Source organism: Peromyscus eremicus, chromosome X (genome assembly GCF_949786415.1).
Source record: "Peromyscus eremicus chromosome X, PerEre_H2_v1, whole genome shotgun sequence".
Taxonomy (NCBI): Eukaryota; Metazoa; Chordata; class Mammalia; order Rodentia; family Cricetidae; genus Peromyscus; species Peromyscus eremicus.
In genome coordinates this window covers 101,275,695-101,419,873 of record NC_081439.1, presented here as the reverse complement: position 1 = coordinate 101,419,873, position 144,179 = coordinate 101,275,695, and the positions used below count along the sequence as shown (strand labels likewise).

The window sequence follows — 144,179 nt, the reverse complement described above, 5'->3', positions numbered from 1 at the left end:
TATAGCCCAATAACTAATTAGCATTCCTTTCTACCACTGAAAGCCTGACCTGTGCTGCTACCTGTGTCAGAGACTGCTCATGCACCATCTACCATCAGTAACGAGATCCTAAATGTAGCGCAAGCAGTCAAAGATCCAGGTCCCAACTCCCATCCCAGTACTGCTTCCTCAGAGCACTCCTGCAGAGTCTGGGTTCCTCAGATGGAGACTCATTTTCAGGATGTTTGTTAAGGACTCCATTTGGAACGGACATAGTGAAGGGAAGAAGACTAAACAGAGGAGGCAGGAGAAGCTAAGCTATGGGGCAGTCACAATAACAGCTTCGGCTAACCCCGGTAGGAGACTCTAAATGACTGTCTTGGATTGGCTTAAGTGGGCTGGGCTTTTATGGTCCTGCACTGATTAGTTATCGATTGGATATGGAAACGCCCCCCCCCCCTCGGAATGAGGCATGGCATTGAGTGAGACAATTTTCTTTTTTTCCCTAACATACTATATTTATTGATTATTTGGGAGTTTCACATCATGCACCCCAATCACACTCATTTTTTCAGTCCTCCCAGGTCTGCCCCCTCTTTGTGACCTCCCCACCCCCCCCAAAAAAAAGACGAAGGAAAAAAACAAGTCCAACTTGTGTTTCTCATATACTCACTGGAGCACGGTAAACTCCCAGTGGAAAACTGCGTCCTTTCCCACCACACCCCTGACAGAAATCATCAGCTGTGGAGAGCTACACTACAAGATCCCTATCACAATTTTTAAGAACTGTCTTTGATGGCTTTCTGTCTAGACTGTTACCTTTTGGGTGGGGGGAGTAGGGGTTGTCACAGAAGCCTATGCTCCTTATTCTCAACTGTGAGTCTGTAGTCGTCGATACCACTGCAAAAATAGCTTCCATGCCCTTTACAGTCAGCAGAAGCACCGATCATAGACTTCCACATGGTCTCTGGCAGCAGTTTTCTTTAGCAAAGGCAACCCTACTGGAAGCCTGTCATGTAAATTCCCAGTAACTACATGGCAGCTCACAACCATCTGTAGCTCCAGTCCCAGGGGATCCAATGACCTCTTCTGGCCAGAGATAACAAGCATACGCATTGTGCGTAGACCTACATGCAGGCAAAATACCCATACACATATTTTTAAAGTTTTTTGAAAGATGGATGATGCTGGGCGGTGGTGGCACATGCCTTTAATGCCAGCACTCAGGAGGCAAAGCCAGGTGGATCTCTGTGAATTCGAGGCCAGCCTAGTCTACAGAGCAAGATCCAGGACAGGCACCAAAACTACACAGAGAAAATCTGTTTTGAAAAAAAAAAACAAAAAAAGATGGATGACAGACATGCTCCCATAACCTGGAAGAAAATCTCTTTGTCTTCCTTCTATGGAAGGAATGTGGAAAATTACACATTTACTTCAACAATAACCACATACATATGGCTGTGTTAATAAAGATACATTGGACATAGCAATCATAATAACTAGTAATACCATTCATGAAAATGGTATTTTTTTGTCATCAGCTGTGATTCACCTATATTTTTCAGGGACTGCACTCCTGAATTAAATAGGTTTCCAACAGGGACTGCATTGTACACATATGAGAGGATATGTATACAATTCTCTGAGATACACTGTCTTTCAGTTGCATTTATTTACCTGTTGCTATCTTAGTGGGTAGAGGAATTTCTGAGGCATCTACTTGGCTTTTTCTACTACAATAGTTTCTGCTTTACTGGACAATATACTTGTGTAAGCTTCTGCCAACTTCTGAATGTTCCAGACCTAGTATTTTAGAACTAGGAAAATGACCTTCAGGAAAAGGCCCATGGTGGCCTGCTCTTGGGCCACAACTGCACTTTTTTTTTTTTTTTTTTTTTTTTTTTTGTCGGAGCTGAGGACCCAGGGCCTTGCACTTGCACTTGCTAGGCAAGCGCTCTACCACTGAGCTAAATCCCCAACCCCACACAACTGCACTTATTACCTATCCCACACATTACTACTCAAGCAAAGAAGATTGGGTTTCTTTACTGAAAGGTTACTAATTTTCCTTTTTTAGTAAATCAGTTTTTATGTGTATGAGTGTTTTTCCTACATGTACGTCTGTGCACACATGCATGCAGTGCCTGTGGAGACCAGAAGAGGACGTCAGAATCCCTGAAAATGGAGTTACTGGCAGTTGTGAGCTGCAAACCAAACTTGAATCCTCTGAAAGAGCAACAAGTGCTCTTAACAGCCAAGCCATCTCTCCAGGCCTCCAATTAATTAATTAATTTCCTTTTTACTTAATAATTATATTGGGAGTAAGTTTTAGGGTTCAGAAATATTCTATTTTCTCTTAAAATTTCTCCTGATTATTTTTAGAATTTCATACCTGGTAACATATTTACATCATTTCCACCCCTTCCTCTTCCCTGCCAAGGATATAAATATATATATATATATATATATATATATATATATATATATATATATATATATATATCCTGCCACATCCATTTAGTGTGTTCATATATGTGTTTAGGGCCGACCACTGGACAATCAGGGTACTTGTCCCTAAAGACTGATTCTCCCTCTCTTAGCAACCATTAATTGCCTGGAGTTCTTCATGTGGAGGAAGAGCCTTGTAAGAGTTCCCCTGTCCACACTGGCATGTCAACTGGTGCTGTCATTATGCAGGTGTTTTTTACCCCAACATATTGAGATTTCATAGGTGTAGTTCCTTATCATATAGAAGACATTATCTCTCAGCAAACTTCCTGGCCCTCTAGCTCATACAATCATTCTGCCCTCTTTCTGATATTCCCTAAGACTTAGGCATAGGAGTTATGTTGCAGATGTACTATTTGGGGTTGGTCTGTTATTCTCTGCATTTTTTTAAAGATTGATTTTTTTTTTTTTTTTTTTTAGTTTTTTGAGACAGGGTTTCTCTGTGTAGCTTTGCGCCTTTCCTGAATCTCGCTCTGTAGACCAGGCCAGCCTTGAATTCACAAAGATCCACCTGGCTCTGCCTCCTGAGTGCTGGGATTAAAGGCGTGCGCCACCACCGCCCGGCAATTTATTTTATGTGTAGCTATGTGTTTCTGAGTCAGTGCACCATATGTGTGCAGTACCCACAGAAGCCAGAAGAGGGCATTATAATAAGCCCCTGGAACTAGAGTTACATGCAGTTATCAACTGCCCAACATGGGTGCTGAGGATTGTACCCAGGTTTTCAGAAAAGTAACAAGTACTCTTAAGTGCTCAGCCATTTATCCAGCCCTGTTCTCTACATTTTTACAGATTGACACGCTAATATTTGTACATGTCTGGCTGGTCTGGAGCCCACTATGTAGACCAAGTTAGCCTTGAACTTGTGATCTTCCTGTATCAGTCCCTCGAGTGCCAGAAGTACAGGCTTGTGCCACCATACCTGGTTTTCCACTAAGTTTTATCTTCAGTGCTAGGGATCAAAGCACAGCCTGTACACATGGTAGACAGTCACTCTACCAATTAAGCTGTATCCCCAGCCCTACACTGATTTTTTTTTTTTTTTTATCAAACTTGCTATACCAATTATGGCATTGCCTAATAGTGGTTTTGTATTTTCCTCACTCCTTCTACATTACTTGTATTTCTAAATGGCTAGGTGATTTCAGGGCTCGTGTGGAGGTGACACTTTAAGGTTCATCATATTTATCACAAGTTGTAATAAATTTGATTTTCCTGTCTGGTTGTCTGTTTCCATTATCAAATGGTCAAGCAGCCCCTAAGCAACGGTGCACTGGCAGCTGTTAGGTTAGCATACCATGTGTCCCTTAACTCAGCCAGGAAGAAAACAATTAGCCCAAACAGATACAGTTCAATTCACAAGCAGTGAACACAAAAATCAGCATGGCATCCTTGGTTCTGTAGGATGACACTGAATAAGGGGGTCCCGATAACAGATGACATGAGCAGTGCATTCCTTTTCTGTGGAGTAGCCAACTCCAAGCTATAGTCAAGCAATTTATACTCCAACTAGACAGAAAGGACTATATATGCGATGGTGGAGAGCTCTATGCCTCAGTGCAACCAGAGGCCTCTTGGGAAACATAAGATGGAACATAAGATGGAAACATGGATGAGAAATGGCTTTATAATAGCTTTTCATGGTATTGCTTATTTTGTCATGTTTCACAGAGAATCGCAGGGTATTTCTCCAAGGCAAGAGCAGATTGTGGTTGAACGTTGGCTGTGTGCCTAGGAGGAGCTTTTCAAGGCCACTGGAACACCATGGAAAGAACCATTCCCCAATTCTCACAGCTTAATGCACGATCCATGAGTGTTAAATCTGTACATAGTATAGCCCTAGTACCCTGAATAAGTTTGCTACATAGTAATTGCTCAGTAAATATTGTATTAATTAATGAGTGAATGAATGAATAGGGGCATGTAATATGAGTGCCTACGAAGCAAGAATTGTCTGCCATTCCTCTCTTTAACTCAAAGTGAAAGCTCTGTTCTCTTTCCTGGTTCTTCTTTAGCGTCAGCGATTTACCCATATCCGCCACCGCTCATCTTTGTGGCACTACTAAAATCAGATTCAACAAGTGACATTTTGAAGGTATTTTTCTATGGTTCTTCCCTCTTCCTGGATGACTGCTCTTGATATTTGCCAGAATCGGTCTCTGAGAAAAGCTGGATTGCCTCTTAGATTGTTAGGTCACTGACCTTTCTGCTAGAGCTATGGTGCAGTTCTCAGCCCTGACTGCACATTTAAATTAGCTTTAAAAAAAATCTTTCCCTAGAGGACATTCCCAGAATCTCCGATTTAATTATTTTGCTGTGGGACCAGAATGTAGGCAATGTTTTCCTAAGACCCCAGGTGATATTAATGTACAACTAGGGCTCAGAACCACAGCTCAAGTACGCTCTTGCAGCCTGCACCAAGTGCTTTTGGATGCACCCCCTCCTAAGACCTTAAATACCTTTCACAGGGAACAAAATGTTTAGTTCCATAGAAGAAAGAGAACAATAAAATACAAATCCCCCTCAGAGAGGAATTAGAGCTGTGTAAAGACATTCGGGTTTGATCACTCAGCTTCTTAGTCAGATGACCTGTACAGACTACCAGTAATCAGCCATGTGATCTTAGACAAGGAACTTCTCTAGCCTGTGAAGTCACCTATTAGTTTGCCTGGCACGAAGCAGGTCCTCACTATGTGTGTGTTGAGTCTGAAAGGGAACCTCTGGGCTTCATCCGAAAATTGAGGGCAATACAGCTGCCTTCCTACCTCCTAGGATTGCTGAGTCTAAAAATAGATGACGGGCCTGAAAGGCACTTAGGTGCTGTACAAATGGTAGCTATAAACATTGCTTTTCTTTTCTGGAAATGGTAAATGTGTATGGCACCTTTTAAAAACTTTTCTAGGAGCCTTCATGCCTCCAGTCTCATAGCGAGCTCTGGCAGCAAACTGAGTGGTGCTTGAACTGACAAGCAAACTAAGATGAGCTAGGGTGTACAGTTTACACCAGGTGGCTCTGCAAAACTGAAAGTGAATTCTAGGACCGTTAACTCAAAGGCAGCCATTCTCTCCACCCAACGACTGCTACAAAAAGTTTACTAATAAATCCCCTAGGTAACTACATTGGCCATTTGATCAGCATTCCAGACTGGTCATCTTCCCCTCATTTGGTGCATTTAAGTCAGAGATCACATCTGAGGATTCTAATCCAGTTGTCCCCAGGTCTATATTAAGTCTATTGCTACCCATTCTACTTCGGTTTCTGATTTCCTATGACCTCTGTCTTCTCTTGCAAACTATTATCAGTAACCACGGTTTGGCTGCGTGAGCAAAAGCAAAAGAAACATTCCCAACCCTTCCTCATCACAGTGCCTTTTTTCTGTCCACGTGTCACTTTCTACATTTCAACACTGCGGGGAGAATGCAATGAGACGGCAACACTAAAGACTAATAGCCACAAGATGGCAGAGTTTACCATTCCATTTTTTCCTTGGAGCTATCATTGATTCATTCATTCATTCAAGAATTATCTTTGAGCGAAGTGCGGTGGTACACGCCTGTAATCCCAGCCCACAGAACTCAAGAGACTGAGGCAGTAAGATCCTGGTTTCAGGAACAGCATGGGCTACATACCAAGACCCAGTCTTAAAAACATATGTATCAGCCGGGTGGTGGTGGTGGTGGTGGTGGTGGCGGCGGTGGCGGCGGCGGCGCACGCCTTTAATCCCAGCAATCGGGAGGCAGAGCCCGGCGTATCTCTGTGAGTTCGAGGCCAGCCTGGTTTACAGAGTGAGATCCAGTACAGGAAACAAAACTACGCAGAGAAACCCTGTCTCAAAAAACCAAAAAACCGTATGTGTCTTTGCGTACCTGGGGCTTTCCTAGAAGTCAAGAAAAATACAAAAGACATACCCACGTGGGTTTCAGGTCTTGAGTGCCTGGCAGCAGGGAGCTGCTGTGAGCACTTAACTGAAAATCAAGTCACTGGTTGCAGAAACCTCCATGTGACATTCCAAATAAACTATGGACTATACACAACTTCTACATAACTTTCTACATAAGTAGGTTACTTACACAACTTAACACCAAGACTTGGGAGACAGCTCAGTCAGTAAAGTGCTCATCAAGAGAAACAATGATAGCTGGGTGGTGGCGCACACCTTTAATCCCAGCACTCAAGAGGCAGAGGCAGGCGGATCTCTGTTTGAGGCCAGCCTGGTCTACCCAACGAGTTCAGTGACAGCCAGGGCTACACAGAAAAACCCTGTCTTGAAAAACAAACAAACAAACAAAAAAAGATGCTTTTCTTAGGTTCTGAGTTCCATCCCTAGCACCAAAAAGGAGGAGGAAGACAAAACTGGACAACTAGACATAATTGCAATTTATTTTAAAGTACAGAGTCCTACATAAAGAGGTTAAGTGAAAGACTGTCCCAGTCCTGGAGATCAGAGGTTTCTCTCAAGAAAGGGTAGGCTGGACAAAGAACAGGGAAGTGTTTTGGGAAAACAAAGAGCAGGAAAATGGCTCCAAGGTCAGGAAACTGAAAGGCCACAGTAACTAGGTGTTGGATACACTGTTTTAAAACGTCTGCAGCCTTCACGCCGCTCTCAGGCACTATATAAACTGGGACTTGTTGATCCAAAAACCTTTGCACTCATGCCATTATTTTCTAGTTCTCTCTAGTCTAGTCTAGCCTGAGTATCTTAGTGAGACATTGTCTCAAAGAGGAAAAAAGACTTGGGGTGCATGCAGCTCAATGGTAGGGCATTTACATATGTATAAGGCCCTGGATTTGAGCTAACACACCACCGGAAAGAGAAAAACAGACTGAGAAAAAAGATATACCTTAGATATTGAAAATGAATGGGTGTCTCAAAATAATATAATTATTGATACTTTCAAGGATGCATTATTTGAAAGTGTTTATTTTTATCTCTACTCTTTCCTGAAGTTCTAGGCATACAACCCAGGGTCTCATGCTGTTTGGACAAGGGCTCTAACATTAAGCTACACCCCAGCCAAATTTATTGATTTTTGAGGCTGAATGTTCTCTGAGAGGGACTATAAACCCAGCACTTGGGAGGTAATGCAGAAATACAAAATCCCTGAAGCTCATTGGCCCACCAGCCTGGTCTCAAAAAACAAAGGTGGACAACAATCAAGAAAAGACATTCAGCATCGAGGCTGAAGAGATAGCTCAGTGGTTAAGAACACTACTGGTCTTGCAAAGGACCCAGGTACAGTCCCAGAGGATCCAATGACCTCTCTGACCTCCACTGTCACTGAACATACATGATGCTCATACAAACACTTAGACATACACATAAAATAAATATTTTGTTTTTTTTTAAAGACACTCAACATTGATCTCTGGCTTCTACACACAGTTACACACATAACACCCCACACAAACATTACAAACATACAAATACAAGCATATGTACCACAAACATACACACACACACACACACACACACACACACACACACACATATACATCAGAACACAAAAAAAACTCTGTATTTTCTTGTTGAATTACAGCTTTTTAAAATCTCTTTGCCTTTGGCTATTGTGGTAGTTTGAATAAGAATGTCCCCTATAGGTTCATATATTTGAATGCTTAGTCATCAGGAAGTGGCATTGCTTGAGAGGAATTAGGAGGTGTGGTCTTGTTGGAGTAGATGTGGTCTTGTTGGATGAAGTGTGTCACTGAGTGTGGACTTTGGGGTTTCAGATGCTTAAGCCAGGCCTAATGTTTCTCTCTTCCTGCTGCCTGTGGATCCAGATGCAGAACTCTTAGCTCCTCTCCAGCACCATGTTTGCCTGTGTGCTGCCATGCTTCCTGCCATGATGACAATGGACTAGACCTCTGAATCTCTAAGCCAGCCCCAATTAAATGTGTTTGTTTATATGAGTTGCCATGGTCATAGTGTCTCTTCACATCAATATAACACTAAGACAGTTATGAACTACATGGATCAGGGTCTATGAATTGCCTTTGTACCTAGCTTAGAATAGCTATTTACAACTAATATAGAGTAACTATTTAGAAAATTTTTGAATGTCTAGGTAAGGTGGCACCCAGAGATAGATGTTTTATAACAAGCTACATAGATTACATGGGCAGTTGGGTTTAAAAACTAGTATTTAGCTGAATAAATGAATATGTAAGATGAAGGGGAAAGCTCATAGTGGAAGAGGGAAGACTCAGGGAAATGTTGTATTGTCTTTCTTCACATGAAAAGATGGGGAGACAGAAGAAGAGAGAAATGAAGGAGAGAAGGTGGGAGGGGAGAGAGAAGGAGAGAGAGAGAGAGAGAGAGAGAGAGAGAGAGAGAGAGAGAGAGAGAGAGAAAATCTTCACGATAACCTCTAGACTGCTTGGTAGAAAATTACTAAAGTCCACAGCTGTCTTGGAGCTATTAGTAAATCTCTATAGGCTGGGAAGATGGCTTAGTCAGGAAAATACTTGCCCTACAATCACGAGGACCAAAATTTGTTTATGTGTTTGTTTTTCAAGCAGAAGTCTCTTTTTTTTTAAAGATTTTGAATGTATGAGTATTTTGCCTGCATGTATGTATATGCATGACATCCATGCCTGGTGCCCAAGGAGTCCTAATGAGGTCATCAGATCCCCTGGAACTGGAGTGACAGATGGTTGTAACCTTGGTTCTGGGAAACAAACAAGGTCCTTTGCAAGAACAGCAAGTGCTCTTAACCACTGAGCCATCTCTCCAGTCCCACAACCTGGGCTTGCTCCCCCAAAACCTACATTTCAAAAATTCAAAAAGTGATGGTATGCACTTGTGATCTCAGCTCTAGGGCAGGAGATCCCTTGGGCTCACTGGCCAACCAACCTAGCCAAATGGGCAAGACCCAGGTCAGTGAAGGATTCTTGAAGAACCAACATAGTAACATCTGGCCCACACACATAACATGCATGCTTACACATGCCTGTAATCCCAAACAGGCAACTAGGGCAAAGGAAAGTGATTTCACTGACTCTGTGAGGTTTTACCTATTTAGAAGACTGCCCCATACGTTGTTTGCCCCTTGGACACCTTCCAGAATTGGATGGAAAAGCCAATAGGTAGACTGGTAGTGTAGCTCACTGGTAGATTTGCCTAGCATGGATGGCACAGTCCTGGGCTCCACCCCATGTAATAAAAAGCAACTGGTGATAGGGATTATCTGAAGGTGCTTGTCTGTTTTAATGGTGTCAGAATAAACCTTTACCAAACTCGGTCAGGCCCTGACCAAAAGAACTTTCCGTTTCCCTAAGGCTTGCTGCAATCCCCTGCCTCTGTGTTGAAACTCCAGCCCCTTCTCCCTCACTGGCATTGCCTAACTTGGTCAGCCACTTTCACCCGCATCCTGGTAGCCAGAGCAAGGCAGTTTCTAAAGAGAAAACAGCCTTGTCTGGACAAACAACTCCCGGAAGTAGACAGTGCACACTCCTACAGCTGCATTTAACTTCCCATTCTCCAAACCCTCTATATAAACTGCAAGTATCACCTTCCCCTTCATAGGCACCCCTGTTCCCACAGGACAGCGTCTGATCCTTGTTGTTTGAATTAAATAGTCTTTTCTGTTGGGGCCAGCCTGATCTCTTTCTGCCTTCTTCTCTCTACACAGCCACAGACACCTAACAAATGGCATGCTCACACTTGGCAGACCTTGGAAGTAAGATTCACTAACTCCTTATATCACTGCTCCCCCTGAAAAGCAGCATTAAACTGTCCCTTGACAGATACCAGCACTGCCAGAGCTATGGAAATACGTTGGACATGTAAGATTACAGCAGAAGTCTGGAATCAACCCTAGAATGATCCCTGAGTGGCAGGCAGGACTCCACAGTGGAAGACACTTGATGTATTCAACAGATAAAGCAGAAAAGATTTGGAATACTGTTCAAAACTGGCAAAACGGGTTGATGCTTTAGGGCAGTCAGACAAAAAGAAGCACATGCTTTAGAAAGGGCTGTGCAAAGGGAAGAGGGAAGAAAAAGCAGAAGGAAAAGGTCAGGCCTGCAATACTAGCTACTACGGAGCCTGGGGCAGGAACCCAGCCTGCACCACAGAGTTGAGGCAGCTGTAACAGTTTATACTGTCTACTTCACAAGCTCTAGAAGCACCGAAAAACCAAATCTGAGTGTGTTTGTGAGGGATTTTCTAGATTAGGTTAATTGAGGTAGGAAGACCCCCTTTTCTCGTGGCTCCCACCATCCCATGGGCTAGGGTTCTGGACTGAATAAAAAGGAGAGAGGTAGCTGAGCACAGACGTTCATCTCTCTCTGCTTCCTAACTATGAATGCGGTGTGACCAGCAGTTACACTCCTACAGCCATGCTTTGCCTACCATCTTGAATTCCCTCTCAAACTGTAAACCAAAATAAATCCTTCCTTTCTTAAGTTCCTTTTGGTCCAGTATTTTGTTGCAGCAACCAGGAAAGTCACTAATACCGCAACTTAATGATACCCTATCTCCAACTTTGAAAAACAAACAAATGAAAAAGGCTGGGAATGATGGAGGCCTTACCTTCAATCTCCACTTCTGAAAAAATAATCCCACAACTTGTCAGTAAAGAAAAGTGCTTTTGACACTTAAAAATGAATAAATAAAAAATTCAGATTATTATTTCATTTAAAAATAATAAGCTGGGCGGTGGTGCACGCCTTTAATCCCAAGCACTTGAGAGGCATATCTCTGTGAGTTCGAGGCCAGCCTGGTCTACAGATTGAGATCCAGGACAGGCACCAAAACTACACAGAGAAACCCTGTCTTGAAAAAAAGACAAAAATGAAATAATAAGCCGGGCGGTGGTGGCGCACGCCTTTAATCCCAGCACTCGGGAGGCAGAGCCAGGCGGATCTCTGTGAGTTCGAGGCCAGCCTGGGCTACCAAGCGAGTCCCAGGAAAGGCGCAAAGCTACACAGAGAAACCCTGTCTCGAAAAACCAAAAAAAAAAAAAAAATAATAATAATAATAATATATGACCTATTAATATAAATAATATATTTTTAGTAAATGATACTTTCCTTTCTCAAAAACCACTGAAGCCAATTTTGATGAAATGGGGACTATGCTATATTATAAGGACACAGGAAAAAAATAAAACTTTTTTATCCAATTAGAATCTGTCATCTGGTGAGTCCTGGGGGTCTAGTAATTCAAAAAATTACTATTATCACTATAATGTGAGTTGGTTATCATGAATTTTATCAGTGAATTTATCATGAAAGAAAATGATTTTGGGGTATAAAAACGTTTTGAAGCCAGACAGAAATAAAGACCTTCCCAGGGACATAAAATGGTGAATACAAGAGAGAGGTGCTGGGGATTAAGCTTGCTTAGTATCAAAATCTGTCTTTAATCACAGGATTCTGCTATGATTAAATAAGATATCTGAAATAACAATGACCAATATTTTGCTCTTAATCAATATTACCATGTTCTTCCTTTCTGGTAAAAATAATGTCTATTACTCCATATGATCCAGATTGAAAACCAGTCTCTCAAATAAATAAATCTTAAAAAAAAAAACCTAAAGGAAAAGATGGACCAACTTAACTGTATGAGGCTTATAATGTCTACATAACTAAATACTAAACATCAAACAAAAGACTAGGTTTTAAAAATAGCTAATATTCATACTACAAAAGATAGATAGCTTTAAAAACATTTTTAGAATTATTTCATTTTCTGTATGAGTGTTTTTCCTGTATATATGTATGTGTACCACATGCTTGCCTGGTATTTGGTATACATGGAGGCCAGAAGAGGGTGTCAGATCCCCTAAAGCCTGAGTTTCAGAGAGTTGTGAGCCACCATATAGGTGCTGGGAACTGAGCCCGAGTCCTTTGCAAAAGCAGCCAGTGCTGTTAACTGCTGAGCCATCTCTCCAGACCCATGATTGATAGTTTCAATACATAAATCAATTAAAAGTTTAAAAACATAAGGTATCCAGTAGAACTAGCAGAAACACAAACAGAATATTTCATAGAAAAAGAAATACAAAGGCATTTTTTACCAGCAAGTGGATTGCAGGAATAGCTCAGGTTTTGCTAGTGTGCCCACGGCCCAGGGATCCATTACACCACTGACGAATATGTCTCCTCTCTCCCATCAACCATTATCTATCTACCTGTAGACCCTCAAGAAGGAGCAGGGCCCCAGAAGCCCCATCTCCTCCCATGACAAGATGTTGATGGAGCCCATTGAAACTCTTTACAATTCACGAGAAGAACTTCACATTTTCATTTGGGGCTGAGTCTGAAAATTCCATGCAAGTCCCATCAGTCTATCCTTACTTCTTCAGTTTGAACCACTACAAGAACTTGATATGCCCATTCCCTTCCTTCAAACACAAGCAGAAAAAAATTCTTTTTTGTATGGGGGGGTTGCTTTTTCGAGACAGGGTTTCTCTGTAGCTTTGGAGCCTGTCCTGGAACTCACTCTGCAGACCAGCCTGGCCTTGAATTCACAGAGATCCACCTGCCTCTGCCTCTGGAGTGCTGGGATTAAAGGCATGTGCCATCACTGCAGAAAAAATTCTTAAAAAAGTATCTTCTGATTCTTTTCTGCCTCTCATTTCTTTTTAATATTTTTCATATTTTATTTTTATTAAAGGGTATGTGTGGAGGTCAAAGAATATCGTTGAGTCAGTATGGGGACTCTAACTGAAGTCCTTAAATTTGAGCTAGAAGCACTTTTACCCACTGAGCCATTCTCTCTCTCTCTCTCTCTCTCTCTCTCTCTCTCTCTCTCTCTCTCTCTCTCTCTCTCTCTCTCTCTTGCACACGCACATGTACGCATGCCCTGACTTTTTTATCTACCCCCTTGGAAAGAGATGGAAAACTTGAGAGTGGATTACTTTTGTTCCCCATTGAAGTTTGGTTTTAAACTCTCTCCAAGCCACTGACAAGATAGATTATGGGTGTTCATACAGTCAGTCCTACATATAAATGGTTCCATATCCATATAACTAAGGATAAAAAATCCTTGAAAAACAGATGTCTCAGGACCAGATGTGGTGGCACACATTATTAATCCTAGCATTTGGAAAACAGAGGGAAAGCAGATCTCTATGAATTTGAGGCTAGCCTGGTCTACGTTGGGAGTTTTGAAACTGTCTCAAAAAAAAAAAAAAGAAAAAAAGAAAGAAAGAAAGGAAGGAAGGAAGGAAGGAAGGAAGGAAGGAAGGAAAAAAGTGGTGACTGAAGTGAATACATGCAGGCTATTTTTCTTGTCATTAGTCTCTCAGTACAAGAACTATAAACTAGCTGGACTATGGTGGTGCACGCCTTTAATCCCAGCACTCAGGAGGCAGAGGCAGGAGGATCTCTGTGAGTTTGAGGCTAGCCTGGTCTACAAAGCAAGTTCCATTGAGGAAAGGCACAAAGCTACACAGAGAAACCCTGTCTCGAAAAACCAAAAAAAAAAAAAAACCCTATAAACTATTTGTGATGTATTATTTATTATAGACAATCTAGAGATGATTTAAAGTTCACAGGAGAATTCAAGTAGATTATATGCAAATACTACACCATTTTATATAAATGACTTAAGATTTGAATATGGTGGGAGTCCTGAAATTAACTGATAGCTGAAAGAGGATGGCATTAGATAATTTGCCCATATTTTCCAATTGTTAGTATTTCCGGAGGAGAAAATACTTTTCTCCGGGGTCTGCTACTCCAGAGAACTCTAGCCACTATTATATTTTATTTACATGTCATTAAATCTGCATATGTAAGTTACCTATATATTTAGCAATGAACCTTAATGTCTACAGCTTCACCATGCGAGACCTTCCATAATATCAATAAGTAGTTTCAGAGCAACTACAGTTAATATTTATAGCTGCCAGTGAGTATAACTAAACCCATACCCATGAGACTTCCTTATAGCTTAGTCTCCATGTCAACAAGGTTTGAATTATTCACAAAGAATTTAATATAGTCATCAATTTAGAGATTTCATTGTGTATTGCTTCCTTTAGATCTTTTGCAAACTTACTATTTTATAAAATACGTCCCACCTCACCATGTCCCTAAAAATTCATGCTTTTGAAATGTCAAAACAATTTTCTTAACATCCTTTATCCGTTGTCTCCTGTTTCTTTCTTTTTTAAATATTTAGGGTAGGATATTTGGAGTCTCCTATTTTTAAGGCATTATCTATTGAGAGGAAAAGGAGTCAAGGTCCTAAAGTGTATCTGTTTCCTTAAAAACAGTGCTCAAGTCTATGTGTGGTGGTCCAAACCTTGTAATCTCAGCACTTGGGAGGTGGAGGCAGGGAGATGAGGAAATCAAGGAATTCAACTACTTGGTGAATCGGTGAATCGGAAGCCAGCCTGGGCTACATGAAATTCTGTCTCAAAGACAAAAGAAAGGAATGATGAGGGATTTTGGCTCCATAGTCTTACAAGCATAGGAACCTGATGAAGCCCAGAGTGCTTGTAAAAAAGTCAAGCTTGTGCTGTGTTGCAGTTACCTCCAAAGTGAAACATTCCCTCCAGGGGGGGAGAGGCTCATGAGACTCCCAGGGTAGACAAAAGATCATACAGATTCTTCTCATCTCCTGCCCCCCTCAAAAGTATGGGAATAAGTAAACAGTTGCTTGAGAGGGAGCCCTGAACAGCTGAAAGGCAGGGAGGAGCTCTTTTTCCACTGTGCAGTTGTTTAGAAAGCTCCAGGGATGCAGCTTTTGTGGTCATCACCTGTTTGGGAGTGGACTTTTCAGTGACACAGCTGCTTTTGAGACATCTGTGCTCTTTGCAAATAAACCCTCACCCGTGTTCTGTTAGTAACCCCATTACAAACTCATTGGCTTACTGAGTTAGACTTTGGTACAGTCATTATTTTGGTCTGTAATGCATTCCCTTGCTGGATAACCAGGTGTGTGTGTGTGTGTGTGTGTGTGTGTGTGTGTGTGTGTGTGTGTGTGTGTGTGTGTTGCATCTCTCCAGTGAAAGTCTGCCACATGACAACATGATGGCATGTGCTTATAATCCCAGTCCTTGAGAGACAGAGACAGGAGGATCCCTAGGGCTCACTGGCCACCCAGTTGAAATTAATTGGTGAGATCCAGACAAATGAGAAACCCTGTCTCAAAAGAGAGAGGGCACATTCCTGAGAATGGCACCCAGGCCTCCACACACATGATGTGCATACCTCTGTACACACATACATACACACACAAACTGTAACAACAACAACAAAACCAGTGTTCAGACAGGCCTTCCTCATGCTTGCAACCCCAGCACATGAAAAGCTAAGATAGTATGTCTGTAACTTCAAGGTAATCCCGAGCTATTAGGGAATTCCAGAAGTGGTCATGACATCTTGTCAAAAGCTTTTTGAAGTTATTTTAAATTATAGCTGACAAATGCTTTAGCTGTGTTCCATTTAATAAATCCCATGGATTAGAAAAGCATTATAAAGCTATCACAATTCTTCCATTGCCTCTTTGAGCTCAGATATTCTCAACTAGCTTTTCTTACATAACAGTCAAACTTCCCAATTCTTGAGTGACCTCCATTGTTACATGGACAAAAACATTTAATTTTTTTTTTGAGAAGGGATCTCACTATGCAACCCTGGCTAGCCTGAAACTCACTATGTAGACCTGGCTGAACTCAAATGCCCTGCCTCTGCCTCCCAAGAGTTGGGATTAAAGACTTGCACCACCACAGCAGCCCCTAATTATGAATAGTTTTTAAATAAACATGGAAGCATAGAGAGTAAAGTGAAGTTCAAAGTATCTATGACTCATTTTTAGTAATTACATTCTGCCAATCTAATCACCATTATTTCTCTTGGCAGAACTGGGCGCTGAACCCAGGGTCTTACACACATTAGTTACCTAGGCCCATAGCAACACTCGGGGCTTTTGAAGGAATGAATACAGTGTGATTGGCTGTGAAATTGATCATCTGTGTCCCCTGAAAAAATAGTGTGCTACCATTAAAGAAGAGAAAGAAAGTTATAGACTGAGCAACAAATAGATGAAAATTGAATTTACTATCCCTATTTCATTCAACACAAATGTAAGTAGATATTTGGCCAGATAACCCAATACCTAATTCAAATAAAAAAACTTCCACTGTAATGGAGTACAGTTGGTCCTTCAAGTAAGAAGGTCAAAAGAAAAAAAAAAAGAAAGGAAAAGGAAGAAGAGAAGAAAGGCATTAATGCCTTTGAGAAGGAATTATTGGAGAAACTGAAACAAAGAAGTCTGGCAACCTGTACAACTTCCCCATTCATGGCTTTTCGCAAGTCTCTGGAGAAACAGAAGGTATAGAGAATGACTCTTCAATTGCTCAGGGAAAAGATGCAGAAGATGATGAGAGTTTGTGGAAGAAGGTGAGGTAGGTGAGATACTGGAAAGATTTTTTTTAGAATATGAATACATTGGGTGTCTGCAGTGAAGAGGAAAAATAAAATGCCCCTAATACACAACATAGAGGCAAAGCAATCTTAAAAGAACCTCTGCAGAAAAACAAACCACATAGAGTCTGTGTAGAACAAAGCCAAAACCACTTGATTTCTCTTCACCTTGTAAACAGTACTGGATGTTTTGAACTTCTTTACCTTAAATACAAATATGCCTCCCCTGAAAGACAAGGCTTAGTAGGACTATAGCCCTCAGATTAAAAATGATAATTTCTTGCAATCTAGGTGTCATTACAGTATTTCTTGAACTGTTCATTGTACTTAACGTAGGTCATTGCCAGGCACCACTCAAATGTATGTGTTTTCAGGAACTTGGGCCCAAGTCACTATTCAATGTTACTTGAACCAAATCTAGTGACAGTACGTTTTGAATAGCTATAAGGCTTTCAATCCTTATGCCGTGGCCTCCCCAGTGGTAGGATTACAAGTGTGACCCAACAGCACCAGCTACAAAAGAGCACTTCAAGAGACTGTATTTATTGGTTCTGTAGTCCTAATTAGACCTGGATTCTACACCCACCTCTGCATCTAAGGTAGCCCTTCGAAAGCACCCTTTCTCCTGTATTCCTCACCTGTATTTCTAACATTCATTAGCTCCACAAATATTTGTCTATTACATGCCGGCACTATGTGCTAGCAATACAGGGTGGAATAGAAAGAGCCAACATTTACTAAACGCGTAGTTTACACTGGAACTTTTGCTAGGGGAGTTATGTACACTAACTGATAACCTGTGAGGCGCTACTGTGATATTTTCCAAACATAATGAAGGAACCGAGGCATAGTGAAACTGAAGTCACTTTTCCAGGATATCAAAGGACTTGGCTAAAGATTAGATAGACACTAGGCTATGTGGCTTCAAATCCCACCACTCCAGTAACCAGAGCCAATTCTTTCTGTCCAAAACGATTACTATTTCAATGACTTGCATTTTGATTCCAGGCCAGAAATCCTGGGAGAAACACCCTCTTGTCACCACAAGAGTATCAACACACTACAATAGGTTAGAGAAAAGATCCAGAAATCTGCAACAGACAGACAACTTGCTTTCCCATTCAGGCAGTTTCCACGCCCAGTATAGGCGGAGAAGGAGGAGCGTGTGGGCGGGTCTAGCATACGCACGCCCCTCGGGGCATCTCATTGGGTACAGTTGAGCGTGAGGATTACGTCAGGTCCGAACTCAGCGCGGGGCGGGCCCTTTCAGCGTCCGGGAGTCCGTTTCCCCTACCCCCATCCCGCCCCCTTTAGCTTCCTGTATCGCCTGCTCTTTAATGAAACCAACGAGAGGACACCGCCTACGTCTAGAGCAGCCTGGTCAGGAGCTTAACTGAGGGGCCGTGGACGTGAGAGGAAAGCCGCGTAAGGCTGTGCTTCCCTGCCCTTGAGCCATTCTAGACGCGGTGAGTGCCAAGACCGCTGTCCCCACTCCAAGCGCAACCCGGAGCGGCTGCTCCCCTCCCTCCTTTGGGGAAGGCCTGGGCCCTAGCCCATTCCCAGCATGCTCCACTCGGGACGCCCTGGCAGGTGCTGCGGGAGGACCCAGCGGGAATGGTGAAGAGCAAGCAGCCTTCCTAGAGGCGCGCCCTTGGCCCCTCAATGGGATCTTGAAATACTCAAGCCCATCTCTGTACTCAGTCTCCATTTTGATCTCCATCCACTTTCTCCTTGAAAAAAAAAAAGTTTGTCTCAAAAACAAAGTTTCTGCCTTCACTGTGTGAAGTTTTAAGTTCCCTTCTACTCTGTAGAAAATACCCTATCGTGTGGATCACTGATGTTACATTTTTTTTTTCCTCGACGGAGAAAAAAACGTTAGGATAATTTGTGCAAATAATTTTGTGTAAAATTTGTAGACGTTTTGAGTTTTAATAGTAGTTTTGCTGCCAGGAGGAGTAGCCCTGTCAGGAAAAATTCTGACACAAAATCAGGTGAAGGGATTTGTTTGGATTGTGGTGTATTGGCCAGAAGTAATGACTGTGTGATAAGAACTGCAATTATAACAATATTAAGATGCACCCGGCAACACTGTTTTGAGGCATAGCTTTTCTGTTGTTTCCCCTTTCCTGTGGGAATTGTTTATTGATCAAGTGCTCTGGATTACACGGGGAAAGTACCATCTTGCCTCTCCCCACCCACTTCCCCAAACACACTCAGAAATTGCACCTTCCCATCACACAGCTGCCTTTGTGGTGGAAGTCAAAGTTCATTTCCTGTTTAAGAAAACAGCAGGAGCCAGACTTGGTGCCACACTGACACCAGCACATGGGCAAATAAAGTGGGAGGATCACAAGTTCAAGACCAGCTCAAGTTGCATAGTGAGAGGCTCTTCTCAAAAAAGAAAAGAAAGAAAGAAAGAAAACTGTCAGTGTAGCATCCTTGTAGCATTGTAGAGAAATTTGGTGTAAGCATCAATTATGCTTAGTAGATCCACATTTCTCATTTATAGGTCACTTCTACCACTGATAGCCTTTGTGACTTTGGGTCAGTTATGAGTCATCTCCCCAACCCCATATATTTACAAAAAATGACACATAACTGTACATATTTTTAAATGAGAGAAATGGCATTAGATAACGTCTAAGGTCCTTTTCAACCTTAAGAGACAAGTGGAAATCTAAGGAGCACAGTAGAACTTTCTGGAGTTGCAGGGGAAATTGGGAAACTTTCAGCCTTTACTAGCAAAAATGTAAACCATAATATTTTTCAGCTGTTTTATTTATATTGACATTTCTTTACGTTTCTACTTGAAATTAAAAATGTAGGACCCCCGTTTACTTCTCCAAAGAAGAAAATAACATTTGAGGAGATAAAAATATTCATTGATGTCCCCCAAATATACCTATATTGACTTCTTTCTCCAGTCAACTTTCCATTGTGGGCTTTTTATTATGTCAGTAGTTGGTATACTGTATTGTAAGACATTTAATCTTAGGGGCAGAATGATAATTAATAACATGATATTAACCACAAGAAACATGATTTAGATTGCTTAAAATGCCTTAGGATATTAGCCACCAGTTAAGTAAAGCACTAGGTTGAAAAGGGAAATTGGAGACTGGTAGTGGTGGTAGCATACACTTGTAATTCTAGCATTTCACTAAGGAAGCAGAGACAGGGGGATCTCTGAGTTCAAGGCCATCATGATCTCCAGAGCAAGTTCCAGGACAGCCAGGGCTACACAGAAGAAACCCTGTCTTGAAAAAAGAAAGAAAAGAGAAATTTGAGTTTAAATTGAGTATCTGTTCAACTTAAAGTCTTGATCTAAAATGCTTTTGTAATGGCCAGAGGTACTTAAAAACATAGTACAAGTTTCTCATACAAAATTTTTAGAGAATGATGGAAAAACAATGTCTATAACATTGGTTTCTAGGCTAAAGCTTTGATTTGCCTCTTGGTTAAATAAATGCTGATATGCAAAAATTGCCCTCCCCCCTCAACTGCAAATTCTGTTCCATGAAGGAGTTTCCTCACCTGATTTCAAACATGTGGACCTGCTTTTAAACATTAAGGGCAAATTGTAAGTATATAAGAAATAACCAAGTGAAATTATTAGTCTGTTTGAAAAGTCTTTTTCTTTACAGGAAAAATGCTTTCAGAAAGCAGTTCATTTTTGAAGGGTGTGATGCTTGGAAGCATCTTCTGTGCCTTGATCACTATGCTAGGCCACATTAGGATTGGTCACGGAAACAGAACACACCATCATGAGCATCACCACCTGCAAGCTCCTAACAAAGAAGATATCTTGAAAATCTCAGAGGCTGAACGCATGGAGCTTAGTAAGAGCTTCCAGGTATACTGTATTGTTCTTGTAAAACCCAAAGATGTGAGTCTTTGGGCTGCAGTAAAGGAGACTTGGACCAAACACTGTGACAAAGCAGAGTTCTTCAGTTCTGAAAATGTTAAAGTGTTTGAGTCAATTAATGTGGACACGAATGACATGTGGTTGATGATGAGGAAGGCTTACAAATATGCTTTTGATAAATACAGAGACCAGTACAACTGGTTCTTCCTTGCACGCCCCACTACTTTTGCTGTTATTGAAAATCTAAAATATTTTTTGTTAAAAAAGGATCCATCACAACCTTTCTATCTAGGACACGCTGTAAAATCTGGAGACCTTGAATATGTGAGTGTGGATGGAGGAATTGTCTTAAGCATAGAATCAATGAAAAGACTCAACAGCCTTCTCAATGTTCCTGAAAAGTGTCCTGAACAAGGAGGGATGATTTGGAAGATATCTGAAGATAAGCAGCTAGCAGTCTGCCTGAAATATGCTGGAGTATTTGCAGAAAATGCAGAAGACGCCAATGGAAAAGATGTATTTAATACCAAATCTGTTGGGCTTTTCATTAAAGAGGCAATGGCTAATCACCCAAACCAGGTAGTTGAAGGATGTTGTTCTGATACGGCTGTTACTTTTAATGGATTGACTCCTAATCAGATGCATGTGATGATGTATGGGGTGTACCGGCTTAGGGCATTTGGACATATTTTCAATGATGCATTGGTTTTCTTACCTCCAAATGGTTCTGAGAATGACTGACAAAAAGCAAGAGCATGCATTTGGTAACCACATTAAGACATGTTATCATGGTTTCTAATTGATAATGCATCTAACACAGTAGTGTGTTTCTTTTTCTTAATCTGGTTACGCTGGTATAATCACACATTGAAGTCTACTTGTACTTTTTCAAATGGAATGGTATTTTCCCCTTAAATCACTTGTAAGAAATTTTAATGTGTTAGAAATAAATGTTTTAAGAATAGCAATTTTGCAAATACATATTTATAAATATTATATTTATGTGATGAAGACTAAATTGTAGACATTAAAATCTGTGATGTATTGGTTTTAAATTTTTAATGTATCTTTTTATCAAATATATGAAAATGAGATCTCTAGTGAATTTGTGTTTAAAATGATACTTTTAGCCCTGTGTTTCCTTTACTTTTCTGTAGGGGTAGGAGCAGGGTCTTACAATGTAGTCCAGGCTGGCCTAGAACTGGCAGTTCTCCTTAGCCTCCTGAGTGCTAGTGTTAATGGTGTGTGCCACTATACCCAGTTGTTTCCTTTACTTCGGATGTAGATTTGCACTCTAAGCCACATCAATGCCAATGGGTTTACTCTCCTAAAATATACAACAAAGCAGTTAAAGAAGTGTTTGTTACCACTGTTAAAGCTTCAATGCTATCCTTAAGAGAATGTGCAAATTTTTATGTAGGTTAAGTAATATTCCTCAAAGTTAATTATGTGGCATTCCAGAGTGTTCAGTTTCCATTAACTCTCTACTTCAGCATTCAGATCATGCATTTGGAATGGAGGCTATGAAAATTGTAATGTCGTTTAACTGTTTTCCCCCTTAAGTTCTGAGCTGCAGCTTGGATTAAATATATGACCTGTGATTTATTCATGCCTACTGGACAGTGAGTTCCATGCAGATCTCCTTTGAAAAAACTTGTTTTTTCTCATCTGGCTGATTCACTTACCTAAGTTAAATGTGGAGTTTTATTGTTTATTTTTGTTACTTGTACAAATTCTGAAATTTTCCCCAGATTCATGATTGTATCACACATAACCGGTTTGGCTTTGTTTCCATTTTGGGTGGGTAGGCACTAGCCTCACCATCCATGTTGGATTACCATATTATTTGCTTAATCTCAAGTGAGTACCTAAAATGTCCACCTATTGTGGATACAGTTATTCCTGTCCTCTTAAATGTGTAATATGCTTGGATCTGGCCTGTCCTATAATATGCTCTCTTCAGTTCAATTCATAAGCCCCTTTAGGACGTGAAACTATTTTTAGATACAGTATTCCTTGTAATTGGCCTCATGACTCTAATAATCTCCTTCAGCTTTAGCAAAGCAGGATGAATTTCAGACTATTGATCCTCATGCTAGTGTGTCAAGCCTTTGTTTTAAATGCTGTCTGGCCTTCTTCCTTGGGATTTTCAGTTAAGCTGAAGCATTCTTAATTTCAAAGAATCATAAATCCTATTTAATAAGCACCCTATTATGTGGTTACAGATGCAATTTCTAAAAATCAAGTTATGTTCAATGTGAGTATAATGATTAAAAATTCTGAGTATGACTCATTACCCCTAACACTAATATTTTTACATTTGTTTTATTGAGGGGGGGGTTACATAAGTGCACATGTAGAGGTCAGAGGGCAAATTGTGAGAGTCAGTTCTCTCCTTCCACTATGTGGGTCCTGGAGATCAAACTTGTATTATCAGTCTTCACAATAAGCACCTTTACCCACTAAGCCATCTGTGTGGCTTTATTTAAAATTGTCTATTTTAGGGACCTGAGAGATAGCTCAGTGTTTAAGAGCACTTCCCATCTTCCAGAGGACCCAAGTTAAGTTTCCATTACCCATATTGGGTGGCTGACAACTACCTGTAACTCAGGGATTCACCACCTTCTTTTGACCTCTGCAGACACTTGCACACACACATGACAAAAGAAACACATACACACATAAAATGTAACTTTTTTCTATTTTTGTTGTGTCAATTTGCCAGCACCAGTATTTAAATCTTTCATCTTTGGGCTGGAGAGATGGTTCAGCCATTAAAGGCTAGGCTCAAAACTAAAAATATAAAAATTTCATCTTTAATTACATTGGCCTATCAAAATACTGAAATTGCCAGGCCCTAGCACTCAGGAGGCAGAGGCAGGGGGATCACTGTGAGTTCAAGGACAGCATGGGCTAGGTAGTGAGTTCCAGGACAGCCAAGGCTACCTTATCTCAAAAATGAAACAAAAATATTGGAATAAATGTCAGTGAATACACCCTTTTGACTTTCCAGTCAATAGATGACAAGGTAAACATGGGCATTTATATTGCTGGGGGGTGGGTAGCCTTCAGCAGGAGGGCTCCTCCAGCACAGGGCTCAAAGGGAAATCCACAGAGTTAGCTCGTACTAGACTTATCTATCTGAGGGGTTAGAGAAAAAGATACTCACACTCTCTCTTGATGGTTTCCTTCTTTATTCTCTATTCTATGTTCTTCCTGTGTTCTTTCTACTGTATATTTTTTTCTCTATAGCTTATATACCCCAACAAAGTTTCTCAGGCAATATAGGAATTCCAATGTGGTTACATTCTATTTTTCAAGTGATTGACTAAAATGAATACAAAACAAACAGTAAAAACAGCATGATTAAACATTTTACATATTACAGGTGAAAAACAACTTATCCCAAGAACCCACGCACATTCATAACCAAGCAACTTGTTATAAATTAACTGTGTGGGCAAGCAAGCTATTCTTCTCAGTCAGGTCTTTTACTGGCAGACTACAGTTTGCAGTTACAAAGAAAGGACCAATTACTTTATTACTTCTCTTGAAAGGTAATCTTATAAGGAATCTTGAATCACAAACATAAGCTTTTATACATGAAAAACAATTAGTCAGCTGTACTTTAAATCTTTAGGGTATATACCCACTCATCAATAGTTTTCTTTATATCAGGAGATTGAGAGCAAACATGAATATAAGGAATTAATCATCACCTTTGATCATTAATCAACCGTAGCAAGGAAAGTATGTCAGCTAGTAATAATTGGAGTGCTTTGTATTTTTTACCTTAACCTAATGAATCTATAACTCAGCAATATGTCCTTGTGAACTTTAAATTGTTTTCTGCAGTTTTTCATCTCAAAGCTATTATCAAAACATCTATTATAGCCTGAAGTTACTTAAGGCTTTGTTTCAGCTAATGTTACACACCGAAACCTATGACTGCAGCTTTCAGCATTAAGAGAATTAGAGCCAGCCTGGCTCTTGGGGACTCAATTGTTTTCCTTAATCATTAACCTGAATTTCGATCTATGCTACTCCTTAGGTGAAACTCATAGGACCTAGGTGTGTGACATTTCCTTGTATATATTTTTATTTGTCAAAATTCTGTATAAGCTAACATTATTATTATCCATTAGACAGTAAAATTTAGGAAAGAATCATCTTCATGACAATACACAGATAAAAATGCTCAGCAGAACAAGATGTTTCCATGAGATAAACATACTACATTACAGGCAGGGAGGATCTCCTCACACCCATTCACACCATGCCAGATATCAGAGGAAGATGGCAGGGGGCAAACATGTAAAGGCATAGCAGAAGCAAAAGACATTCTGGGATCTGTGGTCTCGGGGCCTTGCCTATCTGAGATTCACCCATCAGGGATTTTCCTCCTAGTGGGCTGACAACCTGAAGTCAATTGCCACCTGCTGCTCCTCTGACATGGCCACTGGCACATTTAAAATAAAATTAATGCTTAATTGAGTTTTTATACGTGATATTGGATTATAAAATGTCTCCAGTAGTATGTTGCCTCTTAGAAATTATGTATATCCAGGCTTGTAGATAAAAGGTGGCTCACTAACAGAAAAAATGTAATACTGTGGTTGGAGATACTGACACCTTTTCACAATGTCATTTCACTTTACGTGTAAAAATACACATTTAGTAGCTAAGCTAGCCCTAGCCATACTCTGGAATTAAGATGTGAGTTGAGGAAAAATAGAGGTCCAATGCAAATTGATCACAAATGTGAATATCCTTTACATATGGCTAATGACTACAATAATAAATACATAGGTTTAAACAACTATCAGAAATTGAGACATCCAGCCACAGCTAACATATGCATGAGAGAAAACTTTTCTTTTTTGGTTTTTCAAGAAAAGGTTTCTTAGTGTAGCCCTGGTTTTCCTGGAACTCACTCTGTAGACCAGGCTGGCCTTGAACTCACAGAGATCTGCCTACCTCTGCTTCCTGGATAGAGTGCTGGAATCAAAGGTGTGCGCCACCACCTCCTGGTTTGTAGATGTCTTCTAAAAGTTGAATTTGTGTTTATTTTTCTGTTTGTCTTAAGTAGACACTGGAGCCTAACTTAAGCAGATCCCAGGCCATTTCCTTGCATGAGCTGAATCTTCCTCAAAAATGAAAACATATTTAAAATAAAAAAGAAACTATACTCCTTGGCTTTTTCTTTTTGATGTGGCAAAAAAAGTTATTCTGTATCAAATCTGGCTTATAAAATCAAGAGTTCTTTTGGAGTGAATTTAAATAAACCTATCAGGTTTTATTAAAGCAGATTATACCTACATTAGAAAAAATGCAGAAAGCAGTCTAGTGGTGGGGCATCATTCATTTCTGCTTCCTTTGTTAAGTGTTCTTTAGGTGAAAAATCCAGTGCATTTGGTGCATGCATGGGTGGTTATGTGATGAGTAGCTTTTTTTGTTTTCTAGTGTATTTTTTTTAATGGTGTGTATATGTGTGGGTATGTGCAAGTAGGATCAGGTGCCTTTGTGTTTATAGAAGTTAGCTTCTTTTTTGCTTTCTAGTTATTTTTAATGGTGTGTATATGTGTGGGTATGTGCAAGTAAGAGCAGGTGCCCTTGGAGGCCAGAAGAGGATGTCAGATCCCCTGGAGCTGGAGTTCTAAGGCATTTGTGAGCCACCTGATGTGAGTACTGGGAACTGAACTGAGGTCCTGGTTTTCTAAAAGAACAGACTCTGAGTCATCTCTCCAGCCCATTTGGGGAGTGTTAATGTTTTAATCACATTTGTGTGGATGCACAGGCACTTGCCACAGGCACATGTGTGGAGGTCACGTGAGTTCCTGGGATCATGCTCAGGTCCTCAAGCTTGGCAGCAAGCACCTTTAGCCTCTGAGCCATCTCTTCACCAGCATTGTTTGGGGTTTTTTACTGTTGTTTAGTTTTTAAACACAGGCTTTCTTTAGCCCAACCTGACTTCAGATTCAAGGGACTCATTCTGCCCCAAGCTCCTAAGTGTTGAAATTACAGACATGAGCCATCATGCCTGGCTTTTTACAAATATTTTTTGTTGAGAGTTTAAAATAGGGGCTGGAAAGATGGCTCAGCATTGACTGCTCTTCCAGAGGACCCTGGTTCAGAAATTCCCAGCACCCACATGGCAGCTAACAACTGTCTGTGACTCCCAAGACACTCTCACACAGACATACATGCAGGCAAAATACCAATGCACATTTTAAAAAAAATTATCGGCCGGGCGGTGGTGGCGCACGCCTGTAATCCCAGCACTCGGGAGGCAGAGGCAAGCAGATCTCTGTGAGTTCGAGGACAGCCTGGTCTACAGAGCTAGTCCAGGACAGGCTCCAAAGCTACAGAGAAACCCTGTCTCGAAAAACCAAAAAAAAAAAAAAATTATCAAGAGTCTAAAATAATGGGAATACATCATTGTACCTTGCTCATATTCACCCTCCCAGTACACTTTCTCCTCCCACCTACCTGTACTTGCTCCTTCCCTCAAATATAGCCCTTCTGCTTTCATGACACAATCAAAATTCCAGATATGAGAAAAATGTGAGATTTGTCATCCCCCAACCTACTCTGTTGTTGCACCTCCCCCTCCCTTTAGATTCCCTTGACCCACAGTCTCTAGCAGAAATTAGCTTTCTTTTAGCATAGGAACAGTTTTTCAAATTTTATCTACCCCCACCCCCCAAATTTTAAAATCAATGTATCAGGGTTTAGTCGCTCAGACTTATCCTCCCAGCTGAAGGGCGGAGGCAGGAAGATCTCAAATTAGAACCCAGCCTTTAGTAAAATCCTGTCTCAAAAATTAATAATCATGGGCTAGCAAGATGGCCTGATGATATGAGTCCAATTTCTAGGACCAACATGGTAGAAGAGAACTGACTCCCACAAAATGTTTCCTAAATTCTACAGGCAGATTAAAAACAGAAAATAAATATTAAAAATCAGCCAAGTGTGGTGGTGCATGCCTTTAATCCCAGCACTTAGGAGACAGAGGCAGGCAGATCTTTGTGAGTCTGGGTCCAGCCTCAAGTTCCAGGACAGTCAGGGTTATATAGTGGGACCCTATCTCAAAAAGTAGCAAAAAACTAGGGGTTGGGGATTTAGCTCAGTGGTAGAGTGCTTGCCCAGCAAGTGCAAGGCCCTGGGTTCGGTCCTCAGCTCTGGAAAAAAAAAAAAAAAAGACAAAATAACAAAAAAGACAAAAAAAAAAAAAACCAAAAGTAGCAAAACTAAAAACATAAAAACAATCACATTCAATATGCATTCAATATGCATCATCACCAAAAATTAAATGGATGGTGGGAAATGACTTGTTTGGAAAATAAAACATGATGTGTATCTGGGAGTCTTTCATTTTACAAAAACAAACTTTTTTTTTTGGTTTTTCAAGACAGGTTTTTTCTGTGTAGTTTTGGTGCCTGTCCTGCATCTCGCGCTGTAGACCAGGCTGGCCTTGAACTCACAAAAATCCGCTTGGCTCTGACTCCCAAGTGCTGGGATTAAAGGCATGCGCCACTGCTGCCTGGCACAAAAACAAACTTTTACCTTATATCATTGTGGCATCTTTACAAATTTTTTCCTTTTACATACCAAGCATTTTTTGAGCTGAATGCTAGGCCTGCTGCCTCGTGAAATGCAACAAGAACCCAAAGCCATGATTCATTACAGGGATTCAGTCCATTTGTATAAGGTTTGCAGGAGCAGTAAAACAAACCATTGTTTACATTGTATAACACTATCTTCTGTGCATGTCATGGCATTGCCCTCTTGAACTCTCAGCAGCTGGGATTACCCTCAGGAGACTCAGACATGATTTGGTCCATTAATTCTATCATAAGGGGAGGGGCTCATGAGGTCTTACCTATTCCTAAAGATAAGTAGGCAGTTAATAGTTGCTTACTGGGGGCAGCTCACAAGGCCCCACTCTTCCCTGAGAATATATAGGTAGTTAACAGTTGCTGAGAGTGGGACTCTGGAGTACATACCCTCAAGGAGAGATAGTCAGTTAACAGTTGCTGAAAGAGAGACTTGGGCCTCACCCCTTCCAGAAGATAGGCACGGTTGGGGATTTAGCTCAGTGGTAGAGTGCTTGCCTAGCAAGTGCAAGGCCCTGGGTTCGATCCTCAGCTCAAAAAAAAAAATAGATCCAGAAGATAGGCAGTTAACAGTTGCTGAGCATGGGACTCAGGAGCCCCACCAAGGATAGACAGACAGTTAATAGTTGCAGAGAATGGGGCTCAGAAGGACACCCCTGCACTGCCAAGGATAGATAGGCAGTTAAGAGTTGATGAGGGAGAGAATCAGGATTCCCTAACCCTCCCAGAGACTAGGCAGGCAGTAGTTTAACCAGGCATAAATTGTTCATGCTCCTGTAACCCCCATTAAGCTCATTGGCTCGCCATGCTAGACATGGTTGAAATTTTTTCTTTGGTCTGTAGCTTGGTGCTCTATATGAGGTAAATAGGTATTTGTTCATCTCCCTAGAAAAAGCCACACAAAAATTAGAATATGGTGGTCCATTTACCTAAAAGTCCTGGATTTTGAGAGATACTATTTCTTTAAATTCACAAAAAATCCATATTTTAGGGACTTTTTTTTTTTAGTGATTCCACACAAGAATAGCCATGCCATTTATGCCATTGCATTTTCACTTTGTCAAAAGTTCTGGCAGAAAGAGCAGGACTTAAAGGTTTGGGTTTTTTGGTTTGGTTTCATTAATTCTTGGAATAGAACAGGAGAGATGACTCAGTGGTTAAGAGCACTGGCTGCTCTTGCAAAGGACCCAGGTTCAATTACCAACACCCACATGGATGGCTCACAACCAGCTGTAACTCCAGTTCCAGGGAACCCAATACCCTCTTTCTGGCCTTTGCATGTACCGGGCACACATATGGTGATGCATGGACATACATGCAGGCAAAACAGCCATACACATAAATTTTTTTTTAATTCTTGGATCGTGATAAGATACATCACCTAGGTACCCTGTGTACTAAATAAATGAGAACTGTCAAAACATGAGTTGAGTACTTCCTGAGGAAGTGGGGACAAGTTGAGTGGCCTAACATCTTTGAATACTGGTACTGATCATTTTTCTCCCTGTATTTATCTAAAGTATATGGCAGGAAACCTTAAGAAATACTGCCTTTTCACGAGCCCATTGCTGTCCATACATTAAACATGAGCAGCACATATACAGTTTAAAATTTTCAGTAACCACATTAAAGAGTAAAAAGATATAGGTAAAATTACTTTTCAGTAATATTTTATTTAACCCAATATATCTAAAGTACTGTCATTTCAACAAGTAATCTACAGGAATAATTACACAGTTAACATTATTTTCTAGTTGAGTATGTGAAATGCAGTGTGTATTTGATAGTTATAACATATAACAATTCATTTACCACATTTCCAGTGCTCAGTAGCAACATATGGCTAGTGACCACCATACTGCAAAGTAGAGGGCTACACAGTTCCAAAAATGTGCCAGATAGGTTTAAATATGAATGGGAGAAAACACCCAAAAGTCCTGTTTGGGGTTGTGTCGAATGAAATTAAAACTGGAACCTGACTTTTAGTAGGCTCCAGGCCATCACCTTGCATGAGTTCAATCAAGGACCATCCCCTTCAAAATGAAATCATTGTATTTGAAGCAAAACATCCATTAGACATCTTAACTTTTCTCCTTATATAAGTGAACCCAGACTACTCATTAGCTTTAATCATCATTAATATTTTCTCCCAACTATCTTCAAAGTAATTGTTAGGCCTGTGCTTGCACAATGCACACTTCTCTAATTGCCATGATCTCAGAGAGATCCTCCACCTCAGCCTCCTGAGTGTTGGAATTGCTCCCACATAACTAGCTACTCCCTTGTATCACTTTGTAAGGATCCAACAAAAGCCTCTAAATGCCATAACCTTTAAATGGCTATAAAGCACCTGGCTTCAAGGCGACTGAGTAGTAGGAACAGCTCAGCTCTCAGAACTGAGCTCAACTTCAAAGGATTTTCCTAGTACATCCTGCTGCTGAAGAGGAAAAGAACATCCCGTCAGCAGCATAAGACTGTGTAAGCACTCCACACACTCATACAAACCCTACCTACTGTTATCCTACTGTGAAACACAAGATTACCAAGGTACGCTTCCCTCTCATGAGCCACAAAGATGATTCAACTGTGGGCCAGGCTTAACCTCTGAGCATTAGTGTCCTCATTTGTAAAAAACTTAAAAGCTGTCCCCACAGAATCCTAAAAAATATTGAAAATATGTAAGATTTTCGGCATGGTGGACACCCAGGGAATGCTATTTCCCTTTTCCTTATTTGGACACATTTAGTACTCTAGTTATTCATGTATCAATCCTTGGAATTAAATATCTTGATGTTAAATATTTAACTACTGATTTGAACAGGTGGTATTGAATATTCAAACTAATAGAGAAATAGTCTTAAGATAACTAATCTGGCCAGGCAGTGGTAGCACATGCCTTTCTTCCTAGCACTCAAGAGGCAGAGGCAAAGGGATCTCTGTGAGTTGGAGGCCAGCCTGGTCTACAAAGTGAGTTCCAGGACAGCTAGATTGTTACACAGAGAAACTCTGTCTTGAAAAACCAAAAAAGAAAAAAAGATAACATCTGCACATTTAATCGGTGCTATGTGATAAAACAGCTTTTCCTGAAAGCTTTTAAACAAGTATTTTTAGCAGTAAGCCATAAATTACTTTTAAAAACATAAGTTTAGACTATGTTTCCCTTTCGCAGTAAATTAGATACTTCTGAAGCCTAAATTGCTTAAATTGATGTAGTTCTTATTTCTCACACTTTAATCAAGAGGTTTCTGTTCATACTGGGGGAAAATCCTGCATCAGTGAGACTCCTTCATCCTTGTAAATGCTTCTGAAGGCTAGTACTTGGGAGAGGACTGTTTGATACCACAAAAGGGTAATAAAGCCATGTGCCTCTCCTCTGATCTCATTCAAGAGCAAGAAAGGATTTACTTTGTCAATTCTTTTCCATATATATTACAAAATAACTTTAACCTTGTGAAATACAACATAAGTACAATGTAAGTACTCAAGTTTCTAATATATTTTATCTTGTACTATTTTAAAAACAATAAAGCAGTATCTGAAAAAAAATACATTCCAGTCATGTTTTGAAAGCTATTTAGTAGATGATGTGTTAGATGTAGCTATTATCATGCTAAATTCGGCTACTTTAAATCTGTATTCAAATATATTTAATTTTTTAAAAACATAATATTCTTCTAAATTTATTTTTATTTTATGTTCATTGGTGTTTTGCTTGCATGTATGTCTTTGTGATGGTGTCTGAAGCCCTGGAACTGGAGTTACAGACAGGTGTGAGCTGCCATGTGGGTGCTGGGAATTGAACCCAGGTCCCCTGGAAGAACAGACAGTGCTCTCAACCTCTGAGCCATCTTTCCAGCCCCCAAAACATAATATTATTTAAACAGAATTTTAAGTCTAAATGCTTATACAAGAAAACTTTAAAAAAATAACTTTAGGGACTAGGGATGTAGCTTAATTGGTACAGTGCCTGCCTAGAATACAGGAAGTCCTGAGTTTGAACCCCAGCACTGCATTAAAAATGGGCGTAGTGGTACACACCTACAGTCCCAGCACTTAGGAGGTGGAGGCCTGAGATTGAGAAGTTCAAGGTCATCCTCCCTACACAGAGAAAGTTCCATGCTAGCCTGGGCTACAAGAAGCTGCATAGAGCCGGGCAGTGGTGGCGCACGCCTTTAATCCCAGCACTCGGGAGGCAGAGCCAGGCGGATCTCTGTGAGTTCGAGGCCAGCCTGGGCTACCAAGTGAGTCCCAGGAAAGGCGCAAAGCTACACAGAGAAACCCTGTCTCGAAAAACCAAAAAAAAAAAAAAAAAAAGCTGCATAGAAAGGGAAAGGGGGGAGATGAAAGGAAATGGAGGAAAGAAAGGGAAGAACTTAGCCATATGAAAGCGTATGTTGTGCACTAATTCTCAGTGAGTTAACTTTAAGAGAGCTGCCCAGAAGGTACAGGACAAAAACTACTCACCCTCACCAATTAAGGTCAGATGTGTTAGTGAAGTGAATTTTGGCTTTAAAATGTTAATAGAACAGTGTCTTCAACAACATAAGTTTTACATTAACATAAGTTTACATTAACTTAATTAACATGTCGGAGGACAACTCAAGGGAGTCATTTCTCTCCTTCCACCACGTGGGTCCTGGGGACTGAACTCAGGTTGTCAGTCTTGGCAGCAAGTATCCTTACCTACTGAGCCATCTTGCCAGCCCCCTGGAGCACCAATTAAATAAGTAAAAGCCACTCTACATGGAAAGTATTTCACATCATGAAAAACTTTAGAATGTCAATATATAGAAACAGAAGCTTCAAGCCCTGAAGAATAAGGAAGCAAAATTAAACATTTTTTTACTGGGCAAGGTGGCTCCAGTCTGTTATCCTGAATTCTGCAGGCAAAAGGATTCTGAAATCAAGGCTAGCCCAGGCTATATCACATCTCTGACTACCACCACCAGTTGCCTAAGGGCTAGGGGTGAATCTGTAACAGTGTTCGCCTAGCATGGATGAGACCCTGGTTGATCCTCAACACTACTGAAAAGTTTTCTAATTTATGTGCTCAAGGACTATGAATGTACACTGGCTGCCTAACAGCTATGCAGTTTCATCATAAAATCATCTAACTGGTTTGCAAGTTTCCAAGCCTCAGGGCATCAGCATAAGGCAATCTCAATCTTGGGGGACAAAGAATACCCCTTTTTAAAACAGAAATTGGTAGGGATAAAAATGGGCTGCCAGAACAGGCGGAGGTGGCTGACCAGCAGACCACAGATGTGCCTGCAGAAAACGGAGAGGCTGAGAACCAGAGTCCAGCCTCTGAAGTTGAAGAGAAAGAAGCCAAGTCCGACTAACCATCCATTGTGTCTGTCAGTGTCCCCGCCTCCCTTCTTGTACAATCCAGAGGAATATTTTTTTTTGTTTGTTTGTTTTTCGAGACAGGGTTTCTCTGTGTAGCTTTGTGCCTTTTCTGGAACTCACTTGGTAGCCCAGGCTGGCCTCGAACTCACAGAGATCCGCCTGGCTCTGCCTCCCGAGTGCTGGGATTAAAGGCGTGCGCCACCACCGCCAGGCCAGAGGAATATTTTTACCAACTATTTTGTAAATGCGAGTTTTTTAGTAGCTCTAGAAACATTTTTAAAAGGTGGGAGGAAGTCCCGCCTCATCCCATTTTTTAAGTGTAAATGATTTAAGAGGTTAAATCACTTGCTGGTTGTTTATTTTTTGGTACAACCAGAAAAGAGCAGGATACTGAATCAAGAGAGGCTGTGACTGTCTCGGGGGTCACCCTAACATTCCGTAGAGGGGGCTAGTTTTATATCCTACAACACAAAGCATACTTGGAGTCTTGGCCGTGCATTTGTGTCTGGAATATTTTCAGTTATTTCTGGTCTCGTCTTTCTAGTAGAACTGTATCCTAAAAACCACTCCTCGGTCCTTGTCCTGTCAGAACTGTCTCTGGTCACGGCAGTCCATTTTCCTAACAATTGTGATAATGTGCTGTGAAAGATTGAAATTTTGAATATGTACTGTATGTGGCATAAAGTTGTGAGTCAGTGGAATTGAGGATTGTGAGCATTTGATTGTTATGTGAGGTCTTAGGGAAAACTTGCCAAGTTTAGGCTGGAACATCACTGGAATAAGTTCAAAGAGAAACAACACATGGCTCTTTTGGGTACGTGAACACAATGTCTGACTCTTAGAGTTTGGTTCTATGTTTTAAGAATTGAAATGTCTGTGTACTCAACCAATAAAGTCTCAGTTGCGAAAGAGTAAAAAAAAAAAAAAAAAAAAATGGGCTGCCAGATCTTAGAACTCGCAGTAAGTTTGATGAACAAGGAAACTAAATTTGTTTTTTTGGTTTTTTTTTTTTTTTTAAGATTTATTTATTTATTATGTATATGGAAGAGGGTGCCAGATCTCATTACAGATGGTTGTGAGCCACCATGTGGGTGCTGGGAATTGAACTCAGGACCTCTGGAAGAGCAGTTGGTGCTCTTAACCTCTGAGCCATCTCTCCATCCCGGTTTTTGGTTTTTCAAGATAGGGTGATAGAGTTTCTCTTTGTAGCAGCCCTGGCTGTCCTACAACTTGTTCTCTAGACCAAGCTGGCCTGGAACTCACTGAGATCCTGATGCCCTTGCCTCCTGAGTGCTGGGATTAAAGGTGTGAGCCACTACCTCCAGGCTGAAGGAAACTGAATTTGTGTTGAAGGCTTGTGTTAAAATGGCACTTTCTCCAAACAAGAGCTTAGTCACAACCAGTCTTGCTGAAAAGCAACTCCTTTGCCTGCATGCTTGTGGAAGCCAGAAGTTACTTATTACACTACAGGAAACAAAATGATAGTTGGCAATTATCACTGACAAGCTATACGATTAAAGATTAAAATAGGAAAGGTAAAGCTTTGTATCTTGTAAATCTAGATGTTTTTCCTGTGGTAGAATTCCAAGAATAACTTAAGTGAACTTTAAGGGAGTAAATAATTCATTATGATCTATCATTTATTGTTCCTCATTCACCCTGACGAAATTAAGTATTTGAAAAGCTGGGCATGGTGGTGCATAACTGGTAATCCAAGTACTCAAGGGACTGGGCAGGAGGATCAGAAGTTCAGGGCAGCTTGAACTATACACATAGCAAGACCTTTCCTCAAGGGGAAAAGAAGAATCTTGAAAATATTTGGATGATTTGATGGATTTTTTTTTCTGTTTTTGCCTGAAAGAAAAACCAATGTCGTGCATGCTGATAGTAAGAAATCTGCAATGGATTGGAGATGGCTTAGTGGTTGAGAGCAATTGTTCTTATAAAGGACCCAAGTTTGTTCTCCAGAGAACATGCAGGCAAAACACTTATACATATAAAAATTCTAAAAATAAGTCTTCTACACATCATAAGCCATTGAACTAATGTTCCACAAGAAACTGATACCTATAGTTCTATTTTTAATTAACTGCTTCCGATAGTTACACATCTTTCCTTCCTCTAATCAAGTTTTCTTTATCCATTTGAGGTATCAAGTCTCATTACCATTTCTATTTGCTGCATTTCACAAACACACTAATTGGCAAAACAATCCATTTAATTGTAATTGAATATTAGTAGTAAAGCATGTCATTCTCTCCAAGGGTTTTAAGACAAAATTATTTTTACTACTTTGTCTTATTTCTCAGAGTATTCGAGGATAAAATTTAGTGTTCTTCAATTGTTACTCTAAAGCAAATGTTAATTTCCTCCCTGTGACTTTTTTATTTCAGGGTTTTGTTGTTGTTGTTGTTGGAAGTAGCATCTATGTAGTCCAGGCTGGCCTAAAACTCACATTCATCTGGGATTAATGAACTGCTCATAATAAACAATATCAGAAGAAACTCCTGAGAGTCTCTCCTTTAATCCATTCTATGATAGATTTTATTCACTAAAAGGCTGGCTTTAGAGACAAGGTAGAATAAGCTGGTTTCCAAGCCTCAATCTGCCTCCTCCAGCCTTCTGAGTACCAGTATTGTAGGCAATCATAGAGGTGCACTACCATACCTGGCTTCTTTGTTTTTCAGGCAGGTCTCTGTAAGTAGCAAGGGCTGGCTTTAAATTCATGGTAGTCCTTCTTAGGTCTCCCAAGTGCTAGGACTACAGGCATGTACCACCATACTCAACTTCCTAATTCTAATGCTTATTTTAAAACTGACCCTCGCCGGGGGTGGGGGTGGGGGTGGGGGTGGGGTGGTGGTGGTGGTAGCGCACACCTTTAATCCCAGCACTGGGAGGCAGAGCCAGGCGGATCTCTGTGAGTTCAAGGCCAGCCTGGGCTACAGAGTGAGTTCCAGGTAAGGCGCAAAGCTACACAGAGAAACCCTGTCTCAAAAAAAAAAAAAAAAAAAAAAAACAAATAAAACTGACCCTCAATTTTGTTTATTCACATTCACACCAATCTGATGTCACTGTAATCCTTGACTAGGAATTAATTGGTTTTAAAACAATACTAAATAAACTCATGTTATAGTTGGCAAATCTCACTATTCCTGCCATAAAAAGTTTACTAAAAATATATCATTCATTTACATGCATCAGTCTTTAAACAGACTGGTATGGCTTCATTACAAAATGCTGTAAGACTTTGACATTAAAAGTAGAGTTATGCCAGGCGGTGGTGGCGCACGCCTTTAATCCCAGCACTCTGTGAGTTAGAGTCCAGCCTGGTCTGCTACACAGAGAAACCCTGTCTCGGGGGAAAAAAAAAAAAAAAAAAAAGTAGAGTTATATTTGGTCTAATTTTCTTTTTTTTTTTTCTGTGCTAAAATGATTATAACATATTTAATGAATATGCTCTACAGGGTTTCCAGAATATTTTAATGGCCTACTCTTACACCAAGTTTGTGGTTGCTTGAGACCTCAGAAGTGATAGTTATATTGACATGGGATTTATGTTTCCACTGTTTTTCTTTCATTACAAATCAATTTTAGTAGATACTCCTTTAGAAATTAGAATCATTTTGAATTTCCTGAAGAACATTGAGAGAGATGTCCTCAATATTAAGGAATCTTAGATAAGCAAAATTAAAATATTTACATTTTGTTTGGGCATGCACTCATATTTCCATCAATACATAATTGCTGTGTTTATGTTACCATGACCAACAAAAAAATGAAAATACCTCTGCAAATTTTGCAAATTGCTGTTTATTTATCTTCTTCTAAAGCACTATACCTAGAAGGTATATACTATTGTGTATCCTCACTTATGATGTGTTTAGATGGGGAACTTGCTTGTATAGAATTATTATTTAACAAATAGCATATGATCTCTATGTGGGGATTATCATATCCCTCAATTTGGAAATGTTCATGACTACCCTTGGGATAAATCCAGCTGGTTTTGTTTGAAGTTGATGTTTTTTAAAAAGAGGTAAAAGAAAAGAAAACATGAGCTGGTCTTGGTGGTGCAGCCCATAATCCCAGTTTCATAGGAGGTTGAAGCAAGACAATTGGAAGTTCAGGGACTGCTGGATTATAGAATGAGTTCAAGGCCAGCTTAGGTAAATTAGTGAGACCTTGTCTTAAAATAAAATGAAGCCTAGGGATACAGCCCAGTGTCAGAGCACTTGCTTAGCATTTACAAAGTCTTGAGGCCAACCTCCAGTTTGAGGGGGTTGTGGGGGGCAGCTGCTAACAGAACAACAGCAAAACATGAGTCTGCTAGAAGAGATTGATTGATCAAGCTGTAAGGCACTGAACTATGGGATAACCATCTAACCTGAGATAGTGAACTATTACAACTCCAAAGCATATGGATTTAAAATTTTTTTAATCTACTGTGTGCTAGTTGTTTTGCCTGTGTATATGTCTATGCACCGCATATATGCCTGGTACCAATGAAGGCTCTTCTAAATCCCTTGTAACCAGAGTTACAGACAGTCGTGAGCCACTATGGGGTTGCTGAGAACCTAACCCAGTCTTCTGTGCTATCTCTCCATTCCTACATTTGGATTTAAAAAAAAAAACTTTATACTGGATACAATGTAAGAGGTACTTTTATAGTTAGTTTATATGCAATTTGTACTTATTTGAAACAGGGTCTCACTATGTAGATGAGACTGGCCTCAAACTCAGAGATCTGCCTGTCTCTGCCTCCCAAGTGCTGTGGTTAAAAGTGTGAGCCACAACACCCAACACAAATTTGCAAAATTCTGTTGACTAAAATTGGAAAAGTATTGTAATTAATACTGACTTTATAAATTGGTCTTGGGGCTATCACCATTGCTCATTTTTTCTTCATGAAGTTTTCTATACTCACTACACTAGAAGCCCCTTAATTGCAAGAGCTTCTTGTATATTTTTCCTTTGTGCCATTCTATATAGAAACAATACCTATTGAGATCAACTGACCTGGGCTGAGTAAAAATGAGCCAAGTACACAAGAATAGCTGGAATGGAAGTTAAGTTTGGCACAGATTTAATTTTGAAATTTAAAACTTGTGTCATGTTGCTCAAAAGATACCAGGCCCTCTCTATTACTCTCAGGAATACAGGTGAATTTTCCTTCAAGCATGCTGCAGAAAGTAGCTCATCTTTCTGCTAGTTTAGCATCTCTCAGTTGGCTCCCATACATGGCCTATGTTTAAAAACTGAAAAGGCCAGCTGGCATGGTGGTGCTCGCCTTTAATCCCAGCACTCGGGAGGCAGAGGCAGGCAGATCTCTAAGTTCAAGGCCAACCTGGTCTACAAAGCAAGGTCCAGGAAAGCCAGGGCTGTTACACAGAGAAACCCTGTCTTAAAAAAAAAATGGGAAAAAAAAACCTGAAAAGGCCTGCACAAGTAAGAGTGGCACCCCTGATTAAAACTGATGAGATGAGGCCTGAAACTCAGGAGAGGCAGGCAACCTACTAGTCTACCAAGGCAACAGTCAGTGTACCTTAGCATAGTACAAAAACCAGCACAAATATTGATGTTGAATATTTAAAAAGTGTTCTCTATACCCACTGTGACAGTGGTTGGGTACAAGGAATAATCATTCTAGAAACCAGGCAACATAAAGTTTTAACTTCTCCAGTCCATGTTTGTGTGTGCCATGTTTTTCATTGTTTGCACCACACAGACAATCTTGGTCAACTAACATTATTTTAGCAGGAAAAATAAAAGCTCAATACTTGGTTTTGGCACAAGTGGCACATATATTATTATTAGGACTATACGGAGCTACAGGCATCAAAATGTGTGCTTCTGCCTCAGAATTAGAGACAGGAATTTGAAATCAGTAAGTCAGCATAAATGTTTTGAGACAAGATCTCACTATGCACACCTGGCTGACCATATCAGGCTAGCCTGAAACTCAGATTCTCATGCCTGAGTGCTAGGATAAAAGGCATGCACCACCACATCCAGGAAGACTTTTTTATCTACCAGGAATAACTACAAAAATTGAGCAATATGGTAAATTATAAGATACAACTGTCACAAAAAAAGGGAAATATTAGATATAGAACTTGAAAAGGATATAGGAAGTAAAATATCAGGGCATCTCTACAGGCCAAGAAAGACAAGCTTTTGGTACTGATAAGCATTCTAATTGAGGATGAATCAGGAAAAATTCTTCAAGCCTTACCCCAACCCAGATGAAATATTATTATCCCAAGTTATCAACCTTTCTTTGCTCCCTGTATTTACCAAGAAACTTCTTGTTTACTAATTGTTCACCCTATCTAGGCCCTTTACACAAACTTATATATTTATATTCTAACTGGGAAATCTCCAAGTCTTACATGGTCCATCAGTGGGTAATGGTTTGCCAATCTGAGGATCAGATCTTTATCTGTGTTCACTTATGTTAGTTATATCCTAGGAGGCCCAGCTAGAACAGCCAGCTGAATGATCTCTCTCTCTTTACTATCCACCCTCACCATTCTCACCAACTTCTAACTGTAACAGGGGTCACCACAATCTTGTAAATGTCTGTATCCATCTGAAAAATAAAATCACATGTCAAGATTGGTAAACAACCAAAAGAGATGGCTGAGACACTAGCATAACAAGGCCACTGGGAAGAAAGGCCTTTATCACTAAAACAAGTATTCTTTTAACTCCAAAACAGATTACTGTTCTTTCTATAGGTGGCCCATTGTCCTCAGGATAGGAGACAGACATTTTGAAGGGAATATATTGGAACACAAAGATGAAAGTTTAAATCTCTTATGGCATGATTTGACTCAAGAGAAGGCACTACAAATGAACCTTAATCTGATGAAACCTGTTTTTACAGGATTACATACTGTATATTCCTGTGTACAAGGGACAGTGATACAATGGGGAAAAAATAAAGAACATGAGAACTTCCTAAGAAAAAACTACATTTCTTAAATGATTTAAAAAGATAAAAGAATATGGATTTAATATAAAAACAAGTATCAACCAAATACAATATAAGCATCTTGTCTGGTCCCTAACTCAAGGAAACTAACAGTTTATAAAACTTGAAAAGAGACAACTGAGGGAGTCTGAGTTTAGATAGTTGATCATATTAGAAAATAATGTTTTAAGTATTCTCAGGGTATGTGATTCTATTTTTAAAGACTATCTTTTTAAAGATACATATTACAATAGTTAAAGGAGAAATAATAGGCTAAGATTTGCTGCACAGTAACTGGGGAGTAGTGAAGAAAACTGAAGCATAGATAAAGGAAGATTGGTCCTAAAGTGAAGCAGGGAGCTGAAGGAAGGAAAGTCTGTTATACTACTACCCATAGTTTAGAACTGTTTGGAACATTCCACAGTGAAATCTAGAACAATGACAACAACAACAACACATACACACACACACACACACACACACACACACACACACACACACACACACACGGAAACACTGCTGGGTGCCTCTGAATAATGGAATCAAATTCCAAATCTAGCTTCTAGCCCCATAACTAGACAAACTATCTAGGAATCCACCATCAACTGGCAAACACATTTACCAAATCATCTTCTATTGTTAACCTAAATAGGACATTGAGTTGTCTGGTGAGTCACTCACCAGATATCCTTTAATGTCCAAGTTGGCTACCCAATTATAATTTGTGTTTAAGTTAAAATAATTTCTGAAGCTAATAGAATTTTAGCATCCATAGAATTTATTCAGCATAAGCACAGAGGCATTGTCTTCATGCTGTCACACACAGACACAAACACAGATATAGTACAGTATCCATATTTAGCCCAAGCACATTCCTTTTGAGGCTCATTTATATGTCTTCATATGCCAAAGCCCATCATTTAAATAATGGATATTTTCAATGCCAATTCCTTTGTTGACTTTCTCACTGTAAAAAGAAAAAATACATAAACAGGTTTTATGAGTTTTATAGGCTTATTCATTCATAAGAAAGACAATCCAAAGTGTCTTGTTACTTTATAATCACTGAGCAACATGTAGGAAATTTCTTGCTATTATATTATTGTCTGCATTAAACTACAGTACTCTGTGGCAGTTTGTGGGGTTTGGGGATTTGGTTGATCTGACTTTTCTTTTAGTTGGCTATTTTTTTTTTTTGTAGTACTACAGAATCAAACCCAGGGCCTCATGCATGCTACAAAAGCACTCCACCACTGAGCCACATAATCACTCTTGAAAATCATATTTAAGTGATTCTAAAGCTGGGTGAGGTAGCACACACCTGTAATCCCAGCACTAGAGACAGATAGGAATTCAAGGTCATCCTCAACTGCTTGGTTAGTTCAAGGTCAACCTGGGCTACAAAAGACCCTATCTCAAACATTCAAAAAACAGCCAGATGTCAGTGGCAAATGCCTTTAATCCCAGCACTTTGGAAAGCAGAGGCAGGCAGATGTCTGTGAGTTTGAGGCCAGCCTGGTCTACAGAGTGAGTTCCAGGACAACCAGGGTTACACAGAGAAAACATGTCTGGGGCAGGGGGGTAGGTACCAGAAAGTAAATAAAGATACTGACTTTAGCAGTATAACAAACAATCAAACAGAATGATACCATCAAAATAAGAAAAATAGCAACACTAAATCTCAAAGCAAAATTAATAGAATTTCAGTTCTATATGTTGGAAACATGCTACATTTCTTCTATCACCAGATCAGAATATAAAACGGTGAAAAATGCTGAACTATATCATTATTTGTTTTTGAGACAGAGTCTCACTTTGTAGTCCCAAATCAGCCTCTAACTCACAATCCCCCTACCTCCACCTCACAAAGTGCTAGGATTATAGTCATGTGCTATTACACCCAGCTGTATTAGTGTTTTCAAAACTAGCAGTAAAATACACACCCTCTATCACTGATTTAAATCTAGATACTAATACACACCCTCTATCACCGATTTAAATCTAGATATTAACACATACCCTCTATCACTGATTTAAATCTAGATACTAACACATACCCTCTATCACTGATTTAAATCTAGATACTAAAGAGAAAATCCTAAAGCACCACATACATAGGTATATAACACTTGTTTTAGCACATGTTTCATTTCAAAATGCTTAAGAATGTAACTCTGAAGACAGAATGAGTTGTAATGGCTTCCTAAGTGTTAGGAAAATTAAGAAATGAGCTACTTTGCTTAGCTATTTGTAAGATGTGGTATGAATGACATCGAACTTCACCTGTAACTGATGTTGCCTGAGCTACCACTCATATTTCAGTTAAGGGAGCCTAAAGTGAGACTTACATATCTTCTGCAGACATCTTCATGACGCCAACACACAAAGCATGTTGCTTTCCTTCTGCCATGATTGCCTGAAAACAAGCTAAGAAAACTATTTCTCAATTTGGGGAAGGGAAGTGTGAGAAACAATGATTGTTTTGCCACCTGAGCCCATCTTTTGTTCTCTCCCAGACCACTGATTCCTTAAGAGCAGGAACCTAGGAGTCTTTGGGTACAATGTAAATATCCAATAAATCCTAAATTAATCCATCACTATAGTTTCAAGCCAAATATCAGTATCGCACCTCCCTATGAACCAAACCAGAAAGTCGGGCAAAAATAAGATAAAACTTATTGTAGATAAATACTAAAGTCTGTGAAATACATATCAATTGCTTTAGTTATTACCACCACCAAATGGTGGCTATATATAAATAACACATAAGGTAATAATTATATACCCAGCTTGGCAAGGTACAAGCTGATAATTGCCACACTCAGAAAGTTAGGGAAGGAAAACCATAAACTGCAGGAAAGCCTGAGCTACACAGCTAGTAAGGTCAGTTCTATGTTACATAACAAGACTATCTCAAAAAATATATTTCCATTCTGTTTTGATGAGCCCCTTGTAACAGTTTCAACCTTTATACAATTGAAACAATGATTCTGGTTATCTTTCAAAGCTTCTGTTTTATGCTGCAGTGTTTGTTGAGTTCAAATATACACAGAATCTCTCTACTAGTTTTTGCAATTCCTGTAAATCTACTATTTCAAATGAGTGAAACCGCATCTCCAAAAGGGGATGGAGGGTGGGTATGATGGTAAAGTTTAGGTACTAGGGAAATCTTCCAGTCAAGGAAAAATTCAGAACTTAAAACATACCACTGTTTAAATCTATAAACATAAAAGGTAACCTTGTCCTCACAGAATACTTTTCTCCATTGACTTTCCAGTGGTCCATTCAGTATAGCACAAAAATTTGAGCACCTAGTATGTGACTAGTATCTACGTCAATGCAATGTGTATCTAATATATACAACTTATTCTATCCTTTAGGTATAAATGCCACAAAAGAGAAAACCTTCTTTTGAGCACAAGGCACAGAATACACTTTTTTTTTAAAGATAGTGTCACATTATGTAGCCCTGGCTGCTCTGGTACTATGTAGACCAGGATGGTCTAAAATTCAAAGATCTTCCTGAGTACTAAAAGCATGTACCTACCACTACACCCTGGTATTTTTGTTTTTGAAGCTGGCCTCAAACTAATGGCAGTCTTCCTGCCTCAGCCTTCCAAGTGCTGGGATTACAGGTGTAAGCCACCACATCTAGTTAAGACACATCTTTAAATGCATTCCAACACTCCATAGTGATTTCCTTGTTCTCACCAATTATGATTCCTTTTTTCAACCTGAGGCAAATGACCACTCTGTCTATGACAAAGGAAAAGATGGATTCCTGTCCTAATGGACAAAAACCTATTTTATAGATAATATAGATGAAATATTGCTGCAAAATGGAAATGATACAGAATCACTTAGTCCTATTCATGGCATAACTATATCCTTTAAACTGTATGGAGCAGGGGTGCACCTCTATAATATCAGCACTTGGGAGGCTGGAGCAGGATTGTGAATTCAAAACCAGTCTGAACTACCAAGTAAGATCCTGAAATGGGGGGTGGGAAAAGAGGCAAGACACGGTGGCACACACCCGTAATCTAGCACTTGGGAAGTGGAGGCAGGAAAATCATCAATAGTTCCAGGCCAGCCTAGGCTGCATGAGACCCTGTCTCAAAAACAAACAAACAAAAAAAATGGGTTTCCTCCCTAGACAAAGAAGATAATAGGAGTTATTAAGTGTGATCATGGCTTAAAAGAATAACATGGCCATATGTGGTGGTCACACCCTTACTTCCCATGTTTAAGACGCAGAGGCAAGAAGATCTCTGTGAATTTGAGGCCAGCCTGGTCTACATAGCAACTTCTTTGCAAGCCAGTGCTACATAGTAAAACACTGTCTCAAAAAGAATAAAAAGCCCAACATAACAAGCTGTGCTGTACATGAAGACTATTCCTTGATTTGAAGCAGTCTCAATTTGTCACTAGTTCTTCTATTTCTGATTTGGTTTTGAGCCACAGTCTCATGTACTCCAGCCTGACCTTGAACTCATGACTCTTGTCCTATCTCAGCTTCCCAGGTGGTGGGAATACAGACGGATACCACTACTTACAGATCCATGTGCATTTCTTTTAAAAAGTTGAATAGGGGGGCTGAAGAGATGGCTCAGAGGTTGAGAGCACTGGCTGCTCCTCCAAAGGTCCTGAGTTCAATTCCCAGCAACCACATGGTGGCTCACAACCATCTGCAATGAGATCTGGTGCCCTCTTCTGGCCTGCAAGGATGTGTGCAGGCAGAACACTGTATACATAATAAATAAATAAATCTTAAAAAAAATAAAAAAAAAGTTGAATAGGTTATATTGAATTTTTTGCTCCTGTGGTTATTTTCTTTTGTTTTCTTTTCTTTTGGTTTGGTTTTTTGAAACAAGGTTTCTCTGTGTAGCTTTGGCTGTCCAGGAACTCACTCTGTAGACCAGGCTGGCCTTGAACTCACAGAGATCCGCCTGCCTTTGCTTTCCTGGGTGCTAGGATTAAAGGTGAGTGCCGCCACCGCCTGCCCCATGGTTATTTCTTAAGGTCTCACTTGTTCCTTTTTTGAAACTACATTGCAGTGTCTCTAAATGTATTTATTTGACCTATTACATTCATTATTAATATCTGCCACCTTCTTTTCTAATGAGATCTGTAAGAACACAAACTAAGATAGTCAATCTGGGGGGCATCTAGCCCTTGCAAATGAGGTATATTTAAAAATTCATCCTTAGCCAGGAGTGGTGGTGCATGTCTTTAATCCCAGCACTTGGGAGGCAGAGGCAGATGGATCTCTTTAAAGTAAGCCTGGTTTGTATATAAGTTCCAGGACACCCAAGACTATGTAAGAGAGACCCTGTTTCAAAAAAACAAACAAAAGCCCTAGCCAGATAAGGTGGCTCATGCCTGTGATCCAACACTTGAGAGCTAATGCAGGCAGATCACCAAGAATTCAAGACTAGACTTTGTCAAAAAGAAAAAAAATTCTATTTAAATATTTTCAAGTTGGACATATTAAAAATCTTAAAACATTTTCAGAGAGGGGGGGGAGGAGTGGTGATACTCACCTGTAATCCTAGTACTTGGAAAAGCTGAACTAGGAGGATCACTGTGAGTTCAAGGCTAGCATGTGCTGCATATCAAGACTATCTTTAAATATAAAAATACACATTTCTCTTAGAGAAAATATGTTCTCAGGTCCAAACCAACCACCTAAATGTCAATTTTTAGGCTGGGTATAGTAATAGATGCTTGTAAGCCCAGCATTGGGAGGCTGAGAAAGGAAGATTCAAGGCTACCCCAGGCTACCTATCGAGTTCCAGGCTAATCCAAGCTATATAACAAGATACTCCCTCCCCCACCCCACCCCCACACACAGGCAAAGTAAAAGTGAATTTTTTAAATAAATGTTGAAGACTCTTAGTATTTCTCCTAATACAGAGTTGTTGCTTGAGATATGAGAAACTGTACCTGTTGCCTCAATTCAGTTCCCTCTTGAATGTTTTTACTCCACTATATCTGGATAGTTAAACTAAACGTTAAAGTGGCAAGTTCATGTACAAAAGAGGATCCAATCATATCACCTGTAACCTATTCATAATCAAGTTTCAAACTGCATCCTGAGTCTGATTATAGGTCATAAACAGACTGCAATAACACTAGAACTCTTTCCTAACTTTTCAATGAGCTTCTATGAATCCACATAAAATGAAACACAATTTATCATCAAGAAATAAAAAGGGAGGGCAAGATGGTTCAGAAGGTAGAAGTGCTTAAGATACAGACCTGATGAGCTGAGTTCTATCCCAAGAACCTATAGCAGAAAGAGAGAATTGACTCCTCAAAGTTGTACTCTTACCTACACACACACACACACAAAAAAAAAAAAGAACGGTTTTTTTTTTTAAAGAAATAAAAAAAAGAGCTGGGTGGTGTTGGCACATGCCTTTAATCCCAGCACTCCAGAGGCAGAGGCCAGGTGGATCTCTGTGAGTTCAAGGCCAGCCTGGTCTACAGAGCAAGATCCAGGAAAGGCGCCAAAGCTACACAGAGAAACCCTGTCTTGAAAAACCAAAAAAAAAAAAAAAAAAAGGAATCAGGCATAATAGTATATGCCAGTAATCCCATGACTAGTTCCAGACTAGTGATGGCTACATAGTGAATTCAAGGTCAGTTTAAATAAGACTATCAAAAAAAAAAAAAACAAAGAAGGGAACAGGGAATAGTGGTAAATTAATAAACCTATAATCACAGCAACTCAAGAGACAGAGGCAGGATTATAGCAAGGTCAAGGATAGCCTGGGCTATATAGTAAAATCTAAGCCAGTCAGGGATATATAGTGAGATTCTGTCTCAAAAAAAAAACAAAAGATAGCTGGATATGGTGGCACATACCTTCAAACCCAGCACTCAGGAGGCAGAGGCAGGCAGATCTTTGTGAGTTCAGAGCCAGCCTGATCTACATAAAAATCTCTAGGCCAGCCAAGGATACACAGTAAGACTGTCTCAAAAAAAAGAAGACAGAATATAATTGTGGGTAAGAGGAGTGAATATGATTACAATACATTGTATACATATGTAAAATCATTTAAAAAAAAGATTGAAAAAAGGGAGCCAGCCAGTCCCAGCATTCAGGCAGAGGCAGGAGGATCTCTCTGAGTTCAAGCCCAGCCTGTCCACAGAACAAGTTCTGGGACAGCCAAGGCTACACAAAGAAACCTTGCTTAAATAAAACAAAGGTGGGAGGGGCAAGAATGATGGCACATGCTTATAATTACAGAACTTGGAAGGTAGAGGCAGGAAGAGTAGGAGTTCTGGAGCATCCTTGACTACAAGTTTGAGACCACCTTGGACTATATGAGACACTGTCAAAAAGAAAAAGAAAAGAAATAAAAAGGTTGCTTGATTCCAAGTTTATCTCTCACTTTTTTCAGGGTCAAGAATATGCCTCCTTTAGTCCATCATATAAACCTATAATCTCAACATTTAGGAAGCAGAGGTAGGAGGATTCTGATCAATCTGAGACCAACTTGGGATACATGGTGAATTCTAAACCAGCCTGGACCACATACTAAGTTTGAGGTCCAGCCAAGACTACATAGTAAGACCTTGTCTCAAAAAAAATAAATAAATAAATAAAATAAAGAAAAAGGAAAAAAGAAAAAAATTCAAGGCTGGTTGATTTGAGTTTATCTCCCATTTCTCTTTAGCCAAAATTAAAAGTCTCCTTCAACAGGGTGTGGTAGCACATGCCTGTAATCCCCGCACACAGGAGACTGGGGCAGCAGAAGTACAAGCTCAAGGCTAGCCTTGGCTATAGAGTGAGATTACTATTTCTGAAAAAAAAACTAATAAAAATTAAAAGCACATGTAATATTCTCCTGGATGATAGATCTTTCAGTAATGGCAAGAATCCAATGAACAATTTTCAGTGGTTAAACCCTGGGAAGGATACAACAATAGTATCTACGGCAGCAGGGTAAAGCTTAGCTCCAGGAGAAGTTAAGCCAGGGCACATGATATTTGCTCCACTGAGGACAAATTTGATGGCTCCTTTATCAACCTGCTGATGTGGCAAGATAAAAGGATCTACAAGAGAAGAAATAAATTATACAAATTAATATGACTGAAGACTCAAGATAATAGCAAAGAACATAAACAAGTATTTTCCAAAATTACAGTACTCTCATTATTGCAAAATAAAAGCCAAAGCACTGTCCTAACTGAGAAAGTGAATAAATATTTTCAAGAAAAGTCTATAGGAATACACATCCTAGTAGAGTGCTTCAAAGCTTCATTTAGAACTACTTAGCAGCATGCATTAAAAGCCTTGAAAAGGGGGTTGGGGATTTAGCTCAGTGGTAGAGCGCTTGCCTAGCAAGTGCAAGGCCCTGGGTTCGGTCTTCCGCTCTGAAAAAAAAAAAAGACAAAATAACAAAAAAAAAAGACTTGAAAAGAGTTCCACTCTTTGATCCAGTAACTCTACTTCTGAGTCTGTCCTAAAGAATACAGAGGGAAAGCGAGGCAGTGGTGGTGCCTTTAATCCCAGCACTGAGAGGCAGAGGCAGGCAGATCTCTGTGAGTTCAAGGATAGCCTGGTCTACAGAGCAAGTTCAAGGACAACCAGGGCTCTTACACAGAGAAAACAAACCAAAAAAAAAAAAAAAGAATACAGAGGGATGTACATTATGTAGAAAGATTTGTTCCAACACTGACATAAAAGAGAAATAAACTGAGATGGATCACAATGTCTAAAAAATGAGGTAAGATACAAACAATTTAAGATATGTCTATAAGAATAGTGTTTAATCCCAGCACTCAGGAGGCAGAGGCAGGCGGATCTCTGTGAGTTCGAGGCCAGCCTGGGCTACCAAGTGAGTTCCAGGAAAAGGCGCAAAGCTACACAGAGAAACCCTGTCTCGAAAAACCAAAAAAAAAAAAAAAATAGTGTTTAAAGCTAGGTGGTGGTGGTGCATGCCTTTGATCCCAGCACTCGGGAGGCAGAGCCTGGCGGATCTGTGGGAGTTTGAGGCTAGCCTGGTCTACAGAGCAAGATCCAGGACAGGAACAGGCACCAAAACTACACCAAGAAACTCTGTCTCAAAAAACAAAAAAAAACAAAAAAAAAAAAAGAGTAGTGTTTAAGTCTACAATAAACCATGCTCTTAGAAAATACTTAATGGCTGGAAAATGTTTACAAAACAACATGTCAATGAAAACAGCAGAAATAAAACACTATCAAAAAGATCAGTGGCCAGGCGTGGTGGCACAAGCCTTTAATTCCAGTACTCAGGAGGCAGAGGCAGATCTCTGAGTGCCAGGCCAGCTTGGTCTACAAAGTGAGTCCAGGACAGCCAGGGCTACACACAGAGAAACCCTGTCTTGAAAAACCAAAAAAAGAAAATCAGTGGTTACTAGAAAGAGGAAGGGTGAACAGGTAGATCACAGGGGATATTTAAAGCAGTAAAGTTCTTCTGTATGATAGTGAACAGTAGATACTTGACATTATGGATCTGGCAAACCATACAGAATTATATAAAAAGAACTTTTATGACTATTAATGTTATCAGTAGTGATTCACCAACTGCAAGTGCCTATGATTTACCAATGCAGAATCTTAATAGAGAAAACTAAGTAGCAGAGAACCCAATTTTAAAAGAACAAAAAAGGTTGTGCTTAGCAGTATAGTGCCTGCCTAGCATGCACAAGGTCCTGGGTTCAATCTCCAGCACAAAATAAAACAAAACTGAAAGTATTTGTATACAACATAGGAAAGAAAGTGGATAAGAGTATACCAATGCACTGAATATAGTTAAAAAGGATTACAGGAATACACTTATTAGTTTCCTATTCCTGTGATTTCCCACATTTAAGTGCATATATTCTTTTTGTAATCTTAAAAGAAAGTATCTATGTGTGTATACCAATAACTTATAAACCAACAATTAAAGAATTTCTAGAGGCTTTCACATGATGACGGCTTAGGGGTTTTGTTTTGTTTTTTAAGATTTATGTAGGTATGTATTTTAGGTATATGGGTGTTTTGTCTGCATGTATGCATACCAGAAGAGGGCATTAGATCCATGGGACTACTGTCAGACAGTTGTGAGCCATCATTTGGGTACTGGGAATTGAACTCAGGACCTCTGGAAGAGTAACCAGTGCTCTTAATTGCTAAACCATCTCTCCAGCCCCTAGAGGAATTTGTAAGCTTCTCTAAGCTCCCAGTAACCAGGTATGGTGGCACAGCTTTATAATCCCAGCACCTAGGAGGTAGAGGCAGGAGAATTAGAAGTACAAAACCAGCCTTGGTTACCTAATGTTTGTCTCAAAGAACAATAACAACAACAAAAATTTATTCCCACTGCATCAGAATTTAATTTCTATCTTAATCTAAAAAAAAAATCAATGCTTAATTGAATAATTATAATTAGTTTTATAAATATTAAAATTTCACCCCCTTAAAGATTCGCCAGTTTTGCTACTCCTGACCTCTGTAACACCAGGCAATTAAAAATATATCTCCTTGTGATTTAATGAATTTGGTTTTTACAAAGAGATAAATTCAATCACCACTGCCCATAATTAATAGAGCCTATAAGTCACTAGTTTTCCTACTGCCTCCTGACAATACCAAACTAAAAAGCAAAAATTTTAGTTCCCATTTGAAAAGTTCTTGCTCATTGGAATTATATCTTCCTTCAACTTTTTGTAATATGTATGCATGAAATAAACATTATTTGATTTCATGACATCTGTTTGTGTACTCAGTCAGTAATAAATGGGAATTCCACATTTACCCAATGCTTTTCCATACACAGAATTATGTCTATTAGGGAACTCTAATAACAAACTTAAAATGAAAATCTTCTAGGCCTTTATCAGTTTATGAATATATATATGTTTACAATTACATACTGGTCTATTCTTCCAACTACAATAAGGACAGGGGACTATGTCTGTCTTTGCTTACAATCGTACTTCTTAGTAACTAGCCCCTAGTGCCAACCATATAAAAAGTTCACTAAATAATTACTGAATTAATATTTCTGGGGCCTTTGTTTGTTTGGGGGCAGGGTATCACCTAGTAGCCCAGATTAGCCTCAAAATTGTGCCAATCTCTTGTCTCAGCTTCTCAAGTTCTGTGAATACATCTGTGAGTCTCTATACCAGGCTTTTATTGAATGGATAAACTAATGAATGCTTTTTTGTAGGGAGAGGGCTTTCTCTAATACATGAGAGAATTTGCATTTTTCAGACTTACCACAAGGATAAGGATCCACTTTACTTTTTATATTGCTTATTACTTAGCACTAATAAATAAACTATCAAAAGTCACTTTCCACTCCTATAATTTTCAACTACTTTTGTGTATTTTTATATTCCCAAATGCATGTTTCTAACAAGACTTACATTTATGAAGTAATCTTAAGGTTGGATAAAAAGGCCCTTCTCTTTGTCTAAAAAACAGTAATTCCCCATTTACTGTAAGGATTTCTATGTGTTCATGGCTGTAAGAGAAATGTCACAAAGTACCAAGTTAGATATTTTCCTTCAAAAATCAATGTAAGTCAAACATCCTATAAAAATTATAACCACATACAAGGATACATTAAGCTTATTAATCCAGTAAAGATCCTGACCAAAAAAATACCTGTCTAGTAGAGAAGACAGAGAGGAAATATGACCTGCTACAGCCAATTTAATTCCACATTTTATTATTGAAATTCCATTGTCAAGTAATAAATCTGTCAAGAGTAAACTGAAATCCAATTATAGATAAAAACAAGTCTTTGATAAAACAAAGTATCATAAAAAAGATATACATTTTTCATATATGTAGATAAGATTTGAAAACAGAAATAAGACAAGTTCAGAATGAATTCTGTCTATTCTTATCATTAGTCTATCAATAGCTAATGCAGAAATAATTCCATTTAGAATGTAAACAATCTAACCTTTAATATTCAGCTACTCTAATTTTTACATGGAGAAAAACAAGGACTTACCATCGGACAATTTTCACAGGATCTTTCTTAGGCATGATTTGATTAAGCCATGGTTCAATACCTGGAAATTGCTCTATCAATTGATTTTTAATACCCTTAATAACCGAGGTTTTCAACTGGATGCAGTTGGACACATTTTCTTTTTCATCAAATCTGGCAAATGATTTTTTTCAAGGAAAAAAAAAGTCATTGCTAAGCAAAAGAATCAGAAAATCTAAAAGTAAGGTTCTAATTAATTATCTATTCCCAAGCAAGTACTCATGCCTAAAATAATTATAAATTGCTTTTAAAATACTAATTTCCATTTGTCTTATACAATACAAAACCAATGTTTTAAGACAGTGTTAAAATAAACTGCCATGCATGTGCTGCAATTAATGGGGGCAGAGCAATTGTTATGCTAGAATCTGTTCAGCTACACAGATGCCTTTTACTGAAAATTCTTGCTCAAAGGAAAAAAATACAGACTCCCACCCATAATAAAAACCTATGTTGTTGTTTTTTTATCTAAACGAAACTTCACACATTAAAATACAAAAGACCAACCCAAGAAGAACAAAAGAATGAGCCCTGGCAGGTTATGTAGTCTGCGGAGTTTTTTTGTTTTTGTTTTTGTTTTAAGGAATGGTGATAATTTTAAGAGCCATATCAAGATTTGCTCAAATTTTCATGCACGAAACCCACCTTCCTTTTCCCATGTTCCCCCCTTGCCTTTTGCGTCCTATCAAATCTGAAAGACAAACCCACTGGGTAGGTTTCCAAAGAATTTTGTCTTCCTTACACTGACTAGCACAAAGGGCTATCACGTTTTTAAGACAAGGTTAATCTGGCAGCTAAGCAATAGGTTTGACAGGCTTCTTGCTTCCTGTCACCCAGACTCCTTCGCTGCCATGACCCAGGAAGTCAAGCCTTCCCCTTTTCAGTTCATAACTAATAAACATATGGCAGCGAGTGCAGGGATCTCCTCTCAGCTAAGGAGGATGTGCCCCTAAATCACAATGCAAGGATGTGATTGGTAGAAACCTAGGAATGAAGACAGCACTGCCGGAGGGGGCAGAACAGGGTTAAGGAGAAAGAAAATGGGAGCGGGAGAGCCAAACCCCGATTGAGGACTAGAGATGGAAAGCTTAAAGAAGTGTTCCAAGTCCTGAGTGAGAGCATACTATTAAAAAACAAACAAACAACAACAACAAAAAAAAAACCAAAAAAACTTAGGGAGTCAGGATGGCAGGGACGGGGGAGAGAAAGAGGACCTTCGCTCTCGCCCTCTTCCCCACCCCCACCCCCACCGCCTTTGTGAGCAGCCGATGGAGGCCACAGCGTGTCCTTACTTCTTGAACATGATCCAAGGTGAAGGGGCCACGATAGGGAAGGGCCCGGAATGGGAAGGAAATGGAATTAGGAAGGGTCCGGCACGAGGAAGGCCGGCACTGACAGTCGGATCTGCTGTCGTTATCCGGAAGGCGAAAACACTATCCGCTTTACGGCCTTCAGCGAAATCTGACTACTTCCGCTCCTCTCAACTCCACGTTGACGCTTTTGTCGCCTCCTTTTCAGTAACAGCTTACTCTCCATTGGGGATAGCCGAAAGGGCGGGACTTCAGAAGTGATCAAGCAATTCTTTCTAGTTGCTGGAAGAGAACGGAGGAGGGCGGGAATCAATCAAAGCAGTAGCGTCAGTTACGGGTTCCTCAAAGGGTCAAGATTCTTCGGTCTCTTTGTTGCTACACACTACTATACCAAATACTTTGTAATGACAATGGTTTTTGTTTCCTGTCTCAGGCAACCTAGTGAATTGGTGCTTACCAAGCAGCACAAACCTAGGCGAACCTCATAGCTTCATGTTAAAAAAAATGGCAAAGTTGTCGGGTTCAGCAAATAAAATTACAAGACACCTAGTTAAATTTGAATTTCAAATAAAGTGAGCATCTTTTAGTGCAAGTATATCTCATCTAGGTTTTGAACATGCTTATGCTAAGAACTACTTGTTTATATGAATTTAATTGAGCCCTAATCATTAGACAGTGAAGTGTTCTCATAGAATTATTATCAAATAAGTCACCAGGTTGCTCTCCCCTGCTTCACTGTGATACTTAGAAACTGAACTACGAAGAGAATGTAGCAGAGCATGGTGGTGCATGCCTTTAATCCCAGCACCTGGGAGGCAGAGGCAGGCAGATCTCTGAGTTCAAGGCCAGCCTGGTCTATAGAACTAGTTCAGGGACAGCCAGGGCTACACAGAGAAACCCTTTCTCAAAAAACAAACAACAACGAAAGAAGTGCAATTTTGTGCCAGACATGGTTAACACATGTCTGAAATCACAGCACTTGAAGGGCTGGAGGAGGCTTGAGACCCCATCTCAAAAAGCAAACAAAACAGAAATTTAAAATAAGGTAATTTCCTTAAAGAATAAAAAGACCGCCGGGCGGTGGTGGCGCACGCCTTTAGTCCCAGCACTCGGGAGGCAGAGGCAGGCAGATCTCTGTGAGTTTGAGGCCAGCCTGGTCTCCAAAGCGAGTTCCAGGAAAGGCGCAAAACTACACAGAGAAACCCTGTCTTGAAAAACCAAAAAAAAAAAAAAAAAAAAAAAAAAAAAAAAAAAAAAAAAAGAATAAAAAGACCTCTGGGCCAGTAATAATAGTCATAATCTAAATGAAAAGATAAAGAAATCCATTTTGCTGAGTCCTAATGATACTCTGCTATACTCATAGATGGGAGTCTAGAATAATCATCATCAGAGAGGCTTCATCCACAGCAACTGATAGGAGCAGATGCAGACACCCACAGCCAAACATTAGGCAGAGCTTAGGGAATCCTGCATAAGAGGGGAAGAAAGGGTGTGTAGGAGCCAGAGGGGTCAAGACACCACAAGAAAATGGCCCACAGAATCAACTAACCAGGGCTCATAGGGTCTTACAGAGACTAAAGCGACAATCAGGGAGCCTGTATATATGTTATGGCTGTATAGCTTCGTGTTTTGGTGGGACTCCTAACAGTGAGAGCAGGGTCTATCTATGACTCTTTTGCTTGGTTTTGGAACCCTTTTCCTCCTACTGGATTGCCTAGTCTAGCCTTGATATGAAGGTTTGTGTCTAGTCATTTTGTAATATGTTATGCCATGTTTGGTTGATATTCCTGAGAGGCCTGCTAATTTCTGAAGGAAAACAGAAGAGGAGTGGATCTGGGGGAGAGGGGACACTGGGAGGAGATAAGGGAGGGGGAAACTGTGGTCAGGATGTAATATAAGAGAAAAAATAAATTTAAAAAGAAAGAAGAAGAAATACATTTTGCTTGTGTGATTTTTTTTTTTTTTGAGTCAGGACTTCGATGTATATATCCCCAGCTGGCCTTGGAACTCCTTATGTTGATCAGGTTGGCCTCAAAATCAGATATCCACCTGCCTCTACCTCCCTAGTACTGGGATTAAAGATGTGTGCCACCACACTCAACTTTGTATAATTTTTTAAACAATTTTTTCTAAGAAAACAAAATTATGCTTCGAAAGAAAGGTTAAGAAAGAGGAAGCAAGGTGAGGATTAAAGACTAAACAGGCACTACTTAATATGTGAGACACAGGAACCTGTAAGACAAATATAGCAGTCTATCTAGGAACAAATGTTCTAGTCCTCAATGGGGAGGTAAACCTTTAAAGTATTCCAACAAATGTACTATGCATTTAAATTGTTCCATTGTTTGTAATTGATGGTTAACATGCCTACCTTGTCTTGATTCTATGGTACCAACAATCTTTGTTTAATAACGATATTTTCAAATCAAATCTGCGTGAAAAATTGTTTGTCTTTGTAAATTAATAATTTGGTTATTCTGGTTTACACATCAGTCTTTTGTGAATATCCTTAGTGTGTATCTGCATTACTAACATCAATAAATACGGAAGGATTTGGAATATTGGGTTTATGAACATGCAAAACTGAAGCCAAGAGCCTAGCATGGTGGTCTGTGGGGATACAGTGGTTGGCTCTGTCCTCTGCTCCTCAGGCAAGTTTATTAGGGTACACAATATATCATCGCTACAGTAGCTCATACATGTAATCCTGGCACCAGCAAAACATGGAAGTTGAGACAGGAAGATGGAGAGTTCAATGGCACCTTGACTTCAAAATGAAACTCTATCCCCCCCCCCCAAAAAAAATGAAGCTAATGAGCTTCTTGCCAAATATTATTCCTCGCCTAGCAATTCTCACGCCACTCCAGGAGACTGCCATTTAACAACAAATACATTGTCAACAGCAAGAAACAGCCATTACTGAGTAGTTTAACGTTAGTGAAAATAGATAATTTGCATTAGCATTTGTACAGATGCTCTTTGATTTAAGATGGGATTATGAACCCATAAACCCACTCTATAAATTGAAAACATCATTAAGTTGAAAGTGTGTTCAATACACCTACCCTAACAAGCAGCATAACTTAGCAAAACAGAACACTATCTAGAGAGAATTGGTTGTTTCCCTTCAGTATCATGACTGGCTGGGAGAGATGGGCTTTACTGTTGCTACCCAGCCTAGCAAAACAATACATTCACTAAACCAGAAAAAGATCAAACTTCAATGTTTCTACTGAATACTTAACTATTTTTGCATCCACCATCAAACCATTGGGGTAGCTGTATGTGGCAAATTTGTATTTAATAAGTACATGTTCTACAAGCAAATCAGAGTTAATTTATTGGACAAAGAAATTAGGAATAAATTAGCCAGGCATAGTGGCACAAGCCTTTAATCCTAGCACTTTGGAGGGAGAGGCAGATGAAGCCCTGAGTTCCAGGTCAGCCTGGTCCACAATGTGAATTCTAGGATAGCCAGGACTACACAGAGAAACACTGTCTCAAAAAATTAGTAAATAAGTGGACAAATTTATGAATTTGTTGAACTTTTTGTTTGAACATCTACTAATGGGGCTAGAGTGATGTTTCCCCAGTTAAAAGTACTGGCTGCTCTTCCAGAGGACCTGAGTTTGATTCCCAGAACCCACATAGCAGATCATAACCATCTATAACTCCAGTCCTAGGGGGTCCAATGCCCTATTTTTGCCTCCATGAGCATCAGGCATGCATGCAGCCAGAACACCCATACACATAAGGAATAAAATAATAATTTAAAAACTACTACTTTTACTTATTCAAAAGTATTATGCCAAAAATTCATATTACTAAAAATAATAACTCCCGCCCCCATGCAGTCAATCTCTTGCTAGAGCTGGTACCATGTATTGCCAGTGCCCAGTCAATGGCATTTTTCTTTTGTTTTGGGCTTTGGGTTTTGGAACATTTTGTACGTGAGTAGTGGTGGTACTGGGAATGGAACCCAAGACATTGTGCATTCTAGGCAAGCACTCCATCACTGAGCTACATTCTCATTCCTCTTTTTCCTATTTTAAATTTTGAGATAGAGTCTCACTAAGTTGCCCAGGGTAGCCTTGAGTTTGAGATCTTTCTCCCTCAACTTCCTGAGTATCTGAGATTACAGGCCAGTGCTGTCAGGCTGGGAGTGGTAGTTGTTGCTTGGTTGCTTATAGTTTTTTTGTTTGTTTTTTTGTTTTGGGTTTTTTTTTTGGTTTGGTTTGGTTTTTTGTTTGTTTGTTTGTTTTGTTTTTCGAGACAGGGTTTCTCTGTGTAGCTTTGGAGCCTTTCCTGGAACTCACTCCATAGCACAGGCTGGCATTGAACTCACAGAGATCTGCCTTGCCTGCCTCTGCCTCCCATGTGCTGGGATTGAAGGCATGCGCCACCACCGCCTGGCGGTTGCTTATAGTTTTATTGTTCTTGTGTTGTTGTTGTTGTTGTTGTTGTTGTTGTTTGAGGTAGACCCTTACTCCTTGGCTGACCTGAAATTCACCAAGTATCTCAGGCTGACCCCAAAACATGGCAATCCTCCTGCTCATCCTCCCAAGTGCTGGAATTACAGGCATCAACCGCCATACAATTCAGTGGCACAGCACATACCTAATACGTGTCATGTATACACACCCACCCCACCCTCACACTCATGCTGTATCATTAGTTACCAAATGGGACTTGAAAGAATTGTTTCTTTCTTCTGTCCTTGCCTCCTCTATCTGGGACAGATAGGGGTTTCTGTGCATCACTCCAGAAAAAAAAAATAACAAAACAGTGTTATATGCAGTATAATAATGAAATGGATTATAGTTTTCCAAGATTATGTTTTGGAGTTTGCTCCTGAGAAAGAATTATTATATTTACTTACTTATTGTGTGTGTCGTGTGCTCATGTGCTCATGTGCATGCCACAGTGTGTGTGTGGGCATAGGGCATCTTGTAGGAGTCAGATCTTCTCTTCTGCCATTGGGACCTGGGAATCAAATTCATGTGATCAGGTTTAGCATAAGCATATTTACCTGTTTCACCATCTTGCTGGCCCAGGACTCACCTTTAAATAAATCATTGCTATAACAAACCAGTGCCACAGAGGATATATTTCAAAATGGAGAATAATTTTGAAATATATTTCAAAATATCTTCAACAATTACACAGGGCTACCCTGTCTTGGAAAAATAATATTGAAATAATGATGGCTCACCCCTGTAAGTGCAACACTTGAGAGGTAGAAGGAAGAGGATCACAAGTCTAAAGCCAGCCTAAGCTATGAGACTATCTCAAAAATACGAAAAGAAAAATTAAAAGTGAACTTCCAAGCCAGATGGGGTGGTATAGGCCTGTAATGGCAGCACTCAAGAGGATGAAGCCTTGCTATTTCAAGGACAGCCTGGGCAATACAGTGAGATAGTATCTTAACAAAAACAACCTAACCCTGAAAATTTAAGTTTCATTTATTCACGTCATAAACAGTTATAAAGTTCTTTTATGCTTTTGATATATATGATCTCTGTCCTATAATTTATAGATAAATTATAGGATCTTATTTTACAAGGACCCTCAATGTCCATATAGGACAGGACACAATCCCCAAGCCAATCATGTATTTTACTAAAAGCTGTAATAAGCATTAAACATGTCACAGTTGTATTTGTCCACTTAAGGTTTTGAAAGTGGTTTACAGAGTCATTTGATACAACTCTCTAAAGTGCAACCCAGGGAAGTACTTCTTAAGCGGTAAGCATAGCACCAAACCCTGTAAAGAGTCTAGGAAAGAAAGGTTTTCTTAGGAGACAGGGCACAGATTTGAACAGTGGAGAGGCTGCTTTCACTGCAAGAAAGAACTGAGCCACTGCCAGACCCTTGCTGGGCCTCCCGTCTCTCAGGATCTACAGCCTGTGAAGTCTCCTCGTAGGCTCATATTTCCCACAGACTGCCTCTCAGCCTTGTATGTTAGAGGCAGCTGAACCCTGGCTTTATGTCCCCAACTAGATCAAAACACATCTAAGAATCACAACACTCCCCCCAGAGTCCCCCACCAACTCTGAAAAGCATAAGTGAGAAAGTACATTAGTACTTCTTGTCCAGATCTTCCTATACCAAGCAACATACGTAACATCTGTGAAATAAACAACTCCCACCTCCAGTCTCAAACACAGCTCCATTTGGAGACCTGAGAGTTCCTCCTATCTATCAAAAGACTATCAGGACTCACCAAACAGCAAGACTGGTGATGAGCCAAACTCACTAAGCCTCACTCACACCCCTGTTTTCTTCTATCACTGCCAAACATGAAAACACCCAGTCTGACTTGTTGGGACTGTGAGCAAGTTGCTTTTTCCCCTCTTTTTCTTGGAGAATTTCACACAATGCATTTTGATCATATTCACTCCCCACTCCTCCCTGAAACTCCCCCCTGATTCATACCTCCCTCCCTGCCACCCATCCCACCAATTTCCTGTCCTCTTTTTAAAAAACAAAACCAAAACAAAACTAATGAACTCTAGTTTGTGTTGCCAGTACTCTCCTGGGTGGGGGCCATCCCCTGGAGCCTGGCTGATGTACCAGGGGTCACACCCTTACAGAAAACTGACTCTTTCTCCCCCAGAAGTTATCAGTTAGGTGTGAGGACTCATGAGCCCCTTTCCACTCTGTCCTAGACTGTTGATTAGCTTGATCCTGTGCGGGTCTTGTCGAGTCAACTACAGATGCTATGAGTTCCTGAATTCAGTAGTCTGTCAGGTCCAGAAGATATGACTTTTCTCCTGTCCTCGCCAACCTCTGGCTCTTACACTCTTTCTGTCCCTTCTTCCATTATGTTCACTGAGCCTTCTAGAAAGCGGTCTAATATAGATGCCCCATTTGTGGCTGAACACTCACTCCATTGCCACTTAGTCTCTACACTTACACCAGTTATGAGTTTCTATGTTAACCACTGTTCACTTCCCAAAGAAACACCATGGGCGAGGCCTAAGAGTAACATTATTCTATGAGTAAAAAAAAAAAAAAATGAATTTAGAGCCGGGTGGTGGTAGCACATGCTTTTAACCCCAGCACTCGGGAAACAGAGGCAGGTGGGATCTCTGTGAGTTCGAGGCCAGCCTGGTCTACAGAGTGAGTTCCAGGACAGCCAAAACTGTTTCACAGAGAAACCTTGTCTTGGAAAAAAAAAAAGAGGAAGAAGAATTTAGAGAGCAGTTTGATACTATGTCCATTTAGCAGGTTCACCCCTGGGGCCTTGTTAATCCTCCAACTGTTGTGAGGGTCTTAGGTGATGGGGTAGTTATCTAGGGGTACAGGTAGGTTTGTCTGGTGGGATGGATAAAGAATTGTATTCCCTGGAGAGAAGATTGAGGCAGGAAAGTGAAGGGACAATTGGAGAAGGGCCACTGAAAGGGAGTGACATCTAGAAATCTGAGGGGAGAGGGTGAGATAACCCCCAAAGCAAGAAGCAGCTCTTCTTAAAGGGGCCAGTCCCTATTTTCAAAGGATTCCCCAAGTTACCCTAACCCTTCTTCCAACTACAGGGTTTTAGCCAGGTTTACAGTACCAGATATATATTTTCTCCTGTGGAATGGGTCTTAAGTCCAATTAGAAAGCAGTTGCTTATTCCATGTCTTAGTTAGGGCTTCTATTGCTTTGACAAAACACCGTAATTAAAAAGCAAGTTGGGGAGGAAAGGAATTATTTCAGCTTACACTTCCAGGTAAACAGTCCATCACTGAGGGAAGTCAGGACAGGAACTCAAACAGGGTAGGGTAGGAACCTGGAGGCAGGAGCTGATGCAGAGGGCATGGAGGGAAGCTGCTTACTGGCTTGCTCCTCATGGCTTGCTCAGACTGCTTTCTTATAGAACCCAGGACTACCAACTCAGGGGTGGCCCCACCCACAATGGGCTGGGCTCTCCCACATCAATCATCAGTCAAGAAAATGCCCTATCGGCTTGCCTACAGTCCAATCTTAGGGAGACATTTTCTCAATTGATGTCCTCTCCTCTCAGATAACTCTAGTTTGTGTCAAGTTGTCATAAAGCTAGCCAGCACATAAGACAAGATAAACACCCTCCATGTCTGGCTGTTGGTCTCTGTATTGGTCCCCATCTGCTGTAGGAGGAAGCTTCTCTGAGGATGACTGAATAAAGCACTGATCTGTGAGTATAGCAGAATATCATTATGAGTCATTTTAGCACCACATTTTTTTAGACCAGTATTATTTGGTTTTACCCCAGGTCCCTGCCTATCTAGTCTTAGGTTCTCGGTCACCCAAGCAGTGTCAGGTATGGGTTCCATCTCATGGGCCTTAGCTCAAATCAGTTATTGGTTGGTTACTCCCACAAGTTCTGTGCCACCATTGCCCTAGCATATCTTGCAGGCAGGACAGACTCTAAGTCAAAGTGTTTGTGGCTGGGTCTGTGTTTGTGTTTCTCTTTTGGTAGCCTGCAGAGTATCTCCCCACACCAAAGACACTAGAACGTAGGAGTGAAGGTTCTGTGTAGGCACCAGCTCATTTTTTTCATGTTCCGTGAGTTGTGTGGATGTTGTGCTCAGCAATGGGGCCCCACTGTCATTTTTGGAGAGTAACCCATTGTCTTGGCAACAGCCTGAGTTGTTTGGGGATAACCATGGGACCCCCTTGGCCTACAACTTAGTTGAATGCAACCCAGTCCTGGTACCAGAAGCCTCCTTTGGTGAAAAGATATGGCCAGTTGGGACTCGGGCTCCCTCATTATTAGGAGACCCATTAGGATCGCCTTCACATATTTTAGGAAGTTTCCATTGCACTAGGTTTCCATATCTTCCCTCAAATGCCCCTCAATTTTAGTTGTCTCTCCCTTCATTACATTCCTCAACCCACTCTTCCCTCCTCTTCTGTTCCTCCCATTCCTATCCACCGCTCCACATCCCAGTCGACCCATAAAATATATTCTATTCCCCTCCTGGGATACACACACACACACACACACACACACACACACACACACACACACACACATATATATATATATATATCCCCTAGTCTCTTATTCTATACCTAAGCTCTCTGGGTCTCTGGATTGTAGATTAGTTATCATTTATTTAATGGCTAATGTCTTAGTGTTTCTATTGCTGCAATGAAACACTATGACCAAAAGGCAAGTTTGCGGGGAAAGGATCATAGTCCATCATTGAAAGAACTCAAACAGGGTAGGAACTACCTCAGGAGCTAATGCAGAGGCTATGGAGGGGTGATGCTTACTGGCTTGTCCATCATGGCTTTCTTGGCCTGCTTTCTTATAGAATCCAGGACTACCAGCCCAGGGATGGCATCACCCACAGTGGGCTGGGCCCTCCCCCATTAATCACTAATTAAGAAACTGCCCTACAGCTGGATCTTATAGAGGCATTTTCTCAGTTGAGGTTCCCTCCTTTCAGATGACTCTAGCTTGTGTCAAGTTGACATAAGACTAGCCAGGACACTTTATAACATTCATGCCACTATTGCACACATGGGCCTATCTTGCCACCCCAGTCATTAGTGCAATTAACAGCGTTCACATTTGGGTAAAACAATTGATGACCACAACCACCACCCCCACCACCCCCAGTGTACATAGCACCTTCCAGTACTATGAAAGCTAACAGGCAGGGAGGAAGCTTCCTGGTCAGAACGAATTTGCTTTCTCCATGTCCTATGACCAATGTGTGTGGTGTCTTCAGCAATAGGGTTTTACCATCAACTTCTGATGGGCAACCAAGAATGATGGCTATAGCCTTTATTGTTTGAGGCATCACTGTGACACCCCGACCAGACCAACAACACAAGGGGAGGTACCCCACAACTGGCACTGGGCTTTTTATTTGACAATCTATGGCTTCTAGGATAGGACTAATCACCTATGTAGGATAACTTTAATCAAACTCTTTGGGGGTGGAGCTGGAGAGATGGCTCAGAGGTTAAGATGGCTCAGAGGTTAAGAGCACTGGCTGTTCTTCCAGAGCTCATGAGTTCAATTACCAGCAACCACAAGGTGGCGAGCAACCATCTATAATGAGATCTGGTGCTCTCTTCTGGAGTGCAGGGATACATGCAGGCAGAATACTGTACACATAATAAATACATGTAAAAAAAAGTTCTTTGGGGACAAATTACTCGTGAAAATAGGCAAGTTACTTAAACTCTGTGTTCTCATCTGTAAAATGGGGTTTCTATTTTATGAAGATGCTAGGAGAACTGTGGAGTGTCAATCTGTGGGAGATAAGAAGGAAGTTTGGTTCAACACAATTCAGTAGCTGGTGTTGCTTCAGACTTCAAGAGTCTGATCTCAAGTAGTTTATTTTAGGCATTTTTTTATATAGGGTTTCTGTCCTGGAACTTGCTTTATAGACAAGGCTGGCCTCGAACTCACAGAGATCTGCCTGCCTCTGCCTCCCAAGTGCTGGTATTAAAGGTGTGCACCAGCAGTGCTTAACTATTTTAGGCATATTTAAGCACAGCACAATTTGGAAAAAAGTTTCTGGTGATAATTAACCCAAACCCATGTGCACAACAAAGCTCAAGACATGACTACTTTGAAATGCTTAGTAAAGTAGTAGTGACACAACTTCCAGAAAGGCTGCTTCTATAGATTAACTGGAGACAGGCTCAAGATAAACAAGCTGAGGATAAGGGTCTGGGGGAGGAGAGCACTATAGATTAACTGAGACAAACAATCTCAAGATAAAGGTCTGGGGGAGCCCATGTGGCCTGGCCACACAGATAGCGCAAAGGTCACCAGGCTATTACCCACATCTGTCTCCAGCCTTCTGGGTGGAAAACAGGTTATACATCTCTCTCTTTGAAGAGACAACCCTGCATGCTTAACATTCCTGGTTTCCCTGGTGCTTGCTTGTCTGTGAGCACAAGGACGTCTGTGTCTCTTACAGGGGACTAAAGAAGAAAATTCAAAGTGGTGTTAAATTCTTTAGGATTTTTGTTCCTCCTCTTCCTTGTTCCCTCTTCCCCTTTAACACATTTCCCTGTGCTTCTCTTCCCAGTACTTGATGTCCCATTTCTACCTTCATTTCCAGGTGCTTCTGCTAGAGTGCAAAGGTAATTCGGCGGTAGAGCATTTGGCTAGCATGCCTAAAGCCTGGGGCGAAATGACCAGCACATTTTTTTAAAAAAGTACAGGCCAGATACCTTCCTGTAATCCCAGCCCTTGAAAGAGCCAACAAAGACTGTCACTATTGTCCTAAGTACAAAATAGATAGATAAATATATACGTACATACCCAGAAACAACAAAATCCTAATGTGCTTTTATAACTGAAAAAAAAGACACACATAAGCCTCTAATATTTTTAAGACTAGCTTAAGAAATGATGGCATTTTTATTTGCCAATCTCTTCCTTTAAATGAATTCTAAAACTTTATTACATCGTGCCCCCCCCAAAAAAAAGCTCACTGTCATTCTCAACTACACAGCAAGTTCTAGGCTGTAGTTGAGAAACTACAAACAAAAAGTGAGCCCAGGTGCTTTTGATATGCTCCCTCTGGGGGCACAATTCCACCACTAGCAAACTCTTCTGTCATCCTATTTTAAAAGATTTTAGTTATTTTTATTTTATGTGGGTGTTTGCTTGCATGTGCACTAAGTGCATGTAGTGCCAGCAGAGGATGGTGTTGGATCCCCTGGAACCTGAGTTATAGATGGTTGTGAACTGCCATGTGGGTGTTGGGAATCAAACCTAGGTCCTCTACAAGAGCAGCCAGTGTTTTTAACCTCTGAGCAATCTCTCCAGCCCCATCTTCTGCTACCTTATCTCTGAATATCCACTGGTGTTCTTGGTTTTTCTATGAGTTCCCTCTCATATCCTTTTCCATCTAACGTGATTTATAGCAACAATACCACTGTGCTGCAATCAGGAAGTGGGGATCAGGAAGTATGGTAGGCATGTTCCTTCTCGTAGGCACACGCTGATTTCCAGACAGTTCATCTCCATCCTCAGGTGAACCCTGAATCCTTCTTGCTGATTCTTCTGCTGAGTTTCATGATCATTGGTTACACACTGATTCCACCCTCTTTGCTGTCCTACACCGATTCAGCAAAGACACTGGTGCCTGCTGCCCAGCCTTCCTCTCCTTTGTAGGCTTGTGAAGCAGCGCTGCAAGAGAAAAATGCCCAGTGAAGTGATGTGGTGATTGATGTGGTGAATCTACAGGTGTGGACCTCTCTCTGTCTTAGTTAGGGTTACTATTGCTTCGATGAAACATCACAGCTAAAAGCAAATTGGGGAGGAAAAGGTTTATTTGGCTTGCACTTCCACAACACTGTTCATCAGAGGAAGTCAGGACAGAAACTCAAACAAAGCAGGAACTTGGAGAGATGATGCAGAGGTCATGGAGGAGTGCTGCTTGCTGGCTGGCTCCAGAATGCATGCTCAATCTGCTTTCTTATAGAACCTAGGACCAACGGCCCAGGGATGGCCCCACCCACAATGGGCAGGTCCCTTCTCCATCAATCATTAATTAAGAAAATCTCCTACAGCCGGAATTTATGGAGGCATTTCCTCAATTGAGGTTCCCCCTTTTCAGCTAACTCTAACTTGTGTCAAGTTGATGTAAAACTAGCCAGCACAGCCTCTAATGTCCCTGTGGGTTCCTGGAAGGTGCCTGTGGCCAAGCCTGATGACCTGAGTGAGTTTGATCCCAGGACCTCACATGGTAGAAGAACTGACTCCTACAAGTTGTCCCCTGCCCCCCACTCATACACCATGGCGGTGTGTGCCCACATACATACACTCCCACACACCATACTCCCACAATTCTCTCCGTCCTAATAGTACTTCCCCTACACTTATTCTTACTCCTCAAAACTTCACCTCCTCAACTGTCCCAAATAATTAATCCCCTAAAAATAAGATGGGAATTTCTAGATGGAAATTCATTCCTACTATTAAACTAGAAATGTACATATACTCACAGGCACCTGTTCCTACTGTTGAAACGATAGCTAGCCCTCTTGCAGACACCAGTCAGGGATGGGTCCTCTCAATAGCTTTATACAACTCACTAGGACCTCTCTCTCTTTTTTTCTTTTTTTCATTTTCCTTTATTAAGAAATTTTCTACTCACTCTACATACCACCCACAGTTCCCACCTCCTCCCTCCTCCCACCCCCCAGCCCTCTCTCCCAAGCCACCCCACATCCACCAAATCAAGGTCTCCCATGGGGAGTCAGCAGAGCCCGGCACACTGAGCCTAGGCAGGTCCAAGCCCCTTCCCACTGCACCAAGGCTGCACAAGGCATCACACCACAGGCACCAGATTCCCAAAAGCCTGCCCATGCACCAGAGACAGATCCTGATCCCCCTGCCTGGGTGCCCCCCACAAACAGTTCGAGCCAAACAACCGTCTTCCGTATCCAGAGGGTCTAGTCCAGTCCCATGGGGGCTCCACAGCCACTAGTCTACAGTTCATGGGCTTCCACTAATATGGCCAGTCGTCTCTGCATGTCTTCCCATCATGATCTCAATGTCCCCCATGTGCAGAATCCCTCCTCTCTCTCATCGATTGGATTCCTGGAGCTCAGCCTGGTGTCTGGCCATGGATCTCTGCATCTACCTCCATCAATAGGACCTCTCTTTAAGTGATAACTAGCATTTTCACTTTGTGGGTAAAGAAACAGAAGGAATGGAGGTTAAGGAATGTAGCTCAATTTCTATAATTGGATGGATGGATGGATGGATGGATGGATGGATATTTCAATATATATACTACATATGCTTTTGTAGTTATTTGGTTTTGGCTGGCCTGGGAATTGAACCCAGGACTTCATGCTCACAAGGCAAGCACTTGAACCACTGATCTATATCCCTAGCCTGGTGTGTTTTTGAAAAACAAAATGACTCTGAGCCTTGTAAAGCATGCCTATCATTCAGAAGGCTGAACCAGGAGGATTGTAAATTTGAGGCCTGCCTAGCTTATATAATGAGACCCTGTCCCAAAAAGAAAGAGAAACAAACAGAAAAGCATAAATGAGATCATGCCATACATGTTTTTTCCTTTTTTAATTTTTTGAGATTATAATATAATTACATAATTTCCCCCTTATATTTCCTCCCTCTAAACTCTCCCATGTACTCCCTTCTTTTGCTTTAATTTATATAACATACAAACTGCTCAGTCTGTATAACTTTACTTGTATGCATATGTTTTCAGGACTGGCCATTTGGTATTGGATAACTAATTAGTGCACTCCTCCTTTGGAAAAACTTTCTCCTGCTCTCAGCAGTCCGTAGTTGCCTATAGTTCTTTGTGCAGGGTTGAGGCCTCACACAGTTTACCCCATTCACAGTGGCATGTCTGTTGATATCGTCCTTGTTCTGGTCATGTTTAAGCAGCCTTTTTGGTAAGACTTCATGGGTGTAGCTTCTGATAATTCTAGTAGACACAATCTCACAGCAAATTCCCTGATCCTCTGGCTCTTATGATCTTTCCTCCCCTCTTCCTCAGTGATCCCTGAGCCTTAGGTATAGGAGTTGTGTTGTAGATATAATTAATTGGGACTGGGTTCCACAACTCAGAAAAGAAAAATCAGGAAACTTTCAGGTAAATAAAGAAACTAGAAAAGATCATTGAGTGAGGAAACCCAGACCTAGAAAAACAAACATCAAACATCACACATTTTCTCTCATCTCAGGTTCCTAGCTCCTAATCTTCAAGATGTGAGGATACAACCTGTACACATTAAAAAAAAAAAAAACCTGCAGGAAACAGGAAAGTGAAAGGGACCATGTAGGCGGTGGTGGTAATAGAGAAGGGAATAGCAGGGTACAAGTGATTTGAAGGGGAAATGGGAAAATAGGAGGTGGGCTTTAATTAAGGAGGAGGGAAATAAATACAGTAAAATAGCGGTAAGGATGTCTTCAAGCTGTTTGAGCACTCTACCAACTGTGCTGCACCGCCAGCCATACCCAGTTCCCTATGTCAGCATATTCAAGCCCCTACAAGAAGTCTGGTAGATGCAATGAAGTCACAAAACTCCAGCACTCCTGCTTTCCTAAACAGGCCTTTTCAAATTCTGGGGTCGGAACCCTATGCTCTGACACCCATATTACTTTAGAAGTCCTCAACTACATCAACTGGAGCATCATCAGGGTTTGGGGGAAGTTGGAGGGGAGAATGGGAGGTAAATATGATCCTAATACATCGTATACATGCGTGAAATTCTCAAAGAATAAAAATCCCCACACCTCCCTGAGGTTCTCCCTTCTATTAAAATCAACCAAGAGGAGATCCATGCACTCCAATTATGGTCTCAGAGCAGAACAACTATCAAGCTTCACCACCCATTTTGTCCCTTAACAACGGAAGTCAGAGTGTTGTTCCAGACACTCTCTACTCCCAATAGCCTCGTAGTCACTGTCTACCTTGAGTCCATCAGGGACCATTCTCATTAGATCAGCCTTATGAAAGAGGAAAAGGGGCTATTGGTGGAGACAGAGTCAGCGGGAGAGGGGAAGGCGAACAGGTGAGGGTAATGTGGAATGAGTATGAGTGCCATGTTATACATATACAAAATGTCATAAGGAAACCCATCATTTATTTACTAAGTAAAAAAAAAAAAGAAGAAAAAGAACAGCTGTCGCCATTTAAGTTAGTCACCGGAAGAAGCGCCAGACTCCATAGCTACCCAACATCTAATCCACATTCATTTTCATTTGGCTCTGTACATCCTCCACTCTGGCCCCCTCTCCCATGTTTTCCTAACTACTGAAATATTTCCACTATATCCATTATGAACAAAACTTATATTCTCAGTTCCCTTTCCCCGTGCTCCCTTCGTCTTATTCTTAAAGACACTTGGATCCTTCCTGAAATCAATGCTTTCTCTGCAGCTTTCAAATTATGGTTGTTTTTTTCTCCCACAGGAGGTGGGGGTAAGGGAATAGATTTTTGCCCTGTTCCTTACTGAAACTTTTTTTTTTGGTTTTTCGAGACAGGGTTTCTCTGTGTAACTTTGAGCCTTTCCTGGAACTCACTCTGTATCCCAGGCTGGCCTCAAACTCACAGAGATCCGCCTGGCTCTGCCTCCCGAGTGCTGGGATTAAAGGCGGGCGCCACCACCGCCCGGCCTCCTTACTGAAACTTAGACAACATTCCCCACTGTCACATATGTTAATGGCATTTAGGCATGAGACATTTAGAAGATATTAAGGATCGGATGAGGTCTTTAGGATTAGTCCCTCGTGAGTATTAGTGGTTTTCCAAAAGAAGAAAAGAAAGACCCAAGTTAGGAAGGTTGCTGTGTCTCATGGTGTAACGTTCTCTGCCATGTCATCACCCATCAGGAAGTCTTTCACCAGATGTCTGCATCCTGCTCTTGGACTCCCTAAAGCATGGGCTAAATAAACCTCCTTTATTTATAAAGTACACAGTTTACAGTATTCAGTTATGGCAACAGAGAATGGACTAAGGCACACCCAATCTATGCCACCTGCCCGTTTTGCCTAGGTCCAGGTAGCTGAAAGTGGCTAGAGAAAAACAGAACCATGCTGACTGGCTTCATTTTAAATTCATGAATGTGAATCTTAAGTGGTCTCTTAATGCTTCCTGGCAATCATATTATGTATCACAAGACTAGTGCTATCCAATATAAATTTTTGGAGTGATGGAAATGTTCTATAATTTGTGCCACCCCAAACAGTAGCCACGAGTACATACAGCTACTTATATTTACTTTCAAATAATTAAGTGGCTCTTTTAAATTCATTCCTTAGTTATATTATCCACATTTCAAGCTTAATAGTCACATGTGGCTAGTGGCTATGTGATAGACACTCTAGTTTAGACAATTGACTTTCCTGCTTGTCTAGCTATTTCCATTTTCCACCATTGTCCACAAATTCCTATCATTCTACCTACCCACTTAAACCAGCATCTATATCCATATACTCTGTCTTTTCTCTTGTTGATATATATATATATATATATATATATATATATATATACACATACATATATATGATATATATGTGTATGGCATATGTGTATGTATATAGACACATACACACACATCAGTGGCTCTCAAGGTGTGATCTGAGGACCACGGAATATCCATGAGTTTAATATTGTCTTTTTTTTTTTTTTTTTTGGTTTTTCGAGACAGGGTTTCTCTGTGTAGCTTTGCGCCTTTCCTGGGACTCACTTGGTAGCCCAGGCTGGCCTCGAACTCATAGAGATCCGCCTGGCTCTGCCTCCCGAGTGCTGGGATTAAAGGCGTGCGCCACCACCGCCCGGCGAGTTTAATATTGTCAATTTGTGCTATTATAACCAAATATCTGAGGCATGGTAGTTTATACATACTAGGAGTTCATTTCTCATTTATTTATCATTACTGGTTTGTTATTGTTGGTAAGTGGAAATCCATTTGTTTGTAGCTAAAATAATGCCACAAACTGATGAGTTTTAAAGAAAAGAGCTTATTTTGGCCCACAGTCCTGGAGGTCCAAGGACAATAGGATGCATCTGGTGAAGGCCAAGGTACTGCAGGTTATCACAAGAAAAGAGACAGAGTCTCCCTATGTAGCCCAGGCTGGCTTTAAAGTCACTGTCCTCCTGTCTCACCCTCCCAAGTGCTGAGTTTTATAGGAATGAACCATCTTGGAGGAGACACAGAGGTCCTAGTGCTCACAGATAATCACTAGGGAAACCAGGAATGTTAAACACACAGGGCTGTCTCTTCAAAGAGAGAGATGTATAACCTGGTTTCTGCCCAGAAGGCTGGGGACAGAGGTGGTTAATAGCCTGGTGACCTCTGTGCTATCTGTATGGCCAGGACACATGGGTTCCCCCAGACTCTTACATTTATCTCACTGACTCTATAATACTTCCCTCCCCCAGACCCTTATGAACATTGTTTACCTTGAGACTACTTCCCTCTTTAATTTATAGAACATATCTTTATAGAAGATGGCACTTGTATTTTCAAGAGTTTTGATATAATCATGTCTTAAGCTTTGTTGTACACATGAGACTAAGTTAATTATCACCAGGAAACTTTTTTCCAAATTGTGCTGTGCTTAAATTTGTGTGAAATATACTACTCAGTGTCAGACTCTCAAAGCTTTTATTTTATTTATTTATTTATTTATTTATTTATTTATTTATTTATTTATTTATTTATTTTGGTTTTTCGAGACAGGGTTTCTCTGTGTAACTTTGCGCCTTTCCTGGGACTCACTTGGTAGCCCAGGCTGGCCTTGAACTCACAGAGATCTGCCTGCCTCTGCCTCCCGAGTGCTGGGATTAAAGGCTTGCACCAACACCGCCCGGCCAACTTTTTTTTTTTTTTGAGATAGGGTTTCATGTAGCCCAGGCTGGCTTCACATTTACTATATAGTTGACACAGGCTTTAGACTCCTGGTCCTCAGGCCTCCACCTTTCAAGTGCTAGGATTACAGGAACACATCACCTCCCTCCCCGCCATTTGTTCATGTTTCTAGTTGATCTTTGGGGAGTTTTAATTTTCACCTGCACTGTGAGCATATGAGTACCCTGCTGGACTCTCAAAGTTTGAACCAACACCGGCCGCTGAGTTGTGTTGAACTGGACTTCCTTCTTGCCGTACACGGATGGAACACTCTGCTGGATACTCTGATGGCTGTGGTGTTTGCAGAGACCCCTCACTGGAACCATAACCCCTGTCTCTTCATGAAAACACATTGGACAAAAGCAAGTTCTACACAATTATCTCAGCAGACTCAGTAAAACTGTCAAATCCATCAAAATTTAACCTATACTACTCTAGTCAACTCATTTACTGACCTGTTAGGCTTCACTTTAAACTGAGTGAGTGGAGAAGAGAGAAAGCTTGGGTGGGCCTTTCCTTCATTTCTTTTATACAAGCAGTAGAGGACTTTGATGTGTCTCTCTTCTGATCAAAATTGCATTGTTTTTTCCTACACTTTCTGTAGGTCCAGATTATATTGATAACTCTTTTGTTTTGTCCCCCCCCTTTTGTTTACATTTTATTGGCTACTATAGTATAGACCCTGAAACTGCATCATTCCCTCTCCTTCCCCTATCATGGGGTCAGATCTTCCCAGGAGCCCCTGCCTTTACTGCCTGGACCCAAGTAAACTCCTGCTGCAGCTGTGCAAGGCATTCCCTTTGTTGCTCAGACTGTTGCTCAGTGTCACAAGGCTGGAATTCATAGTGCTCGATTTCTGCTGTGATATACTCTAGCCTCTTCCCCACAGTGGCTGGAGTCTCCCCTTGGCTCCTCTTTGACAAACACAGAATCCAGAAGTTTAAAGACCACGTTGGATCCATCTAGCAAGGCCAGTTCCTCCCTCATCCTCCCTCACAATATTGTTTTCCGATAGCTTTGGCTCAAGCTTTGCCCTCTCGGACAAGGGTTTACTCAAATCTTCTGGCAGCTGTTGGTGTTTCTCCACTTCTCCCTGTAGCTTCTTTTAGATCATCTCAGGCATAGTGAAAGTGAAAGCCCCCGGGATAGGGGTCGCTGGGTCTCAAGCTCTCGAAGATATCTGAGCTTACATTTTTGGTCCTCTTCACGGTCTCCCTTCTATATTAACAAATCCCTTGTTGTTTGTTTGTTTGTCTTTTTGTTGTTGTTGTTTTGGTTTTTTGAGACAGAGTTTCTCTGTGTAGCCTTGACTGTCCTAGACCTCGCTCTGTAGAACAGGCTGGCCTCGAACTCACAGAGATCCACCTGCCTCTGCCTCCCAAGTGCTGGCCCTGCTGCTGCTGTTGTTTGTAAAGGGAGGGATTGTTTTATTCTGACTCACAGTTGCAGAAGCTTTCATCGCATTATAGACAAGGAATGGGGAAGCAGCTCTGTTAGTTCACGGTGACAGTAGCAGATAGTGGGGGTTGTTCATGTCACAAGAATCATCCGGAAGCAGAGATAACATGACAGCAAAGGAGCCAGGAACAAAATTGCTACAAATAACATTCCCAGTGGCCTACTAACTCCAGCTAGACCCCGCATCCTACAGGTTCTATGTTTTTAGCATTTTCAAAAAATGTCTCACTATGCAGCTCTGGCCAGCCTGAAAGTCCCAATCTGAACTCACAGAGGTCAGTCTGCCTCTGACTCTGGAGCTCTAGAATCAAAGGCAGGCACTACCATTCCTGGCCATGGTTCTGTTTTGTTTTGTTTTTTAATGCATGCGGGGAGGGCATGTACACATGTATGCATGTGTCTGGAGAGCAGAGGACAACCTCACATGTCGGCCTCAAAAATGTTGTCCACGTTTTTTGAGACAGGTTCTTTCCTTGGACTGAAGCTCAGCAATTTGGCTGGACTGGCTGGCCAGAGAGCCCCAGGATCCTCGTGTCTCCTCTTCCCGCACTGGGATCATGGGCCCATGCATCACCACACTAGGCATTTTTATGTCAGTTTTGAGGATCACACTCAAGACGTTATGCTTGTGAGGGCAACCACATTACCAATTGAGTTGTCTATTCAGCCCTTGTTTTTGTCATACTCATACTAGCGACATTGGGAAGCAAGCACTTCCCTTTCTTTAACTTTAGAATAACTTGAGGGGAGGAAGGACAGGTCAGGTGCTTATGGAGTCACCAACTGGCCTTTCCTTTCTGAACGCAATTCTGTTTTTAATGGTTGGCTTACATGATAAATTATGCATAATAATAGATCTCATTATGATATTTTCATTTGGGTACATTATGTATTTTGAGCATACTCATCCTCCACTACCCTTTCTTGTCCTCCTTCCACTCCTGCCAAACCCCTGAACCCCTTCCTCTTCTCAGCTAGTCCCTCCACTTCCAAGTTTGGTTTTTGTTTTGTCTGGTGACTCACGGACCTTAAGGAAGGTTACTTACGAGACCAAGAGCATGGGTAAGGAGTTCTGTACAGGAATATGATCCACTCTCCAGTGGCTATACCACTGAAGAAAACGTCTCCCCATTCTCCAGCAACCTTTAATTGCCTATAGAGCGGTAGGGAGAGCTGGGCCTAGTGAGTTCCTCCCCCAGGCAACTGTTAACTGTCTATAAATCCTTAGAAAGGGATGGGGCTTTGTGAGCTCCCCACCCCTAAGAAGGAACGCTGACAGGCCCAATTTTAGGCAGGTCTCCCCCCCAATTTATTATTATTATTATTATTATTATTATTATTATTATATAAATTAGGCAGGTCTTCTGCCTAGGCTCAGTGTGCCCGGCTCTGCTGACTCCCCATGGGAGACCTTGATTTGAGAGATGTGGGGATGTGGGGTGGCTTGGGAGAGGGGGGTGGTGGGAGGAAGGAGGAGGGGGGATCTGTGGGTGGTATGTGAAGTGAGCAGAAAATTTCTTAATTAAAAAAAAAAAGAAATTAGGCAGGTCTTAATCAGATAATCACATTTGCTGGGAGTTCGAGTGTGATGGCCGTGTCCTGGGCAGAAGACAGAGAGCCACAGTTTCCTAGCCTTTCCTTTCTGGTTAAGTTGTTTTTCCTTCCTGAGACATTCCCTGAGCCATGGAGGACAGTATAGATGTCCCGTTATGGGCTGAGTGAACAACATTATTTCATTATCTGTGGACATCCCTTCCTCTTTGTGCTTATTCATTCTGAGATTTTATTTTCTCTGGATTGGCTCAAGCAATTTCTTCTTGAAGGTATTTATTTATTTATTTATTTATTTATTTATTTATTTATTTATTTATTTTTAAGCAGGATTTCACTATCCAACTCTGGCTGTCCTAGAACCGTATACGTAGAGCAGGCTGGCCTTGAACTCACACAGAACCACCTGCCTCTACCTCCCAAGTGCTGAGATTGAAGGCATGTGCCAGCATACCTGGCTCTTGTAGGTTTCTTCCTTCTCTTTTATCAATGTTATTGATATTTCTGGGCTGCTAACACCCCCCCCTTCTTCTATCATTGAAACAAAGTCTCATCCTGTAGCCCAGGCTGCCTGGAACTTACTATGTAGCCTCTGGAGTGCTGGAACTAAAGGTGTGCACCACCATGCCCAGCTCACTATCACTTTTTGCACAGTTAAACAAATAATCTGTTACTGTCCTTTTCCCCTAGAGGACTGTCCTTCTGTTTGAATATACTGAGTCAGATTTCCTGCTTCCTGGATATCATATATCTTCCTCTTTCTTGCTTTAGTCTCTAAGTTTAGTGGAGTATGTCCTCTGGTTGCTTCCTGAGAAGGAATGTTAGAGAAAATGTATTTATTCTGCTTCCTGAAGAGTGTTAGAGAAAATGTATTTATTCTACCCTAACAATTGATAAATTGGCTGAATGCAGAATTCTGTGTTGGAAATTACAGTCACTATGAATTTTAAGTCATGTATCCATCGTCTTTCATCTTTACTGATTTTTTTTTTGGGGGGGGGCGTTGAGTTTCTCCGTGTAAACGTCTTGGCTGTCCTGGAACTCACTTTGTAGACCAGGCTGGCCTCGAACTCACAGAGATCCACCTGCCTCTGCCTCCCGAGTGCTGGGATTAAAGATGTGCACCACCAAAGCCCAGCCTGATTTTTTTTTTTATAAGTTCAATGTCGATCTTATTCCTGATCTTTTGTGTGAAAGCTTTTACTCCTTTCCCCCTTTAGAATTGTGTTAAGGTCTGTTACTTAGTTCTATTATTCTGAAATTTCACAGTGTTGTGTCTTTATGAAAATGCCTCACACTTTATGAACACAGCGTTTTCTCTTCTCTGAGTATGCTAATTGGATTAGAAGGATAGTGACTGTCTTTACAGATTTTGCTGCTGCATTCTATCTGTTTTCTCCACACCCTCCTTTTCTGTTTAGCTGCTTTAGCCTCTAGCTTCACATTGGAACTGTCCTTGAACTGTTTCAAATCCTTGGTGATTCATTTATATTTAGCATAAGGCCCTAAAAAGTTGACTGGATGTCCGGCCTGCTAGGAAGAGAGATTGGTCTTTGTTGTACAGAGAAATTTCTCTACTGAAGTCTGGGAAGAGGATTAATCTATGGGTAGAGACATGAATTTAGAGAAAGTTTGGAACTATGTCCATTTTTCAGACTAAGAATAGGTTCTCCTCTGGGACCTATGATTTTCCTAACCGTGGGTTCTTGACTAGATTTACAGTACCATGAATGTGTTTCCTTACAGAGTGGTCTTAGATCCAACTAGAAAGGACTTGGTTATCCCCGTAACAACTGTGCTACTATTGCAACCATGAGAATGGGCAATGTGCCTTTATATTTAGTTATCAGTAGTTATTTTCCTAAAATAGTCCAGTAATCCAGAGAAGGATAGTTATTGGTTGTGTTTATGTGTGTGTACATGTTCATGTGTGTGTATGTGGGTATACATGTGTGTGCATATGTAAGCCAGGAGTCTCTGTGCTGTCTAGTTTTCTGTCAACATGGCACAAGCTAGAGTTATCTGGAAAGAGGAACCTCAAATGCCTGTAGCAAAGTATATGGAGCATTTTCTTGATTAGTGATTGGTGTTGGTTGGCCCAGCCCATGGGGGGTCGGGTGGGGGAATGAGAAGCAGTGCCATCCTTGGTCAGGTGGTCCTGGTTGTATTTAAAAAGAAGCTAAGCAAGCCATAGGGGAGCAAGCCAGTAAGCAGCACTCCTCCCTGGCTTCTGCTTCAGTTCCCACTTCCAGGTTCCTGCCTTGAGTTCCTTCTCTGACATCCCTCAGGTGTAGTTAGTTCCTCAGTCATGGGTTACCTTGTTTTTGAAACAGGGTCTCTCTGACCCAGAACTCACCAATTAGATTGGGTCTCATTGTGTAGCCCAGGTTGGCCTCAAACTCACAGAGATCTGTTTGCCTTCTGAGTTCTGTAGTTAGAGGCATGGACCATCATGTCTAGCTTTTTATATTTGTGTGTGTATGTATTTGTATAAATGCATATGCACATGTAGGGTGCACTGTTTCTTCCTCCTCTTGGAGTTGGAGTTACAGATACGCATGGGATGTCTGAGCTGTTATATGAGTGCTCAGATTTGAACTCTAGTCTTCATGGTTGTGTAGCAAGTGCTTTTAATCTCTGAGCTACCTCTCTAACCCCATACTAATTTATTTTTGAGACAAGGTCTTGTGTAGCCCAGATAAGCCTCAAACTCACTGTATAAACAATGATGGTCTTGAACTTCTAGTTCTCTTCTCTATCTCCCAAGTGTTGGGATTGCAGGCATATGCCACATGGTCAAGTTTATGTTGTATTGGGATCAAACCCAGGAAATTGTGCCTGCTAGGCAAACAGTCTACCAATTGAGCCATATCCTCAGCCCAAAGAAGGATAGTTTCTTTTTTTTTTTTTTTTTTTCGAGACAGGGTTTCTCTGTGTAGCTTTGCGCCTTTCCTAGAACTCACTTGGTAGCCCAGGCAGGCCTCGAACTCACAGAGATCTGCCTGGCTCTGCCTCCCAAGTGCTGCGATTAAAGGCATGCGCCACCACCGCCCGGCACATCATAAGCCTGGCTGTTTATATTCTGGAAACCCCAGACAGTCATCTTTTCCCTCTTTTTCCTTCCTTCTTTCCTTCCTTCCTTCCTTCCTTCCTTCCTTCCTTCCTTCCTTCCTTCCTTCCTTCCTTCTTTCCTGACAGCATCTCACTATGTGTTCCTCCTGCCTCAGTCTCCTACATTGTTGGGGTTAGAGGAATGTGATGCCAGGGCAGGTTTGGGTCTCTTTTCAGTGCAGCATTCTCTATTACCCCTATTGGTCTCCACTTCTGTCCTCACCATATTCAGTTTTCTCTGATTTGAATCAGCATGAATCAATTGTATCTCTGGTGGTTTGAATGAGAAGTGTCCCCTACAGGCTCAGGTTTTTATTTGAGCACTTCGTTCCCTGTTGAGGGTGCTGTTTGAGGGAGCTGTGGAGCCTTCAAGAGATACAGCCGTCCTGGAGGAAATATGTCACTGGGGATGGACTTTGAGAGTTTATAGTCTCACCCCACTTCCAGTTCCTTTTCTCTGCTTTGTGTTTGCACTTGAAAGTATGACCATCCAGCTTCTCGCTCCAGCCGCCTGCATGATGGACTCTCCTTCTGCAACCATAAGCCAAAAGCAAAATCTTTTTTCATCAGGCACTTTTATTCCTGGTGTTTTAGCACAAGAATGAAAGGTAACTGATACAAAATATTAATAGATTCCACTATGGTATTTTCATACATGAATATATAAGTGCTTTGAGTGTACTCACTCCCTTCTCTTCTCTTCTTTCCCAATTCCTACTGATCCCCTTCCTCTTTCCAACCAACCATTCCCTCTTTGACTTTCATGTCTTTTTTGTTTGTTTGGTTGGTTTGGTTTTGGGTTTCTCTGTGTAGCTCTGGCTGTCCTGGAACTCACAATGTAGACCAGGCTAGCCTCAAATTCAGAGACATCTGCCTGCCTCTGCCTCCCAAATGGTGGGATTAAAGGTGTGTGGCATAGCTGGATGTTGGTGGTACATGCCTTTAATCTCAGCATTGTGGGGGATAAAGCAAGACAGAGAAACCTTGTCTTGAAAAACCAGGGGAAAAAAAGGTGTGTGCCACTATGCCCGGCCTCCTTTTTGTATGATCCAGACCTAGTGAGTTTAATTAGGCTTGTTTACAAGGGCATGGGTGATGGATTATTCATAGAAGCATGAGCAGCTTACAAATGGCTACACCACTGAAAAATCTCTCTCCCAGCAACTATTAACTGCCAATGGCTACTCAGAGAAAGACAGAACCTTATGAGCCCTTCTTCAATTTTCACTTACCTTTTTTTTAGTCTATTTAAAAAACTTTTGATAAATAACATGTAGAAATGAACAAATCATAAGTGTACTGTTCAATTAATTGTTTACAAACAAAACTGGCAATATAATGAGCACTCAAATGTCTCTAGCTCAGTTTCTACAAGTAATAAACTTCTTTTGCTGGGGCAACATCCATAAAGCACTCAGGGTAGTCTATGGCATATAATGAATGCTTCATGGGTGCTAGCTAATCTCATTAAGTCACCTCACTTTATAAATGGTGCTTTCTGTGATGTAAGAGTTCTTTCCTGGTTTCAAGGAAGGTAGAGTCTAGCTTCAGTTTTCCCATTTTCTATTTATTTATGTTGATTCATTTGTTTTCTGAGATAGGGTTGCACTATGTAGCCTGGCCTGACTGCAAACTCATGGCAATCAACCAAGGTACTAGCCCCTCAAGTACTAGAATAACAAGCATGAGCCACTCTAGGGAACTTTTCCCTTAAGGTTTTGGGTGTAGTTTTTGTTGTTCACTATTCTGTTACATTTTGCATTGTCGGGGGTAGGGATCGGTCCACAGCCTTGTGCACACCAAGCAATTGTTCTAATATCGAGGCATAACTCCAGTTTAAATCTTAAGTAAAACAAACAATGCTCTGAGTACAATGAGAACAGAAAGGAATTTCTTTTTTTTTTTTTTTTTTTTTTTTTTTTTTTTTTTTTTGGTTTTTCAAGACAGGGTTTCTCTGTGTAGCTTTGCGCCTTTCCTGGAACTCACTTGGTAGCCCAGGCTGGCCTCGAACTCACAGAGATCCGCCTGGCTCTGCCTCCCAAGTGCTGGGATTAAAGGCGTGCGCCACCACCGCCCGGCTAGAAAGGAATTTCTTAAACATCAAGAGTGTCAAACTAAAGAGTATCAAAAAAGTCAACAGCGTGTATGGGTGATGTGGAAGGGATGAGTGGTGTAGGAGGAAAGGCATCAGCAAGAATTATAGTCAAATTGTTTCCCCTAATTAGGAGTGGTGAGGCATGCCTATAATTCCAGTCGGGAGGTTGAGGCATGAATATCACAAGGTCGAGGATAGCCTAAGCTACATAGCAAAACCCTCTCAGGAAAAGGCAGGGTCGGGGGAGAGAAAGCTGTTTCCCCTAAAGCTCGGGAAGAAGAGTGACCCAGATAGAAGTGACCCAGATAGATATGTGTCTTGAAGACCCTGAAATGCATTAAGAAAAGAAAATGAGGAGCTGGAGAAATAGCTCAGCAGTTAAGAGCACTGACTGCTCTTCTAGAGGGCCTGGGTTCAATTCCCAGAATCCACATGGCAACTCACAACTGTCTGTAACTCCAGTTCCAGGGGACCTGACACCCATGACAAAATACCAATGCACATAAAATAAAAATAAATAAATTTAAAAAAAGAAAAGAAAATGAAATAAACTATACACGTCTAAAGGAATGAAGAAACCAGGCCTGGAGGCGCACACCTTTAATGCCAACACTCAGGAGGCAGAGGCAAGTGAATCTCTGGGAGTTTGAGACCAGCCTAGTTTACAAATCGAGTTCCAGGACAGCCAGAGCTACATAAAACTATCCTGTCTTAAAATAAATAAACAACAACAGTAATAATGAATAAAAGAATGAAGAAGAAAAATGTATTTATTTGCAGTGATATGATTATATGGATTCAAAATCTAAGAAGTTCAATTTAAATTTTTTTTCACATCCCGACGCAGTTTCCCCTCCCTCCTCTCCTCTGAGTCCCTCTCATCTCCTCCTTTCTGCTCCCTTCCCCCATCCACTCCTCAGTTTCTCTACAGAAAAGGGCAGGCCTCCCATGGATATCGACCAAACATGGCATATCAAGTTGCAGTAAGACCAGGCGCCTCCCCTCCTATTAAGGCTGGACTCCAGAGGGGGTGTCTATTGTTCAGATTTGCCTAACATTTCTGCTTTCAAGCTTCCTTTGAAAATCTGCTCAGACAGGCAATTTTCTCACCCTACACCTCACAGCAAAGCGGCTACCCCAGGATGAACTAGCCACGGTATTAAATGCTGCTAAGCCCTGTAGCAACTTCAAGGGGGTAGAGATGAGACCCAGACTAGAGATATAACTTTGCATTTTTCTAAATCAGAACAGAGAAGTCCTTTTCTCTTAGACTTGAATTTCTTTTCTTTGTATCCAGACAGGGTGTTCTGTAGCCTAGCTGTGTAGCCAAGACTGACCTTGAACTGCAGATCCTCCTGTGTCTGCTTCCCACATTCTGACATGCACCATCACACTGGCTTTTTTTTTTTTTTTGGTTTTTCGAGACAGTGTTTCTCTGTGTAGCTTTGCGCCTTTCCTGGAACTCACTTTGGAGACCAGGCTGGCCTCGAACTCACAGAGATCCGCCTGCCTCTGCCTCCCGAGTGCTGGGATTAAAGGCGTGCGCCACCACCGCCCGGCAACACCGGCTTTTTTCTTCCATTGCCAACCTGTAAAGTAAGGCTGCTAGAAACCCTGCTGTGTCTACCAAAAAAAGTCTCTTGGTGGCACACACCTTCAATCCCAGCACTCGGAGAGGCAGAGGCAGGAGGATCTCTGTGAGCTCAAGGCCGGCCTGGTCTACAGAACTAGTTCCTGGACAGCCGGGGCTACACAGAGAAACCCTGTGTCAAAAATAAATAAAATAAAAATAAAACAAAACAAAAATCCTTGGCTGTCTTGGAACTCACTCTGTAGACCAGGCAGGCCTTGAACTCAAGAGATCCTCCAGAGTGCTGGAATTAAAGGCATGCGCCACCGCCGCCTGGCTTTGGTCTGGCTTTTGAGACAAGGGCTGTATGTACCTGATATAGTCTAGGCTGGCCTCGAACTCAACAACCTCCTGCTTCAGCTTCAAGGTGAACGCTGTCTTTACCTGAAGCATGCCGGCAAGGCTCCGTTTTGATTGGCTATGACATCACCCGAGCCCTTTGTTGTTCAGAAATGTGTCCCTGTATGGATTGGTCAGATCTACTGTCAGTTATCAGAGAGCCATTATCTATTCAGTGTGGGTGGGTGTGGTTTGAAATAAAGTCAGTCTGGTGTTCTCCGTGCCATCTTGGTTACGGTCCATGACGGATGTCTGCGAAGGTGTCTGGTCGTCAAGGTCTGAGAGCTCGATCACATGAATGATAGAACAAAACAATTTTTGTACATCCTCCAGTGACTGTAAGTTAAACAAGCCTTCTTAAAGAGTGAAAAATGTTTCCTTTAGAAATGTAGAAGGTGGGCCAGATTTAGGACCTCTAAGTGGAGCCTGACTTTGTGGTAACTTTTTACTCTCTGTTGTACTGTGATTATCAAATGTTTCAAAGGTGTATGTCATAGCCTTATTGGTGATGTGAGGAAGTTAGGGCGAAACTCCTTAGAGTCAGTTAAGTGAGAGCCAAAGTCCGTAGCCAAGGCTCTGGCACAGAGACCACAGGTTACAGCAGTATCTTGGTACTGAGGACAGGAGGATCGGAGGACAGGTCAAAAGAAGCTTGGGGGACTGGGGAGAGAGCACAGTCGGTAAACCCAAATGGGAGAGCCTGAGTTTGGATTGTCCCCTTCCCCAAACTCTTCCGTTGGGGAGGTGGAGACAGGAGGATCCCTAGGCCAGCTAGTAGTCTAATCAGTGAGCTCCATGTCGATGAGCGACCTGTCTCAGAACAGTAGGGAAGAACACACTGGATCTCCCCTGAACTCCTCCTTACCCCACCCCCATCCGTTTCCACAGCCTCCTCCTCCTCCCTCCCATCTCTCACCATCCCTAGTGCCCCTACCCTTCCACCTCAACCGTTTCCCTCCTTTCTCTTTCTTTTTCTTTCTTTCTTTCTTTCTTTCTTTCTTTCTTTCTTTCTTTCTTTCTTTCTTTCTTTGTTTTTCTTTCCCTTCCTTCCTTCCTTCCTTCCTTCCTTCCTTCTTTCTTTCTTTCTTTCTTTCTTTCTTTCTTTCTGTTTTTCGAAAAGACATTGTTTCTCCGCGTCGTTTTGGTACTGTCCTGGAACTCGCTCTGTAGACCAGGCTGGCCTTGAACTCACAGAGATCCGCCTGCCTCTGCCTCCCGAGTGCTGGGATTAAAGGTGTTAAACCGGGCGGTGGTGGCGCACGCCTTTAATCCCAGCACTCGGGAGGCAGAGCCAGGCGGATCTCTGTGAGTTCGAGGCCAGCCTGGTCTCCAAAGCGAGTTCCAGGAAAGGCACAAAGCTACACAGAGAAACCCTGTCTCAAAAAACCAAAAAAAAAAAAAAAAAAGGTGTGAGCCACCACCGCCCGGCTCCCTCCTCCTTCCTTTGCCCCCTTTACCTCACACTCCACCCCCTTCTGATGCACTCCTCCCCTTCTTTCTTCACATTCCCCTCCCCTCCCATTTCTGCTTCTTACCTAGTCACTCTCCTCCCTGCTCCTGCCCCTCCCTTTCCCTGCCCATTGCCTTATCTCCCTCCTCCCTATCATTCCCCTCCCTCCTTCCTCTCCTTCCCCTTTTCCTTACTACTCCCCATCCCCCTCCTCTCTACCCCCTCAACCCTCCACCTCCCTCCCTCTCATTCCCATACCCCTCCTCCCTGCCCCTCCCTCATCTTCACCTCCCTAGCCATCATCCTCTTCCTCCTGCCCCTGCTTCCTCAATCCCTTTCCTCCCCAATCCCTCTCCTCCACCAACCCCCCTCCTCCCTCCCTTGATCATTCTCCTCCCTAACCCTCCTCCCCATCTCCTTCCTCCCTTACCCTCCACAATCCCCTTCTTCCCTTCCCCCCTCCATCAAGCCCCTCCTCCTCTTCCTTCTCCCTCAACCCCCCTCTTCCCTTTCCTTCTCCTTAATCTTCCTCCCTCACCCTCCTTCACTAATCACCCTCCTCCATCCCCCTTCCCTATCCTCTGCATCTCCCTCCTCCCTCAACTTCCTCAATTCCCCTCCTCACTTCCTGTCCTTCCCTCAGTCCTCCCCTCCTCCCTATCCCCCTCCCCATTCCTCTCCTTGCTTACCCTCCTGCCTCCTCCCTCATTCCCCTTCCTCCCTCCCCCTTCTCCCCTCCTCCCCTTCCCCTTGACTCTCCTTTCACCACCCAATCCTAACTCCTGCTCTCTTCCTCCTCCTCCTCCTCCTCCTATCCCAGTGTGCCCCCTCTCCTCCATCCTCTTCTTTCCCTCCTTCCTTCTTCACTCCTCTCCTCCCATTCATCCCCCCTCAGCATCCTCCCTCACCCACCTTCCTCCTTCCCTCCTCCCAGCCTTCCCTCCCCCCTCATCCCCTTTCCCTTCCTTATTCCCCTTTCTTCTTTCTACCCTCCCCTCCTCCTTCCCTGCCTCCCCAGTGGTCCCATGTTCTTCCTACTCCTCACTCCACTCTCATTTAGTCTCCTTTCACCTCTCACTGCATCTTCCTATTCTGTTCCTCACACCCTCCCAAGGAAACATAATGTCAGGTATGAAGATCCTACTGATACAGATGAATCATTTGAGGAGTATCATTTTATTGTTAGTTTATTTTTGTCATTCCAGTCAGTAGGTGCTCTGATGATGATGATGATGATGATGATACAGGGATTCTCTGTATAATAGCCCTGACTCCCTCTGTAAACCTCGAACTCAGAGATCTGCCTGCTTCTGCCTCTTGAGTGCTGGGATTAAACGTGTGCTATACCACGCCTGGCTAGTCATTGTAATTTAAAATAGCATGCTTTTGGTTGGCAGTGGTGGTGCATGCCTCTAATCCCAGCACTCAGGAGGCAGAGCCAGGTGGATTTCTGTGAGTTTGAGGCCAGCCTGTGTCTACTGCAGAGCAAGATCCAGAACAGGCACCAAAACTACACAGAGAAACCCTGTCTCGAAAAACAACAACAAAAAAATCCAAACAAACAAACAAAAAAACCCAACCAAATAAAATAGCATGCTAGAGTTGGAAGTCCAATGTCAGATATTAAAAATAAAACACGTTTTACTCTTCAAATTAGCTTTAAATGCAAGAGGAAAATTAAATATATGAAAAGTAATGTAGGAGGCCCTGGAGTTCATCCCCAGCACTTAAGGAAAGTCCAAGTAATGGAAGGCAGTAAAGGGGAGAGTATGATTAGTCTATCCAAATTTGAGGATGTTCTTAAAACTGCCTTACAAGTGAGTTCTGTTTTCTCACAGCTTCCAAGAAGATGTCATCACGTTCAACTAGATCTAGAGAAAGAAGAGACAATGACTCCAACTCAGAAGATAACAGTGAGTGAACTAGTAAAACCTAGTTACAGCCACATGGCTGTTACCAGGTGTCTAAGCAGTGAGTGCATGATTAAAATGGCAAGAGAACAAGGTGGGGATGCATTTCCCCAGAGGGACTTGGGATCAGGGGAGGACAGTCTAGAGGACACTTCTGCCTTTGTTATTATACTGAGAATTAACTCATGTGACATTTTGTAACTTTAAAGTTTAATAAAATTTTGCGTTGGCTATTGTGTGGCCCAATCAGCAGTCATCAGAAGATGGAATCATATACCAACATATTTCTGAGGGGGTTATATGATAATCTCTCACAAATTCAAATATACCTTTCACTTGACCAAATTCAACTTCAAATATATCCTGTGGAATATCCATTATAGAGTGTTTTGGTTGTTGTAAACTGTTGAAAATACAGTGTGCTTAAATAAGCTCTGATCTTCTCCACATTAAATATAACATTTGTTTGATTGTTTTGAGACAGGAGCTTACTCTATATGTCAGGCTGTCTTCACACGATATCCTCCTGCCTCTGCTTCTCAAATACTGTGTTTACAAGTATGTGTCACACTGATGTGTTAGTAATATATTATGGAAATATAGAACCCTTAAAATGGTTCATCCCTAATACAAAAAAAAAAATCCTTAGCATGCTTTAAATCACCTTCTCTTTTTCAGATCTGTGAGTTAGAGGCCATCCTGATCCACAGAGTGAGTTCCAGGGCAGCCAGGGCTACACAGAGAAACCCTGTCTCAAAAACAACAACAAAGTACAACTCTGAACTCTGTTTTAGCACAAATGCAGCCACAGAGAATATGCAAAGGAATGAGTATGGCCACGATGCAAAACAACTTTATTTACACAGATAGCAAAAAGCTGGAGTTGGCCCACTGGTCATAGTTTTCCAAAGGATGGTTTTGTTTACCTGAATTCCTCATACATTAATAGCACAGTATTCTGGTTTTATCAGGTCCACCCTTGCTCCTATTTTGCATGTTTTATCCTCTCCCTCCTTTGAGGTTCTCAGCTTGAGTCCTAAACCACTGCAACTCATGTAAGGCTTCAACAGAAAGTAGGGTTTATGACTAAGCATTAGTGCTAAAGGGCCTAGGAATTGCTAGCAGACTGGTGACAGAGATGTTGCCTTGCTTCCCCTCTTTAGTGCTCTAGAATCTAGTTAGGATGGAAAGTTGTGCCCTATAACTGTCTCCTGATATTTTGTTCGTGCTGTGTTCTCTCTCCTCTAGGATTTAAATGTGTCCCCTATATTCTTCCTTGATGCTCTCGGCTCCCTTTCATTCCTACCTGTCCAGCTCCAACGCTTTCAGTTGAATTTCTTTCTTGGATGCTGATACTCATTTTTGACTCTTCTCCACTTCATCCCACCAGTCTCCATTACTGTCTCAGGCATAGTCAGCACCTTTCATGACTGCCTGGTAATTGGCTCCCTCTCCCACTAGGCTAGCAGAAAACGGTTTGAGAGCAAGGGTTGTTTTTGTGTACTCTGTGACCAGATTCTATTAGGTTCTCAGGCAAGGTTTGTTTGTTCAGCATTTACCTAGATTTTGCCGGGGGGGGGGGGGGGGGGGCGGGGGGGGGGCTGATTTCCCCGTCCCACTGGTTGAAGGTCTAGCCAGGGAATGAACTGATTGTCTAGAACAAAATACCACTGTTGGCTGATATGTGTATTTCTTGCTGTGTTCCTTCTTCATAGGGGCTTGAACTACATGCAAGCTTGATCTTCATATTAGTTACTGTTCTCATTGCTGTGACAACACACACACACACACACACACACACACACACACACACACACAAAACAAAAACCGACAAAAGCAGCTGAAGGAAGGAAGGAGGGTTTGTTCTGGTTCAGAGTCCATCATGACAGAACATTTCTTTTGTGCTACTGGGAATGAAACCTAGGGCTTCAGACATGCCAGGCAAGTGCTCTACCAGCCCAAGATTTAAAAAACAATAGAAACCGCCCCCCACCCCCACCCAAACCTCCCTAGGTGATTCTATTGTGAAGTCTGAGGGAATAGCTGATTTAAATTTAAACTGGCCTTCCTTGTGAGACAAAAACCCTGAACCCATTATAATAGCAAACATTAAAGCAGGGGGTGGGGAATTGTGAGACTCATTGATGAAGTGAGGAGAAGTATAAATGGGGCCCAGCAACTCCCTACTAAGTGAATGCTTGGCATCACCATAGGGAGAATTAATCTGTGGCTGGTCTAGTTCCCCACTATCAACTCCTCAGGGAGAATGGCCTGGTTCTTTCAGTTTATAAATCTGCCTTTCCAACCGGCCACAGCCTTGACTGATGAAGTCTCTGAGTTGAGAGGCTAAAGGTTCAAATGTTTAAGTGCTCAGTCTTGGTTTTATTGTATATATGCATTACATTTATCTTCTAAAGGGCTTTACCTAAATAGTGGATTATGGTCCTTAATTATCTGTCCTTTTTATTTTGATGGTTCTTGTTTTAGGACAGGGTGTCACATAGCCCAAGATGACTTGGAATTTGCTGTATTGCTGAGGTTGGCTTTGGACTCCTCATTCTTCTGCCTCTAGTTTCCAAATGATGGAACTCCAAGTGTTGACCTCTACACCTGTGTCTTTTGAGACAGAGGCCTGTATAGCCTAGACTGGCCTCAATCACACGATCCTCCTGACTCATAGATCTTTTTTGGGGTAGAAGTTTATATTTTAATGTTTATAACCACAAAACATCAATTTTATGATGCTTACTCTTCTATCCCACAGAGCTTCATACAGTTGCCAATCAAGCCCTTGAACTTTGCAGGATAATGAGGTATCTTTCAGGCTGGGTCACTCAGTGGTACAGTGCACAAACATTTGGCATGAGACCTTAGTTATAATCACTAGCATCCAGTTTGACTCTTGAATTCTTAACTCTGAAACTGTGGGAGTATAGGATAAGACAGCTATACAAATCATCATAGCCCTAAACAGTTTCCTGTCTCACATATTCATAATGCTTGCTTTAGGGACATTCAACATCTCCTGAACAAGCAATCTTTTATTTTGAAGGAAAATCTCACACAGTATATAATAAATACAACTTCCACAAGTGTCTGTCTGATAGCAAGTATGATTTATCTGAGAGGGCCTAAAACCAAGTACCCTGGGGAATCTCCATGATCAAAAAAGGGAAACAGCCAGGTGAGGTGGTTCACATCTATAACCCCAGCCTCTAGGAGGCTAAGGTTGGCAAATGGCTGAGTTCAAGACTAGTCTAGGTTCCAATGTGAAACCATCTCATCTTGCAAAAACAAATCAACCAAACGAAAAACCAACAAAATTGTGTGTGTATGTGTGTGTGTGTGTGTGTGTGTACATATTACAGAAATAAGGGGATGAACAGTAGAAAAATAGTCTTTGTTTACATTTTTCCTATATGCATATAGTTACTTTTATAAATAAAGGTTGCTTAAAAGAATATCAATAATAACTGCACCTCACTGTAATAAGTGCACACTGTACAGTATAATGAATGTTTTTGAGGTAATGAGTTGAACTTACAAGATAAAAGATTCTTCTATATGTGGAACACATTTTTAAGTGCCCAATCTGATTTCGTCTGATAGTGGCCATATTTGTATGTTTTTCCAATGTACACATCTTGATTATTGTGGGTTTAGTGAATTCAACCTTAAAATGTATTTGGGGGGGCTGGAGAGATGGCTTAGTGAGTTAAGAACACCTAAGTTTGATCCCTAGCACCTACGTGGAGGCTCACAACCATCTGTAACTGCAGTCACAGGGGATTTGATGCCATATTATGACATCAGCAGGCTCTTGCACACATGTGGTACACATGCACATACTCAGGTGCACGTACATACTGATAAATATTTATTAAAAACATTTGGGGGTATCAAACCATTTTATTCAGAGGCCTGAGAGTGGAGAGGGGCTGAGGAGGTCCACATGATCTGATGTCCATGGCAAAGCAGATCTCCCTGGTCTCCCCATAACCCAAAGCAAAATGTAGTATTTCATATTAATACCTGGCTAGCCTAGAACTCACTGTGTAGACCAGGCTGTCCTTGAACACACAGAGATCTACCTGCCTCTGCCTCCCAAGTGCTTTGATTAGAGGCATGTACCATACAAAAAATAAACTTTAGGGGCTGGAGAGATGGCTCAGTGGTTAAGGGCACTGCCTGGTCTTCCAGAGGACCAAGGTTCAATTCCCAGCACCCCCATGGCAGCTCACAACTGTCTGTAACTCCATTTCCAGGGGGGTCTGTCACCCTAACACAGACAGACATACATGCAGGCAAAACACATGCACATAAAATAAATCTTAAAAAAATACACTGGATCATTTTTTTTAAAAGAAAGAAAATGTACTTTAATGTTGAAAGTGTGTTTTAATTCTGTTTGGCAAATGTTTGAGTGTATATAAAATACTTTAGCTAGCCCCAGCTAGTTGAGTTTTGATAAAAAAAAGATATTTCTTTTTTTTTCTACCTTTTTTTTTGTTTTTTTTTCGAGACAGGGTTTCACTGTGTAACTTTGCGCCTTTGCTAGAAATTACTTTGTAGCCCAGGCTGGCTTCAAACTCAGAGATCCACCTGCCTCTGCCTCCCGAGTGCTGGGATTAAAGGTGTGCGCCACCACCGCCGCCTGGCTAAAAAAAGACATTTCATATAACTTATTTTTTTCTCTTCTTAAAATTGGTCTGAGCCAAAAAGGGGGGGAGAGCAGGCATGCCTTTAAACTCAGCACTCGGAAGTCAGAGGCAGGCATCTCTGTGAGTTCAAGGCCAGCCTGGTATACAGAGCAAATTCCAGGACAGCCAGGACTACACAGAGAAACCCTGTCTCAAAACAACAACAACAACAAAAAATGGTCTGAGGGTCTGAGATTAAAACCCAGTCCTCTCATGACACGGTGCTATTTAAGTTGATTTGTGTAACAAAATGTACACTTAAGAAAAAAATTATTAAAATTCCATATCCTTATTAAGATATGCTAAATATGTGAGGGTTGACCTAGCACAACATTAGATTATAAGATGCCAAAAGAAAGATAATTATTAGTTATTTAAGGAAAAAGTTATTTTTTTCCATAAAACTCAGGGACATTTCTTGGAGATTTTTCACAAGTATGTCATTCAACATATAAGCTGCTTGGGAGCCTGAGGCAGGAGAACTGAAATACAGTTTACCTGAGCTACCAAATATGTTCATGTCTGGCCTGAGAGACAGCCTGTGTCCACAGCTGCTGGGTGGGGCTCTGGAGATTCTGGAGATTCCTCTCCTCCCTGAGGTCCTGCTGGCTGTTACTGGTTGCTGGGGAAAGAGTGGCAATTAGCAAGCACTGTAGGATATATGAAACGCAGATCCTTTGCCCCAGTCCCTTCGCAGGCCAGCTGTTTTTCTTCTTTCGTGGCCCTGGGGCCTAAATTCCATTAGAGCTTTTCTGCTGACAACCACTAGCACAAAGGGGCAGACCAGTTTGTCTTTATTGAGATAGGGTCTCTTTAGTCCAGTCTGGGCTTGAACTCAAGGCAATCCTCCTGCCTCAGCCTCTCTAGTGCTGGGAATACAAATGTGAGCTCTCATACTCAGTTTAAGATGGCAACTTTCCTGGAGAATTTGCATGTTAAGGGCTTTTCCGGACACAAAGGAGTGTGGCCTTATTGTTAGAAAGGTGATTTATCTTCAGTGTTCTTACCATTCAAAGCTGCTTTTACTCTAACCACAAGCCTGTCAGTTCTCTACATATGAAAGCCTAGCTTGCTTAGCCTTGCTGTCTACCGTTTCCTAGATGGTAGACCAAATGTTTGGTGTACCAGACATTTTTTTTGCATAGGGTCTTGTTATGTAGCCTAGGCTACTCAAACTGGCAAGCCTTTTGCCTCTTCTTCCAAAATACTGAGATTACAAACAAGTAGAACCACACGGTGGTCCTGGGTACTTTTCAAGCTTCATTTTCCATATTTCAACCTGACATCCTACCTTCTAGTCTGATTGCAAATTATACTAGATAAACAAAAACCTTTCACAGCTGAGAAATATTTCTCTCTCTCCTCTTGCCAACTCCCATTTTGAGACCCAGCATAAATAAACATTGTTTATCTTGTCCTGACTATTCCACATTTATGCTTTTCCCCACAGTAACTTCTAGACCTCTAAAAAAAAAGAAAAAAGAAACAAAAACAGAAACCAATAATATTAGGGAAATTTGTTTTGAAGCTTTTTCAAAGGTAGGTTTCTGGGGTAGTATCTGGCATGTGAACTCTTTCCATACAAGCTGTTTATTGTTTTTGTAGTTACGATGCAGACATAATATGCTGGCAACTGTAGTTTTCTTTGGGTTTGTCTCTCCTGCTGAGAATACCTGAAGATTAACTTTTTTCTTAGTTTTCAGTCTGTGCAGCCCAGCCTGGCCTCAAACTAGCTCTACTCCAGCCTCGGCCTCCAGAGTGCTGGAATGACAGGTATTTCCAGTGCACTGGCTAAAAATGCCCCCTAGGTTAAGTAAAAAGTCCCAAGAGAGACTTTACAAGGTTTATTGTTGGTAATTTAACCAAATTTCGAGGGTTTTTTTCTTGCCAATAATCACATGTAAAACTTGGTCTCGTGGACCACACTGGGAAGGAAACAGATTTTTGCCAATACTGCGTCTAAACTGAGCGTTGGTAAATGGAGGAAGTAGGTCTTAGCTTTGTTTGGTCAACAAACTACCGGAGTTACTGACTGATAGGGTGAGAGATCGGGCGGACCCTGAAGTGGTGCTGGGTGGAACTGTTACGTGGCCTTAGAATGTACCCCTGCTCTCGCCAGCCATGTTAGAAAATGCTCATGGTAGAAAGGTAACAGGATTTACAGCTGTTATCATTGAGACAGTCAGAATGCGGGCCTGGGGGATGTCGTGTCAGGGGCAAAAATGTGTTGCTCCACCGAGTCAAAAACTTTCCTCCTAGCTAAGCTTTCTCCACTCTCTGGACATAGTGATACGCCTCTTTCTCCGTAGGTATGCTTAGGTTTTGCTCTTCTTTCGGGTTACTCCCGTGGCCTCGCAACTCCTCCTTCGCCCTGTTCCTCTTTCAAAGTTTCCCTTCCACTTACTTTTTCCTTCCCACCCTCTTCTTTTCCCAGCTAGCTTACCCCGCCCCTAGCACGCACCACCTCCTCTGCCTCACGGGAGCCTTCCCGCTTCTTCTCCCGCCCCCCCCAACCCGGTCTCCCCGCCCTCCTCAGGTTCAGAAACCTCCAATCAAGAGCGCCGAAGGCGTCGCCACGGCCCGCCCCGTCCTCCCTATCCACCTCTTTTACCCCCCGTGTTCCCTCCCCCACCCCCCCCACCTCAAGTCCGTCGGACCCGGGGTCTTCAGGATCTGGGAGCTATGAAAAGTGTCTGCCCAGGCACTTCCGGTAAGGACGCTGTGGCGCCAAGCTCCCCGCGGGACGGAGAAGGAAGGGGTGACTGGCGCTGAGGGGACCCGGTGAGGAGGGTGCTGGCAGGGAAGGGGTGCGGGAGCGGGAGCTCCCGCGAGCTGCCCGGAGCGAGCGTCCCCGGCGCTTCAGTCGCCCCGCGGTGAGCCGGCGCCCCCGCCTCCCGGGCCGCTCGGGTCCTCCTCTCCACCCCCCACTCCGCGAGGGTGACGCCGCCTCTCCGCGGGCGCCGCGTGACCGGAAGTGGCGCCATCTTTAGCCTCTTGTGCTATTGACAATAACAAGCCTCGGCTCGCTCCCCCTCCCCCCTCCAGTCCTGCGTCTCCCCTCCCTGAGAGAGGGAGAAAAGGAGGAGGAGCTGCAAGCTTCACTGGCTCCCTGAGTCTCTCCAGCAGAAAGTGGGGGAGAGAGGACGAAAAGCAGGGGAGGGGGGAACGGCACGGGCCGTTTACCTGTCTGCCTCCTTTGCTTCCCCCCCGCCAGGTTCTCACTGCGGGTGTCAGCCTATCTGCCTTCCCAAGCCCTCCCGTTCCCCCCCCCCCCGGTGTGCCCCCCCACTTTCCTTCTCGTCCTCTGTGTTTCTCCTCTCTTTCTTCCCTTCCCCCTCCAGCATTGCCACCTCTCCTACACGCACGCAGGCACATAAACGTAGGTTTTTGATGCTCCTCTGCCCGTTGACCCCGCTATTTTCATGTTTCCAACAGGTTTTTCTTCCCCCAATCCCTCTGCTGCTTCTGCTGCTGCTCAGGAGGTCAGATCTGCCACTGATGGTAATACCAGCACCACTCCGCCCACCTCTGCCAAGAAGAGAAAGTTAAACAGCAGCAGCAGTAGCAGCAGTAGCAGTAGTAACGAGAGAGAAGACTTTGATTCCACCTCTTCCTCTTCCACCCCTCCACAACCTAGAGATTCGGCGTCCCCTTCAACCTCGTCCTTTTGCCTCGGGGTTCCAGTGGCCACTTCCAGCCACGTACCGATACAGAAGAAGCTGCGCTTTGAAGACACCCTGGAGTTTGTAGGGTTTGATACGAAAATGGCTGAGGAATCTTCCTCCTCATCTTCCTCATCTTCGCCAACTGCTGCAACCTCACAGCAGCAGCAACTTAAAAATAAGAGTATATTAATTTCTTCTGTGGCTTCAGTGCACCATGCAAACGGCCTGGCTAAATCATCTACCACGGTCTCTAGCTTTGCTAACAGCAAGCCTGGTTCTGCTAAGAAGTTAGTGATCAAGAACTTTAAAGGTAACCAAGGCCAAAATCCATAATCACCTACTAAAAATTTAACACTTGAGCAGTCACGTGCGCTGTTTATGTTAATATATTAAACAGTATAGAGATCGCCTAACGATTTATGCATAATCAATGAGTGCAAGAGAGGTCCAATTTTTGGTGGAGGGTTCTTTTCCTGGGGGGTGTTTGTGTCCTTGCTCTGAAGCACTCTCTTTAGTGTTTCCGTGCAATGTTTTTGAGGTCTGTCTCAACTTATTAGATCTAAGCTGTTGTTCCTTAAAACATTGACGGTATGATTGATCCGGATTTTACAGGTGAGAAACTTGTCTTCTAAAGAGGTACATTTCAGGTGCATAGCGAGTCTTGGCACTACTGAGATTTTAATTTTTATAGGCCACATACTCCAGTCCCTAAAAATGTGGGTACTGAGGTTGATAGTTTTATGTTTAAATGAGATTTATAGTTAGGCTCTTAGTGTACTGTATTTGTGAAACTCTCTGTGGAAGGAGTATTTGGTGAAAAATTTTTTTGTTTTTTTTTCTACATTTCTTCCCAAATGTAAAGTCTGAAAATGAAAACTGCTGTGTATACACAGAAGTAGTGACTCTATCAGTAGTCTAAAGATAGAAACAGTTAACTACATTTTTTTCCTCACTAAAATGGGCATTTAAAGTACTGACCTGCAGCTATTAGAAAATTTGCGCATACTGTGTTTGAGATTACTGATTGGGAGTGTGATGTATGCACCAATGAAAATAGAAACTCAGCATATAAAATGTATCTGAGCTAAGTTCTTGTCTGTTGAATGTGTTTCTGTTTTTCTTATTTTTTCACCGTCCTTGGTTAGCAGGTAATAGATGCTAGGATGTTTATTAAAGGTGGGGAAGTAAATGAATGAACTTAGGACAGCTTGTACCAGAAAGTGGGGAGAACTGGTTACTCTGTGCTTGTGTTGGGAATGTGCTATTTGTCTCACAAGGGTCCTTATAGTTTTGTCTGTTTTTAACCCTTTCTTTTTTTATATGACCCTCTTTCCATCCCCAGGCTCTCAAGAGTTAACATTCTTTCTGATTTACTAGTAGAGCATTCTAAAGTGAATATGAACCGTATTTACAAATTCATTCATTACTTCACTTACAGATGAATGATTTATTTAATAGGGAAGGAGTTTTAAAGAAATGAGCTGTGATCTTAATTGCATTTGCAAATTGATTTCAGAAACTTTATTTTTCTTTCTCCTGAAGGCATTAAGGCATTTGGAATCTTTAATTTGTTTCACTTAAGTGCTGGTGAATGGAGTTTAAAGTCTAGATTAAGATTTCTTTCCAGTCTGAAAATGCTGCGTAGATTCTGGAGTCATTTGGATGTTAGTTTGTTTTTAAATTTTCATTCTGTTCCTTTAAAACTAAGAAATGTTCTTCGTTTCTGTGATTGCTACATACATTAGGGAGTCACAGACCTGGATTGGAATCCCAGCTTTGCCATTGACTAGCTATGGTGACCTTGGGCAAGCTTACCAAATAAGTTCCAGGTTCAGTTTCTTCAGTTGTAAAATAGAGGTGTTAATAGTCACTGTGGGTATTTTATTGTGGGGATGATTTCTAAGAAGTTTCTAAGATACTTTTCACATAGTACATACTCGATGTTTTAAATCTTCTCTACAAGATTCATGTCAACTTCGGTTTACACATGCTAAAAACAAGATCAGGACTGCTATTTTTATCTATCATTCTTGAATTTTTATTTTTGAAGCAATACAATCAATAGGAGAAAAAACCTTTACCTTCAATTTTCATAGGTGAGTCAAAATGACTTAATAGTATTTTGGCATCTTAAATTTTGTTTATACTGAACTTTTAAATACCATGTTAACTTTATTAAGGTATAATAAAGATCCTAAAATAGCAATGCTGTTCTATTTTATGGTTCTTTAGTTACTGTATCCTGAAGATTTTTCTAATGATTTTTTTGCATATTATTTAGATAAGCCTAAATTACCAGAAAACTATACAGATGAGACATGGCAGAAGCTAAAAGAAGCAGTGGAAGCTATTCAGAATAGTACTTCAATTAAGTACAATTTAGAAGAACTCTACCAGGTATGTATTAGTGTGGAAAACCAGATTTGACTAACAGAAGTCAAGATGGGATGCATTTGTATTTTCTTCTTTAAAGATTTGTGTGTGTGTTTGTATGTGTGTGTATGTGTGTGTATGTGTGTGTATGCGCATGAGTGTGTGAGTATGCGCATGAGCGTGCATGTGGGAGACCAGAGGCTTAGGATGCCTCTAGAGCTGGAATTATAATGGTTGTGAGCTGCCTGACATGGGTGGTAGGAATCGAACTTGAGTCATGGAAGAGTGCTCTTAACTGCTGATCCATTTCTCCAGTCCCTTGTGTTTGAACTTTCTGAAATTTGTTCCTTAGTAGACTTTTTTGTTCCCTACTAGTTTATTGCTGCCTTCTATTTTATGATCACAGCATAAGTCTTACTTAAACTTGGAATACATAATTGAACAGTTCTGATAAGGACGCAGTTATATTTTGATATAATAAAGATATGAGCTAGAGTAGAATGCTATAGCATGGATCCTAGAACGTTTTTTTCCCCCGGTGGGATGTCATTTCTATTGTGCCATTCTTGCTTAGTTCTATTACCCACCTATAGGAAAGGCCTCAAGACATGCAGCTCTTCACGTTCTCACAATCCTTTGTTCTGCCTTATTCTTTTTTAAAAAATTGCATTTGTTCTGTGTGTATATGTGTGTAGGCAAGCCATGTGTGGAGGTCAGAGGACAACTTACAAGAGTCAGTTCTTTCCTTTCACCCTGTGGGTCCCAGGGATTGAATGCAAGTCATTAGGCTTGATGCTAAGTGCCTTTTACCTGCTGAGCCATCTTGACACTCTGCCTGTGTGTGTATGAGAGAGATTAGTGTGGGTGTTAGTTCATATCACACAAACCACATAGAAATCAGAGGACATCTTCCTCCATGTGTGTCCTAGGTATCAGACTCAGGTTGTCAGGTTTGGTGGCAAGCACCTTTACCTGAAGAACTATCCATCTCCTTGGCCCTGCCTGATTTGTTTTATCTTTTTTTAATTTTTTCCTCGAGACAGGGTTTCTCTGTGTAGCTTTGCGCCTTTCCTGGATCTTGCTCTGTAGAACAGGCTGGCCTGGAACTCTTCCTGCCTCTGCCTCCCGAGTGCTGGGATTAAAGGTGTGTGCTACCACTGCCTGGGGCTCGCTCTTTCTTTTCTTTCTTTCTTTCTTTCTTTCTTTCTTTCTTTCTTTCTTTCTTTTTTTTTTTTAATTTTTATTTTGCAATACAATTCAGTTCTACATATCAGCCACAGATTCCCTTGTTCTCCCGCTCCCGCCTCCCTCACCTTCCTCCCAGCCTACCCCCCATTCCCATCTCCTTCAGGGCAAAGCCTTCCCCACAGACTGAGATCAACCTGGTAGATTCAGTCCAGGCAGGTCCAGTCCCCTCCTCCCAGGCCGAGCCAAGCGACCCTGCATAGGCCCCAGGTTTCAAACAGCCGACTCATGCAATGAGCACAGGACCAGGTCCCACTGCCCGGATGCCTCCCAAACAGATCAGGCCAATCAACTGTCTCACCCACTCAGAGGGCCTGATCCAGTTGGTGACCCCTCAGCCATTGGTTCATATTTCATGTGTTTCCGTTCGTTTGGCTATTTGTCCCTGTGCTTTATCCAACCTTGGTCTCAACAATTCTTGCTCATATAAACCCTCCTCATTCTCGATAATTGGACTCCCAGAGATCCACCCGGGGCCTAGCCATGGATCTCTGCATCCAGATCCCTCAGTAGTTGGATGAGGTTTCTAGCTCGACAATTAGGGTGTTTGGCCATCCCATCACCAGTGTAGGTCAGTTCGGGCTGTCTCTCGACCATTGCCAGCAGTCTGTTGTGGGGGTATCTTTGTGGATTTCTGTGGGCCTCTCTAGCACTTTGCTTCTTCCTATTCTCATGTGGTCTTCATTTATCATGGTCTCCTAGGAATGAGATCTACATGAACAGCCTGGACATGAGTGGGGGTAGTGAAGGCCGAGGGTCGAGGGAAAGAGAGCTTGGGGGAGCGGGAGATCCCAGCTGGATCTTTCTTTCTTTTTTAAGATTTATTATATACACGGTGTTCTGCCTGCATGTATGACTGCAGGCCAGAAGAGGGCACCAGATCTCATTATAGATGGTTGGGAGCCACCATGTGGTTGCTGGAAATTGAATTCAGGACCTCTGGAAGAGCAGTCAGCTCTTAACCTCTGAGCCATCTCTCCAGCCCCTCATTCATTCATTCATTCTTTCTTTTTTTAAAAATTTTATTTATTTTTTTTTTTTATTTTTCGTGACAGGGTTTCTCTGTGTAGCTTTGCTCCTGGATCTCGCTCTGTAGACCAGGCTGGCCTCGAACTCACAAAGATCCGCCTGCCTCTGCCTCCGGAGTGCTGGGATTAAAGGCGTGCGCCACCACCGCCCGGCTCATTCTTTCTTAATAGTAGCATTTTGTACTTTTTTCTTGAGCTTGTTTCATCTCCCTGTCTACTCCAGAAATGAGCAGCAGCTATAATCGCTCAATACCTTAACCTGAGGTTCATGTTTGTTTTTCCTGATTTGCCAAGAGAGTTTTCCTCACTGCAGTTTTGACACAACTAATTGAGGAAGCTGTTTTTCCTTACAGCATCAGCCATTTGGCATTTAAAAATACTTCTGATTACATAGACTATTTTAGAGTGTTTGTGTTTAGTAAACCTTGTAAGAAATTATGTTGGTTCAATATGTCAGCATTTGTAGTTTTTGTATTTTAGTTGTAGAGTGGGTATATTGATGACTAAACTCTGGGTTAGGAGTTAGAGGACACATTTGGGACTTCATTTTGACTACTTCTGCCTTTCTAATCTTGGGCAAAACAGTAAACACCCTCAGCTTTTGTTTCCTCCTCTATAAAACAGGCAAACTACTATCTGCCTTGTCTTCCTTTCTGGGTTGCTAATAATCAAATAAGATGTTTGTAAAACAAAACAAAACAACACCTTAATGAAGCACTACGATACATAAATTGAGCTGATGTTAGTAGTAATCACATTTTTTTCCAAATCACAGTATACCTTTTTTTTTTTTACTATAATAAGTTAAATTGAGATCACTGGTTTCTGTTGCTATGAAAATGAAATGAGTCAGTACATGCACAACACAGAACAGTAATCAGCAGGTAGTGATGCTGTAGAAATGTCAGCTGGTGGGAATCTTAAGCTGTTACTAAAGGATAAGTCTACCTCATTTGGTTCTTTTGGCACATTATAGATAGACATGCCTCCTGAATTATAAAATAACAAAAGTAGAATTAAGAGTCTATGAGGTCTACCTACTGTGTATGATAAACCTGCAAAGCAGATCCACTTTCTAATAGTTCATTTAAAGCATTACAGAAACTCTTAAATATATAAAGTATTCTTATCCCCACTTTATCAACAAGGAGACTGAGTCTCAGAATTTAAGTAACCCACCAGGTGGTGGTGATGGTGGCGAGGGCCCACACCTTTAAGGCAGGCGGATCTTTGTGAGTTTGAGGCCAGCCTGGTCTACAGATTGAGTTCCAGGACAGCCATTGTGTTACACAAAGAAACCCTGTCTAGAAAAAGTTTAAAAAGGGGGGGGGGTTTAAATAACCCACCCAAAGTTACTTACTGGCTGAACAGGGGAAGTCGAACTAAGATGTTTAATTCTTTTTTTTTGTTTGTTTTGGTTTTTATTTTTGAGACAGGGTTTCTCTGTGATGTTTTGGTGCCTGTCCTGGATCTCGCTCTGTAGACCAGGCTGGCCTCGGAACTCACAGAGATCCGCCTGGCTCTGCCTCCAGAATGCTAAGGTTAAAGGCGTGCGGCACCACCGCCCAGCAAGATGATCTTTCGTTACTGTGCTGTTTCACTAATAACACCACAGCACCTTATATACTGTACAGCAGTGTTCAAAGCAGTTTTAGCAAAAAAAAAAAAAAAGAAAACCCACACTATTGGAACAGCTGCTCTGTGTTTCCATTTGTGTATGTATTCTTTATTTGGGTATGCTGGTGCACAGCCAGTGTAATTTATAACATATTGATTGTAGCTGTTAAAGAGCCCTATTCACCTTAAATATTTTCTCTTAAGTTTTTGATTTGTCAGTATCTCTCTTGATACGTTGATTTTTGTTAATTTCTTGCATGTTTAAAGAATATACATAAGTTTTATTGTGTTTACTTTTGCTTTCTTGTGTTTAGTTTTACTTGCTGTTGTATTTCTTTGTCCTAAAGTCACAAGTGCCTGGTTATATTAGGACATGCCTGTAATCTCAGTACTTGAGAGCCTAAGACAGGAGGATTTTGAGTTCAAGGAAGACTGGTTTATATAGGAAGACCTTGTCTCAAAACAAAATTTTTAAGTTTTTGTTTTGTAAATGTTCCTTTGAGATTATTTTGAGATAGTTTAATTTTAGAAAAGAACATATTGTTCTCATTGCATTTCAATAAGCACATACTGTCTTTATATTTTTACTTATTTTTTTCTATATTTATTTATTTATTTAGTTTTGGTTTCTCAAGAGGGTTTCTCTGTAGCTTTGGAGCCTGTCCTGGAACCTTTGTAGACCAGGCTGGTCTCAAACTCACAGATCCGCCTGTCTCTGCCTCCCAAGTGCTGGGATTAAAGGCGTGCACCACCACCGCCCGGCTTATTTTTTTTTTTAAGAAAGGGTCCCTAGAACTCAACTCACTAATGTAGAGTTAGCTGATTGGGATTAAGGTGTGCACCACCACACCCAGCTTTTTACTTTTTTAATTTTTGAGACAGGACCTCACTATGGAAAAACACCTAGCTGTCCTGGCACTCATTATGTAGACCAGGCTGGCCTCACTGAAATCCACCTGCCTCTGCCTCCCAAATACTAGGATTAACATGTGCCTGGCCTATGGTCTTTTAAAATGATACTTTAAATGATAATTGCTCCTGAATTTTAAAATTACCTTTCTTAACAATCTTGAAATCCATTGTGAGTGAAGCTGTGCTTCATACTTTGAGTGGGATTTTTGTTTGCTTGTTTTATCTTGGTTGATTATAAATAGGACTATGTTTAAATGCACTAATTTGGGTTGATTAGTCTGTCTTTGAATAAAGATTGGTGGTTGTTTGAGACAGAATTCCACTCTTAGTTTAGGGTCTTACTGTTTGACTAGGCTGGCTTAGTCTATATTTCATCTCTGATGAAGGTTATTTTATCTGACAATAATGAGAATTCTAGTGAACTTTTTGTGAAATATATCTTAAATAATGTTCCTTTCTGTTCTGTAGATGGATGACCACAAGACTGGAGGCAAATTATGCATCTCTCTCAGTATAGATTTTCATCAGTTGTAAAATGTGGTTATTTAAGCAGTCGATGGTTATAGGAGAAAAGTTAAAATTCCTTACAGTTTTGATAACTAGCTATTGGTTTCTCAAGGTTTAACTGCTGTCACCTGTTCACGTTTATTTTGTTGTGTTTTAAGGTTTATTTTAATTTAATATATGTGGGTATTTTGCCTGCATGTTTGTCTGTGTACCATATGTCTACAGTGTCCTTGGAGGCCAGAAGCAGGCATTAGTTCCCCTTGCAACTGGAGTTACAGATAGTTGTGAGCTGCCTTGTGAGTGCTAAGAATGGAATCTGGAGTCTCTGCAAGAGCAACAAGTGCTCTTAACCACTGAGCCATCTCTCCAGCCCTGTTTGGATTTTTTTGAGATAGGGACTCCCTCTAACCCAGATTGACATAGAACACTGTAGCCCACTATGATCTTGAACTCATGACTGTCTTCTTGCTTCAGTGTATGATTATCGTCATGAGCACCACACCTGACTTACAAGATTATAACTCTGTTACATATTTCTCTGAGGGCTTTTTTGTTTGTTTTTTTTCCAAGGCAGGGTTTCCCTGTGTAGCCTTGGATGTCCTGGAGCTCACTCTGTAGACTAGGTTGGCCTCAACTTGCAGAGATCTTCCCGCCTCTCTTGCTGGGATCTGTGTGTCACCACTGCCTAGCTTATTTCTCTTTCTTTTTTTTTTTTTTTTTTTTAAAATTTATTTATTTATTATGTATACAGTGTTCTGTCTGCATGTACGCCTGAAGGCCAGAAGAGGGCGCCAGATCTCATTACAGATGGTTGTGAGCCACCATGTGGGTGCTGGGAATTGAACTCAGGACCTCTGGTAGAGCAGCCAATTAATGATCTTAACCGCTGAGCCATCTCTCCAGCCCCTATTTCTCTTTCTTTTAATGAATCATTTTTAAAATGTTCAGTCACAAAGTGAAGGTCCTTGATAATCTTTGATCTCATTGAAGCACCGTTTGCTACATGATGTTGTGTGACAAAACTTTTCCCAGAAAGCCACAGTACATAAGGTCTACTCACCCCAGATAGGGAACCCATGATAGAACAAAGTATGGATACCACCAAAGTCCTGCTTGGTGAACCAATGAGTTTTAGTGAGTTTACTTATAGAAGTATGGGTGAGAGGTTACTTACAGGAGCAGAAATGTCTCAAAGACCGCTGCATCACCAAAGCCCACCCCAGCATGGGTGAAAGACTGCTCACAAAGCTGGGAGCCTGAATGAAGCACACTTCACAGCCTTCAAGCAGCTCAGCTGGTTGGACAGTGTCCTTACCAGATACCTTCGTTGGTCTAAACCCCTTCCAGGCAGCTCAGAGTTTTCTTTGCAGCCCAGCTTCCTCCTGTCTTAGACTCAGCTTTTATTACACACTTTGTCAGGGAGGGGCCTAATAAATCAGTGAGTTTCAGGGACTTCCTAAAGCTATTTTGAGTTGTTTACCTTCCTGCTTAAGGAGCTTCCTGCAGCACGAAATGGGGGAACTTACACAACAATACGAAAAGGATAAAACAAACAATTTAAATTTTATTTTTATGGTTGATTTCCTTCCCGCAAATTCTTAGTACTTTCTTCTATGTGTAATATATTGTCTTACCCCTTTTTTACCAGATGTAAAAGATAATTTGCATTTTATTGCTATATGTTACTGAATTTCTGCAATATATTTTCTTTTTTTAAGGCAAGATCTTACTCTGTATAGCCCAGGCTGTACTCAGTCGAGATTTTTTTTGCCTCAGGCTCTTGAGTGCTGGGCTTATAAGCATATTATCATACGTGGTTTCTATTCTTTTCTAAAAATTTTCTGAGACAGGGTCACACTATATAGCCTTAGGTGGCCTGGGACTTACTGTATAGATCAGGTTGTCCTTGAGCTCCTAGAGTTCCACCTGCCTCTGCCTCTCTCATGCTTGTTCCCCTTACTCCATGTCTTCACCAGCATGAGCTGTCACTTGTTTTATTGAATTTAGCCATATGGTGTGTGTCACCACAACCAGGTGTCCTTTTAAAAAAAAAACCTTTTATTTATTTTACTTACTTAATTTTTAATTTGTTTGTGTCTCTGTGTGTGATGGGTGAGGAGCAGGTACATGTCACAGAATGCTTGTAGAGGTTAGAGGACAACTTTGTCAGTTCATCAGTGGAAGTCATGGCCTCAGGCTTGGCAAGTGCCTTTTACTTCCTGAGCCACGTCACCAGCCAGTTGTTTTTTCTCTCTTTAAATATAAAAGTTTGAAAAATAGTACCTAACCTAATAGACAAGAGTTCAGTACCTTGGTGGAAATTCTTTTATCTTTCTTACTATCTTTGTTATGAAACACTTACATTTCATTTTCTGTATGTATATTTTCAAGCAAGTGGTTGGAGTGGGTTGTTTTATGCTTTTAATGTGATATATGGGTTTTGGAGGATAGGGACTGGGATTTGGAGGAATAAGGGTTAAAAGCTTACTAAATGTATTTTATGCCTGACTACCTTCAAAGGCTTTAAGACCCTGTGTTTACACCCCCATCTGTTAGGTTGCTAGGTTGTGTGTGAACCTGGAACCTCACAAAAGCTAAGCAAACAGTCTACCACTGAGCTGTACTAGCCCTAGCCTACTTGGAAGTTCCGCTACCACCTTTCAGCTAATTACAGATGAGACTGTATGGAAAGCTCAGCTTCATTTTTCTGTTTCTCATTATACTCAGTAGCACTCTATCCATTTCTCTCTGGGTCGCAGGGATTCTGCCCTGGAGACTTTTCCTAACTTCCCTCTCCTAAAGGCCGTGATAGGGAGTCTTATCTCTGATTATTCCTGTAATAGCACTTAGCTCACACTGTAGTTTTCTGATCATGTTTTTCATTCTAATAGAAGTCCCTTCTAATATGCAGGATGTATTGTTATAATCTCTCTCTTTCTCCTACACACACACACACACACACACACACACACACACTTTGAGACTCAAAGTATTAAATAACATGTCTGTGTGATCACTCTGTCATTAAGCAAAGTCAAGGAGACAGGTTATACACATAAAAAGAAAGTATATTGATTTAGTGTCAAGTCAGTGTAGTGTGATGGGTGGACGCATTAGGCAAATCTGTGGCAGTGAAAGGACTTACCTTATTTGGAAGAAGCAGTATCCAGTTGAATAGTAACAGAAAATGTGGTATCTTGTGTGAGAAGATAAATAGATGTGTCAAGAACTGTTTTATGAGATAAAGGAGAACACAGAAGGAAGTGGAATAAATAGGATTTATTGAAGTATCAGAAGTAGGAAAAGTAGAAAAGATGAAGTATATATTGTCATATTGACAACCTAAGCAGAAAATGAGAAATGCTTGAGAAAATGAGTCAGTCATTCAAAAAGGACATAGATACAGTAAAAAGAAGTACTATAAAGGAAGAAGGAGGACACCCATACCATCTAGGACCAGTGTGATTAGAGGGGCACATGAAATTAACAAGTACCCCTTAGACATTTGTGACCTTACCCTAGGTTTACATGGAATGTAACTTAGTCTTTTTCAGGGGAGACTCAACTTTCTTGTTTCTCCGTAGCTGTAAAATCTGATGGGTCTACCCCCTCCTCTTGAGGCTTAATGATTTTCCTCCAGTGAAATAAGTAGGTTCCTTTTTAAGCTTTCTTTGTGGTTTTTTGGAGACAGGATTTCTCTGTGTAGCTCTAACTGTCCTGGAATTCTCTTTGTAGACCAGGCTGGCCTCGAACTCAAGAGATATGCCTGCCTCTGCTTCCCAAGGACTGGAATTTAAAGATGTTGCACCAACACTGCCTGACAGTTTTGGGTTTTTTGTTTTGCTTTTGTTTTTTGTTTTGTTTTGTTTTTGATTACTGGACTTAAATTTTAGCAATGTGACTTCTAGCTACATATTTACACAATTCTACTCAGACCAACAGAACCTGGATCACCCCCCATATCCTTTTAATGGGATTTTTGTCTTCTGTTATAGTGAGAAAGGAATGTTGGTGTTACACTTGACCCATTACCAATTGTGGATTAACATCAGAGTTACTACCATACCTGCTGTTTTAAACTTTAAAGGGTTTTGATACACATAATAAGAAACACACAGAATCTGAACTTGTCCTCTTAAGATTTGAGGATAAATTCAAGTACTCTAATGAAGGGAAAATGTATTCTTTTTGTTGTCGTTCGGAGTATGGACTCTTGGGCCTCAAACTGGGTAGGCAGGTGTTTTACTATTAAGCCAAATTTGGAGCCCATATATTCAAACTATTTGTAAATTGAGACACTGAAGAAAATTTCATGGTGTTTTTATCATACTAATTTTAATCCTGCTAGAAATAATTTCCACTTTATTATATTCAGGAAAATCCAAGGAACTATAAGTTTTAATTGAATTATAGTAGTCATTTCTGGCACATCTCGTACATAAACAACAGGTGAAATTACTTTTAAACTTTAATTTATATTCTACTTACGAAAATTATTATCATTTGTAATAAGAGAGCTTTCATATGTAGTAGTTCTGAATTGGATATCCTCACAGGGTAGAATTTGACTTGATTCCCTTTATCCTTAACTTTTAGTATAGCCATTATAAACATACAAATGTGGACTTTTTTGTATAGTACATTGGTATTGAAAAAATTTTTCACCCACATTGGTATATTTTCTTGTTTTACTTTATATCTATTTTGGAAGGGGTGTGTGTGTGTGTGTGTGTGTGTGTGTGTGTGTGTGTGTGTGAGAGAGAGAGAGAGAGAGAGAGAGAGAGAGAGAGAGAGAGAGAGAGAGAGAGAGACACACACACACTAAGGTTTTTCAGGCTGGCTTCAAACGTCTGTTTCTCCTGCCTCGGCCTCTTAGGTTAATGCCGTGCTTTTGTTTTTTTAAATGGACAAATAACTCATTTTCAATGAGCTGATATATCATATAACAAAATAATGACTTCATGTGATTATTGAGACCCCTTCCCCTACTCTATCCTGTCCTAACGAATTTATGTGTTTTATCTTGCAGGCTGTAGAAAACCTTTGTTCTTACAAAATTTCTGCAAATTTGTATAAGCAGCTGAGACAGATCTGTGAAGATCACATTAAAGCACAGATTCATCAATTCAGAGAATATCCTTTTCAAAACAATATCTTCATTTTTGTTTTTTCTTGCTTGGCTCTTTTGGAAGTTGAATGCCTATGTTTGGTAGATTATTTTTGTTCTGTTATTTCTAAAGGAAAAAAACAAAGTTTTGAAATTTTTCAGTGTGTTTTTGTTTTTTTGAGACAGGGTTTCTCTGTGTACTTTTGGTGCCAGTCCTGGATCTCACTCCGTAGACCAGGCTGGCCTCGAACTCACAGAGATCTGCCTGGCTCTGCCTCCCAAGTGCTGGGATTAAAGGCGTGCACCACCACCGCCCGCCCAATTTTTCAGTTTTAATTAGGGTCAAAATCTACATGTGTGGTGTTAAGTAAAAATTTCTTGTTGTTAACCTTCTGTTCTGGTGGATTTCCATTTGAGGATAATCTTGAACAGAAAACACCATGTTCAGTTGTGTTGAAGACTAGATTTAAAGGCAGGTTAAGGGGGAATCTAATTTGTTTCTGTAGTTTAAGAAATAGAATTATGTCCTGTAATGTCTATTTAATTTCATTTATTATATGAGTATTCTGTATTTAACACAAATAATAAGACAAAAGATATTACTTGTATGAAACACTTTAAAATATCCTTAACATCTGTCTCAGGGATTCTTTGGATAGTGTTCTTTTTCTAAAAAAGATTGATAAATGCTGGCAAAATCATTGTAGGCAAATGGTAAGTTAGAAATAGCACTACATACTTCATTTCAAACAAGTTCAATCGCTAGAATGTTTTGACAGCTTTTTTGGGGAATTACTGTGTAGCAGAGTAGTAAAGCACTAGCTTAGCCTGAGTGATACCTTGGGTATATCCTGAGCACTATACAGTAATAGCAACAAAACTTTATAGCCAGATGTGGCAGCACACAATTGGAGTTCCAGCACTTGGGAGGCTGAGACAGAAGCATTATACACTGTAGGCCAGCCTGGGCTAGATATCAAGACCTTGTCACAGAAGATATAGGTGAATAAAATAAAAGCTTTGTTATATATATATATATATATATATATATATATATATATATATATATGAAAATGATACAATGAAATATATAATATGAAATAATATAATTGATATACATATATGAAAGTGGTATAATGAAACTCATTGCTTTGTGTAATACATAATAAAAGTAATACACAATAATTAAAAACAAGTTTTGTAATAGGGAAACTCTCTATAATTGTTCTTTTTCTAAATTGGAAACTAATTTTGGTTGGATTTTTACTTTAAAACTGCAAATTATAAGTAAACCAGCATTTCAGAATGAGTTCCATTCTAGAGTCTTTGTTATAGTTGATGGCAGTTTTTGTGTTGAGATTGAGTCTTACTCTCTATCTAGACTAGCTTGAGCTTACTTACTATACAGCTCATGCCAATCTCAGATTCATAGCAATCCCGTTGCCTCAGCCTCCTGAGAGTTGGGGATTACATGCATCAGCCATCATACTTGACTTCCTTTCTTTTTCTTTTTTTTTCTGAATTATTGACCCCAAATTATTTCTCATTAAAGTTGCATCTTCCTCCATTAGTCTTATTGGTAATATCCCCATATATTATTTGGTTACTTATGAAAGCTGGTATTTTAGTTTATTTAGATGATACATTTCTTTATTCTCCCTAGTCTGGTATTAGTTTATTCTAATGCAAATAGAAACCTTTAAATCCACTTCCCATCCCCTAAATGCCATGAGTGCAGTTTAAGACAGCTTTACCCCCTAGCACTGCTACTAAGGAAGAAGTAAGTGTACCTAGCATTCCTTTTTTTTTCTGAGATAGGATCTCACTGTGAAGCACAGGCTGATCTAGAACTTACTATGTAGCCCATGCTGGCCTGAAACTCAAGATCGTCCTGCCTTAGCCTCTTGAGTGCTGGATTTGCAGGCATGCACCCCATGACTGCCTCCTGTTTCCCTTTTCAGTTACTTCATAAGTAGCAAAGACATCAGAGGACCATCTTAAATTTCTGTTTTCTAGAAACCACAAGAAGGATTAATACAATAGTTTAAAGATAAATATATGGGACATATTCTCAGCTAGATGTATTTATTTGCATGTTGGATCCTAGTAGTTTATTTAGTATAAAATCTTTCAAATTCTCATTAAGAGCTAATATTACAGTTTCAAAATTACAAAAATTGCTTGATTTTTTTTTTTTGACAGATAATGATCAGGAGCATTTTTTTGTTTCTGGATAGAACTTATGTTCTTCAGAATTCAATGCTACCCTCCATTTGGTAAGGATGCCAGAAAAGTATTATGAAAATTTTTGTTATATATCATAGTCTTAATTATTATAATGAAAGAGAACAAGATGTACTCAGAATATTCTAAAAATTCACATTTGGGTTCTAGACTTTTTTCCCTAACTAATATAGCAGAAAGCTAACTTTGCCTCATAGTGTATGAAGAAATTTGTATGTTATGTATGAGGATTAAAGTTTACTGTAGAATTTCTGTGCCTGAATCTTGTTGGTGCTGATCATTAAGGTTTCGTTCTTTTTTCTTGTAACTATATACTGAAATGTCTGTTTGTTCTTGAAAATAAAATAATATGATAAATTGGTCCCTCACCAGATGCTTAGCATATACCTTCAGTAATGATTGAAATTCACTGATTTTGGAGTTCTGAAGCCAGTTAATAAATGACCAAGTAAACTACTCAGTGTCAGTATAGTGAAAATTATTTTATGTCTTTGAACTAAGAAAAGATGGCCACCAGAGGAAATAAGAGACTAAAACCAAGTTATGGAGGAAGCTAAGAATTCAGTTTCAGTTCTCATTAAAGAGAAAATGAGTTTCCTGTATGCTTTAATAATGTTATTCAAAATTAAATGTGGATTTTATCCTTTTATAATCACTGCTTCAAAGTCTGGGGCTCTAGTTAATATGTGATAAGTTAACTAAGCCTGTTCAGATGTGATATTGCCAGTTTAGATGATACTTATTTGTTTTTAATTTTAGGGACATGGGACTAGAGTTATTTAGGGCTCATATTATAAGTGATCAGAAAGTCCAGACGAAAACAATCGATGGTATCCTTCTCTTGATTGAGAGAGAGCGGAATGGCGAAGCAATTGATAGAAGTTTACTTCGAAGCCTTTTAAGTATGCTGTCTGATTTGCAAGTAAGTTTCACTTAACAAACACTCACTGTACTGCCTACAAATGTGAATACTGTTCCTAGTTTGATGTTTGAAATCCACAGTCAGAGTGCTGTTCATATAGAGTTCAGATGGAAGACATTCAATATTTAACAAATACTTTTGGTTTTTTTCTCTCCTCCTAGATTTACCAAGATTCTTTTGAACAACGATTTTTGGAGGAAACTAACCGACTTTATGCAGCTGAAGGTCAAAAGTTAATGCAAGAAAGAGAGGTATTTAAAAATCATGACTAATAAATCTACTATCTCTTACAATACACATTACCTTGTAGAACACGAACTTCCCTTTGTATTTATATTCCCAACATTGTAATGCTCTTCTCTCACTTAGGTGCTCCTTCCTTTTCTCTCTTCTTAAAGGCCAGAATTCTGGATCATAAACTCTACCTCTAATTTTACATATGATTCTACCCTGTCACATTTGATGGGGCTGCTCCCCGGATCTTTTGGACTTGACATTTTCTGAGTGATTTAAGGGGAGGAAAACAATAATATAAAAAACTATCTTTGTAGGTTCCTGAGTATCTTCATCATGTTAATAAACGCCTAGAAGAAGAAGCAGACAGACTTATTACTTACTTAGATCAGACCACCCAGTAAGTATTACATGCGCAGCCTAATAGTCTTAAAACTGTTGGTAAAGCACTTTAGGCATCTTAAACATGTTAGTAACAATATTCAAGTCTGATTTAGTCTTTAACAGTTGTTTTCATAATGTGAACTTCAAGTTATTATCTTCCCTAGCTAATTAGATTTAATCAAGGATTTGATTATTGGTTGGGTGTGTGTTTAGTATATAATTTTAAAATAGTATTAGAGACTGATCTTTAAAATTTTTTTGGTATTTTTGATGCAGAGTTTCACTAAAACCCAGGCTGCCCTGGAACTCACGATCCTCCAATGCCAGCCTCCCAAGTTCTAGGATTATAGGCATGCACCACCATGCCCAGCTTTTAAAATCTTTATATTGATTAAAACTCAGTAAGTGGGTGTTCAGAGGGAAGCTACTTCTGTACTTTTTAAATCTCACTAAGTAGTTCCTTTAAGCAGCATAGATAACTGTTTTACCTTCTTAGTAAAAAGCAGAGAAACGTGGAGAAAGCTAGGCAGAGCAAGACCTTGGAGATCATTACTTTGAGTAAATTCTGAAATACACACTAGTTTTTTTCCTTTGGGCATAATGTAGAATAAATCTTGAGCACTGTTAATTAACACATAGGATGGAAATGGCAAACAATGTAAAATGAAATATTTGGTTTGTTTTCTCTAGAAGCTTTAAATTTTCAGAAAGGTTGTATCAATAATTTTCTCTTCCCCCCTTTTAGGAAGTCACTAATTGCTTCTGTTGAGAAACAACTTCTAGGTGAACACTTAACAGCAATTCTTCAGAAAGGTAATTGGCAATTTGTAAATAAAAGATTACTAGGGCTGCAGAGATGGCTCAGTGGATAAGGGCACTTGTTGCTCTTGCAGAGGACCCAAGGGCAATTCCCAGCACCCACATGGTGACTCAAAACTATCCAAAATTCCAGTTTCAGGGGATCAAATACTCTCTGCTATCCTCCCTGGTCACCAGGCATTCCCATTGCACATACATGCAGGAAAAACACTCGAACACATAACAAATAAAATCAAAATGAAAAAAACTAGATAGGTCACCATCAAGACTGCTCAAAGTTCAGGTTTAAATGAATATTATCCCTAACATGTGCTGTCTTAGGTTTTTTGTGTGTGTGTTTTGTTTTTTTGTTTTTCAAGACAGGGTTTCTCTGTGTAGCCCTGGCTGTCCTGGAACTTAATTTGTAGACCAGGCTGGCCTCGAACTCACACAGGTTCACCTGCCTCTATTTCCCTAGTCTTAATCAGTGGTGGAAGAATGGTCTCAGAACTGTTTGTCATGTAAGATTAGTAGCGAAAACTGCTTATTGATAACTAAGCATCATAAAAGCATCAGAAGTAAAGGAGGATGTTTTGTGGATTGTTTAGTGTGTAGTTTTAAGTTTTTAGTGCTTTAAAATCATTTTATGAAAACAACTTGACCAAAAGTTTGTCAAAGAATATTGAGACCCATTCAAAAAAAGTTTAATGAAGAAAAGCTAAAACTTGATAAGCATGTAGTTCATTTCTGAAGACTGACAACTCTTTCCCCTGTTCATTGTCCTAAATTTTCTGTAGTTGCCAGTTTCTTGACTGAAAGTAGAACTAAGAAGAGAGTTATGCTGACTAATACCAGTCAAGAAATTGGGCTGGGTGGAGTGGGTCAGCCATAGAACATTTTAGTGTATGTGAGTTGCCCTGGGTTCATCCTCAGTACTACAGACCCAAAATAGAAACAATGGGAATTCGGACATGTAAGAAAACAGTAAAGGAAGGTATTCCTTTGTGTGTGTGTGTGTGTGTGTGTGTGTGTGTGTGTGTGTGTGTGTGTGTTTTCTTAGCATGTAGAGCCAAGAATTTCTAAAACCTTAGTGTTCTTACAGGATACATTCACATAAATTTTAGTTATAGTTTAGACCAGTGTATCACAATAGTAATTTCAACTTACATTTGTTTTATTAAAATGCATGGCAATTTTATTCACTTTTTGATTCTCCTGTTTTAATGCCAAAATATTTTAAACCAGGTTTAAATAACCTCCTTGATGAAAACAGAATTGAAGATTTGTCTCTCCTGTATCAGCTCTTCAGTAGAGTTCGAGGTGGAGTTCAGGTTCTCTTACAACAGTGGATTGAGTATATCAAGGTATTAACAGTTTACCTGTTGATTTTACTCCTGAATGTTTTGTAATCTACATGTTAAGAACATCAGCATTTCTTTTTTTTTTTTTAAAGATTTATTTATTTATTATGTATACAGCATATGTGACTGCAGGCCAGAAGAGGGTGCCAGATCTCACTACAGGTGGTTGTGAGCCACCATGTGGATGCTGGGAATTGAACTCAGGACCTCTGGAAGAGCAGTCAGTGCTCTTAACCTCTGAGCCATCTCTCCAGCCCCCAACATCAGCATTTCTTGTTAGATGCATTTTTTAAGGAAGGAATTTTAAAAAATAAAAAATTTGAAATATCAGCCTGAGATGTAGCTGTGTGGCATATCAGTCATAAAACTTGAGTGATGTTTGAAGGGATTTCTAGCTCTAAGACTTCAGTGAACATGGGAAATTAAAGGATTGTTAGCATTCTGGTGCCATTTAGTTAAGATAAAATCTAGAGTCTATTCTTCCAAGTTTGAAGTACAATTGCTTTTTTCCCTCCCTCCTTTCCTCACCACATTCCTGTTTTTAAAAGTACAGACCCTACTTCCTTAACAATAAGAAAAAGTTTCTAGTGTCTTCTAATAACACCCCATTAGGATATTGTGTACCCAATGGTCATTCATTTTTGTGTTTAGGAGGGAATATTATCTGGTTTTTTTTTTCCACTTTTGCTTCAGAAGCACCTATATTTTTTTTTATGATTGTTAAATACTTGTGCCAACTTTAGAATATGATTTGATGATTATTTTCATTATAACGTTTTCATTTTCAGGCTTTTGGAAGTACTATTGTTATTAATCCTGAAAAAGATAAAACCATGGTTCAAGAATTGTTGGACTTTAAAGATAAAGTTGACCATATAATTGATACCTGCTTTATGAAAAATGAAAAATTTATCAATGCTATGAAAGAAGCATTTGAAACATTCATTAATAAAAGACCAAATAAACCAGCTGAGCTGATAGGTATGTTTCATATTCTTTTTTGGTTTTATAATGTTCATTTATTGATAAACTCTGAGGTAAAACCCTATTATACCTCTGTCTTGTTTGTTTGATGTTGCTTAGCTAGTAATACCAAGTCTGAAAGTGTCTCTAAGGACGTAGTAGATGTAAGCTGTAAATTCCTTCAAGCTAAACAACTTCACAAAGCCTTCATGTTAAACATGATATAAATTCTTTGTGAGCTAGGATATTGGCCCTCATTTACTTTTAGTGAGCAAGCTTGATTTTGTGCTTTCTAAGCCTGTAGTGATTTAGAACTGGTGCAGAGTACTATTTTCTAAAGGTCTCCAGTTACAGCTACAGGAAAAGGACAGCATGAAATTTCCAATGACAACGAATAGAAAGTCCAGGATGAAAATAAATCTAATAATATAGGCTCACTGAATATACAGGGGCGTTGCACTGCTTCTCACGGTTCCTTCCACATGCACTAGTACTGTAGGAAACTAGGTCCTCTGCCAAAAGGATGAAGGCGGGTTTGGTTGAAGTCTAATTTTGTTTCATTGAAACATTTTATAGTTTCTGGTCTATTCAAATAGAAAAGTAATGTTTAAGAGTGCTCTATGTAAATTAGAAACTTGAGAGGATACCCATGTTTCTAATGACTTTGTTTAACCCTACACAGAGCTACTTGGAACCTCTACCATGAGCTTATCTGTACCTCGTTTTATATTTTTCTTTATTTCTTTTTTTTTAAACTCTGAAATACTAGGGTTTGAACCCACAGCCCTGTACATGCTAGGCAAGTACTCTACCACAGAGCTACATTATGTAGCCCTTCGATACCCCATTTTGATATCATTGTACCAGCAAGTATACTCTGGAGTCAGACTTAATACTTTTAGGTTGTGGTATTTATTAGCCCCGTGACATTGACAAGTTAACGTGATCTTCCTTGTATTGAAGACTTATAAAATACATGTATATATAGCAGAAATACCAAAGAATATTTTATAGTCTTGTTTGTGTGTGTGTAGTTGTTAGTACCTTTTAGACACCCAGGGTCACTAAACAACAATGCTTTTTCTCTATTTTAGCGAAGTATGTGGATTCAAAACTTCGTGCAGGCAACAAAGAAGCTACAGATGAAGAGCTTGAGAAAATGTTGGATAAAATAATGATTATATTTAGATTTATCTATGGTAAGTGTTGATTACTGCTTTCATGTTTTTCTTTTAAGACCAAGCACTCTGAGCTAGGCATAGTGGTAGAGATACCTGAAGTCTAGAATTCAGGAGACCGAGGCAGCATTACTGTATAGATTACATAGTGAGTATCTCGGGCCAACTAAGTCAACATAGCAAGGACTTGTGTCAAGACAAATAAAGCACTCCTAGAGGAATTTGAGACGTTTATATAATGACCTGGAGAGACTGTTAGAGAACTAGAGGTTACATTTTAGTCATTGTATATTTTTAATTCCTTAAGAATAGTTGCATAAGCTGGATGGTGGTAGTGCCCGTCTTTATTCCCAGCTCTCAGGAGGCAGAGCAGGTGGATCTCTGTGAGTTCAAGGACAGCCTGATCTACAGAGCAAAATCCAGGACACCAAAGGCTGTTAAACAGAGAAATCCTGTCTCAAAAAACCGAAGGGGGGAAAAATAGTTGAGGAATGTAACTAAATTGCCTTGTGCTTTGACCTTTCCACTATTAAGAACCTGGGATTTTGCTGCTTGTTTTAATCTCTTGGGTTTTGGTGCTAACAGAACCAGTGTACTAAATTTTTTTCTGAAGAAAAGTTAATAATACAGTCTTAATTTTTTGAACTTTTGAAATGTCTGGCACAGACATAGACCTCCAGTGTCTTGAGTTTAATAAACTTGGATAAAATGTATAAAGTAAAATAACTTGAGGTGCTATGATTAAGCTTTTTGAAGCCATTTTGTTACAACTTTACTTGGCATATCATGAGTGTTATATTTTTATTTAATATAGGCAAAGATGTTTTTGAGGCCTTCTATAAGAAAGATTTAGCCAAACGCCTATTAGTTGGCAAGAGTGCATCTGTAGATGCTGAAAAATCCATGCTGTCCAAACTGAAACATGGTATGTTTGCCGTTCTCTTTTCTCTTTTATTATTTCAATTTTGCCTTTCTTTAGTATTTGAGAGAAATGTTGGGTTAATTGTACTATTTTCATTGATTGCTTTTTTGTCAATCATTTCATATACACATAAACTGAGGGGATAGGGAGGATGGGCTCAGCTCTTGCTGCACAAGCATGAGGACCAGAGTTTAAATCCCCAGCACTCATGTGAAAAGGCCATGTGTATGTATAACCCCAATGACTAGAGGTTGGGTGAGAGGAGGATCTTTGGGGCTTCCTGGATGCCAGCCTAGCTAGGTTCAGTAAGAGATCCTGTTTCAAAAAGAATAAGGTAGAGTGTGGTAGAGCAGTATAGCCAATGTCCTCTGGCTTCTATATGCATGAATGGGTGCCCACACCTGTACACGCATTCCCTGACCCTCTAACACACACACACACACACACACACACACACACACACACAAATTAAGTGAGCTTATGAAGGTCCTAGCCTCTTGTTGATGTCCACAATTGTTGGCTTTTTTTAAAGATAAAGAATTATTCTTCTGTTTATTTGTATAAAAAGTTCCCAAATATACTTGAAAGTAGATAAGGTTGCTATAGGATTAAAGAGTTTGCCTCTGAATTAGTAGGGCACATACTGGGAAATAAAAATTTATTTTCATTCTTACCAGTTGTTACAGATCATATTTTATGCCCAAGTAAGATTTGCATTTTATTTTCTGATTTTTAAATACTTTGTACTATCTTGAAATATTATAAATATACAAACATCTTCAATAGAATGTGGAGCTGCATTCACCAGCAAGCTTGAAGGGATGTTTAAAGACATGGAGCTTTCCAAAGACATCATGATTCACTTCAAACAGGTAAAAGTGAGTTAAACTCTTACTTAATTCCTTGAACTTAAGGATATTTAAGTTATGCCTTTGCGGTGGTCCATATTGAAGAGGATAAATAGAAACATATATTTGTTACAAATAACTTCATAGCAACTTAAAGGGTACAGTAGAAGAAAAATGTCATCAATGAGATGTAAATACATTTGACCTACTTGAGGATTTAGTCTTAATAAACACCTAGAATAAGACAGAAATATAAGTAAAATGTATTAGACTAAAGTTAGTGTAAGAAGAATTATAGTTAGACAGTATGATCAGAGCTTTTTTTGACATCTAATCAAGGTTGGAGGATTTGCATGTTCAGAGCTTGTAATGGGAGAGAGGTGAGGTGATAAAAGGTGGAGAGTGGTATATAATATCTGTGGGGACATTTGAGATGAGAAGCTGGAGCTGTAGTTTTGAAGACATGGATAGCAGGTTGTTTTAAAATATTTTTTGTTCGCTTTAAAATATTTTAAGAACATAACCAGATGTAGTTTTTATAACTGCAATCTCAGCTACTTTGGATGCTGAAATAATGATATATGGGCAATAGAGTGAGACCCTGTCTCAGACAGCAGTAGTAGTAAGAACTAGACAATAGTGATGGCAAACTAGACAATAGTCATGGCAAATTAGATTTTACACTCTGAGAGTTTCAGTAATGACTTTTTGACCACTGTATTGAAGGTGGTAAATGGAACTGAAGGACTTGATCGAGAAAGTTCAGAGTCAGTAGGATCATGGATCTTACAGTAGCTGCAGAGTAGGAATTGCCTGCCTTTCCCTTTCCCCTTCTTCCTTTCCCACTTCAGGTCACCACCTTCAAACAGGGAATGGAGCAGTTGAAAAACCAGAGACTTGGGCTGGCTGGTGGGATGAGGAATGGGAATTGCTGCAAGGTGTTCCAATCCATGTAGGGGTCTCCAAAGGTGGGGACTACAGGTAGCATTGGGGGAAAAGAATGGAGAAGAGATGCTATAACAGCCCCAGCTTTTGTTAGAAGTTGAGTTAATAATGCCTAGGATGTTTTAATGGCATTTTTGTATGCCACTGTATCAAAATAGCCACTTGTGTATTTGTCTACTGCATTTTGTGTAACCTTCATTTCAAGTCTCAATAGTTAGTTGCCTTTATTTTCAGGATGGTTAGTATTCACATATATTTTTAGAATAAGGAAATTCGTAAATGAGTCAATTAATTATGGCATGATATATATACTTTTGTAATCTCAGTGTATATGTTGATCTTTTTATAGTATATGCAGAACCAGAATGTACCTGGCAATATTGAATTAACTGTGAATATCCTGACAATGGGTTACTGGCCAACATATGTGCCTATGGAAGTCCATTTGCCGCCAGAGGTAAGATTAACTGTTTCAGACCTAAGCTATAGGCATAGAAATCACACTTTTTTTCTGCTTTTCATTTGAAAATATATGCCTTTTAAAGGCTTATGTCAGCAAACATACCAACAAAATGAGTGTTAATATTTTATTCTTTTACTTCAACTTTCAAGTCCACTTGAACATATTAATGAAAGTAGGTCTCTAAATTTAGTGCTATTTTCCCCAATTATTCTTCTATTTCTTAACTTAGGACCTCCTAGTAATAATCTTAGCTGTCAAAAAAATGTTGTGCATATTTCACCTGAAGGCAGGACTGGTGAATATGATGTATACATGAGTATCCCTTAATGCGCTGGAAACTATTCCACTCAGGACCAAAACCTAGAAGGTTGAATAAAGAAAGATACTGAGAGTATCTATGGAAAGTGTCCTAAGGAAAGAATATGGTGAAGTTGAAGAGAAAGGGTGGAGCTCAAACTTTAGAAAGGCTCACATTTAGCAGATGGTAAAAAGAGGAACCTATTAAACAAACTTGGGCAGAAGCAGCAGTAAGAGAAAGGAGTCAGTAGAATATAGAAGCCCAAGTCACCAGAGGTGAAGGAATGATTAAATAGTGCAGAAGAGCTAAAAGAGTGTAAAGATCACCAAGCGCTGTTACATTGGGGAGATTTTGACCTTATATTAAAGAGATTGATACCTACTGGATAATCATGAAAGCTATCAGAAGTTACTTTAGATGGGGTTAAGAATGGTGAGAGGGGGCTGGAGAGATGGCTAAGCAGTTAAGAGTACTGGCAGTTCTTCCCAAGTCCCTGAGTTCAATTCCCAGCAACCACATGGTGGCTCACAACCATCTATAATGGAATCTGAAGCTCTCTCTATCATGCAGACAGAGTATTCATACCTACAAAAATACATGAATAAATAATTTTTTTGCCAAAAGAACCAGATTTTATTGATCTTTACTGAGTTAAAATGTGGCAACCCAAAATTGCCAGCATTAGAATTAAAAATCACCCACATCCAGGGGATCTGATGCCTTCATCTGGATTCATGCTCGTGCTGCAGACACATAAAAGTTTAAATTTTAGCAAGTCTATAAAGCTGAAATTGACCACTTAGTTCTCCAAGCCTGGAGTTCCCACTGTACCTAGAGTTTGCATCTAATGTATTGATAGTAAGTGAACACTTTAGAAGGAGAGTTCAAACCTTAATTAAGGGACAGACAGGGGCCTGTGAATGGTGCTCACAGGGGAAACTCAATCCAGAATAGTGCTGCACATTTGGGTTTCACCAGATGAGTAATTCCTTGTCACACAGCAACACACAACGAGAATGCAAACCTTAAGGGACAGACAGGGGCCTGTGAATGGCGCTCACAGGGGAAAAATTTTTTAAAATATGAGTGGTGAGAGGGAGATCATTGAGGTTGCCTAGGGGTGAAGGCACCTAACACCCAGAGCTTGAACTCTGAAGTTCAATCCCCAGGACCCACAAAGCGGGAGGAGGGAACTAACTCCTGAAAGTTGTCCTCTGACCTTCCTGAGCATCTTATGGCATGTACACTCCACCTCATGATCCAATAAATGAGTAAAAAAATCTCTGAAGGTGCTATTGCATATGCAGCTTAAAGAAACACTTATTTTATTTGCTTTAGATGGTAAAGCTTCAGGAAATTTTCAAGACATTTTACTTAGGCAAACACAGTGGCAGGAAACTCCAGTGGCAGTCAACTTTGGGACACTGCGTGCTTAAAGCTGAATTTAAAGAGGTAAGTGGATATTCCCAAAACTTAATTTCTGCCTTCATCTTTTATGGAAGTCAAGTCGCTTATTTTGAAGGTTCAAGCTGCTGTTTTCTAAGTGTGGCCTTGACACCACATGGCAACAGTGGTAGCTTGTTACAGCTTTGTGTTTTTTAAGATGGTCACCTTTTCAACAATTGAGTTGGCCTTCTCTAAAATTGAAAACAATAGTCTTTCTCTACTTGTGGATGCAGAGTTCACACTGTCTTGTCAGAAATCATGTTACTGGAAGCTAGAGAACAGAGTGAGAGATAGGGCAATTTTTTTAAAAATTCCTACAGCTCTTCATTACTGATTTTAACAAAGTCAAAATACATTTGAAAGTGAGGCATAGTGGTACAGGGTTGTAATCCTTGGAAGATAGAGGAGAGGCAGGAAGATTGAGAGTTCAAGGACATACTTGGCTAAATAGCAAGTAAGTCTAGTCTGGACTACATGAAACCCTGTCTGAAAAAATGCACTCCGAGTAGTAATTTCTTGCTGCTTATGATAAATATTTATATTGATACACAGGGACTGAGTTATTTCCATTACTTTATTCTGTTTTAATAAGGATTATTTTTAAAAAGCTATTAATAGGCTAACTAATCCTTCACCTCATTTTTTGTGGAATCATATCTAAACCTCAACCTCAAACTGCACATTTTATTGCCACCTGAAGCAGAGTTTTGGAAAATGTTAATCTGTGCTTCTTAAATCACTAATTAAAAATGCTTTTCCTAGAAGAGATTTTTTTAATTAATATTTCATTTTTTTTAAACTAGGCTAACCTCTGCTTTTTCTCTTAACAGGGCAAAAAAGAACTTCAGGTCTCTCTTTTTCAAACCCTGGTGCTGCTAATGTTTAATGAAGGGGAGGAATTCAGTTTAGAAGAGATTAAGCAAGCTACTGGGATAGGTTTGTATTGCATCTGTCAATATCAAGCAATTGTAGTTCTCTACTCTGTGCAGTCACTGTGTTCAGAGCTCTGGGAGATACAAGGAAGTAATCCTTTCCTTTGTACTCTTTTTTTTTTAAGATTCATTCATTTATTTATGTTTATGTTATGAGCCTGCATGAGTATATGTATAAAATATATGTGCAGGAACCTGTTGATGCCAGAAGGGGGCATTGTATCCCCTGGAACTTGAGTTGTGTATCACCATGTAGGTGCTGGAAACTGGTATCTATCTGGTCCTCTGAAAGACCAGAAAGTACTCTTCAATGGTGAGATGTCTCTCCAGCCCCTTCCTCTGTATTCTTAGCAATTTCAAAACCAGTAAGTACCAGTATATAGTTCTAACAAGAAGTATGTTAAGCAAGAGATCATTGTGGAAGGAGTGGGACTTGAGTTGGGCCTTCAAATTTTGGTTGGAGAGAAGGCATATGAAATAAAGGAAATGGTGTGAGAAAGGCTTGGGTGGTGTGGGTAGGAAGCATGAAAAGTTTGTAGCTTAGAATGGTAAGCTATAAAATCCAATAGGTAAGATATATAGATAGACTGATGAATACAGCTGAAGCCTCTGCTATAGTGACTCAAAACATATGACTTAAAGGAAATAACCTATTTGAACAACTTACCTGGCATTGATAGGGCCAGCCACCTGGAACAGCAAAACATTCTAGTCTAGAAACTATAGAGATAATTCTGACATAAAGTCCGAATGGGCTTCTGGTAAAATGATTCCAACAGCAATGGAATGACTACAGCCATAGTGGAATGAAAGAGAAGGAAAACTTAAAAGATAATTCTAGGGTTTTCATTGGATTAGGTTAGTAGTATTATCATCATTAGCAATGAAGCAGAGGGTTAATGGAGAATAAAACATACTGGAATGATAATAAAACAGCCAAGTGGTGGTGTGGGATAATGCTCTTGTATGCTGTAAAGATTTGTCACTCCTACTGGTTTAATAAAAATGATGATTGGCCAGTAGCCAGGCAGGAGGTGTAAGTGGGGTGACCAGACTAGGAGAAGGCTGGGAAGAGGAAAGGAGAGACGGGGTCTCCAGCCAGATGCAGAGGAAGTAAGATAAGAATGCTGAACTGAGAAAAGATACCAAACCACATATCTAAACATAGGCAAGAATTATGGGTTAATTTCAAGCATAAGAGCTAGTTAGTTATAAGCCTGAGCAATAGTCCAAATGGTTTATAATTAGTATAAGCCTTTGTGTGTTTATTTGAGACTGAACAGCTGCAGGACCGGGTGGGACAGAAACTTCCATCTACAATGTGGAGTGTCCTTTTAGTGATTGACTTGAGAGAAGTGAAATGTTGCATCAGAAGTTTTAGTAGTTGTCTGCATGGGGTGACAATGCTTTTAGAAGACAACTAGAAGAAAAAAAAACTGTTATTGGATAGCACCAAAAGCAGGTGCTGATGACCTTGGGAAAAAAGACACAGTTTAATAGAGAATGTGTAGAAATCAAATTGATGTTGAATGTAGTGTTCTGCATGCTACTAACAAATGACTAACCATTACTTCTTCAGAGGATGGAGAATTAAGGAGGACACTGCAGTCACTAGCCTGTGGCAAAGCTAGAGTTCTGGCTAAAAATCCAAAGGGCAAAGATATCGAAGATGGTGACAAATTCATTTGTAATGACGACTTCAAACACAAACTATTCAGGATAAAGATCAATCAAATCCAAATGAAAGAAACGGTAAACCTTTTGCTCTCTTGTCCTACTGTATTAGGTTTATGTGTGTTTATAGTAGAAATTTACAGATTAAAAAATTGTAGCTGGGTAGTTGTGGCACACGCCTTTAATCGCAGCACTCGGGAGGCAGAGCCAGGAGGATCTCTGTGAGTTCAAGGCCAGCCTGGTCTATAAAGCAAGTTCCAGGACAGGCACCAAAGATACATAGAGAAACCCTGTCTTGAAAAAAAACTATAAACTATTTGTGATGTATTATTTATTATAGTCAGTCTAGAGATGATTTAAAGTTGTTTGGTTGTGTTTTGATTTGTTTGTGAAAGGCACCTGATGCCCAAGGTTGTCCTCTTACATCCACACTCACTTAATGTACATACCCCCACACATATTTTAAAAATCAACACAGTGCTAAATAGCTACATAATATTCTTGTATGTGGCCATTTAAAAAAATCTGTACCTAAATCATAATCTCTAATCTTTTCCTTAAGATGAGTTCCTGGAAGTAAATTTGGATCAATGAGTGTGAACGTTTTAAATTTTAGGGAAGGCCAGAGGACAATCTCGAGTGTCATTCCTTTGGAGCTATCCAACTTGTTTCTTGCCGTGGTCTCATACTTGCCTGGAACTCACTAATTAGGCTTGGCCGGCTAGGTTTTGAGTTTCTGGAATCTGTTTATCTGTTTTTACATGAGTTCATGAAAATTAAATTAAAAAACCAGGTCCTCATACTTGCAGGGCAGACACTTGACCAACTGAGTCTATCTCCTGTGTCCTCAAAGGTGGTATTTTTCTGTCAACCTCTATAGGCATTGCTTTATTGGTACAGGGCAGTATGATTAGAATAGAAAGGAGCTATATTTGTCAAGTTTCTTCTTCTTGTGTCTGTATTTATAAGGTCCCATTTAGATGAGTCAGTGCCTTTAGAACAGTAACACTGTTATGTCCATAATGTACAGTTTGTCTTAGTAATTGACTTGGTTTGAAAACTTTTTTTTAGGTTGAAGAACAAGCAAGCACTACAGAAAGAGTATTTCAAGATAGACAATACCAAATTGATGCTGCGATTGTCCGAATTATGAAGATGAGAAAAACACTTAGCCACAATCTTCTTGTTTCAGAGGTCTACAATCAGCTAAAATTTCCAGTAAAAGTAGGTGTTTCTGTGTCTCCATACTGGGACTTGTTATAAATGAAAGAGAATACATTAGATTTTAGACACTAATCTTGCAAATATAGATTAAAGGTATAAAGCCATTTGGAACAACAAGATTTATTTCCTATAGTCATGCATGTGATTCACAAAAGAATATTGTTGGTATATGTATACAACTGTGATAAATTGGGGAAACAATTTACAAAAGCTCCTCCCTGTACTTGAAAGTTTACTGAGTAAATATGGCTTTGAAATTTTTGAATTCACTCTATCTTTTGAGTCTTACTTTTCTGTAGATACCTTGACAATTGACATATTTGGTTATTAAATTGACTTATATCTTGTTTAGTTACATTATAGAAATGTCTTCTCAGATCTGTTACAGAGGCTGCTGGGTGGATCTTAGTGCTAAAGGACTTTTAGTGTCTTTTGAAAATGTCTTAATATGTTCTAGTAAACTGAACTTGGTAAATACATTGGCTTATTCCAATACAAATGTCCAGTAATAAAAGTGTTTAGACAAGAAGGTAGTGTACTGGACTATTTTCCAAATTTTAACATGATTTCTAAACTTTTGTAATCAGAAACATTTGGTAGAGGTTGCATAGACTCCGGCTGTTAGGATTCCTAGCAGCTTTGGACTTTAATAAGTCATTTAATCTTGCTGAGCTTGTTTGGAATTGATAATCATACTTAGCTCGTACTATTTTTTTGAGGCTTAAATGAGATGGGAAGTATAAAACACTTAGTAATAAGTTTGGTATGTAAGTATGTAGTAGCTATTACTTTTAATAAGGTAGGTTGCTTCTTCAAACCTCAAACTGCCTCCTCATTACCACACTTGCACACATGCTTAACTAATCATTTCACCTCCAGCAAGAGTGCTTACTAATGCTAGAATGGAGGAGATCACTCACTATACTTTGATCATTACTAAGCCAAAGCCATTTGTTATTTAAACCTTGGAGTTATTAAATGGAATTTTACTTCCCTATTTTTCTTCTTTGTTTTATCTTTTGTTTTTGCGTTAGAGTCTTACTGTGTTCCAAGGCTGACTTTGAAATCAGCCCTTCATAGCCATCGAATCCATATCTGTGACTTCAACAAACCAAAGGTTGAAAACATCCTTTGAGAATGCATTAGCTAGGCCAGGCAGTGGTGAGGCATGCCCTTAATCCCAGCCCTTGGGAGGCAGAAGCAGGTCGATCTCTGTGAGTTCGAGGCCAGCTGGTTCCAGGACAGCCAGGGCTGTTATACAGAGAAACCCTGTCTTGACAAACCAAAACCAAACCAAACAAACAAAAAATGCATTACCTGGCTGGGTGTAGTGGTGAATGCCTTTAATCCTGGCACTGGGGAGGCAAAGGCAGGCGGATCTCTTGAGTTCGAGGCCAGCCTGGTCTATATAGTAAGTTCTAGGACACCAAGGACTACAAAGAGAGACCCTGTCTCAACAAACAAACAAAACCAGCTAATTCATTTGTTTGGCTTTTGGTTTTGTTTGTATTTGAACTATGAATAACAGCGTAAGAATTTTGAGTATTGTAAGTGATGTGGAAATATTTGATTTTTTTATATCAGGGTCTGACTGTGTAGCTCAGGCTGGCCTCAAAAGTCATCCTCTTACCTCAAATTCTCCATTGCTGGGATTGTAAGCATGTATCAATATACCTGGCCAAGATCATTTTAAACTGTACTAGAAGATAGCAGGAATTTATATGCAAATAATGAACATTGGCAGATTTTGGTATGTCAGGGTTCTAGAACCAGTTACCTGTTCATACCAAAGAATGCTTTTATTACTTTTATGGGCCATATACACAATATAGTAGCTTTTTTATCATTCAAGAGATAAATATAATTAATTATCCATGCAAGGCTATAATGTTTTAAAAGATTTTATTTTTAATTATGTATCTCTATGTGGGTGTTTACTTGTGTACAGATGTGTCAGCTCCACATGGAGCTTGAGTTACGGGCAGTTGCAAACCACCTGATGTGGGTGCTAGAGAAACCCAGTCTCAAAAACCAAAAGGAAGGAAGGGAGGGAGGGAGAGAGGAAGGGAGGAAGGGAAGGAGAGGAGAAGTGACTTCACTTATAGAGGACCTGGGTTTGATTCCTAGTATCCGTGATGGCTAATGCATCTTTAACTCCAGTTCCAGGGGATCTGACACCCTCTTCTGGCTTCCATGGATACTGTTAACATGTGGTACACAGACAAACATGAAAGCCAAACACCCATATACATAAAAAATAAATCTGAAAAAATGTAGTAAAAATAAATTAGTAGGAAATGTTATATAATGATATGATAGGAGTATGGTAGTATAATATATATGTAGTGTGTAAACAAACATCTTGATGGGGGATCAAGACAGGATCTGGCTGACAAGGTCCAAGCTACCCTCAAACTTGTGGTCCTCCTACCTCATCCTCCTGAACTAGGGTAGTAGTCAGGTGCCACCACACCTGCTTTTGTTCACGCTCCCCCCTCTTTTTTTTTTTTTTGAACACAGTGTTTCACTGTGTAGCTCTGACTGTCCTGAAACTTGCTATGTATAGACCAGGCTGGCCTCAAACTCACAGAGATCTGCCTGACTCCTAGGGCCTTTTCTTCTCTTTTTTGATGAGTTGTTGGTAGATGGGCTTGTGTTGATGATTATGAGCTTTGCATTGAAAATATGTTTTCTTTTACAGCCTGCAGATCTAAAGAAGAGAATAGAATCCCTAATTGACCGGGACTACATGGAAAGAGATAAAGAAAACCCAAATCAGTACAACTATATTGCATAGAATGTTGGCCTTGGAACATTTGTTGTCATATGATGTAGCCAATGGATAAACTAACTTGTTGAATCTCATATTATTTGACTTCTTTTATACTTCCAATGACCAAATGAAGCAGTGTAATGGAAATAGTTGCGTGGACTTTTCTCAGTGGTTAACATGCCCATTTTAAAGAGTAATACTTAACCTTTAAGAAGAATGTTGTTGAACTCTTTGCATGTTATTTAGTATGATATGCAGAAAACTCTTTAAGAAAGTACTCGGTCTTCATGATTCCTTTTGGAACTGGGGAAGAGACCCCTGTGGCCATTAAAGAGGGGAGGGGGATTCTTATACATCACCAATGAAGCAAAAGGTTTATTTGCTTAAAAGTCACTTAAAGATACTTAAACTGCATGCAAACTTTATTTACTGTACAGAGTTCTGGATGTATTTATCATATAGAAAAACCACCCTGGACTTGGTTGTTCACCCATTTTATGGTTTCCCTTGAAAAGAAAAATAGGTTGTTATTGCTGTTGGCATTCTGTTACACTGAAGGGATTGGTTAAGAAACCTTATTTGGAAACAAGTTTTTCAAGTAGGGTGACAACTTCCATAATACCTTATATATTCACATCCTAAAGTTTTCCATTTATGAGTATGGGATGTGTACATAAGACTTTGCCCCAAATTTACTGTGCTGATTAACAGGTACTTATTAAAATAGATAAAATAGAAAAATTGCTGATCATCTCATACTAGAAGAACATAGTAAGAGGGGGAAATCCAGTTCTTTTTATTAAAAATGAATACAGTATGAAAATCACAGGAGACCAAAATCAACCTGTTTTATAAATTTCAGGAGCAAAAATCACCAGCTACATTTCATCATACTTCAGTCTTTAAATGTTGTTTGCATCGTTTTGTCTTTAACTTGGGCCAATTGTCAACTGTTAGAGGCTTCCTAGGATTTGCATTCCAGTGTTTTCTACTGAAGTGGTTTTTTTATTTTTTATTTTGGAAGCATCTCTTCTCTTTGTTGGTAAACAAAGCTTTTACTTTCATCCACCTCCTGACTTGGAGAAACTCTACATATGGTTCTTCCTTATCTCACTTACACACTCCTTATTTGAAAATGTCAAGTTCTGTATTCTTTTTTTTAAATTGCTTGAATTTAAGAGTTCTCATAGCCACTGGACACCTGCTTTTCAGGGAAATGTCCCCAAATTGTTCACACACACACAGAATAACAAAAGTATTGTTCTTCAAATTCAAAATGTGAGTAAAAGACATCTCTTCATCACCAGAGGTTTTGCTTTGCTTCCTGGTTTCTTTTTTCTATGAAAGGAATTGATTATGGGAGAGCAGACAGTTTTAGTGTTTGCTTTTGAATTAGAACTTCTTCAGTGCTTTATCCAGCAGCATATTTCCTTGTCTTTCTGGAGCCAGTTAGGGGCACTGCTTAGACCTGAACCTTCAGCTTAGGAGATTTGGGGCTCTATGTCTACTATTGATGGTTCTCTTGAATTCTCAAAGACCTGTGGCCAGCTCTCTGTATTTTTTTAAGTTGCCCATTTCTCTAATGCATCAACTTGCACACTGTTTGACTATATATTAATATTTAGAATTAGCTTCCCAATTCTTTTCGAGCAGCTATTTCGTATATTTTTGTCCAGCTCCTCTCTAATTTCCTTACAGGAGCTCTTCTGACAAGGAAATGTGGCTGTTACGTTTACTAGACCATCAACATCAGTGTTCTGATTAATCCTTGTTGGTCTCTGGGATATGGAGACTATTACACCACTCACTAGTTACTCTAAGGAGTATTTAGGTAGAGTTGTTCCTACTAGGAGGCTCTTGATACCACATTCTTTATCTTGAGAGTTGGGTCCCTTTTCTGGGGTTCTTAATTCTTTGAAAATTTGATGCTGTTTCAGCTGAAAAACTAGCCAGACTATTAAGGGAAGCTGGTTAAGAAACTGAAAAGTAATGGCAAACTACATTGCATAATTGTGAGTTTCAGTTGTTCTGTATCAGTTGAATTTTTGTGCTTTTATTCCCCTGTGTATGTGGTGGTTCTATTTTTCTCCAATAAAACTTTTATTTTAAAAAGGTTTCTTGGGGAAGATCTTTAAACTCCAAATATTGTGAGAAAATCATAAAGCTGGAAAACAAAATCTTCCTGATGACTTCCTTAATTCACATTTGACAGTTCACATTCGATTATTTTTATACATTCTCTTTGTTATTTTGTTGGTAGTTTTGAGAATCTGTGGAGGAGGCTATAGTAAAAAGATAGTAAAATTCCCGGCATTCTCAAAGTAGACAATTATTGCCACTTTAGAAAAGTCAAGCTCAAGTATAAACATTTTTTCGGTCAAACTTTCAAAGTCAGCAGTTTCATAATGTCAACATAGAAGTAGTTTAGGTTGAAGGTGGAAGAAGAGATGGTGCTTATTTTGTTAGAGTGCCTGATATTCTGTTAATCGTTTCTGTTCTGGACAGCATACCAACACAGATGTTACTCGATGTGTTTTTTGTTTTTTTTTTTTTTGAGACAAGAGTCTTGCTGTGTTTCCTAGACTGGCCTTGAATTTGTGATCTTCCTGCCTTGGGCTCTAAGTGCTGGAATTATAGCTACCCTGTCTTGTTCCACACATCATTATTTGTATGCTTTTTGTCTGTTTCAATGACCACACTGTTTAATGTTGCACATGGCAAAAATGTTGCATATTTCATTCTCTCATTCACATAAAATTGCCAAACCAGTTTAAGAAGAAGGACCCAAGGGTAATGGGACTTTGTGTAATTACACTTTATAAAATGTCCTTTCCTAAAGCTTCACTAAAGAATTTTTGCCAGTTGCCTACAAAAAAAACTTGCTTTAGGTCAAGTGTAGGTGGCTCACACCACTAATCCCAGCACTTGGAAGGCAGAGGCAGGTTGATCTCTTTGTCAGCCAGCTAGGGCTGCATAGTAAAAGTTGTCTGAAAAATGGAAAAAACAAACTCAACCCTCGTTTTACATTGGAATTATCTGGTTCAAATCATATACTTTGTTCAATTATTTTTTTTCTTCCCGCTATTAGAATAAAGTATATATTTCCTTTTGAGTGGACAAATTATCCACTTATAGTTAAAATTTAGAAATAATGTCTAGCACAGTAAAGTTATTTTATAAAACTTTTTTACTCGCTATAGAATATAAGAATGTATACTATTAGACACATTAGAACTTAATAGTTTTGCAAGCTGTAAAACCATCTTTTCACCCTCTAATTCCTATAATAACATCTCTCAACTTTGTTTTTAATTTTCTATTGTAAAATAAACATAAAATTTACCATGCTAACCATTTTAAAATATCCAGTTGAGACATTTAGTGTGTTCAGTGTTGTGCAGTTATCATCACCCTGCAGTTTCGGAACATTTTCATCACCTCAGAAGGAAGCTCAGCACCCGTTATTGAGCAATTATTTTCCATTTCTCCTCTACCCAGCCCCCAGAAACCACTAAGCCCTCTTCATCTGGATTTGCCTCCTTTAGATATCTTACATCACTGGAACTGTGACTTATGTTGGATTTCTTTCATTTAGCATGTTTTTCAAGGTTCATTCATGTCAAGCATTCATTCCCGTTTTATAACTGAATTACATATATATGTATCTACATATACATATATGTTATATACTATACTCTTTATTGAAAGTAGTTGTTAAGCATCTGGGTTGTTTCTACTTTTTAGGGATTGTATACACACTTGTTTAATTTCTTATTTCACAATCTTTTGAGAATATACACAGAATGAAACTGCTGAGATATATGGTGATTCTGTTCTGAACTTAAGAAATCTTCAAACTACACTGCTGCTAGTAGCATCTGAGTTCCAATTTCTCTGCAGCCTCATCAATATATGGTGTTTTCTGTTGTCTTCTTATGGCCATCCTAGATGATGTGAAGTGGGTTCATGACATTTGAGAATTTTATTTAATAACTAAAAATTTGACATATCATCTATTTGCCATTTGTAGCTTTTCTCTTAAATGTCTCCACACTGGCCATTTTCAAATAGGGTGTCTCTTTTGTGACTAAATTATAAGACTTGTTCATATATTCAGATACTAGATTCTTATCAAATAGAATAGTTTGCTAATATTTTATCCAGTTAAAAGTTGTCTTCTCTATCCTTTGCACAAAGTATTTAATTTTTATTACATTTGTGTGTGCTCATGTGTGCACGCACATTGTGCCATGGCACATATGGAAGTCAGAGGACACTTGTAAGAGCTCATTCTCGCCAGATGGTGGTGGTGCATACCTGCACACCTTTAATCCCAGCACTTGCGAGGCAGAGGAAGGTGGATCTCTGAATTTGAGAACAGCCTGGTCTACAGAGCAAGTTCTAGGACAGCCAGGACTACATAGTGAAATTGTCTCCAAAGCAACAACAACAAAAAAGAGTTTGTTCTTTCCTTCTACCTTGTAGATACCAGGGGTTGAACTCAAGTTGTCAGGCTTGCCAAGTGCCTTTAACCTGCTGAGCTGTCTCACCAGTCCAAGAGTATTTAATTTTAGTGAAGTTAAATTTATTACTCTACTACTTTAACTTTTTTTTTCTTTTGTTGCTTTTGGTATATTGAAGAAATGATTGGCAGATTCTTGTTCATTCAGGATTTTGTTTTGTTTTGAAACAGAGTTTCTCTGTGTGTCCCTGGCTGTCCTGGAACTTGCTCTATAGGCCAGGCTAGCCTTGAACTTAGAGATCTGCCTGCCTCTATTTCCTGAGTTCTGGGATTAAAGGAGTGTGCCATCACCACCAGGTTTATTTTTTTTTCTTTTTAGTGTTCAGGTTTTGGTTTGGTTTGGTTGGCTTGGCTTTTGTTTGTTTAGGTTTTTTGAGTCTTACTATGTAACCCTGTCTGGCCTGCCTCTACCTCTCAAGTACTGGGATTAAAGGTGTGCACCACTACACTCGTCAGAGTCTATGTGTTGAGTCATTATGCTAGTACTACACTATTTTGATTACTGTAGCTCTGTAATAGACTGAGTCAGGAGGTGTGAGTTCCATCTTTGCTCTTCCTTTGCGAGATGATTTTATCTACTTGGGTCACTTGCAATTCTATGTGAACTTTAGCAGGAATGTTTCTATTTCTGTAGAAAGGCTTTTGGAGGTTTTGCTAGGAATGTCTTTGAAGAGTATTGCCATCTTAGTATTTTTAAGTCTCCTAATGACTATAAGATGTATATTTAGGTCTTTAAAATTTCAGTTAGATTTGTACTTCCCCATGTAAAGTTTTATGTTACTCCCTAAACATACCCAAATATTTTACTCTAATGCTCTTATGAATGAGATTATTTTCTGAACTTACACATGCATTGCCAGTCTATGTAACCATCTATAACTGATATTTTATATAATAGTTTTGTATCTTCCATTTTTTCATTGACTTGTTGGTGCTAATATATTTTGGTGGTTTTTATTTATAGCATCTTAACCATCTACAAAGAGTTTCTTTCTAGTTTGGGTGCTTTCTTCCTCTTGCCTGGTATGTAAGCCTAGTGTGTAACTGGAGCTTCTAATACAACTTTGAATAGAGTCGTGTCAAGTCAGTAGCTTTGTAGGAACTTCATAAATACCCATTATGAGAATAGGAAGTTTCTTTTCAGTCCTAGTTTTTGGAGTTTTGTTTTTATAAATAATTTATTCATATTTATATGTATGAGTGTTTGCTGGCATGTGTACATGTGCCACATGTACATTCATGTTACCTGCAGAGGTTAGAGGAGGACATGGATCTCCTGGAACTGGAGTTATAGACAATTGTGAGCCGCCATGTGGGTTCTGGGAATTGAACCCAAGGTCCTCTGCAAGAGCAGCCAGTGCTTTTAACCACCAAGCCATTTCTCCAACCCCTGGAGTTTGATTTTTAATCATTAAACCATGTGGAACTTTATCAGCTAGCTTTCTGTACTAGTTGAGATAATTGTGGTATTTTCTTTCATTGTGTTAATGTGTACTACATTGAATTCCTTTTCATATGTGCAAAACACCATCTTTTTTGATGTGGATTTGCCTATAGTGTTGAGAATTTTTGCATAAGTGTTCATAAGAAATACTCGTCTGTGGTATTCTTTCTAAAAGTATTTTATGATATTTGGTGGGGGTTATGTACGTGCCAAGATGCTTATATGGACCTTAGATGACAACTTGCAGGAGTCCCCTTTCTTCCAATATGTGGGTCCCAGGGGTTGACCTCCACCAGTTTTGTACCTTTGTCTGCTGAGCCATCTCAGCAGCCCGTAGTATGCTTACTGGATCTTTGATACCAGGTAGTACTGGCTTCATAATAGGAGCTACTGTTTATTCTTCTAATATTTGGAAGACATAGAGAAGAGTTGGCCGTTAAATACTAATATCCTCCTTTAAATATTAATAGAATTTTTATATTGACAAGCAGTATGATTCTGGACCTTTCTTTTGGTGAAGGCTTTTGGTTATTGATTGGATTTCTCTTTTTCTTTTCTATTGGGGGCATTGCTTCTTTGTTATTATAGTTTCACAGAGCTAGCCTGGAACTCTGTAGCCCAGACTAACCTCAAACTTGAGGCAGTCCAGCCTCCATCTCTCTCCTGAGTGGTGAGGTTACATAAATGAGTCACTTGTGGTTTTGCTTCAGCTGCTTGATGATACGTTTCTATTAAAATGCTGTCTTGAAAAAAAAAAAGCTTTTAACACTATTTTATTTTTTCATTGTGTGTGTGTGTGTGTGTGTGTGTGTGTGTGTGTGTGTGTGTGTGTATGCACATTGTGTATGTGCGTACAACATTGTATGTGGAGATCAGAGGACAACTTGTGGATGTTAGTTCTCCACCATGTGGATTCTGGGACTCACACTCAGTTTGCCCGCATTGGTGGCTAGAGCCTTCGCATTTTCTATTGTATTCATTTTTCATATATTACCTCTCTTATATCTTTGTCTTTGAGTTTAATTATTTTCCTTCTGTTTTTGTGTGTGTCATGTATGTGTTCTTGTGTGTGCCAGCAGCAGAAGTGTGTGTGTATATAAGTGGAGAACAGCAGTTAGTGTTGGATATCTTTCTCTATTGCTCTTAGTTTCTCAGACAGGCTTTCAGTGCACCCGGAGCTCACCAATTCAGCAACACTGGCTGGCCGGCAGGCTTCAGAGCTTCTGGCTATGCCTGTCCAGCACTGAAACTATGTGCATTCTCGGCCATGTCTAGCTTTTTACATGAGTTCAGGGAATTCAAACTCAGGTCCTCACGCTTGGACAGTAAGCAATTTACTGACGGAATCATCTCTCTACCTCACCCCCATTGTTTTGGTTCTTATATAAAACTACCTTGTTGATTTGAAATCCTATGTAGTACAGGCATTTACAGTTAATAAATGTCTCTCAATACTTTTTTGCTGCATCCCATCAGTTTGCTGTGTTTGTTTTTGTTTTAAAATAATTTTTAGATTAGCTCATTGGTTTTTGGAAAAAAAATATGTTGTTCAATTTCCATATAGTGTGAATTTTCTAGTTTTCCTGTTAGCTGACTTCTAATTTCAAATTCTTTTTTTTTTCATATTTAAGGAAATTTATTTAATTAAATTTATGAGTGACACCTATTGTCAAATGCAGTTTAAATTTTTAATTCATACTCTTTAAAATTTAATTTCAAATTCTTTAATTACATTTTTTTTGTGAAAGTGTCTCTGTGTAGCCTTAGTTGACCTGGAACTCATTATGTTTTCCAGGCTGGCCTCAAAACCTCACAGAGATCTGCCTGCCTCTGCCTCCCAGTTGCTGGGATTGAAGGCATGGGTAGCACCTTAGATTACATTTTTATTAATTTATTTTTGATGTTATGTGTATATGTGTGGGCATGTATGTGCGATGGCCCATGTGTGGAGGTCAGAAGACAACTTGAAGGAGTCAGTTTTCTCCACCAAGTGGATCCTGAGGATCCATTTCAGGTTGTCAGTCTTGGAGGCAACCATTCATCTTCTGAGCCCTCCTGCTCACCTTGATTTCTAATTTCACCTTGTGACAGAAGTACTGTGTTTCATTACATTCTTTGTAAACGTGAAACTCGTGTGGCCTAACAAATGATCTAGCCTAGAGAATGTTCTGTGGAGACTTGAGGAGAGCGTCTGTGCTGTTTTGAGTGGAGTGAGTATTCTATGTTATGTCTGGGAAGGCAGATAGGTTTGAATCATTTCCATTCACTGTTTCCCTCTTCGTCTTCTATCTATAAGACATTGGAGTCTTTGGAAATCTTCAGCTGCAGTTGCATACCATTTCTCCTTTCATTTCTACCAATTCTTGCTTTGCGTATTTTGGGATAGGTGTCTATGTTTGTAATTATTCCATCCTTTTGATGGATTGACCCCTCACCTTATAACGTTGTTCCTTATGTCATGTAATGTGTAGAGTTTTCACTCACCTGTTTTATCTGAAATTAGTAGAGATACCTTAGCGCTCATCGATTTACAGTTTATATGTTGTCTGTGCACCTACCCTTTCTTTTCATGATGTTTGTGTCTGTGGACAGTCTATAGTTAGATTATATTTTTAAATCCAGTTCCCCAGTCTCTCCCTTTCCAAATTAAAGTGTTTAATTCTTTTACATTTAAAATAATTACTGATAAGAGGACTTTTTTCATTTTTCCATTTTCTATAATGTCTTTTTTGTTCATTAACACCTTTAGTAGTGCCTTTAGTAGTACAAAATAGATTTTGTTTGAGTACTAAAGAAATAGATACTGAACTTCTACATTGTACATTTGGTTTTAGGTTGAATGTATAGTTTAAATCGTAAACATCTAGAGGTAGCAATATATAACTATTCTTTATAGGGGTAAGAAAATAGTTTATTCTGAGCAGCATATAAATGACCATGGCCAAGGGATATGAATTCGTTATTCCCAGGAACTTCTTCCACTGTGGAAGAGGTTGTTTGCCCTTTTGTAGTCACTGAACAAAAGGAATGTTAGAAATCAATCCGCTTACTGAGTCCTGGTGGGGGGCATCTAGTAGGTGGACTGCAACTGAGCAGGGACCTCTCTTTAATAGGTTCCAGATGCCACAGCATTCTAAACTTCAGGGTTGGTGGAAATGAGAGGTCGCTATGCTTAATTGCACATTCCAGAGTTCTGCTTAGCAGTCACCAGGCTTTTAGTCAGATGTGGAGGTTGGTAGTAAATGGCTATTTAAAGAACCTAAAGGGCTGGGGAGATGGCTCAGTAAAGTGCTTGCCTTGCAAATGTGACAACCCAAATTTGATCCCTAATACCCCTTTTAGAAAGCTGGGAGTGGTGGTGCACTCCCAGCACCGGGAAGGTAAAATGGTAGCCAAGCAGCCTAACCTACTTGATGAACTCCAGTCCAGTGAGAGTCTGTCTCATTAAGGTTCGTGACACCTGAGGAAAGACACCTGAGGTGACCTGACCTGTCTTCCACATGCACGTACAAATAAAGGAGAACTGAAGGTAGTCTCAGATATTAGCTCTCAATCTGCAGTATTACACCTCTCCATGGCCCTAGTGTTGTAGTCACACAAAATAATCTGCAGGACTAATGTTGTTTCTTCAGAGAACTTATACTCACACCCGTAAACCCAGGTGGAAGGGAAGTTGTGGGATCTGCATCCCTTTGGATGCTGACAACCCTGCAGCAAACTCAGCAGCCATTTAGCAAGGCATGTGTGCTGAACTTGCAGTGTTCTAGTTCACGGACTGAATAAACAAACGAACAGTATTCTTACTTAATGAGGATTGCCAAAGCCATGTGAACTTGGAAAGCATTTGGGTTATTTCATGCACTTCTGAGAAAATAGTGTGTTTTGCTTTGAGACAATTGAGTAGGATTCATTTACCAGTCAGGTAGAAAATACAACACATGTAGATGCAGAGGTCTAACAGGCTTCTTCTGAAACTTTCAGGCAGGTGTTAGGTGCTATAATAGAAGCCACAGTAGTTAGGAAAAGAATAGCTGAATCTTAAATTGCTTCTAGCACACAGAAGTTCATATGACTAATGCTTTTTACCTACGTTTGTGAGAAAAAAAATTACTTGCTCAGTTTTCAAAAAAAAAAAAGTTTTGCTCTTCTGATGAGTATTATCCCCTACAGGGAGTTTGGGGGCCCTGTCTGTGGATTACTATTGGTAAGTCTTAGGAAGGATCTAGACTAAATTTCTTAGGAGTGACCAAGGAGCTCTCACAGCTGCCAGAATGTCTCCACATACTGTCAGGTGGATAGCATGTGTTGTCTATTTCTGATTTTTTTTTCTTTACAGCTTCAGGTAGTTTCAGTGGTGCCCAAGTCCTTTGCAAGCCACAGAGCCCAAAGTTAAAGTGACTGGAGAGTTGAAGTGGGGAGGAGTGGACAAGAGGGATGGAGGAGGTATTGGAGATTCAGAGGAGAGTATATGGGGATCCAGGGGAACAGAATTGAAGATTGAAATGTGCAGAAAGGAGAATCGGAATCAGGCTGAAGGAAAAACTCTCATGGGAATTCATTTGGAGAGAGCTGAAGTTTCCTGAACGAGTTGCTAATGTTTCACATCACATTATAAGTGTGCCCACAAAATTGTAGCAATGTTGGCAGAACAGTGTTTAGTGGTTCAAGAGGAGTGTGGGGGCCGGGGGTGTATGGAGTTCGCTGGTACTTAACGTAGCACGTATGAACTCCTGAGTTTGATCCCCAGTATGGAGGGAGGTTTCAGTTAATAATGTTCTCATGCGAGGGACATTCAGAGCACGAAGTTGCTGTAATCTCTGTACTTGGAAGATGAGGCAAAAACTCAGGAGTGGATGCCAACCCAAGCTGCAGAGTGAGACCCTGTGTCAGAGCAACAACAGAAGCATTTCTAGCAGTAGTGAATTTTATTGAAAACTAGATACACCTGTCAACTGACTGATAAACCAACCAGCATTTCAGAATGCAAGAGGAATCTCCACAAAGGGTACAAAAATGTAGTCCTGCCAAACTTCCTGAGCTACTTCCAAAGAAGGAATGAGACTCGCAGTAGTCAATAGGATGCTAGCTGAAAGTGGTTATGACTCATATTTCTGACTGACCTTTCAGTATTTACACAGGCCTGATAACCTGTGTGCCCTGACACAAAGCCACATAAACTCTCAGGACACAAAATGAGAAAAAAAGAAAAGGAATGGTTATTTCTTGGTGGGGAACAATTTAATGGTTTCTTCTTCCAAACCAAGGAATTAACTTTCACAAATTTTTTCTCCTGCTAATCTAAAGTTGGGAAGGAAGAAGCAATATGTTTTTGCTGTCCCTAAGACAAACAAACAAAAACATGGTCTCACTGTGGCTCTGGCTGTCCTGGAACTCACTATTTGTACCAGGCTAACCTCAAACTCAGGGATTCACCTGCCTCTGCCTTCTTGAGTGCTTAGTAGCTGTTTTGGCCATTCATTGATTCATTCATTCTTTTCGCTTACATTACATCCAAACCCTGCAATTTCCCCTCCATCCACTGCTCCTCCGTTTCCTTTCAGAAAAGAGCAGCTCCAGGGATATCAACCAAACAGGGCATAACAAGTTACAATAAGACTAGACACAAACCCTCATATCAAGGCCAGAAGAGGCAACCTGGTAGAAGGAAAACGGTCAGAGACACCCCCCACTTCCCCTGTTGGGAGTTCCACAAGAACACCAAGCTATACAACCATAAGGTGTTGGTTGTTTTTGCTCTTTTGGGGGACCCAACACATGGGTCCCCCAAATAAATCACACATGGAGGCTTATTCTTATGCATGCCCAGCCTTAGCTTTTTTCTTTCTTGCCAGCTTTCCTTAACTTTAATTTATCCCATCTACCTTTTGCCTCTGGGCTTTTTCCTTTTCTTCTGTATATCTTACTTTCACTCTTATTCTGGCTGGCTGTGTGGCTGTGTGGCTGGCCCCTAGCGTCCTTCTCTCCTTGTTCTCTTGCACTTCTTTTTCTCCCAGATTTCTCCTTCTATTTATTCTCTCTGCCTGCCAGCCCCGCCTGTCCTTTTTTCTGCCTTGCTATTGACTGATCAGCTCTTTATTAGACCATCAGGTGTTTTAGACAGGCAAAGTAATACAGCTTCACAGTATTAAACAAATGCAACATAAAAGAATGCAATACATCTTTGCATCATTAAATGCCCACAGCACAAACAAATGTAACACATCTTAAAATAATATTCTACAATAAAGTATATGTAGAGGACCTAGTTCAGATCCATACAGGGTCCATGATTGCCACTTCAGTCTCTGAACCCCATCAACCCACCTACAAAACCTTTGACCTGCAAATTGTCCTCCCTGTAAGTAAGATGTGTTGGGGAAATGGTGGCACACACAGAACTTGTGGGAGTGGTCAACCAATGACTGGTCCAACTTGAGGCCACCAGAGGGAGCCCAAACCTAACACTGCCTGGATAGCCCAGAGACCAAGGATAGTACCAAACATGGCTGTCTCCCCCCACCCCAACACAAAGTCAATGAAATTATTCCTAATAATAGTCTGTTTTGCCTTCTTAACAAACATAGTAAGCAGAGATCTTACTATGGGCAGTGTTTGATATTAATTTTGACCCCTTAACACCTGCCAGTATTCCCAGGACTCTGGCAACTTCCAGAGTGAATAGGATGCCCTAGAGATGCCATTGTCAACACCTAAAACTATAGAGCAATAAAAATAGTATTCTCTCTACTCTTCATAGACTGAGCCTTGCTATGCAGTCCTGCTTAGCCTGCTTAGTCCACTATTAGGCTGGACTGAAACTTGTGATCCTCCTCCCTCTGCCTAGGAATACAGGAGTGTACCCCCATGCCTGTCTTACCCTTTATAGTTCATATTTGGATGGATTCTTGTAACAGCCAATTTGCAAGGGAAAAACCTAAGTAATAGTATGTGTGTCTGTTGAGTTCCTGGAAATACCTAGGGAAAGATGAGGCACTTTCTCCTCCCTTCTTGGTCACTTGCTTTCTTTCTAGAATTTTATTTTGATTCATTTATGTTCCTGTGCATCTTCTAGTTATCTATTTTTTTTAACAAGATTTAATTTGCTTTATTTTTCTTGTATAAAAACCCCATTTGGTAACCACAGCTGGAGCCTGAGACCTCTGAATTGAGTCTCTGGTGTGGGTTTTCACAAGATGGTCAGTGAATTCCTGGTAAGGAGACTTAGTGAATAGTCTCTTTCCAGAGGTCAGGGGTCAAGTAGTTGTAGGTCTTGGAGATGGCATCAAAGGATGTATTAGTCAAGGTTCTCTAGAGGAACATAACTAATAGAATGAATATATATATTATAATACATATTCACTCTCTATATAGAATATATAAAGAAGATTTATATTATATAATTTATTATTACTGTAATTAATGAGGTAATTCCACGTAATTTATCTGGTAATCAAGAGAGGTTTATTTCTGGGATAACTTGCATTCATCCAATAGGGGTTGGTTACAGGATCAGGGAAAGATGAGGTACCATCCAGAAGAGAACTCTGGCTTGGTGTCCCATCCAGCTTCCAGGACCACGAGGTATTCAGAAGGGGCTAAGGGGCTCCCTCTCAGCCACGCCCCAGGGGCAGGTCATAGGCAGGTGTGGCAGTTACCTGCTGTGACTCTAGGGGCAGTGTTTCAAGATCAAAGCTGGAACAGCTACCCACTACAATTTATATTATGTTTAAAATAATATAAATATATTATTTATTATATATGCTAATATTTTATATTTATTTAATATTATATATAGGGGATTTATTAGAATGGCTTACAGGCAGTGGTTCAGCTAGTTCAACAATGGCTGTGTTAGTAGACATTCTTCCTCTTCAAAGTTATTTTCACAAAGTTCATTTATTAAAACTGTCTCAGGATGTTGTCCAGGCTAGCCTCCTGTGATCACACCTACATCTACCTTCCGAGTGCTAAAATTACAGATGGTGCCCACCAAGCCTAGCAATCAGAAACTTTTACCTTTATACATTATGTGCCTGCTAATATATAGAGAAAAACTTTCTCACAGTTGAATTTAATTTTATCTTATTTTTTGGTTGTTGTGTAGACAGGCTCTCTATAGCTTAGATTGCCCTTAACTTGCAGCAGCCTTGCCTCAGCCTCTTGAGTGATAGGACTACAGTTTGAGCCACCATATTTGGTTTCATGGTTTTGTTTTGTTTTTTTTTGAGGTAGGTGTGGATGTGGGTGTGGGTGTGGGTGTTTTGGCTGGCATGTACGTCTGTGTACCACATGCATGCCTGGTGTACACAGAGGCCAGAAGAGGGCTTCAAATTCCCTGGAACTGGAGTTATAAGCAGTTGTTAGTCATCATGTGGGTGCTATGACTTGAACTCAGGTCCTCCAGAAGAGCAACCAGTGCTTTTAACTGATGAGCCAACTCTCTAGTCACAAGAAGTTCATGTTTCTTAATCAATCCAAAACATAACAAGGCACTCTTAAGTTGGAAGTAATATTGTTGTTGGTTGTTTTTGTTCTTTTGGGGGGCCCACCACCCAGCTCTCGAATAAATCACACACAGAGGCTTATTCTTAATTATAAATCCATGGCCTTAACTTGGCTTGTTTCTTGCTAGCTTTTCTTAAATTAACCCATCTGTCTTTTGCCTCTGGGCTTTTACCTTTCTCTATTTCTGTATACCTTTCTTTATTTCTCCATTGTTGTCTAGCTGGGTGGCTAGCCCCCGATGTCCTCCTCCTTCTCTGGCTCCTTCTTCCTCTTTTTCCAGACTTCTCCTTCTATATATTCTCTCTGCCTGCCAGCCCTGCCTATCCTTTCTCCTGCCTTGCTATTGGCTGTTCAGTTCCTTATTAGACCATCAGGTATTTTAGACAGGCACAGTAACACAGCTTCACATAGTTAAACAAATATAACATAAAAGTCACATACCTTAAAACAAGATTCTACAACATAGTATAAATAACAAAGTAAGTTGATTTAAGTCACCCAACTTTTTTATTGATTAACCCACCCCCCCACCACCCGTGTGTGTTCTTGTCCATTGTTATATATCAGAATTTTTGTTTTAGACCAAGCATGAATAGCATAATAGCATATACCTGTAATTGTAGCACTTGGGGGGTGGAGGAGGACCAGGAATATGAGGTCATCTTCAGCTACACAGTGTTTGAGTCCAGTCTGGGCTCCGTGAAACCCTGCTTCAGAAAACAAACGAAAAACTGACCGGTTTTTGTAAACTGCTGTATAAATAGGGTCAAGGGCTACATCATGGGAGGAATTCACAGAGTTTTTGCTGTATTCTGGATGTGGATCTTCAAAAACTATTTGTCCTGCCTCTCAAATTCAAGCTATTACAATAGCAGTCTTCAGAGACCCTGATGACTGTAGTGTCATAAATAATTGCAGAGGGCTGGCTGTCCGGGCCGCATCCACCCACAAGCACAGGTCCCTCGCCGCTCGCTCTTCACCTCTCCACGCCCGCCACCAGTTCTCCATGGATGCCGATATCTCTGTGCTCTTTGTTGACAGCAGCTCCGGCAGTGCAAAACCGGCTTCGCAGGTGTTGATGCTCCCCCAGGCTATCTTCCCCTCCGTCTGGGCCACCCTAGGCACCGTGGCGTGATGGTGAGCATGGGCCAGAAGGACTCCTACGTGGGTAATGAGACCCAGAGCAAGAGAGGCAATTCTGACCCTGAAGTACCCTATTGAACACAGCATTGTCACCAACTGGGACGATATGGAGAAGATCTGGCACTACACCTTCTACAACCAGCTGCATGTGGCCCCTGAGGAGCACCCTGTGCTCTTCATCAAGGCCCCCTTAAACTCCAAGGCCAACCGTGAAAAGATGACCCAGATCATGTTTGAGACCTTTAACACCCCAGCCATGTACGTAACCATTCAGGCCGTGATGTCCCTGTATGCCTCTGTTGGAACCACTGGCATTGTGATGGACTCCAGAGATGGGGTCACCCACATTGTGCCCATCTATCAGGGCTATGCTCTCCCTCATGCCAGCCTGCGTCTGGACCTGGCTGGCCAGGACCTGACAGACTACCTCATGAAGATCCTAAGTGAGCGTTCCTACAGCTTCACCACCACAGCCAAGAGGGAAATCATACGTGACATCAAAGAGAAGCTGTGCTATGCTGCCCTATACTTCGAGCAAGAGATGGCCACTGCTGCAATGGCCAGGGCATCACTATTGGCAACGAGCAGTTCCGCTGCCCTGAGGCTCTTTTCCAGCCTTCCTTCCTAGGTATGGAATCCTGTGGCATCTAAGAAACTACATTCAATTCCATCATGAAGTGTGACATCGACATCCACAAGGACCTCTATGTCAACACAGTACTGTCTGGTGGCACCACCATGTATCCAGGCATTGCAGATCGAATGTAGAAGGAGATCACTGCTCTGGCTCCCAGCACCGTGAAGATCAAGATCACTGCTCCTCTTGAGCGCAAGTACTCTGTGTGGATCAGTGGCTCCATCTTGGCCTCACTTTGCACCTTCCAGCGGATGTGGGTCAGCAAGTAGGAATACTATGAGTCCAGCCCCTCTGGACTGCAAATGTACTGCAAATGCTTCTAGATGGACTGTTACTAAGCGCTGCGTTTTACACCCTTTCTTTGACAAAACCTAACTTGCGCAGAAAAAAAAATGAGACAACATTGGCATGGCTTTGTTTTTTTTTTTGTTTTTGGTTTTTGGTTTTGTTGTTGTTGTTAAGGGAAGAGGGGGTAGGCCCTGTCTCAACTTAGTGTGCCAGGCTTTGTTGACTACCCAAGGGAGGCCTTACCCCCTCTGAGGAGTGGATGGGGGTGGGAGATGAGGAGGGGTGGGAGAAGGGGAGAGAGGATGTGGGGACCTGCCCCACCAGGACATTAGGTCATCTGTGAAGAGGTGGCCTGGAACCGAGGAAAGGTAAGTGCTTGCCGCTGGCCTGTTTCCCAGCCTTCCTCTTACCCGAGACAATCAGACCCAGCCCAGCGGGGATCAAGTCAAGCAAGAACTCGTTTATTGATAAGCAGTAAGCCTCTTTTATACCAGAAAACCTCAGAACCCTAGGAGGGGTGAAGGAACCAACCAATCATTTTAAAGGTCACGCTATTTACAAGTTGTTTATGCCCTGACATCATCTAAATAACTTGAACTAACTTCCTTCCTCACCATTTGTATCTAATCTCCATACAAACAACCCAAGCTAACTTCCTCTCAGCCATCCTTTGTATCTACTCTGCATAAACAGTTTAAACTAACTACCTAAACTCCACATCATCCTTTGTATCTACTCTGTTCGTAAACAGCTTAAAGCTTAAGCTCTATTTGTCTAAATTTCTCTGGGCACCCTCTTTGCGTCCATGTATGCCCCACAAGAGGAGGAACTGGGGTTGGTATATAAAATGAAAAAAAAATTTAAATAAAAATTAAAAGGTTTTGGTTTTGGTTTTGGTTTTTTTTTTTTTTTTTTTTGGCGCTTTTGACTCAGGATTTAAAAACTGGAACCATGAAGGCGACAGCAGTCAGTTGGAGCAAGCATTC

At 40.4% G+C, this 144,179-nt stretch overlaps 3 protein-coding genes and 2 pseudogenes across 4 annotated transcripts; 3 read left to right on the top strand and 2 right to left on the bottom strand.

Moving 5' to 3' along the window:
• Positions 1–18,128: 18,128 nt before the first annotated feature.
• C1galt1c1 (C1GALT1 specific chaperone 1) lies at positions 18,129–23,677 on the top strand. The gene is made up of 2 exons (XM_059251235.1): positions 18,129–18,338; positions 20,517–23,677. The coding sequence occupies exon 2, from the start codon at positions 20,522–20,524 to the stop codon at positions 21,476–21,478; it is 957 nt and encodes a 318-aa protein (XP_059107218.1). The 5' UTR covers positions 18,129–18,338; positions 20,517–20,521; the 3' UTR covers positions 21,479–23,677.
• A 17,744-nt stretch (positions 23,678–41,421) lies between these two features.
• On the bottom strand, positions 41,422–54,149 carry Mcts1 (MCTS1 re-initiation and release factor). 2 transcript variants are annotated; one of them, XM_059251096.1, is made up of 6 exons: positions 53,991–54,149; positions 52,660–52,812; positions 52,064–52,161; positions 48,606–48,739; positions 43,024–43,091; positions 41,422–41,642 (listed from the first exon to the last, which is right to left on the bottom strand). In XM_059251096.1, exons 1-6 carry the CDS (start codon positions 53,999–54,001, stop codon positions 41,561–41,563), a joined length of 546 nt encoding a protein of 181 aa, XP_059107079.1. In that variant the 5' UTR covers positions 54,002–54,149; the 3' UTR covers positions 41,422–41,560. The 2 variants fall into 2 exon arrangements, with proteins under 2 accessions (XP_059107079.1, XP_059107078.1); XM_059251095.1 differs by lacking the exon at positions 53,991–54,149 and adding an exon at positions 53,344–53,540.
• Positions 54,150–73,069: 18,920 nt separating this feature from the next.
• Positions 73,070–73,470, bottom strand: LOC131900181 (prefoldin subunit 6-like; annotated as a pseudogene).
• A 12,360-nt stretch (positions 73,471–85,830) lies between these two features.
• On the top strand, positions 85,831–126,801 carry Cul4b (cullin 4B). Its single transcript, XM_059250277.1, has 22 exons — positions 85,831–85,894; positions 93,128–93,301; positions 94,027–94,566; positions 96,538–96,653; positions 106,968–107,071; positions 107,690–107,759; positions 109,248–109,321; positions 110,049–110,211; positions 110,373–110,462; positions 110,763–110,845; positions 111,575–111,642; positions 112,873–112,991; positions 113,777–113,969; positions 115,046–115,150; positions 115,944–116,054; positions 116,838–116,923; positions 118,194–118,301; positions 119,944–120,057; positions 120,882–120,987; positions 122,563–122,735; positions 123,729–123,881; positions 126,583–126,801. Exons 1-22 carry the CDS (start codon positions 85,831–85,833, stop codon positions 126,676–126,678), a joined length of 2,910 nt encoding a protein of 969 aa, XP_059106260.1. The 3' UTR covers positions 126,679–126,801.
• Positions 126,802–142,131: 15,330 nt separating this feature from the next.
• LOC131898997 (actin, cytoplasmic 1-like) lies at positions 142,132–143,228 on the top strand (annotated as a pseudogene).
• The last annotated feature ends 951 nt before the right edge of the window (positions 143,229–144,179 follow it).

Excerpts from the sequence above, each read along its gene's own strand:
- C1galt1c1 (XM_059251235.1), top strand. The coding sequence starts at position 20,522 with ATGCTTTCAGAAAGCAGTTCATTTTTGAAGGGTGTGATGCTTGGAAGC.
- Mcts1 (XM_059251095.1), bottom strand. Across the intron at positions 43,092-48,605 it reads CTGCCGTAGATACTATTGTT|GCAATCATGGCAGAAGGAAA; the intron begins GTATCCTTCCCA and ends GCTTGTTTTCAG. Across the intron at positions 41,643-43,023 it reads AAGATGTCTGCAGAAGATAT|TGAGAAAGTCAACAAAGGAA; the intron begins GTAAGTCTCACT and ends TTCTTTTTACAG.
- Cul4b (XM_059250277.1), top strand. The coding sequence starts at position 85,831 with ATGTCATCACGTTCAACTAGATCTAGAGAAAGAAGAGACAATGACTCC. Across the intron at positions 110,212-110,372 it reads GTATGCTGTCTGATTTGCAA|ATTTACCAAGATTCTTTTGA; the intron begins GTAAGTTTCACT and ends CTCTCCTCCTAG. Across the intron at positions 110,463-110,762 it reads AGTTAATGCAAGAAAGAGAG|GTTCCTGAGTATCTTCATCA; the intron begins GTATTTAAAAAT and ends CTATCTTTGTAG.